Raw genomic sequence first — 144,179 nt, forward strand, 5'->3', positions numbered from 1 at the left:
AGAATTTACTCTTTTCTCCAATGTGCCAGGGTCATAACAACACAGGACAGGTGTATGGGAACAAAGCCCTAAGAGGATAATGTTTTGGCAAAAGTGATTAAACTTGGACTTCTAAATGGCTTCAGGTATGCCCGTCATACCATCCATGGCAGCTCAGTGATACAAATGTGGAAAAGAAGGTTCTACTTTTGTGCTCATATTGAGCGTCTATTGTGAGAGCAGTCCTAACTTACATTAATAATGCACGCACGCACGCGCACACACACGCACACACACACACACACACCATAGACAAGAGGAGAAGTACACAGAAATTAGTTAAACAAAATGACCTTTGTTAGTTATTGACCTGGTTGTATTGTCCTGGCTGGAGTATGTTTGTTTGTCTTGTTGACACTATCTAGAATTATCTATGAATGAACTACAACCAAGACTGTATATCCACAGGACTACAGGACTGTCCTGTAGTGAAGCTTGTGGTGATTTCTTAATCAGTGACTGACGTGTGAGTGCCCAGCTCATTGTGGGTGGTGCCATCCGGATTCTGTAAGAAAACAGGCTGAGCAAGTCACTAAGCAGCACCCCTTCCTCCATCATGGTCTCTGCTTAAGTTCCTGCCTCTAGGTTCCCACCTTTACTTCTTGCCCTATCATGGAGGGAACACCGTGATAGACTGTGACTGGATGCTGAGCCAAACCCTTTCCTCTCCAAGTTGCTTTTGGTCATGGTGTTTCATCACAGCAGTCATAACCTAAGACAGCATATTCATTGGTGTGACAAAACAATTGAAGAGCAACTGCAAGGATGACAGGTGTTTTTAATGTTAGTGAACCAGGAGGTTTCAGGTCACCATGGTGCTGTATCAGCAGAAACAGCTGAGTCCATGTCGATAGGGATGTGAGGCAGCTGTTGCATCTCAGTAGCCAATGGGGAACCAGAGAACCTGACTAGATGCATAGACTCTGACCTTCAGAGGCCCACCACAGTGTCCCACCTCTGTCAGACAGGCCCCACAGACTCCCAAAAGAGCACCATTGACTTGGACCCAGGTGGTTAAACATGTAAATGTGGGGAAGGGGAAGCATTCACAATCCAAGCCATAACAGCCCCAAAGTGAAGTATTAATAAATAAGTTAAGGCTGTGTGCCCTCTATGTATAGCCAAAAAGACATAGGAAAAAAATAGGATGGCCCAGTAGGAGCTCAGAAAGTCCAAAAAGAGGATGAAGAATGTTTTACAAGCTTGTAAAAAACCACAATAAAACACTTCTTTATTCCTCTTATATAGAAGTCAAAAGTGGGAAAAATATAATCTTCCTTTTAGACAGGAGGCTGAGGGGGCGTGGTGCATGATAGGAAGGAGGCATGAAAAGGCCTTTTGAAGTCTGGAATCATTTTATTTTCTATTACTAACAATACTTCATTTTTAGTCTTAGTTTTAACTGTGAAGAAATACTGAGTATATTCAAATGTGTTGAGCACTAACCTCTAAGTCTCAACCTGTAGGTCATAGCCCCTTTGGGGGACTGAACAAACCATTTATAGGAGTTGCTAAGGGCCATCCTGCATATCAGATATTTACATTATGATCGTAACAGTAGCAAAATTACAATTATGAAGTCATAATGAAAATAATTTTATGGTTGGGGATCATCATAACATGAGGCACTGTATTAAAGAACTGCAACATTGGGAAGGTTGAGAAGTTTGCTCCAAGTAGATTATTATAAATGAAAAATAAAATTACAATAAGATGTCGAATTTAACATTCAAAGTGAATGAACATGACCAAAAATTTTCAACACTGAAGAAAGATTTTTTTTTTTTTTTTTTTTTTACTTGAAGGAGGAGCAGGTCAGGTAACAAAATAATCTAAAGCAACAAATATCATTCTGTATTGTCTACAGTGTCTTAATGTCAATGGTAAAGATATTGGCTAAGGATTGAGGCATAGTGGTGAATGCTAGAAGTACAAGACTCAGAAGACTAAAGCAGTAGGCTAGTCATTAATTTGAGACCAGCCTGGGCCACATAATATCCAAATTAACAACAACAAAAGACTAGTCATATACAGAAAAGTAAAACAGATGATTACTAAACATCTTGCCACTAGTAATAAGTGCTAGAAAAACAAAACAAAACAAAAGCAACAACAACAACAAAAAGCAGACTCTCAAAATTCTAAGAAAAATATTTAATCTTAAAGCTCAGTCAACACATCAAATGCACACATGTTTTATTACAGGGGTAAAATGTATCAATTTAGTGACATAAAAGCACTTTTTATGTCCTAAAGCTGAAAGTGGTATGAGCAAAATCACAGTATTTTCTGAAACGAGAGGACTCTGCCATGTTCAGCTTCTGATATTGAGTTGGTTACTTGAGGGTGCACTCCAGCCAAACTGATTTGAGATGCCAGGGAAAGGAACAGGGCACTGTCTTCATCAGTGTTTTGTTGCTATTAAAGAGACACCATGATCAAGGCACTTCTTACAAAAGGAAGCATTTAATTGGGGCTTGCTTACAGTTTCAGAGTCTTCGTCTATTATTACTATGGTGGCAAGCATGGTGGCCCGCAGACAGACATAGTGTTGGAGGACTAGCTAAGAGTTCTACATCCAGCTGCAGGCAAGATGGAGAGAGAGAGAGAGAGAGAGAGACACAGAGACAGACAAAGAGAGAGACAGAGACAGAGACAGAGACACACACACAGAGAGAGAGAGAGAGAGAGAGAGAGAGAGAGAGAGAGAGAGAGAGAGAGGAGAGGAGAGAAGGAGGAGAGAGAGAGAGAGAGATGCGCTAAGCCTGGCTTGGGCTTTGGAAACCACAATGCCCATTCCCAGGGACACACTTCCTCTAATAAGGCCACGCCTCCTAAATCTTCTAAGTAGTGTCATTCCCTTATGACTAAGCATCCAAATATATGAGCCCATGGGCGCCATTCTTATTCAAACCACAGCAGAGACTAAGCAAGAATCCAATGGAAAAAACAATCAGGTTGACTACTACACAATAGGCAAGAAAAGAAAATTAAATTTAGGACAAAGAGTAGCTGCTGCTCAGTCAACACATCAAACTCATGAATATTTTATTACAGAGAAAAAAATATCCATTTGGTAATATAAAAGTACTCTTCATATCCTAAATCTCAGAAACTTGATGAGAGGAAAAGGGAAATGAGAGGGAAGGCAGCATTGCTAATGTCTTCATTTAAACACTGCTTGGTTTTGAGAGGTTTTAAACCACAATATCTAAATTTGCAATTGTCTCAATAGGAAATCATGTTTCAGCTTAAGCTTAATGACCTGGGTTCATCCCAGGACTCACAAAAAAAGCTAGATGCAGTGACATGTGCATTATATCCGTGTGAACACTTATACGTGCCTACCCAATACACCCAGACACACAGACACACACACAACACATACACATATAAATAGTAAGGGGCTCAACTTATCTATAATGACAAGAAGTTAAGACAGTGGCTAAAAAGTAAGGCGGCATCAGTCTGTTAGTCAAGCACATGACTTCTGGTAGGTTCTGAGTGAAAGCATTCATGAGAAAATATTACTTTATACAATACTCAAAGGGCTCTTTGGAAGTGGGAACCTCATGTTTATGCCCAAGGTCTGACCTACAGAAGAGCCAAGTGAGACTGTGTTATGAGAGCTGATACTTGTCTCATGTTGTTGCTTTGTTTACCATCTGGAACTGCCGTTTTTAATTTCCTCGGCATTGGCACTAACACTGTAAATGTTTGGTTGTGTTTTTGGACTTGCCTCAACATTACCATGTAACATCTAAGGCCAGTTGTTTAAACGGAATCAGTAAATATAATCTGGAAATCACTAATGAGTGGTTGCCACAAAAAACAAAAAACAAACAAACAAAAACCCTAAAGTCCTGTTTGTGTCACAGCACATGTTGTCATTTGACTTGTGAATTCCTTTCTAGAAAAAGAAGAAAATCCAAAGACGACGAAGGCGGTCCTAACCCCTCATCTTTCCTCAGTCTCATCAGTCAGACAGATGTACTACTGTACCTCCTATCAGAGAGCCATCAACACTTAACTGGTTTGTCCTGACAAACTTATTGCCTTAACAACATTCCTGCTCTGCTTCCTTCTGTCACTTGTGCATATAAAGTTTGATTTTTCCAACAATAAATTCTGGTTTAGTTCCCTCATGTCTTTAATCAATAGCCCCAAACCTTGTGTTAATGAAATATTTAAATCTACTTTTTTTTAAAGCCTCAGAGATGGTTTTATGGACATATAAGCCCACACAACATCTTGGAGAATATCAGATGATATTTTCTAGGTAACATTTTTTTCTCCTTCAGAAGGGCTCTTCTGTCTTCTCATATGACAGGAACTAACTATCATCCAAATGCTCATTATTGACCATTTTCTCTCTATAATGGGCTATTATCAACTTGATTTTAAAGGGTAAATTCTGCCATAGGGTGACCTTTTCTTTGAAATGACATCTTTTAAAACATAAAGCAAGAGTGCAACTGATCTGAAACAATTAAGGAGTTAGATTTTCTTCATTCCAATGATGTCACCAGTGACAGTGTTAGCTGTCTATTTCTTCACCTTCAATTAAATACTGAACTATTTTTTCCCCCAAAACCTCTGGGGCTGTATTCCCATTAGTTGGGAGAAGTTGGGGAAATTTGTGGAGAGTCTCTAAAGTTATTTTTTCAATTGAAGTTTATTGCCTTGAACAATATTCATTAATCAAAGACAGTCCAGCAAACATTTGTGGGCTTCCTATTGTGAGTCCATAGTCCAGGCTCTGCAAGCTGCTGGAATTGCTGTTTTTAAGGATTTGTTTGTCGAATGGCCAGTTTACCTCCAGGCCTATGTGGCTAACAGTGAGTGAAATAAATGACAGATACTGCAATTAAGTAATATCAACTGTTTCTATAACAGAATGGCAGGTGTGGTTCAATTGAACACAATGTTAATGGTGGGTGGGACCACCCAATACCATCGTTATTGCATGAGAAAACTGGGTTCCTGAATTCCCAGGGTTTTTCAGGGTCACACAAATACTGTATCTGTTCTGTATGGCATTGTGGTCTCCTTATGGTCTGCTTGCTTCACTCAGCCAAGGCAGCTATTGTTACCTCACTCCCCTGCTTGGAAACCTCTTGTGGCCCTCATTGTTTCTCCTGTCTGAGCTGTGAGCAGTGAACAGGTGGCAGAAGCCCAGGGCACTGTCAGGTCCCCGGCACCAGCAATGAAGAGTAAATGGTCAGCTCTGATAGCAGCTGTAGAAGTCACATGACAGGCAGGCAGGGAATCTGGATTCAACTCCCAACTGCCTCCCTGTGACAAGCTGTTTTGACACCATATCAAGCCTCCTCCCAATCTAGACCTTGACTTCCTCATGTATGGAACGACTACACCAAATTCAACAGTTGTCAATGGTCTCTCCCACTTGAGGGCGCCATGACCTGTGTCTTTCTTCAAAGAACTTAGCGCCTGTCCCATACTTCTTCTGTGCATTTTCTGGACTTCCCATCCTTCCAGACAAAGAAGGGAGAGGCTTTGTTGTTCCAGTCTGAGCACAGTAATTTTTCCACTTGAGGAGAACACACACACACACACACACACACACACACACACACACACACACACACACACACACACAAAATGAGAGATGATTGAAACACAATCCATTCCTCTTTTTATTGCACTTATTTCTTCCAACCTTTGTTTACTCTATTTTAAACAAACAGCACTCAGCTTGGTTTCTCCCAGTGCCTCCTCTCTTCTACAGTTTTCTCCACTCCCCATAATTTGCTTCTGTTATTGCTACTGTCCTTCCACATCTCTTCCCAGTCTCATTCTCTCTCTCCCTTCCATCTTTTTGGTTTTCTCTCATTCTTCTTTCATTTTCCAATTCTAGTGACAAACATCACCCAGCCTACCAGTGCATGACCTATTCTGCATCCTGGAAAAGCAGCTAATCTGGAGTTTTCCTTTGAGGTTGAACCTGTCCAGACTGATGTGAGGCAGAATAGGTATTCCCAGAGGCAATTTTTCCTCTAGCAGAGACATGAGATTGCTGTCAAGAAACGGCCTTGGCCTTTGCCCTCCATCTTAACAGAATCCCTAACTACATTGTTCTGTTCATCCAGAGGGAATGACCAGTGTAATTCTGTAGCAATATATTTGACTGAAACACTCATGAAGTGGCATGGAATCCTATTTTTCTAATTCCCCATGACTCAATATCCAAGGAAGGAGAAGAAACAGGAATAGGAAGAAGAAGAGGAGGAGGAGGAGGAGGAGCAGGAGGAGGAGGAGGAGGAGAAGGAGAGAGCGAGGAGAAGAGAGGAAGGAGGGAGGAGGAGGAGGAGGAGGAGAAGGAGGAGAAGAAGAGAAGAAGAAGAAGAAGAAGAAGAAGAAGAAGAAGAAGAAGAAGAAGAAGAAGAAGAAGAAGAAGAAGAAGAAGAAAAGAGAAAAGGCCAGTCTTATTTTGTGCCAAGAAAAGTTAGGACATGGAGGTTTAAGGATAGTATGCCTGCACTCCCTGAATGTGGCAGAAATTATCAAGCATCTAAAAGCTATAGCTTCCAGGATCCCCAAGCCTCTGCAACTGGCACCCCGTTGACCCCTTAGCAACAAGTTTTTCTCTGCATAGAGAGATGAAAGGGGAAAGGGAGCAGAGCAAGAGAATATAAAAGGAGAGATGGGGCCGGAGCCCAACAGAGCAGGAAAGAGTGGACAGTGGCAAAAAATAAAAATAAAAGTGAGCTAGGCTATTATTATTCAACTGGGTCTCCAGAAGGTCCCCTGAACACAGAACGCATTGCATGCCAGTCAGTGCAAGCAAGTCTCAGGGCACTGCTTTCATTAAATGCAATTTCTTTTCCCCAGGCCTCACGTGTACAGCAGGCCTAGTTATAGTTTGGGATATTTCACCCGTGTGTGACCTTTCGCTCCTGGCACCCTGCTTTACAGGCAAGTGCTCCTGTCAGTTAACCTCCCCTGTGCCCCCACCTCCTGTGACCTTATGAATTGCCAACAGGAAAAAATACAAACTCTCCAATTTGTTTTTTTTCATTACCCAGAGGATAAACATGATGTGGGCAAGCCTTTTATCTTGCCACACCTGAAAACCTCCTCATTACTCAGCAACGAACAAACATTTGCTAAGAGTTAATAAATCCAGTTCGTGGCTTTCTTTGTGTAGGGAACGTCCTTGCATCCTGGGCAATCTCTCATTAAGGAAAAAGAAATAGAATGCACTCATATTTTATTCATAGTCTCAAAATCCCAGGGAAAAAATTGTAGATACTTATAGATGTGGAGAAACCCAACACGAAAAGGCTCCAAGTTCCTTACTTCAAACGCTTCCTTCTGACTCCCAGTCTCTTTTAGAAGCCACAGATCCTCTCATGGCATGGTCCCAACATCATTGCCATGGCATTCAGCGCATCCAAGCATTAACAGTGTGCCTTGTGGCTTTTCTCCATGTCTCACAATTAAAAGAGACCCGGGTTCATTAAAACATAGCACTGGATACACCCAGTGGGTCACATACTTTGTTATCATCCATTACAAATATCCTCTCAAGATGCCTTCTGCTTCCTTTTCTGGCTTGCCTCTGCAAAAGGCACATTAGAGGCATCCGCATAGCTACTCCAGCAAGTTTCAATTTACCAACGAGTCCTATGTCTGCCAGCTTAGAAGGGCTCTGGTGATTTATTGGACCTGAGAAGAGCTCTCATCCATTATAATTTGTCTTAACTTAATCAAAGGTATCTTCTCCCTTTGGAGCACCTTACCTACAAACTCCACAGCCACTGTGATAAATGTGCCTGCTTGGAGTCTTTTTCTGATTATGGTGAATGAAGCTTTGCAAGCAACTTAATGTATTCTGTTAATGCCATGGCTCAGGCACAGGGAGGATGGAGCTGGGCTATGTGGGGATCTGGAAGATGATTGCATTGGGGTTTTGACTGAGCAATGGAATTGATGGTTGGAAGTGTAGTTGAATTCACAGGGATTTCTAGGTCGCTTAAGAGACCAAGAAAACAAAGCGAAACGAGATCTTTTCTTGTCTTTATCTTTAGCAACATGCATTCATGCATTTCCAGTCCCACATCTCTCTGTCTCTGTCTCTGTCTCTGTTTCTGTCTCTATCTCTGTCTCTGTCTCTGTCTCTGTCTGTCTGTCTGTCTGTCTCTCTCTTTCTCATACACACACACACACACACACACACACACACACACACACACAACTACACTCTACACAAAGTATAAAGTATAAATAATTTAGGACAGAGTTCATGGTAAACCCTCTTTAAATAGTAGTCTATAGGAAGATAGTAAGTATCTATCTGAGAGAAATGAGAAATTACAGAAACAAGGTTTTAATTTTTGAAACAAAAACTGTAGTTTCAGAACAAGGCTGAAATGGCCAATTGCATTTCTGCATGGAAGAAGAGTCTCACTTTTCAGTTTTGAACAGTATGTGGTAACTACCGGAAATTTCTAGGCTTTTCCTGTGAACCTTTCTCACTAGAAAATTGTTCAAAACTAATGATCATGAGCTTAAGAGTTTATTCTTTATCAAAACCATCTAAATCCTCTTCCTTTTCAGATTTTGTGGTCTTACACAGATTTATACTCCCACCATGGTTTGGATAAAGTGTCCCCAAAAGTGCCACATATAGATGAATTGGTCCCCAGTCTATGATGTTTTTGAGAGGTAGTGGAAACAATGGGAAGTATGGCTTTGAGGAATGATGTCACATCACTGGAAATGTCTCCACGAAGGTTTGTTGATACCTTGAGCCCTCTCCTTCTCTATTTCCTTCCTGGCTGCTGGAAAGTAACCAAGGCTCTCATACCTCATGTTTCCATCATGATGTACTGTATAAAACAGATCCAAAGCAATGAAGCCAAGGAACCATGGTTGGAATCTTCCAGGACTGTAAAACAAAAATAGAACCTTCTTCCTTATAGGCTGACTGACTCAGATATTTTGTCATAGTGATGGAAATCTGGCCATCACAAAACTCTGGCAATTAACCCATTGTTTCAATCTAACCAAGAGTCATTAGATGTGATATTAATCTGGTCTCTATTCATGATTCTGAAGAGAACACTTTTAGTTTTTATAGTACAGCATATGTGAACCTAATTCCAAAGATAAATATAAATTGATAAGACCTCCCTTTGAATCTTTATTTACGAATCAGCCCTGTTGAAGTAGAACTTTTTTTTAAATTCCACTGGCTAACAACTGTCCTTTCTCCATCAACCTGTAACATTTAGCACCATGTAGAAGGACAATTTGTAGTTTGTGGTGAATATAGTTCATTCTGTTGAATAAATCAGAATGGGATTTTCCCCGGTAGGATAACATTTGTAAGACATTATGCAAGAAACACAGCACACCGAAGGGCAGGCTTCGATCAGGGGATAGCAAAAGACATGCTAGTAAATGCTCCTATGGCATTTCTATAAAGCACAGGCACTATGACTGTTCTGAACGTTTAAAGGACTAGAAGCTGTGGGAAGAGAAGAATATGCTAGCATGCAGATATAAGTGAGTATATACCATTTGAGTCTTTCTGCTTCTGGGTTAACTCACTCATTATGATCATTTATATCTCAATCTATTTATCCACAAATTTCTGGAATTCCTTGTTTTTAATAGCTGAATAGTGTTCCATAGTGTATATGTACCACAGTTTCTTTATCCATTCTTCTACTGATGGACACTTAGGCTGTTTCCATGTTCTGGCTGTCACACGAAAGCCTTCACTTACCAGGAAACTGGGACAGAGGGGAGGACATCCTATTGGGACTCTAGATGAGAGAAGCATGGGAGAATAGCAAAGTAGAAGGATCCAGAGGGTCCTAGAAACCTACAAGTAGAACAATATGATAGGCAGATTTGGGCCTAGGGGTCCCGCTCAAAGTAAGGCACCAGCCAAGGACAATACAGGCGGTAAATTTTAAATCCCTACCCAGATCTAGCCAATGGACAGAACATTCTCCACAGTTGAGTGGAGAGTGGGATATGACTTTCTCACGTACTCTGGTGCCTCACATTTGACCATGTCCCCTGGAGGGGGAGACCTGGTGGCACAGAGGAAGGACAGCAGGTTACCAAGAAGAGACTTGATACCCTATGAGCATATACAGGGGGAGGTAATCCCCCTCAGGAACAGTCATAGGGGAGGGGAATAAGGGGAAAATGGGAGGGAGGAATGACTTTAACTTATTATATCAAGAAAACTAATCAGCCTAGTGGTTGAGTACTTGCTTACCATGTTCAAGGTCCTGGGTTCAATTACACACACACACACACACACACACACACACACACACACACACACACTAATGGATCTTTCTTCTTCTTCTTCTTCTTCTTCTTCTTCTTCTTCTTCTTCTTCTTCTTCTTCTTCTTCTTCTTCTTCTTTTTGTAGCACTGGGGAGCAAATTTATGACCTCACCTCACTCATTTTAGGCAAACATTCTGTGACTGGTAACTGGGCTCCGTTGACAGTCAAAGTTTAGCTTTTACAAATGCCAATCAGAAGACAGGTTGGAAAAAGAATTGCACTATAATAGACCTAGTATAAAATAAGACGTCAATGAAAACAAGTGAGAAAATGAATTTGTCACATTTTCTTGGAGTATATAAACTCCAAGGAGATAAAAGAATACATTCATAATGTTTCATGGAAGCAGCATCATTTTATGTATTTCTGTGATTTTCTGAACAGATATTTATTTTGGTTATAAACTTGTAGAAGGGAATAGAAACTTAGGTTGACTGAAGATGTTACTCCCTTATATACTATATCATCTGTTGTGGCCCATGTATAATTGTCACCATTTTTTTTTAGGAAGGCTGGTTTGCTTGTTTTGTTTTTATCTTGTTCTAAATCACATTTTCTTTTCATTGTTTGTGTTCTGTAATTCTGTAAAATTCAATGTGGAGGACTTATTTTTAGTTTTTAAAATAGCTTTTTCATCAATTGCTGTATGAGCTATGTGGTCTTTTTTTTTTTTTTTTTTTTTTTTTTTTTTTTTTTTTTTTTTTTTACTTACTTATACAAAGTTTTACAACCATGTTGTTAAATCTAAAATTGCTTCTCTAACCCCCCCTTACTGGAACTGTCAGCTCCATTGCCTTCACTTTTTTTTTTTTTTTTTTTTTTTTTTTTTTTTTTTGCCTTCATTTCTTTCAAATTTTCTGCTTTATAATTTTCTTTTTTACAACCTGGAAGATTTTCCCAAATGAATCTTCTAGTTACTAATCCTCTCGTCTTTAGTGTTTGCTTTATTTATTTTTTCCTCTAAATTGGAAAGACACAAAGAAAGGCACAAAGAAACATTGATTTGAAATTTTAGAGTATTGCAGTTTATTATAATAATGAGAAGCCCTGAAATGCTAATAAAGATGACATAGTAGAAAGAATGCTTTAGGAATTATTGATAGTGAGTTTCAAGACAAAACATTACTATCTCTAACACAAGTGCTTTAAGTACTTGGAAAGAACTTAAATTTGTGAGATGAGTCATTTTGTACAGGAACAGAAATCTAAGGAGAAAGTACTGTGCAGAAACAAGAAGACACATAGAATTGAAAGCTAAGAAAGCTTATTGGGAAGCTGTAGTGACTTAGCTGTGGAATGGAGAGGTTCTGTATAAATGCAAGAATATTTAGAATAACAGAAAAAAAATATACAGGGACGATTATTTTAGGCTCTTGAATGAATTTTTACAAAAGCATGAGACAGTTCACAATGGAACACTGATCCTAGATTGAAAGCTTAGACAAGTGTTGGCCCACCCAACCGTCTTGCAGAGGTAGGAATATAAATACAAAATAATGACAGGTGAGTAGAGAAGGTTCAGTACACATGGCAGGTATGCCAGACACATGTAAGTCATCATTATTATTGTTGTTTCACCACATATGGAAGAAGCATGGGTTAGCAAAAATAACAGACCTAGGAGTAAAGTATGTTTCCACATTCAAAGCAGTCATTGCTAACCCTGTGATAGTTGGCACTTGCTTTTCCATGTTGTGCCTAAGTTTGTGAATGTACAAAACACGAATTATAGCCTAGATTGATTAGATTGAGTAATAGTTGGATAATACTATTGGGTAATAGTTGGATAAGCCTATGATTAGACTACTGATTGATACACAGTTATTAGCTGTTTGAGCACAATGTTTATGTGAACGAACATGGAAAATGCTATTCAACTGTGAGGGTCTAATAACCATGCAATACTTGCAGTTGGTAAAGCAGAATTTTGAGTGCATTTGAAGGGCCGAAACATGGAATGCTTTCATGGCTAAAGATAAAAATAAATGTAATCAAAGCAAAAGAAAATGAGCTTAAATATATTTTGTAGCCATCAAATGCTATGAAATGATAAATAGGAGAATATTGCTATTTGCTCAACTTTTGTAGTTGGAAGTGAAAAAGTTATATGGGGAGTGCCACCTTTTATTTTCTGTTCTATCACCTTACACTGAGCACATATTACTTCTCATAAAAGATTCATTTTCACAGCCTGCAGCTTCCTCTCTCTCTGAGTCAGCTTCTACCTCTTCTGCGGCTAGCGTGGGATGCTCTCCCTGACTCTTCCTGACCTCCAAAGCTATAAGAGGCAAGCACCAACCACGAAATACCAAGACAAATCGCTGTGGCTTCCATGCAGCTGGAGAAGAGTTCTGAGGAAGTTCTCTGCAGCTTAAGAACAAGGAAACTATTAATTTCGAAGACTCCGTGTTAACCCGGCAACTGTACATACGTAGCAGGTGTTGGCTAGGAAGCTGTGTTTCCTCAGAATTAATGACATGCCATTATTGTAGCAATTTTTCTAAGTCTCTAGAGCGTCTGTAATTAAGAAGTTTAACTGTACTTAAAGTGATATAAAGTGCCATTAGTCCCATGCTAAATCATTTCATATTACTGATTTATTCACCACTGAAATCATCCAGGTAATTTTCCCTGCCTGAGTAATGTAAGGTTTCATACATGAGTACCCCTACTGGATAAAGCTTTGGGTTCTCTTTGCAGTAAAAAAAAAAATAATAGTAGGGCTGAGGCTGGGGCTGGGGCCTGGAGGCAGACCGCTTGACGAACGTGTGCAAGGATCTGCCTTTCATCCCTTATACTGGAAGGAAATGCCACGTTTCTTAGAAGTCCCATGTTGTGACTGTATGAAAAGTCTGCCCATCGTCTTTCATTAAAATTAATTTCTCCACAAAAGGTGTTGGTCTGGTGGAGTGGCTGTCATTAGCTTTGAAGCCGCTCTTTCTGCATTCTTGTGACCAGTGGAAATACTTCCTCAAATACAATAGGAAACAAATACACTGAATAACTTTGGATGAAGAAAAAAAAAAAAATCAGAAGACCACAATGGACCTTCTGCCAACCTTTCTCCATACTTTGAGAACTTCCTCAACCCTCATGTGCCTCTACTTTTACTGTTTTATTTATAATTAATAATCCTAATTGAGTGTTTAGTTCATTATTAAGCTTGTATTCTCAGTACCCTTCTCCTAAAAACACTCAAAGAAGCAGTTTTTTTTTAATAAGTAGGGAAATTATTTGGATGAAGTTTTCTTAAGTGTATTCTCTATTTTTTTAAAGTAGAAGTATTCAAGAACAATATACTTAGAATTAACATAGTGTTCACATTTTCCATATGGCTGGACAGAGTTAAACTGTTCAAACCAAAATAATTACTGTTTTTTCCCCCAGTGCATCACTCTGTTGTGTTCAATTGTTCTGAATGTGTTTTTCCTAATAACTATATGATTATAGAGGTAAACCTCACCACATGTCTAGCATTGTGCACGGATTTGTCCCAGCTTCTGCTGGTGTGGGAAGAGACACAGTGCACGTAATTCAGTTAGACCAAAGCCGAGCACACCATCTGAAAGGGAGCGACAGGATTTGATTCTAGGATTCTGAAATGTGTGTCTTCGAATCTCACCGCTCTTCCCTGTTGGCAAGATAATCATATTTACAAACGTTCACCCTTTCTGGTAATGTTTATTCTTCTGGCATCTGCATGCTTCCGTCTGAGACCACAATGCTCTGTCTAAACCCTAACGCTCTTGTCTGCCGAAATCAACTTCCGATGTATTTCCATGCAAATCTCTATTTTTAACCGGTGTGCAAAACCATCCCATGGTCTTCACTTTAAATGGATGGCTTCATATTGATATACTATTCCACATTGGAAACAGCCTATCAATGATGCTCCACTGTCTTTCTGCTTTCTCCACTGCTATCATGAAGTCATCTGTAGCCTCCTGACTGCTGCTTTAATTTTAAGGCATTGCCCATAGTTTTAGAGATTTTTCTGATTTTCTGCCATAAACGGTTTGTTGTTTTGTTTTTTTAACACTTGCATCATTTGAAATGTCTGACACTTGTTGACTCTGGATTGAAGACAGCCATGAGTTTGGAAAATGCCTTGTTTCTACTCTTGGATGCTTTAAATAAGCGGGTCTCAACTTTCCTAATTCTGTAACCCTTTAATATAGTTCCTCATACAGTTGGTGACCCATACCCTTAAGATTATTTTCTTTGCTGCTTCATAACTGTAATTTTGCTACTGTTATAAATCATTATGTAAATAGCTGATATGCAGAAAGGTCTTAGGTGGCTCCTGTGAAAGGGTTATTCGACCCCCCCAAAAAAGAGAACCATTGCTTTAGAAGATGTTACAGCAACAAAAGTGTATTTGTACTATTATTAAATGTACATATGAAAACAATGACAATCTTCAGTGAGAAAGGGCAGCTAGAAGGGAAAAGGTCAATTAGAAGTTCAAAAGAGAGGTAATTATGACATCTCTCAACCCAACCAGGCTGACAGTCAAGATCACAAGAGCCGAGGGCTCAACTTCCCTCGGCTATGTGGAAAGCTATCTATCTATCAAGTATTTGCCAGAAAAAGCTAAATTTCGCTTCTGTATGGCCTTGTCAGCTATTGCTTCTTTTGTCAGGGATACAGTGTCCACTTTCCTAAGTATTTCTTAGGGCATTTAAAGACAGGCAGTGGCTCTGTCTATAGTTCAACTCTATTATGATTTGCGCTATCTGCAGAGCACCACTCTCACTCTATGTAAATTCAAAGCCCGTATTCCAATATTCTGTGTAGAACTAGGTTTTACCACAGCTAAAATGAACACAGCCTCTCATGAACAGCTAGAACAACTCTTCCTTTGGATTTCCCCAGCTGCAGAGAGGTCATCTCTGACTCTATTGTTTGCTCACCATAATCTGAGATTATGTAAACTACTTTGTCTTTATGAATGCTATCACATTTGTTCCTCCCATCCTGTTTCCTTTGCTTTCGCTAGCATCCATGCATCCATGCCATAGTTACCTCTCCCTTGGACTTACTGAGTAGAGGAAACTTACTCAGAGTATACTTCAAAACATGGAAGTTATCCAGGCTACATAAACTAGTTTTTGAGTGGAGTCTGGCAACTGTAACGTCTACACTAGAAGCATCAATAGACCACACAATTGGCATTTAGCAGATACTTTTCATGTGGTGATTTACCTGTTAGTCATCTTGGCTCCTTTGTTTTCCTTCCTCCCTTCTACAAGGTTTGGTGCCTTGGTGCTACTCATCACATTATGAAACAAACACTGAAAACCTGAAATGCGTTTCTGCCAACAAAAATTCTCAAGGTAAATTTGGTGAATTCGGTGTGGAAATTGCTCCTTTAGGCTCTGCCTGATTCATTTACTCTCGACCCCAAGCCTATGTGGGTGCTCTGAGGCCATAACTGGTCCACGTGACTCCCTACAATTGATGACAAGGTCAGGATTTGAACACAGATTGGGCTGGTACTGAAGTGCCAGTGGCTAGTCACTATTAGCCTGGGAAAAGAGCAAGCATTATTCTTTTATCTTAGGTAATACCAAAGTACACTCAAGGCAGAAGGGTGAACAGAAAAATGTGCTCTTTCCAAACTGGGGACCAATGGAGAGTTGAGCATACAACGTGTAACTGGGCCTGAACACGGGAGTGCACTAGAAGCTGTTGCAGAAGACTTTTAAAGATTGTCTCACAGTATAGAGAAACACCTGCAGATACGAGCAAACTAAATAGTGTGCTCTCCACGATGCAAGGTCTCCAACAGACAATGAATTGGTGTCTGACATGTGGGAGACGCTAGGCATGTCAAGTATATGACTGAATTCACAAATGTCTTAGTAATGAATTTACAAGGCGTAGTTCTTGCTTAAAGAAACTCACAGTCTGGTGGTGAAAACTGTTAAAGAAAGTAACGGTAACAGCCTAGTCTGAGGTGTGTTACAAAACAGCAAAGTTCAGAGAGGAGGGTGGGCCTAAGAACATAAAGTGCCCCTTTTTTTATGGAGAAAGAGAGAGGAAAAAAAGACCACAGACTCCAATCTCTTACCCAGAAGAGGAAAGTTTTTAGCAGAAGCATGAATGACATCAATCCCTTTATGTCAGTTGTCCAGGATCCAGGAGAGCATGCAGTTTTTGTTTGGTTTTATTTGCTTTGTTTATGTTTGGCTTTTTTAAATTAGCATGGTCATTAGGGAGCTCACGCTATCTCATAGACAGAAATTCTACCCACGTAGGAGCCCACAGAAGCCAATGTGTTCTCCTCAGCCCTGCTCCCTTCTTCCCTGCCTTATTCAGTCAGCTGTAGACTCCTGCCTAATATTTCTTCTTAATGGCTTTCTAATCTGTCTCCTGTTGTCCGCGTCTCTGTAGCTACCACCATAGTTTGGCCTCTGATAAATTCTCTTGTGGATGGCTGTGTCAGCCTCCTAATGGCTCTCCCTGCCCACCTCTTATCTCTCACTTCCACTGCAGCTGGAGAGAGCTTCCCGAGGAGCAAGGCTGATCAGCACCCCCTTTCTCTGAATCTTAAGTGACTCTGCATTGCACACACATAACACACAGCATCACTGATGGACTGTTTGGGTTTCTTCTCGTTCTTTTTCTTCTATACTTGTGACTGTGATAGACTGCATTGATTCCATAGCTTGAATCTCGTCACAGTGGATGATGAATCCAAGCTTACCACTGCTGCTGTTCTCATCCTCACCATCCTCCACTCCTCTTTTAGCCATCTTCCCTGGATTTCCTCCTAGTTATCCTTCAAATCTCAGCTGAGCTGTGGCTTTCTTGACAACTGTAGGTCAAATTCTCTAATACAGTGGTTATTCTCCTATGTGGTGCGGATTCCTTCGGTCGAGTTTGACTACCTTGGACTCCAGAGAAGTCACAGTCTACTCCCAAATCTACTGCAATTCCCACCACAGATTAAGGGCAGATTGGATGGTTTGGTGAGCATCCTTTTGTAGTCAATCTGCCCTATGATAAAAATCCTCTCTCTTCATATTCGTCAACATCTGACTAGAGAGGTTGTGTTGAAGGACTTTGTGGAAGTGAGAGGCTATAGAAGCAGACGGCTGTGGGTGTCCCAGAGACTGAAGGACAACTGTGCGATGTTTATATAATCGGCACTAACTGAATACAGTAGAGAAAATGAGCTTGGAACCAAAAAGCTCTTCCTTGGCCAATCTCGACAGTGTGGGTACTGACCACATCACTGCTTAGCTGGCCACCTGGAATATCCAACATCCCAAGGGACACAGTGGCAGCCAGGATGAAAGGTATTTTCTAACACCAGTGAGCTTATTCTTTTTTAAATTCCTCACTCCAGTGACAGGAAAAGAGAACCGTGTAATCTTATATACAAATGACAAGAATACAGAAGTCTGAATGTGATATGAAATTCATGTCTCATTATATGTTATATTTTAATTAGATAAAATGATACGAGAGTTAATAATGGGAACTTTTTTTTTGTAGGAACTGCTTTTATTATCAGTAAAAACACAACACTGAAACAAAATTATGGGAGAGAAAATATCATGCCTTTGTTTCAAAAAAATTTGCATATATTCAAAGAGAGAAAATAATGAAAAATGAAAAGTCTTTGTTATTCACTGATTTCTGTGATCAGCCAAAATGCCAAGTAATCCATTTAATCAATCACAATATGAAAGAACGTGGCAGACCTCAAGCTCGTTTGAAGTTATAGCTGTGTGAAGTGCTCCAACTGTCACATGAAGTTATGTCACAACACCAATTGCTTAATGCCATTGTTCTATAACACAGTTGACGCAAGAATACCATTTAGGTTGCAAATTAATTGCAACTGTACTGACATTTGAACCTCGCGTGGTTTATCTGAAGCTGTTTACACAAATTCCTCCAACTTCTAATTTAGCAAATCTCATTTTTATGGGAAGATCATATCTATTAAAGTGGAACTCTAGCTAAAATTACACCTTAGTCAATCCTCAAAATCTATTTTTTAGACTGGCTCAGGCTATGAACTCGATTTGGGGGTTTTGAAGAGAAACAGGAACTGTTCGAATAACTTACCCTCAGATGGAGAAATTGTTAACTTCACTTATTCAACAACAGTTGAGTTCCTTCTATGGAACAGGCTCCCTGTAAGCATTAAAGAAAAGTGGAGTCGAGGGTGGGGCAGGAGGGGGGTGGAAGCAGAAGTGGCCCTTGCTGTCACAGAGCATGAGCACTTACTACAGGGAAGAGGACCACAAACAAATTAATAGCGCAAAAAAGAGTAATTAACAAAGACTGAGCCACTATCTGAAGTAGACAAGTAGGGAGGAGGCGTGTGCCATGAGGACTGAAGTTTGAATAGATTAGCTAGCCAAGAGGCTAAGGTGACATGTTTGGAGAGGCTTCCAGTGGGGAGCAGTCAGAAGAATAGGGATGAGACAGGCAAGCCCATCTGAAGACCCAGGAAGTATATCCCAAGCTTGTATCTTTTATCTTAGCAACATTAGAAAAACATCAAAGTAGGAATGGGACCATATCTAAGTTGGTGAAGTGCTTGCCTGGCGGGTGAGATGGCTCAAGATGGATTTCTAGAACCAAAGTAAATGGATCAGGTACTGCAGTGTGTATCTGTAATCCCGGTGCTGGCGTGGCAGCCACAGGAGGATTCCGGGGCCCTGTGGGCTAGCCAGTCAGGCTTAACTCGGGAGCTTCAGGACTGTGGGAGACCCTGTCTTAAGGGTGGTAGATGGCATTTCGTAGGATGACACCTAAGGCTCTGGCCTCCCCGTGCATCTTTACACACGCTCTAGCAGAGTCCCCTACGTCCACAAACATTAAACTCATAAAGAAGACTATCACAGCACTTTGAAGAGAGGACACTGCCATGTAGGAATTCAACCTGATAAGTTATGCGCTCTTGCACTGTGAGGTTGTAGGGTGGGGAGCAAGCGGACCGCAATGTACGTTAGGACAGCAGCTCTGCCATGGTGCACTTGGGACATGGCAGTTGGGCCCAGATAAGGAGATGTATTTAATAGATACCAAAGAGATTATTTTTAAGGCCATCAATTGGTGCAAGATTAGAAGCAGATCAATTGCTGCGGCTCGGCTTATTCTCAGGCTTTGATTTTTGTACCAATGGTCTATGAAGGCATGCAGGAGGTCCGCATTTAGGGCAAAAGACAGTTTCTCTGGAATAGAATGCAATGGCACGGCCCTTGGAACCTTCTAGTCAGACTGTCTAGAAGGCAGCTCTTTACGGAGATAGAATTGAGAAGAGAGGCCAGCTATGGCGCCTTACTCTTGTAATCCCAGCACTCAGAAGGCTGTGGTGAGAGGATTGTGTAGTCTACAGTGTGAAACTTTGAAACAACAAAAAAGGGAGGACAGAAGAGAAGGAAGGAAAGATAAATTATAATCAGAAGAAGATAAAAGTATGGCATTAGAACCCAAATAATACAGAAGAGTTTTTATAAGCTACAGGTCAGCAGGATACTTGTTACAGGGAAATCAGTTGGACGAAGACTGAAATAGTTCATTCACATGAGCTGTATAGATATTCCTGGTGATAAAAACTTATGGACAGGTATGAATTGTATTTTGTGGGTGAATTGGACTGCACTGAGGAGGAGCAGAATGCAAGAAAGTGGAAACGAAGGTTGCAATCACAATATCAGGTTACTTGTCCAAAGTGTTCTGTGTTCCAGGCACTATTTTAAGTCGTTCTTCATTAATCCTTAGACTCCTTCTAGGATCCTTAAGGTATTAATATTTTTTTCATTAACAGAGGCTAAATCACTTGGTCGGGGTCACACGCAATGACAATCCTTTGAAGAAGTTTTCTATGTGAGCAAGAGGGATTCGATTAGCAAAGTGGCTGAAGGCAGCTGGGCAGCTGTGCTCTGATTTGTACTTAACCTTTAGAGGGAAGCCCTTGGCTTGCATATGTGGAGATAAGAAATGTATTGTCATCCCCTCAAGGAAGGAGAGATGTGGCTGCTGTTTTACACCTGTCAGGAGAAATGGAGCTATACCTCCACTTTGTGTCACCGTGATAAGACATCAGCTCTGCTCAGCTACTGAGGGGGGATCAATCAACATGGAAAAAGTACCTCCCTTTGGTTAAAAATTCCTTTTAACTTCATTTTCACACGTGTGTGTGTGTGTGTGTGTGTGTGTGTGTCCCCGTAGACTGAACTTCTTTGAATCTTTAAATAAAGTAGGGTAATTGTAACGCAGTGGGCTATGAACTCTCTGCATCCTGGTGTCTGCAGTAAGCAAGCCATGACCTTTACAACCAGAATGTCATGTTTTAGACATCTAAGGTCATCAAAAGCTTATCCATTTAGAGGTACAGCCCTCAAGGCACCAGTGTTTAGAGCTGGGGGCCTTCAGGAGGTGATTCGATCACATTTGGTAATCTAGTTGATCAGACTCAATGGACCAATCTGCATATGGACTCATGGCGTAATAGGCCGCTGGAAAGCTGAGGTAACTAATGCTATCAGCTGGATAGGATCTAGAGTCATCTAGAAGAAAAGCTTCTAGACATACTTGTGAGATATTAGCTAGATTCAATTAGCCTCTGGCCATGCCCAAGGGACTATCTCTATTACATTATTGATGGTAGAAAGAGGAAGAGCATCTCAAAAGTGGCCAGAAGTGCTCCATGAGTTTAAGTCTTGAATTCATATACAGGAGAAACCTCGCTGAGTGCTGGATTCATCACTCTCAGCTTCCTGACTATGCAGCGTGCTTAGCTAGCCTTCTGCTCCTGCTGTCATGGCCATGTTAGACTATACTCTTTGGAAGTATAAACTAAAATAAACCTTTACTGTCTTAACTGATTTTGTCCAGATGTTTTGTCACATCAGTGATGGGAGTAACTAAGACAGAGGCAGTAGAAACTTTAGGTGGTAGAGCCCACTTGAGGAACGTAAGTCACTGGGCATGCTCCTGAAGAGTATGTTTCGTCCGTATTTTGTCCCTTCCTCCCTTCCGTCCTTCTTTTCTTTCTTCCTTTCCTTCTTCATGCTTCCATTTCCCAAGAGTTGAGTAGATCTTTTTTTCAACAGCATGTTTCCTTCTCTTATAATCTGTCTCATAGCAAAACCCAAAGCAATGTGGACAGATTATCATGGTCTGAGTCTGCTGAACAAGCTCATCTTGACTCCTTTGAAGCTGTTTCAGGTATGGTGTGTGTATGTGTGTATGTGTGTGTGTGTGTGTGTGTGTGTGTGTGTATACATATGCACACATATATGTGTACCTTTGTATGTGTGTTCAGGTGTCTATATGTGCAAGGGTGAACATGTTCCTGTATGTGCGCACACATGGAAACCAGAAGAGAACCTTGGATATCATCCCTCAGGTGCTATCTACCTGTTTTTAGAGACAGGACTTTCTCATTGGCCTGAGCTACCAAGTATGCTTGGCTGGCTATCCAGACAGTCCCAAGAATTTTCTCATGTCTACCTCTTCAGGGGTGGGGTTACAAGCACTTGCCACTCTACTTGGCCTTTTTGTGCAGGTTGTATTTATAGAATGCAGCTCTTCATGCCTGCAAGGCAACCGGTTTGCTGGCTAACCTATCTCTCCAGCTCTGCCTCACAGACTTTGTTCTAAGGATAGAAAGCTAATAACACACAGGGTTAGATGTCACTTCTTTAGGATACCTTCTTAGACCTCCCAAAGGTAGCTCCTTCCCTCGCCTGTGAATTCTGCGTATCCATCCCCACCCCACCCGCCCCGGAATAGCCTTTCTATTCTCACCCACTGTTCACTCTATTTCTTTCCATTGTGTCATTAGTCCCTCCTGGAGCCTGCACGCCCTCTCTTCTTGCCAATCTCTCCAACCTCAGGCACAAGACACAGCACGTGAATCAAAGCCTGAGCTTAAAATCTGCATATTAAATTTCAAGTAAATCTCCTCTTGGCCTTGGGGACCAGGATCCTGGGTACAACTCAAATGGAATGACACGTTTGTATTTTACTTCACTTCACGAACTAATAATTGTGCAGAAGTTACACGTCCACAGTGATGTCGCCGCTTATCTAAAACATTTCAGGAGAGTCAATGCTCAGAACACCTTAACGTGCTAAGGATGGAAATCATTTCTGGGTGACTAATGTATTTGATGAGAGTTAATGACCTCGTGGACACACATCCAACAACGGGCAGAGTTGAAACTTGTAGTCTTGTTCAGCTGTCTTGCTCCCCATTTGCTGTTCTCTCCTGTGCTGTGTGTTTTCCTACAGAATGTTTCCAAGGATCTAAAACAGTATTCAGGGGTTTCTGAAGTTTCTTTTTCCTTCCTTTGAGCTTTTTATATCATAGCAGATGTACTATTCAATTCTAAACATCCTACTAGAATTAGCATTGAGGCTTTCCTCAATTAATTTTGCAAAGGGAGGTGGGGTTAAAAAAAGACCTCTTCCCCAAGAAGATCCATTGAATCCTTGTTGGCCTTGCAGGACGTCACCAGACAGTGGGCCTTGATAGGGCCTCCTCTGCCTTCTCAGGTGCCATTTTGGTTTTCAGTGAACACTACCGGCAATGGCTGACAACAAAGGTGGAAATACACCGAGGGGTTACTGAAGGGTTTCGGGCTCCCCTTCTCTAGGTAGTGCCAATCATTAGATGCCGTAAGCACGTGGGTTTACTTATGAACAGATGCAGGGAGGTATTGCTCCTTGATCTTAAACCACAGAAAAGGAGGAGAAGGGCCCTTGTTATGTAACCGAAAAACAAAACACACGGGCAGATTGGAGGTGAGAGATGATATCTTGAAAGCCACCACACTCAATAAAAGCCACGCCTTAGGTTTGAGGACTGACACCAGGGACAGTAGAGGAACAATGACAGAAGGAACTCAATTAATTACACACAGTATCTCAGAGCCTTGGTTTCCAAATCCTTTTTTTTTTTTTTTTTTTTTTTTTTTTTTTTTTTTGAGCTTATAAACCTGCTAGTGATGTTGAGAAGATGAATCAGAGTCATGTGTATGAATGACATGGCTTTTACATTGTGGATAGACTGTTGCTTTCTTGGTTCCTATGCATATTGATGGAGAAGCCTGCAGAGATGGAGTGAGAGGTATTGAAGCCACAGACACTGAAAGAGAATGCTGATTTCTAGACTTGACAGACTGGAACTCTTGACAGTTATTAGGAATCCAACTATCTTTCATAGTTTGGATAGGACAAAGCTAAGAAAACATGTGCTGAAATTACATCCTACAATCTTGATAAAAACAAGGCATAATCAAGAAATATATATTTAAAGCAAGGATAAAATTTGTTGTTTTATGTTTTTCAGGCGCACCTGTGTCTTTCTGCCCTTGAGTTTCAAATCCGTTTAGGTTCTTCAACCAAACAGGCAGAAACACACACACGCACAGACACACACATACACACACATACTATACACACACATAAGCACACACACATACACACACATATATACACACATACACACACATACTATACACACACACAAGCACACACACATACACACACATACACACACATACACACACATACACACACACACACACACACACACACACCACCTGTCCACACACATAAGCATCATAAGCCACACTTAAGTCATTTCTCATAGTTCCTGATAGAGTTATACCTGTCAGTTTCAGTCAATTGTCTTACCTGGGCTCTTACATTTTCTTTGGAGACATTAATAATGGCCAGTAAACAATATTGTGCTCTGTGCTAATAGTTTAGAGTTTTAGACCTCTTGCATTTAGTGCAGGCATGCAGGCTAAGACTTACATGAATACTCTGTGGCCTGTGTCAGAACACAGTGTCCTGTTAATCTCAGTAACACTGCTAACAGTGTCCTGGTTAATCTCTTAACTGCTTCGTTCTTCATAATCTCCAGACACAAACAGAATCTATTAACTGTACTTAAAAAAAAAAAAATCAACCAGGTTAACTGCTATTTGGCCTTCTGCCATGACATTCTTATAATAACCTAATATATGAAAAAGATAAGGTCATCGTAACTGAAGAGAAAGCATATGAAGATATGAAAAAAAATGGGACAAGGTTTGAAGATTTCAAAAAAAAAAGACAAACTATAATTCCAAGTGCGATGCTGATGTGTATTTCTTTGCGTAGAAATGGAGGATTATACATGTTTAACTCTGAAAACAGCTTCTGATATCTCTCCAACAGGGTATATAAACAGACATGTGAGCTTAAATACTCACTCCTCCAAGAGTCTCCAAATTACAGTTTTGCATTGGCTGCAAAAAAGCACATGTTTTTCTCTGTAGTCAAAGCCCCACATATTTCCTGCATTTGAACTCAAAGGCATGTGGACAACACTACCAGTGTCGTAGTTATCTTCTTGTGTTATGAAACTCAGGAAGAAGATAAACGCGAAAGAGACAAGATATGGAGGAGACTGAGACAAGGAAGGGCGGAATTCGTTAGCAGCAGAACACATAATGTGGCTTGTGTGGAGTTACATCGAGCACACCGTGGACACACTCCATCTCTCAGCATCAAAGGGTTAATTCTCTGCACACCATGACATTCATCTTAATAAGGGCAGGCAGACACTGATGTTGGGGGAGGGGCTAACTGACACATGGTTTCCACCATTTGCAAGTGCTGACTTGAGTCGGCTATCCTAAGTTTCATCACTCTGAGTCCTGGTCACCAGTAGAATGGCAACAGGCTACAACACCTCAGGTATATAATGGGGGCAGGGTGGGGCACGGTAGAGGGGTGCTGAAAAGTAATCTGTGACTTTCTTTGACTTCTGAAAAAAAAAATCTTAATTATTTCTAAATAATTTCTTAAACTGAAAAAGTAAATGAAAACATCATTTCTGTACTCCTACAGAAAATGAGTCAAAGGATAGAGCCAACAGGAAGATCGGGAGATTTGGCTAATTTTGTCGAAACCAGCATAGTGTTGGTATTTACGGAGTCAATGGTGATTCCCTGGTATCTAACTTCTCTTAGAAATGGAATTGGTTTATCACACCTGGAAAATAGTTTGGCCACAGTGTGAAGAGATTAAAAAAAAAAAAGATATCTAATTTTATTTTATTTTTTAGACAAGAGCTTACTATGTAACCCAGTCTGTGTGAGCCACAAAAAAATGAGTATTAATGTTTTTAGGCAAGAACTTGATATGTAGCCCAGATTGCCCTTGAACCTGTAAATATGGGGGGTGCCCCCTGCCTCAACCTTTTAAGTGCTGGAATTACAGACATATGGCACCAACCTGTTAACTTCTGATTCTGATCTTATTCCAAGAAGGAAATAAATAAAAATATTGTAGGCAAAGATAAATTAGAGCAGTGCTCTTAAGTGGAAAAAAAAAGTTGTATGTGTGACAAGATACATGGCTAATTCATGCAGCAAGAAATGTAAATACTTCATTACTGTACTAAATACTAATAGGATCTAGAGTTTTGAGTGTCAGGCCCTTTCAGCTACGTAGTAACTTCATCAAATATTTGAGAGTCTATTAGATGTGGATATGATTCTAGGCTCTGGGGAAAAACAGTCGTCAACAGAGGCAGGTTCATCCCTGGCCTCCTAGAACTTAAGCTTTCGAAACAGTATGCAAACAAGGAAACAGGCAAATTGTAGTATACTAGATGGTGAGAGCTGGGGCAAGGTCAGTCTTACCCATAGGAAAGAGCCAGTTAGGATAAGGAGTCTGGAATCCAGAGGAGACTGAGACACGACTTTAAAAAAAAAAAAAAAAGACAGCCAGGGTAAAAAATATGACCGATAAGAGAATTCTGTTATTTTTACCTCAGAAATGACTGTGAGTAGCATAGGTAGGCATCCCAGAAGAGCCATCAGAAGAGGGAGCAGCACCCTCAAAAGCTTTGGAGTAGAAACCTATTTGGTACATTGCCAGAATCAGGCAACATGAATACATGAGCTGGGAGACAGTGGCAGATGAGTTCAGACAGATGCATGACTGCAGGCCACGTGGGCCTGTGAGTGACTACCGGGACTTGGAACTCAAGCAGGAAGTTAAGGTGTCAATGGAATCCCCATCATGAAGCCTGATTTTAGACTACAAACATGTTGCTTGTATATTCCTTTTAAAACATACTCCGGTATGGTTCTCATGTCCTGCCTAGAAGTGTTTTTTATTGCTCAAACACAAGAATGAGAAGATAGTTAATGGACTCCAACAATGATGCTGCCTTTAGCCAACTCAATTATTATTTCTGATAAGGACTGGAGGTTAAGTCAACGTTGGGAAGGCCAGGACATCACCACCTTTACCTATGTTTGGATTGCCACAAGTCTGTGAATTTTCTTCATGGGGGAAGGACCACCTAGTAGAATGGTGACAGATGTTCCTAAGCCTGATGCCTCTTCACGCTGTGGACATCAGCATGTCCACTCCAGTGGGAGGGTAATCTGCACTTTCCTGACAACCCTCCCTGGATTCTAAGCTTTGGTTCTGAGGTGGAAAACCCGGACCTCATGTTCAGGAGTCATGTTCATTGTTACACCCGGAATTGGGGGGGGGTCCTTACTCTTCTGTGTGGATCGCCTTCTCAATATAGAATTGCAGAGCCCTCCCCACCCCCACCCCCCGCTGCCATGTCATGCTTCCAAAGCAAATGGAGGCGATGCTGATGAAAAGGAATCATAAAGAGAACAGGACACACACACATTCTCTTTCTCTCTCTTACTCCCTCCCTCCTCTCCCTCCCTCTCCCTCCCCCCCCCCCTCTCTCTCTCTCTCTCTGTGTGTGTGTGTGTTTTGGCAGTAGCCTCTTCCCACCTGTGCAAAGACAAGCTCCTAAGTGAGACTCTTTTATGATTAAACAGACCAGCCTCTGCTATAGGAGGCCTGGAGTCAGAGTTTATTGTACAATCAAAGAAAAAAAAAAAAAGAATTCTGAACTCTTTATTTATTTCACCTTTGTAGGCTACAAACCCAAGGCCCCAGTTTTGGATTGTAACGCATTGGACAATGTGTGTGTTTCTTGAGCTGCCCAAACCCAGACCCACAGACGCATTCATCATCACGAGCCGGGTAAAGCCTCTGAGGAGGAGGGACATGTACATCCTTCATGCTTTCCCATACATGATGTGTCTCCTGCTGGTGCTAGGACCCTGGCAAGGTGGAGGCATTTGCCATTCATTAGTAAGTGAGACTGCTTCTCTTTGCAGCCTCTGCTCTATAAACCCCTTAAGTAAGGCTACCTGCTGAGATCACCTGTCAGTCCATAGTTCCAACAGGCCGGTGTGGAGTGAGAGGCTCTCCTTAAAGATAGTCACTTTCTCACAAACGATTTTAACTCCTCCAAGAATTAGAGTTTAGATACAATCAACAAAACAAACCAGGTGTGTGTGTGTGTGTGTGTGTGTGTGTGTGTGTGTGTGTGTGCAGTGTGGTGTGTACACACAAACACATGGCTACCCTTTAACTCTCGGGTACTCTGGCAGCTTAGACTCTGCCTTTCCTGCAGGGTAATAGCTAATTGCAGCCCACTGAGACCCAGCAGTAATTAATTAATCTAACAGTGTCCATTAAAATCCACTCTCTGCTTCTTATGATACTTGTGAAGATTTTTAGAAGTAAACATGTTCTCTAGGGTAGAATGCTTTGCAAGTTGGAAATTTTTCCAAGACTCATTCATAAAAGCTTTTCGCAGATTTCTCGACAAATCAGTTTCAAGTCTTTGACTCCGCCCTATGGAAAGCGGTAGTTGCTCTAGCTTCGAATACAGAGTTCTAGGGAACTTCCTTCATTTAGACCCCACAATAAGTTTGTCTGTGACGTTTATCTTGAGCGGCCTAGCGCTAGCTACTCTATCACAAACTTAAACTCTCTTTATTCTTGCGGGTGCTTTCCCTCCCTTCCTTAAACAAAACATGTTTCCCACATAACTTAATCTGTCAGTCTTTAACCCCCCCCCCCACTCTATTCTTCTTTTCCTCCTCCTCTCTTCCTGATTTCTTCTTTTGCCATTCATTGGTTGGCCAATGTTTGAATACCTCATGCGTATAAGCCATTAAATAAGAACTGAGGTAAGGGCAGGCACCGGATCTAAAGGAAAAACTCAATGATAATAACAGCACCCTGGATGCAGATCAGGTGGCTCTGGTTCTTACTACATTCTGTTTTGAGAGCAGTGCATTTACTGTGGAGTTTTTAAAAGTTTCATTATGCGTGCTCTTTCAAAGTTCTTTTTCTTACCTACAATTATTGTACAGACTTTGGTGGTTTTCAAAGTCTAAATTTTAGGTATTTGAAAGATAAATGATCATCAGGCTTACAATTACCCTGGCATTTTCCCCCACCCCAAACTGACAGACAATGAACTATGAGGAAAAGGGAAACAGTCTCAAGGAAGCCTCAGTGAGTAACTCCTAAGGAGAAGTCTCGCCCACCCTCTTACAGCAGGTGGACCCTTGTCGAACGCAGGGCACTATCTCATTGTATAGAGGAACCAAAGAGACAAAAGATAATAACACAAATAAGCTTTTATTAGAATTCTCTTTTAAAAATTCAGGATGACTAGGTAGTTCAACACTCAATATTAAATCAGTTCAAGCAAAAATAAATACACAGGAGACAGGAAAAAAAAAAAACCAACAATAGTTGGATAGTTCATATTAAGCAATTTGGGTAAAAGGTAATTAAACCAGATGTAAAGGGGTCTTTCACTGAAGTCTTTTCTTTCTCAAAGGTCCAGCTTAGATCCAAAGGTGTTGTCCTAGATAGACTAACATCTGAAGAAGGAAAGGGTACAGGAGGGGGGAGAGAAAGGAACAGGAGGTGGGTGGGGGGAGAAAAACTAATATTTCATGAGCTTTTAAAAACAAAGTCAAAGGCCAAACACTTTGTTAGGTAAAGTACAGATATATTAGTTCATTTAATCCTTATAACAATACTGGCATCATCCCCCCCTTCCCCATTTTTAAAGAGGAGATAGTCCAATAGTTTAATTCATATGACCCTGTCACATACCTGACTTGGTGAGCATATCAGAACCCAACCCCCCAATCAAAGCTTTAAAATACCATACCTGTAGAGGGAAAACAACTTTTATGGGCCTTTGGATCTAGGTATGGAGCTAGCCCATGCGAGATATACCTTTATTTTTATTTATTTATTTTTAGATTGGGAGTAGAGAAATCTGGACCACACTTCCAAGAGGACGGAACTGGTTCGTCTATTTCCTCTTTGTTTCAGAAGAAAGACCTCAAAAGTTATCAGGGGAGGTGGGGGAAGTCACAGAAGGTTTGAATGCTGCCTATTAACAATTCTCCCACAGCATGTTCGTTAGTAAAAAGAAGGAAGCAAAAACAAAAAACACGGAGGGGAAACAAATGTATGATAGACGGAGATGCGCAAAGTCAAATGTGCATGTTAATCAGTGTCAGGAAGATGGAAAAACTCTTGCAACCTCCATTCCTTAGCTGTCAACGCCTAAGGATGAAGACACTCAAGGACCACCGAGAGAGTAGCAGAGATGTCCACTAGCTCACGTCTCCAGCACGTTCCACAGGCTACCGTTCTCTATACTGACGGCCCCTTCTTAGTTGATGAATTTTCACAATGTATTTCATGGCTTCCATCCCTACATGAGACTTTATTACGATCACATAGGAATAAAAAGCCATAAAGCACTAGAGTGAATTTATCTTGGTCGGATGTAAAGCTTATTTTCTTCACACGACTTCACAACCATTTCCAAGCTAACCAACCGTTTCATGCTACGTTAAGGAACATTTGAAGCTACACGTTACGTGACACGAAGCACACTTAAGTTGTAACATCACAAATTAACAAGATTTTTTTTTTATCCTTCAATGACATTCTTAGCTACGAGGACCAGAAACAAGACTAGGAGACACTCAGGAACATTCAACTATCGAATGTCATCAGAAACAGAGGACACTGGGGGAGAACTCCTGAAGAAAAGATCATCACTTGGACATTGGACTTGGAAACACGTAAGGAGAGACAGAAGACAGACGAATCACCGCACAAACTCAAGCCGGGGGAATCATTTCAAGCCTCCTGTTTCTACTTTCTCTCACGGGATGCTTTCTTACACACTCACTGTCTGGGTCCAGATAGTTCATGTGGTACCAAGTGGAAAGGAAGAAACTTAAGATCTGAATGTGTGATGTCACCATTAAGACCCCCTACACCCAAATAACAAAAAAAGCTTAAGAAAAATGAAAGACAGAAAAGAAGGAAGGGAGGGAGGAAGAGAGGAATGGAGAAAGAAAGAAGAGAGAGAGGGAGAGAGGGGAGAGAGAGAGAGAGAGAGAAAGAGAGATCAAACCCACAGCATTAAGGGTCCACACGGGGTGCCTGCCTGTCCATAGCTTTTACAGATGTTGAGGGCATTCCCACACCTTTCTATGGAAACAAGTTTCTAACTAAGCCAAAAACAGTGCTGGGTGCTGATGTCTCTCAGAGATCTAAGTAACACAGGTCCAGACTCCAAGAACACTTCTCATCTGCATTCAAGTGGCTTTGTTCCTGGCATTATGAAAACACTTACTAGTGGCCACACCAAAGCCCCAAAAGCTTGATGTTGGAAATTTCCTTATTTTTCTAACCTTTCAAAAATAAATCTGAGGTGCTTAGCTATCAACTCCAGAAGTAGCAGCATTCTGCACTATTATCAACTACCCTCTGCGTTATAAAAAATAAATAAAATGTGCTGTTCAAATTCAAATGCACAAAACCCCAACCACTTGAGTTTTTTCCCTTAGGGGTAGAATGCTAGGCAAGCTTTTTCCACCCAGAAATCACTATAATGAAGTTTTGGTTTATATGAGTCATAAGGAGACTGGAAATAGTTAAATGACAGGAGGTGCATACATAAATTCAATTATCATGCACGAACATGCAAATGATTTAAGTGCTGCATCTGAAACTCTGGTTGATCGTCATTAATCTCAGGTTGCACTTTTTGAAGGGGAAAGACATGCTAATTGGGTCCAGATTAATGCACTCCCAAACCTCTCCAATTTGTTTTTAGGTGAGGGTTAAATGATATGTATTAAAATAAACACAGCTGCTCATCTGCCTCCACCTTTGTGTCTCTGCTTTGCCTCTACCTCTTCTCCCAGCTGGCTATCTCCCCTGCCTTGCTCCATTTCCCCAGCTGGCACCCCTCCCCCACCACCCCCAGCTGGCTCACCTCTTCTCCTATGCTTCTCCTTCGCTTATGGAAGATATCAAAGAGCCCCGCCTGCCTTGTGCTTTTTGAAAACACATGGAAGAATGACTCTTTTCTCAGTCACTTCAATGCTTTCCCTTTCATCAGGAGCCCCCAGCCTTCCATCAAGGGGATCATCTATATCTTGGACCCCAGCGATGCTTAGCTTGGGTACCAAGCACATACACCAATAGGAAAGCAGCCTGGCATTTTTCTCAGATAATGCATTCTTTCTACAAGTCTGGGCCATGGCCCTTTGGGCCAGGATTGAAGGGTAGTTTGAAAGGTTCCCTGCGCAGGATTTGCTGGGAGCCAAAATCGCTTAACGTTGGCATGGCGATCCCTTGACTTCGTTGTGTGGGAAATCAAAGACTGAGACTAAAACGGGGGCTGGGGGGGTGGTCTTTGCTGCATTCTTTCTCTGTGACTCACCAAGACACTTGACTGTCCTTACTCCCTAGCAAAATTAGTCTTACTAGAAAAAGAAAAACATTATCACTCATTTGTTTTCTTATCTTGATGAAAGGTTAACTTGGCACACAAAGAAATGATGTTTGGGGGAGGATCGTGAGTAATGACGGTCTTAGAATAGTAAACTATTATTTTGATCTTTGGAAAAATGAAACAAAGAACAGATACAAGGTGCTGGAGATGATCCCAGGGGCCCCTTCTTTAAAAAAAAAAAAAAAAAAAAAAAAAAAAAAAACATAAATATCAAGGGATTAGGCCAGCCATAATAAAGAAGGGGGCTTCCAACTAATTTGACATTGAAGGTGATATTCAATTTGAATCCTAGTTGCTTTGTCACGTGATGACTCATAGCCAATTGTCACCCTCCCTTTCAGTATGAATTGAACATGGTGCAATACATGTTTTCCCCCCTGTTGCAGAAGTCAAACGAAAGTCTTGGGTCCCATCTTTTGGGAATCCTATTGTTAGTCTAATTCTCCCAAAGCACACTCACAACAGAGAGGAGATGACAAGCAGGGTGCACACGCACGCACACACATCACACACACACACACACACACACACACACACACACACGGACATAAACTACTGGACATGCCACACAGCACAGCACTGCACATGAAGACAGACAGCTAGTGACAGACGTTGCGCTCGGAGAGCCTTTCCACCCAGATTGATTTCTGCATATTTATAAATGTAAAATTAGTCTTCATAAATAACAGCAAGGGCGAGGCTGGTATTAAATCTGTCAACATTTATCTGACAAATGCCCCAAGCGTTGCTTGGATGGGAAATAAACTTAGGATCATATTCGCTCCTAAAAGAGAAAATGATTATACGCTAACCAAACCCTAAATACAAGCTAAAGATATTCACCTCATGAAGCCAGTCCTCAACTAGCCCCTTGGCACTCGCCGGAATTATTCGCAGCACGGTCTCTACTTTCTCATTTTCTGCTGTCTCCATGTGGGTAATTTCTTTCTCATGATTAAAAGTGAGCTTGGCAGATCCTTCAAAGCGTGCTTTTAGGTGTGGTGGAGCTCCAAGTGCATCCTTTGTCTAAGTGCAGGATTCTAAGGATGGACTTTTAGATGGGAAGGCCTCAATAATATTCATGTACCTAAAACAATTGTTGTTTTTAAGGCAAGACTTTACAGATATCTTTATAGGAAAATATTTTTGCACTGCAAACACGCGGCTGACAGATGAAACGAACTGTTTACCTTTGAAAGAACAGGCAAGGGTTTTCCTCTTCCCAAGAATCACTCCAGCCCTTTGAATGTCGTCCAGGAGCGATGCTGCCTCCTTCGACTTATCCAGCATCTGAGGTTGAAAGATAACCCTTGTTGCCTTGGCCTCCTTCCCTGGCCCCTTCATTGTTAGCCTCCTGGTGGGTGAGATAGAGTACAGTGGATGTAATAACCCTACTCCACACAACAGACTCCTGCCCTCTCTCTCTTTTAAATTGAAAATCCCCTTATTACAAAACAAAGAGGTGTTCTTTTTCTCTTCTACCTTTAAGTAGGAATGCCACATTCATCGCATCTTACAAAAACCGCAGCTGCTTTTTAAGCTACGGATAAATAGAATGCGTTAGGCGGTAATTCGGCTCAGTCTGAATGCATTATTTTCCAAGACACTTTGGCAAGGGGCTTTTTATTATAAAACTGGAAAGACCAAGGAAAGGCCTTTCACTCCTAATTACGGATGCATTTTGCTCTCCACTATTAACCTATGATGTCACATTGATCTTCTTTTGCTGCAGTCAGTTCAATAAATCAACATTTTTTTTCTTCCTAGAAAATCAGAGGGCTAATGATTAAGTCTTCGTGAACTTTAATGATATAAATAAAATTAGCACAAGAGAGAAACAGATGCTGGAACCAAAAATACCACAACGGACTGTCCACAGAGACCAAGGGAACAAACCTTGTTTTGACACCCAAAGTTAAGATCAACTGGACTGAGTTGTAAACGTTAAGTAATTTAATTTTACTGAAAGTAAGGCTTTCCAGCCATTTTGCTATGCTGGCTCAAGTTGAAAGGGGGGAAAATACACAACTATAAGACTGCTATTTGCACATAAGAGTGCCATACCACTTGTGTGTATTGCGTACTGGTTCAATATGGGTGGCAGCTGGCAATACTGACAGCTACTCTTCTGTTTCACTCTGGTCCATGCAGTGAACTAAAAAGCTAAAGCCAAAGAAACTCTGACTAAGTGATCAATTTGAGCTTCCACTGTGCTGCTTCCACCCAGAGATGAACACTGAGAAAAAATCATGAGTTCCTAAGCCTATCCAAACCACAGTCAAAACGCTAAACCCATTAACCCAGGCTCTGGTTAAACCTTGATCCCAACGTTAATATTTCTGAACATAATATTACAACTGACTATGGCAACAGTGCTAGAGGTCTGTGTGGATATACTGCCTTGCCAAGGTGGGGGGGGGGGGGAGGGGAATCCCACAGGGTGCCAGTGGGGTTCCAATTAAAGCAAAATAAATACTGCCACAGCCTGACAGCAAGCCGAAATTGCCAGCAGATCACAGCCCATGGGCAGGTGTGCCACTCCGGAGCCACTGACTGAGCGATGCTGTCAGCAAGCAAAGTGCGGAAAAGCTGGGTGTAGCAGGTGGCCTGACAATGCTTTGTTCTTGTTTGCTCATGTGATTTTGAGTGTGCCTCCGAGAAGGTTGATAGTGACAATCAATGGGAGATCTTGTGCAAAGCACAAAGACCTCCCTGGACCCTGAACTAAGCCTGTATGCATATTTAAGAGACCTTAGACCCAAGGGAGGAGAGAAAGCAGGAGCAAGGGAGGGACAGGGACACTTTGAAAGTGCATTTGCGTTTAAAGCCATCCTGACTCTTTGCATGTAGGTCTGTCTGAAAGTAAGTTTTTTAAAAGGGTGTGTGCATTTCCAGTGAAAAGCTGACTGAATCTTCCAAGCACCTTCTTTAGGCCAAGTGTGTACACAGTGAATGTTGGTGACAGCCTTCAAGATCCAACAACTCTGATTAGATTTGAGTCAATTTCCCATCCGCTGACATGCTTGGAAACACGCAATGTGCTGGGCAGGTGCCTACCCTAGCGTAGGAGCCTGAGTGACGCTGTACTAACCTGAAGAGCCCAGTTTGCCCTGGTTAAGTAACAGAGCCCTGTCCCTGCGCCACATCGTGAGGCATTATCAGACATTACCACAAGAGGAAAATTGAATCCCCGAGTGTCGATATCTCCATTGAACAGACAGCAGAGTAACAAGCTTGCCTTGGCAATGCAGAGTGTTTGTTTTTATTGTTGCAGAGATGTTGGAAGCAAATAGAAAACAAATTCTCAGCTGTATGTTTGAAGGAATGTAATATTCCCAAAATAGCCCAATAGACAAACATTATCCAAATAAAAACAGGTTGCCCTCTCCCCTCTCCTTGCCCCCCAAATAATGCCTCTGAGCCACAGTCTTGCATCAAATTGTTTCCCATACCTTGCCTCTTTTGACACTGGGTAGATGTTAACACAAACCAACATGGGCGAGGTGAATGAAAGCTTGTGAGGATAAGGCCTTCTGTCCCTGTATTGTCATTCTAAAGTAATAAGAAAGGGTGTGGTGACAACAATCATCCAGTCACAACTTTTGGCTACCATGAAAACTGGTAGCCCTAATGAAGGCATCTCTTTGACCGAGGAAACATGGCAGCTCTATTTTTTTTTTAAGCCAAAGGGAGGCTTCAACAGTGTAATCTGGTTCTGTCCTCTCTTTGAAAAAGAGAAAAAAAGGGAGGAGAAACAAAGCAAGACAGAGGAAGAGAGGAGATACAGGGAGAGGAGAAAGGAGGCAGGAAAGCCAAAGGACCACTCAGCACCACAGAGCGACTTTTGTTCTTTCCCATGTAAAAGTATCCTCTTTGCATCTTCCTTCTGCCTCCTCAAAGCAAATCTAGTTGTAAATCCTCTCAACCTCACTTCCTCCCCTCTGTGCGGAGGACTGTGGTCCCCATCTTACTGCCCACTTGACTGTCACCATCTTTTAAGAAGCAGCAAGCATTGGTGTTGTTGACATTGTTATCCGGGGTTCTTTTGTCCCTTGTGCCTCTCCATCTAAACGTTCCTTTCACATTTCAGCCTTCCAAAGGTCAAGCATGCCACAAAATAAACCAGTGGTACATGCGCATCCACCCGGGTTTAATTCTGGTAGATTGAAATCACTTCACTATTTCAGTGGCAAGGCTACATAGTGGCTTCACTCTATTTATGGGTCCTGAAGGTAGGAAAAGTAATGATGCTTTAGGAATGAGAAGAAGGCAACACCAAGCACAGCATGATAACATGCACCCTGTGTTCTCAAAGACGAGGCACAGCTAAGTTTCCAATGAAGAAAGAAAGGATGGGCATCCATGGGGAGAAGCTAGAATCCTTTGAAATGCATGGTTGTTGCCTTCCAAACCCAACTGGAATGTTAGTATGCATGCCTCTCACACGGCTGCACACACATATACAGACGTGGACGTGGATGTGAACGTGGACACCTGCATTTGTGACTCTTCAGGCATACCATAGCTCCCCTCCACAAGGCAACCCTCTTTAATTACCACACATGAAAACTTTTACTCTTCAATTGGTAAGAAGACACTAAGCTTATTTCAAATAGTGGGGAAATGCAAATTTTAAGAAGCTGTCATTACCCCTTTTTACTTGGTGTCTACTGAGGTACCAGCAAACCCTGTCCAGGCTGGCAAAGGATATCAGGCCCAAAGGCCACCAATAAGACAGATGAAGTTCAAATGACAAAATAGCCACTTACACTTAAACCCAATCACAACACAACCCAAACAACATTTTACATTTTACCAAAAGAAAGCCATGCTATGAAAGATGAACTTCGGTATAAGGATGCCTGGTCTAGTTTTTGGAAAAACAAATGCCGCTGCTGTAAATAGAAAGTTAGATTCCTTCCTCCCCTTCATCTAAGTCTGCTTCCTAAATAGGGTTCTTTGGAACTATCCAAGTTTTAGGAAGCCATAGACCTAATGTGATAAAAACCCAACAGTTATTCAAGAAGGGAATCAACTCTGAAAGAGGCACCTGGAAAAGGCCATCCTTAGACTAATGGCCTGGTTACTTACTCATGAACTTGCCTCCCAAGTTAGAAGGAGGCTCTGGGACCCATAGATCATGTGGCATTGCAGCCAAGAGTCTACTCTCCTTAGAAAACAGTCTAGGAAGAGGAAATTGGACAGCTAAGCACAGTGTGCTGTTGGCTCTGGAATGCCCTGCACACCAGAGTTACACTCGGTCTGCAATGCTGTGACTACTGGGGTCAGTCACAGGAACTCTTTAACTGCTTGTCAAGGCTTCCTGACACCAGGAGCTTTCAAGGGGCCAGGAAAAATGTGTCCCCAGCTTCTCTTTTTGTTCTCCTTCAAGGAGCACAGTGAAGAAAGGGGCCACTCAGCTGCCTTTTAATGTGTCACACTTGGGTAATTCCCATCCTTTCCAGGGAGCTTGTCCATTCCATTCGGACTCATGGAAGAAAAGCAGAAATCGATTCAGAACAAAAGAAAGTCCCATGTTTTTTGGCCTCTTTTGTATTTAAAAAAAAAAAAAAAAAAAAAAAAAAAAAAAAAAAAAAAAAAAAAAAAAAAGAGTTCCCAGGGTGTAGTTAAGTTGAAGAAGTTTTATTTTTTAAGGCCACTGAGGCAACAAATTACCTAGGTAAAAAATGGAGATTTAAGATAGAATCAAATTAAAAGCTAATTGGATCCAACAAGGACTACTTAAAGGGCCACATAATCAAACTCTTGTCCTTCTAACATTTTGCTTTTGAAGAGGGTAGTAAGAGGAAAGCCGGCATGGTTGTAGATTCCATGCTGTGGTGAAAGGAAAAAAAAAAAAAACTAAGTTGGGGTGAAAAAGATGAGATGCATGGGTTTCTGTAGCGACTGGATGCCAAGGACAGAATGCAAGGGATAGATAAGATCCTGCTCCAAAGGAACCAAATTTGAAGGCAGGCAGTAAAACGGATTGAACCTTATTACCTCGAGTCCCTGAGAAATTCCCAAGACAGTTGGATGCAATTTGAAAAGGTCAGAAAAATATTTCCTGCCCAGCACTGCTTTGCTCCATGGTTTAAGGGTGTACAGCTGTGAGATGCCAACTCTAATCATTTTTATTGACTTTGCTTTCTCCAGACAGACAGACAGACAGACAGACAGACAGACAGACTGGGAGACAAGACCAGCAGATAAGAGGAAGGCAATCTTACAAATGAAAACCACTCTTACTGAGTCCTCAGGCTCTTGACTGTGAAAAAGTCCTGCCCATTTGAAGAGACATCACTAAGTCTTCCCTCCGCGGGCTGACAAAATGGAAGGGCAGCCCAGGAAAGCATCCGTCGAAGTCCAGCGAAGCCATTTCCTTTGAACTGCTATTTAATTCATTTCTACTATATGCTAAGAACAGGGAATCCTATCTGATACTATGCCTTAATCCCTAAAAATGATGAAGACGAAAGGCCAGGAAGCACAGTGGTGAGTGAGCATCCGTTTTCTCTTAGAATAGCTTTTGAAGGTGGTTGTGGGGAAGCAGGAAACCTACAGGAGAGTGGAATTAAATAAAGCATACAAATGTCCAATGAAAATATTATACTTCTAAAGATTTATTGTCATTAAAGTCCTCTCAAATACAATGGGAAGACAGAGGTTTCCCTCTTTAAGGAGACTGGTAAGTAGTAAGAACCTTTGTTAGCAAATACATCTGTGGGTCTTTTTCTTTGTCTGCCTCTCTCTTCTGTTTTTTTTTTTTTTTTTTTTTAAGTTGGCATCCAATTAGAAGTTAAAGCTGACTTTTCAATACAGAGTGCCACGATCCTTCCCAGCCCCACAAAGTTTTAATTAACATCTGACTTCTCTTTCTGTGGGGAAGCAAACACAGGCTGGCTCACTCTTGTTTAGCAGCAGAGCTAAACTTTTGAATGGCCCTGAGACCTGTCTGCATGCTTTCCCAAGATGTCCTGGACCCACTGGGGTGTCTTGGCAGCTCACTAGAGCCTTTCAACCAGCAAGATGTCTTTTCCTATAGACAGCCTTCATGCTGAACAGTTCTGCAGCCCTGTTATCCACAGACCATCACAACCAGAAACGAAGGAAGCCAAGGAGGCTTTGCATAATGTCAAGTGCTCCTGACAAAGGCAAGAAGCAAGCTCATTAACTGGACATCTGGGTTCTTGGCAGTGAGGGCAGGAAATTCTTCCTTGTAATTGCCTTTTTTTTTTTTTTTTTTTTTTTCTTTAGGTGTCACCTCAGTACTGGTTAGAGATAAACAACAAAATTTTGGTGGAATTTTAAACTTTCCACCTCATACAACATCTAAGAACTTTAAAAAAATAAGAAAATTCATAGACCTTTGTGTTATAGGTCTCCCCTAAGTCACATTTAACGTATGAAGCTTCCTACATTTTTATCTTTATCATCTGTTTCATTTGCAAAAACAAGGTTTTTGTATCCTTTATCATCAGCAGCAATAATATCAAGAATCATTCATATTAAAATAGCAGTAATAATAGAAGGTAATATTTAAGTATAGAGTACATTAGTTGAACTCTTATTATGTGGAACATCCAAAAGATACATCATCTTATTTAGTCTTTACAGACAATTTAAGTAAACTGAATGTGCGCATGGGACGGAGAGAGGTCAGGCTCTTTGTCTAGATTTGGAAACGTGGGGGCTGGAGAGATAGCTTAATGGTTAAGGGCACTGGCTGCTCTTCCAGAGGTCCTGAGTTCAATTCCCAGCAACCACATGGTGGCTCACAACCATCTATAATGAGATCTGGTGCCCTCTTCTGGTGTGCAGGTGTACATGCAGGCAGAACATTGTATACATAATAAATAAATCTTTAAAAAAAGAAAGAAAGAAAGAAAGAAAGAAAGAAAGAAAATGTGCTGGTATTGAAACTGGGACTCCAACTGAGACTTGTTGATATCTTACAAAGCTCTAAGCTTTGGTCCATACTCCACAGGCTAGGCAGACCAGGAAATATAGTCCCAAGTGACACTGTACATGGCATATCCTAGGGGAGTGCTGAACTAGCATTTCTGATCTTCCAGACTAAGCCTGGGCCACTGAAAATTTACCTCAACACAGCTAATTGTAGGCAGCTGTGCGTAGCTCTAGAGCTGTGAACCAGCTTCTGTTTTTAGATTTCTTTCCTGTCCTCATGGAACTTTTAGCTCACAAGGAATACAACACACTCATGGGCAGAATTTATCAGGTAAATTCTGGTGCCTAATGACACACAAATTGCTGCTCTTATTTGGGTTATCTTTGAATTATGCACTGAAAAAAAAAAACCAAGCAGATGAGGAGGAGAGAGTACCTCTAAACCATGGCTGTATTAGGGCTAATGCGTTAGTTCAGTGAATCACTCTTGAGGCACAACTTTGAAAGGGGAAATGTGCCGCTATTTTGTTATTATCACAGGTAAGTAGGTAGAATAAAAAGAAAATAATGATGGGTCACTGGAGTTTAGCACACAAAATACTACAGCTCTTTGACTGCAGCAAAATGTATGATACATCCTCAGATTTCAACAAAATGCTATTTTATCGTTACTTGAAAACCGTCTATTTTAGCTGATTTATTAACTATATCCCTAGCCGTGGTTCATCTTGTTTATAGAGAGTATGGCTATAAATGTCAAAACACTGCTTGGCTTTCTGGTACTTGTACCTCTCTATCTTCAACTGTCTTGTGTTGGCTTCTTCCCTCAGATCTCCCTCTATCTGAAGACAGCTCCTTAAGGTATAAGGTCCCTTTACAGAAAGGGACTATTTCCCCCAGCCCCCACTTCAAACCTGAAAAGACAGTTTCCTACTGACAAAAATGTCATGAAACTCAAGGGCCATTCAAATGAGTGTGTCAATGGTAGATATACCAACATCTGGGCCACACTTCTGGGCAAAATGATGTCATTTCTTAAAGGATAACAGTGGAAGCATTTAAAATACAGGAAGGCATTCAGGCACAGCTGCTGAAAGGTGCAAAGAGGAAGAACCAAAGATGAGGCTGATCACAGAATGAGCTTAAATTTGCACGATGGCTACCTTCCCCCGAGTATTTCAGGCTCATGCCTTTTCTTCAGTACAAAGCAAAACTGAGGACAATATGGCGAGTGTAATAGGGGATTTTGGTACCCCCAAAGTACATCGAAACAAAAGGAGTCCAATTTCCAACCAACAAGGAATGTAAAACACCATCCCAAATTGTCTATGTTCAATGCATTTTGTCAGGGAATTATATATTAAGCCTATCTACCTTCAAAAGAGGAATGCCTTGAAAAATATTTCAAAGACAGGCTAATTAGCTAATTTAATTTTTTTCCCAAATAGCAATTTTCTCTTAAAACAAATGACAGTTTCATAAAGAAAACTTCCATCATGAGAGTGCTGGGAGAACCATCAGACTAGATCACTGCACGAACTTCTTGATTTACCTGGTCCTTCCTGTGTGCACAGCCATAGCCACAGCCATAGCCACAGTCACAGCCACAGCCCCAGCCACAGCCACAACCACAGCCATCAACACGATTACAATGAGCTGTTTAGAAACAATGTCAAGGAAAGACAACACACAATTAAAATGTGACGTCATAGCAAGAGAAGCAGAAACATATCCCAGACAAGGTAGAGAAATGAAAACCCGCCCTTTCCTCCTCCCTGGATCATGCTGAGTACTTCAGTGACTCCTCAAAGCATATTATTAGATTTTCATTCTCATCATTCCTCCAACACTTCAATGTCAGAATGTTAAATGCTTTGTGTACCTGGCTGTCCTTCTCAAGAGGACTGTGGTAGTACGAGAACGGAAATGTTATCCCAGTCCATTTTCTGTGAATTAGAGGATTCTCTGGAGCATATTATTTCCTGGGTTGGGGGGAAAAGCGTGGCTTAAACTTTTTTTTTTCCCTGAATAAATTTTCAAAATCAAATTTGAAAGTTTTCATGAGAGATGATCCTCCCTGGTGGGTGATGTGAAACAGAACCTGGGGGGGGCAAACATGAAAATAATTAGCATAAAATGTATTAGCATATAGATGCCTTTGAAATAATAAACGGCTGAAAACCCAAATGCTTATCCCCAAAAGAAAGTGAAGAGAAAATACGAAATTAGCGTATTCTTCGTGCATGACATCTCCAGCTATGAACACTCTCACTCTGTGAGGGGTACAATGGCCAGAGAGGTGGAGAAGTAAGTCCCAAGTCTTACCTCTCCTTCCTTTGCGTGATTTGGTCATTATGACCACAGGAATATTCTCTATTTATCCTTATACTGCCCACCCCCTTTCTTCTTCAAACAGAAACAAAAAGCCAAATATCATTCTTTTACTTCCTTTACAAGACGCCAAACACACGGTGTGAAGTCTATATTCTCCTTCCCCAACCCCCTTCTTTGATCTGTCTTTCCACAGTTTTGTAGATGGCTTAACAAATTACAGAATGGGTGGTTCCGTTAAGGAGAAGACAGAGAAGCCTAGTTCTGAGAACTGGGATAATAATATTCTGTGTTTGTATTAACAATGCTCCACAAACTCGAATCAGTCCTTCTTTTATATTTGTAATCGATGTTACTTCTGAGGCAGTAGAATGGTAGACGCTGGCGTGGCAGCAAGAGCGTGGGCTTTGGAGTCAGTTGAGCTAACCGTGAAAAAGATGACTTACAACTAACTCAGGCTTCTCTTTTATAAAACAGTGATAATTCTGTGATGAGTCAAGGCTGTTATGGCAAGTATAAGAAACATATGCAGCTTGGGCACTGTAGCTCTGTTCACCATCTTCAACAACACAAATAAAGAGTCTACAATTTGTGATTGATTTCGTTTTCTTTTAATTTTGGGATTTAGAAGGTTAAAAGCCATACCACCTTAACTTTGCGTGCATTTAGGTAAACGAGTGGGCCTAAAGACACTGAGGAAAGATACCACACAAGACAATGAATCCACAGTTACATGACATTATAAAAATTTACTCCCCCATCCAAAAAGTAGTCAAGAAAATAAAGATTCTAGAATATGAATTCATCCCATAGAAGAAAGAATGGGGTGTTCATATGAACTTTGTAACAGCAGGTAGAAATTTATAACTATTTTATAGACTATAATATAGAGGTAACGAGTCACTAATCATACTTTATTCATTCATTTATTTATTTATTTTGGTTTCCCAAGACAGGGTTTCTCTGTGTAGCCTTGGCTGTTGTGGACATGCTTTGTAGACCAGGCTGGCCTCAAACTCACAGAGTGCTGGTATTACAGGCATGAGCCACTGCACCCAGCTTATACTTTAAATTACCTAAATGAAGTGACACGGGTGTATCCCTCTAGCAAGAATCATGTTTTATAGTCAAAACACAATGCATTTATATGAAGAATGTATTGCACTATTTTGATTTATTTATTTTTTGAAACAAAGTCTCACTGCATATGCAGGGCTAGTCTGAAGCTCTTTTTTTAGCCCATGCTGTTTTTTGTTTTTTTTTTTTTTTTTTTTTTTTTTTTTTTTTTAATCTTCTTGCCTTTGGTTCCAAGTTTTAGGATTTAGAGATCTGTACCACCATGCCAGGGTGTTCATTTTAATAATTAGCTATTTTTAAAAGGTGTTAATATAGCACTTGGAACCCTAAGAAATGGTGTTTCCACCAAAATATCATTTGATTTTTTTCTTAATTTTCCTTCAATTTTAAACTTCTGGTGCATGGTAATTGCTTCACAGAAGAGTGTTTTGGCCTCCTGGTATACGGAAGGAGAAAGGAAAGATACATTTCCCAGTAACAGATTCTACAGAAATTGGAAAGGCAACCTTGGTTTGTATCTCTGTTCTTCCTGTGCAGCTCATTCCTCAGACCTGCCTCTCCTTACCCAACACCGCCTACGTTTGGAGCTTGTAGTCATGAAAACCTACCTTTCTTGAGTACCTCGGCCACATCAGTACCACACACTCCTGACCATCAGAACGAAGTCAAACCAGGAGAGAGAAAAGCCTGCCTTTCTACATTTCTCCCAATACATATGCAGCTTAGCTGTGTTTATGATTCAATGCAGCAGAGCAAGTTTTAATGGTCAGACTCATGACTCCATTTACCTTGTGCCTTTCAACCTGACCTCATGGACTCTGCGCCACGAGACTGGCATCCCATGCAGGGCATTCCTGCCCAGTGTCATTCAGTGCTCACCTTTCCTCTCCACTGGACCACATAGAGGCCGAGAGTATTGCATTTCGGGCTAGTTTGAGAAGGAGAATGGCAGTAACAGGCCCCAAGCTGGTATTTCATTGGCTTTCAGGATGCACAGCCGTTATGATAGCTTGCATGTTGCTGAGAATGCAAGACTATGGAGGGAAAGGGCCCGTGTCATGAGTTCACTAAACACAAATGTATATAAAGGCCCCTCTACATACTTTGCAAGTCACTGGGAGAGCGAGCACATGACCTCCAGATAGCAATCCAGGATCTAGAAATTGGATCCATAAAGGATATTCTGCCTTCTCACACAGGACTTTGTTTTAATGTTAATAATGTTCAGATATAATATAGTTGGCCTATAGTTGGTTTTTTTAAAAAAAAGTTAGACCATACAAAAAGAAGAAAATAAAAACAATTCTTCCCAGGCAATCTCTATTCACTGTTTTTAAAATTCATTGGTTGCCTTCAGTTTTTAGATGTAGTGAACCCAGTTTTGCTTCCCCCGCCCCATTCCTACTTGACAAGTGCTACCAGGTATTTAGGTTCATAAACCCACATAGTGCTCAAAGTAATCTATACATTCAGTAAGGTACCTATAAAAATTACCATGATGTTTTCCATCAAAATGAGGAAAAGTCTTAAAATTCACAATGTAGCACACAATAAAATATTCTCTTCATTAAATACAATGAAGCTACTGGAGACATTAGAACCCCTGATTTCAAGATGTACAAAGTTACAGTAACGAACACAGTATGGGGTTAGCATAAAAAACAGACACTTAGGCCAATAGACTATATGAGAAATCCCTGAAATAAACTAACACTTTTAACAGTCAACTGATCTTCAATAAACATGCAGAAAATACACATTGTGGAAAGACTATTTCTTTAAAATATGATGCTGGGGCAATTGGGCATTTATGTGCAGGGAAATGAAACTGAGTCTGTTTTTCATACCATACAGAAACTCTAAATGGATTAAAATCTTAAGCGTAGGACCCGAAGCCGTAAAACTACTAGAAGAAAAAGAGAAAAATCTCCCTGATACTGGGATAAGTTATGATGTTATTATTTATCTATTCTTTGAAATGTTCACAGTTTAATATATCTATACATTGGTTTTGATCATATTCGCACCCAGATGTTCCCAGGTCACCAACCCACATTTCACTCCCAATTACGTATCTTCTTCTTCCCACCCTATATGATACCCTGAGTCCAGTTCGTGCTGCCCATCTGCACATAAGTGTAGGGTATGATTGTTTTATGGCCCAGAACTCAGATAATAAAAGAAAAATAGACAAATGGAAATGGCAAAAAGCTTAAAAGCTGTGCATCAAAGGACCCAGTCAAGAGAGAAGGGACTAAAAAAAAAAAAAAAATGTGATGTGAAGAAATCTCTGTAAGCTACACATCTGATAAGAAGGAGTTAATATATGAAAAACATAGGAGGACCAAATAACCCAATAGCAAGAAACAGGTAGCCCAAATAAATAAGAGGCAAAAGAGAAGAAAGAGATTTCTCAAGAGATAATACACAGATGACTGACAGGTAAAGGAAAAAAAAAAGTGCCCTCCTATCACTAATTACTAATAAAAATTAAAACCACATGGGGAAATGACGTCATAACTCTTAGGATACTCTTAACAAAAGATAATGCCCTGACAAGGATGTGGGACAATGAGAACCTTTGTAGGCCGTTGGTGGGAGCGTGAATGAATACAGTCATCTCAGAACCCAGCAATTTCACACTGGGTGCAAATTACAAAAATAAAATGAAATTAGTATGCTGGTGAGGTACCTGTAGGCTAGGCCCCTGTTCATTGCAGCACCCATCACAATAGCCCAGAGGAAAAGAATCAACTTAAGTCTCATTCAACAGATGTGTGGATAAAGAGAATGAGGTATGAATAAAAACTGAAATGCCATCATCCTTTAAAAAGAAGAAACTCTGACATTTGCGATAGCATGAAATAAGCCTGGTGCAGGGAGACCTCTCTTATATATTGAGTCTAAAAATACTGAATTCAAAGAGGGCAACATGGTCCCGGGGGTGTGGGAAAGAAAGTAGAAGTTAGGGTACATAGGGAATATGGTCAAAAGATACAACATTGATTTTGGCTGAATATGCTCAAGAGCTACGCTTTGAATCAAGTGACTAGAGTTTGAACCAGCACACACGCAGTTCTGAAAATTACTAAGACTACATTTTAAATGTTCCCAACACACAGAGAAATGTCTGTGGGGTAGTACATTGCTCAGTTCAGTTGAAGCATTCTCTGATGTGTGCATATTTCAAAGCATAATTTTATATATAAAACCTTTATTCAATTAGATTATAATGGATGTGCTTCTTTTCCCAGTACTCAGAAGGCTGAGGCAGGAGGATGTTTTAGCCATTACATCCTATACCATGGTCAGTTTATGTATCTGAGAGTTAATGTTCATCTGTTTTTAGGGAACTTACAATTCTGTTTTGGCTTCCCCATTCACCTGGGACAGAGCCTATCACACCATACCTGTTCTTTGCTAAGAAACCAATTAAATAATTTCGAAAATAGACCAAAGCAACCCAACCGATTCGACACATTCGTTCTTAAATGCAGAGTGTGTGCTAATGCTTCTTTTTAAATCTCCTTGGTCTATCATAATTTGCCTCAAATGAATTTGACTTACTATGAGTAAGCTAAGATTAAACCCTCAATACCAAATTTTCCATTCAGCCTGTCAATATGCTTTGGGCTTGTTAACACACTATATTAACCAGCACAGAACCCCACAGTGGTAATTTATATCATCAATCATGCTGGGTTTTTTTTCCCCTTTTCTAATGAAGATAAGGCAGACAGGGAGATCAATGAAGAAAGCAATTCAAAACAGGGAATATGAGTGCCTCGCTAGATAACTGCATCTCAGAGTAAGACTGTTCTCCTTGCACTGCTGGGTTGAACCGAATAGCATATTTAAGAATGACTAGGAACTAATAACTCATGCTTGTGATAGGTTTTGCTAATTGAAATGGTGGATAAATTCTTGAGCTGACTTACAATGAAACCCCAGAGGCCACATTTCAATACCGTGTAATGTACGGTATCAGGCAAATGGATCTCAACCTGGCTGCTACACAGGACGAATGCTTCAACGCTCCCATTCATAAAACTGGGAGAACTGCGGCCCCCGCTGCAAAGGTTTCTGTTTGTGGTAGAGGTAAAGTCCTGAGGACAGTGTCTAGTGTATAGCAAACATCACAGAAGTGTTAGGTGGGCATCGTCTTCATCATTGTTTGCAATCACACAAGAAACTTCCCGCTGTGTTGCCTTCAGCATGAGGGAAAACAAAATATACCATTTCATTATCTCAGTCCCTGTCAATTTATGCATTAGCACATGCCAGACATTATAGGGTTAAGTGGCAGAGGAAAAAAAAAATTGTCCTTAGAGTTTATATTGTAGCAGTAAGGTAGACAGGGAGATCAATGAAGAAAGCAATTCAAAACAGGGAATAGGAGTGTATTTGCAATAAGTGTATTTATATTGTGGATTGGTGACTGCTAGGGAAAACAACCACGGAAAGTTAGAAAAAAAAATGCACACAGGCCATTCATCTGCTCCCACATACAGCTCTGTTTGACAGAATGGCTAGGCACAAGGCCCTGTTTACCCCTCCAGAAAAATTCTCTGTGCTGACATTCTACGTAAGCCATTTCACTGAAATCCCAACCATTTGAGTGCAACAGAAAGAATCCAACATATGAGCCCATCCAGACAGACATATGTACATTGGCTTTCTGCAATGCAATGTGTATGCAATCTGCTGAATGGCTGCCTGTCATGTCCAGCTGGTCTCATTTCCCTAGCACTCGGATGCCCCACCAGGATGGGAACCCTAAAAACTAGGAAATGGAATTTAAATGCTCAAACACATGCAAGGGTGCGTTTTCCAAAGCAGCGGACCTCAAGTGAACACCGTGGCTACTTCATTAATATCTCGGCCACAGTGGAGAGTAACAGACTGAGCACAAAGGCCACAGAGCATAAAAGACATTCCATTGCAGACCTCATTAAGTGGGCTTAAGATAAGCTTGACAAGCTAATGACAAAAATCTAATTTGGATTTTTTTTCTGTATGTAAGAAGCCGGAGTGAGTCCAAACGCACCCCAACTCTACGCTCCATACTATCAGAGAGGGCAAAAACTCAGGGTCAATTAGCCCCATGGAGTTCATGAATCAAAGGCCCAGGTGTGGCTATGGTCCTATTCAACCATGTTGAATAGAAAATCATGCCCTGTGTGTTTTGGTTTGGAGCTCTGGTCCTATTTAAATTGCACAGATGTCATAGGTCCCTAAATTAACAGTGGTTACTGGGGAAATGTTCGCAAGACTGAACCTACTAAATAAAGGAATGCCTTGCTCTCGGCACCACACTGTACAGCAAGTAAGTATCCTGGCTATTGTTTGCCCTGTCTCTAAAAGGCCTTTCCTAGTTCCACGGTCTAGCAGCCCCGTGGAATACGGGTTGTGTTTGATAGCCCTTATTTATCAACTATATTCACTGGTTGTGAACATAATATGTGACTATTTAAGCTCTCCAAATACTTTTCCATCCCCCAAGTGTGTGCTTTGTGGTAGAAATCTCCTTCCACACATCCGTAATCCCTTTGTCAATCTTATCATAGTCAACTCAAATTTCCAGACGAGAGAGCCGAAAATTCCCATCATTTACCGTGCCCCTGGTTAGGACAGCAGCACGGATAGGAACCCAGGTTGTCTGTCTTCCAAGCTTACATGTGTAGCCTGCTAGCCAACACATTCTTGTTGGACAGATACAGGAATGGACGCATTCCCTAATATCCTGAGTATGAAAAGAGGCAGGTCGTACAGCTCTACCCATCGTCCCTTTGAAGGATAGGTCAATAATCACAGCTGGGTGATTGCTAGTTTAGAATCCTTAAAGGCACTGCCTCCTACCCTCCATGATTCTACAATACCTTTTAAAACACTTCACAGATAAAGGGGGCTTAGGCATCCCTCTCTACTCTCTCCCTCCCAGGTTTTACCCTGAACACTTGAACCCTATCTTCCTGCTAGGACAGAGGCATGGCTCCTACGCCTAGCTATGTGCTCATTTTAAAAGACATTCTTAGACATTTCCTTCCCCATGTTTAGATGCCTGGACATTTTCCCAGGCTTAAGGGAGACCTCAGTTCCTGGTCTCAACTTTTCCAACTCTGACCCAGCCCATTTCCACTCAAGCCCTAATCATAACACAGACACTACATGTGTAACAACTGTACATGACATGAGGGTAGTTTGATACATGTGTATTGGAGGAGGAGAGCTAAATTTTCTGCTTGCCAAGGCCTGATGAATTTTCTCAGTCTCCTGGGCTCTGACCTCAGATGCAGGGCTTGTTACAGGGAACACCCCCAGACACACGCAATGTGTGCTGCTATCCAAACAGTCCGGGAAAAGACGCCAAGTGTATTCTACCTCAATTCTCCCCTCTCCTCTCTTCCTCCACCCCTCTCCCCTTTCGTCCTGCACTAGGAGGCCTGAGGTAAGTTGCTATGCTCCATTTATAGGTGAGAAAGCAATGGCTACTTGTCCTCATCTGTTGGTGTGAAATCATGTAGGGCAATAGGTACAGAATGGGTTTTTTGATCTATGAAACGCTAGTGGTTAAAAATTAATAGAAAAGCAGGAATCCTGAAGCTCATGTGTCACATACTTTCAAAAAGCCAAGCATTTGATTTTATCCTTTGTTATACATATTTGAACAAGCACACATAGACTTTCAGACATAAGACATGCATATAAGTTTACTCCATAGAAGTTTAAGTAATTTAGTGAGTTGCTTCTCTCTCTCTCTCTCTCTCTCTCTCTCTCTCTCTCTGTGTGTGTGTGTGTGTGTGTGTGTGTGTGTGTGTGTGTGTGCCCGCGCGCACGCATGTGCATGTGCGAGCATGTGTGCATGTGTGCATGCTTGAGGCACTCATCTTTACACATGTAAATGAATGTAAGAGGCCAGAGAATGATGTTGTGGTGTCTTTCCAAATCACTGTCTACCTTGTTATTTAAGACGAGGTCTCTCTCTGAACCCAGACTGAGCTCAATTTGGCTAGACTTGCTGGCCAGCAAGCTTTTGGGATCTGCCTGTCTCTGCCTTCCTGGTGCTGGGATTACTGACTTGTGCCACTGTGCCTGGTTTGCGTGGGTGTTAAGGATCCAAAATCAGGTCCTCAGGCTTTCATTACGCAGCTTTTCCAACTGAGCATTTCCTCAGCCTCAGCTCTGTTGGTTTCTAGTACAGAATTACTGCATTTTCCATAGTGGGTACAGTTACCACTTTCTTCATGATACTAAGTTAAAGCATACATCATACAAACATGTGCGACCAACGTGCAAGGAGTAAGTATTACCTCTGTTTTGCATATGGGTAAACTAGGGCCCAGAAGAGTTTTTAAGAATTACCCCAAGGTTATACTGTTCGCATTCCCAAAAGTGAAGTTACCTGTGCACAGTCCAAACCTCCTTTATTTAAAATGTGCAGCAACCCAAGGTAGCAAAAGCCACACTTATTGAAGAACCAGTTCATGTTACTCACATCTGTTGGGAAATATGAGCGTTCCTTTGGCCAGAATACAAACTAATCAAGGCTTTCCAGCTTCTTCAAAGATCTGGAGGCTTTAGAAGTTTTTCAGTGTCCCCAGAAGGCTTGGCTCCCTAGGCTAGGGACACAGATCTTGTAATATTGTTACTCAGGGGTTACCAATAGGATTAGTGGTCACGGTTCTTAATCTGGTAACCACTAGTCACTCCAAGTGCACTTAGAGCACCTACTGTGTGCCTACTGCCTCTTAGGAATAAAGCTGCGTGAAGGGCATGAGAGAGGCTTACTGAGGCAGCGGATTTCCCTCAGGGAGCCTTGAATCTACTCTTTGGGAAGGGAGCCCATAATAAGTGAGGCAGGAAGAGTCAAATTAATCTTAGAATAAATTAGCAATACTGAGAAGTAGTCAAACTAAATCAAAATTTCTTCAAAGGATTAAGTCTTTCTCTCTTTGCCTCAGTCAGACCTGCCTCCCCCACATGCCCATTAGAGTTCAAAGAAAAGAGTCATATACCTCATTTGGAGATCAGTTGAACCGTGGGCGCATGTGATAAATCCTTAATAAGTCAGAAAGATAGATATATTTATTCTTAAAATTAACTGCTTTTCACACCAAGGTTAAGTGATTTGCCCCAAGACAATTTACTGGAATGTCTGATAAGACACCACAGTCCCATCTCTCATTTGACATCCGTGACCCCCTTTCCCTTGTTAAAAGTGCCCCTGCAGAAACACTTACATGTGCAGCCAGGGAGTCAAACACAAAACACACTCGTGCCTGCACATGGAAACACAAGAAGAAAAGAACAGTTTTCACTGAAATATCAGACAGGCTCATGGACAATGAGCAGCCCAGGCATTGCTCTACAGAGAACAGGGGGCTCTGGGTTTAGGGGGTACTCCTTCTTACGGCTGCATCCTGTTTATCGTCCTGGGGTTTCCAGCAGTGTCTTTAGCAAACCCATAAGTACAGAAAGAAAAATAATCCCTCCCAAATAATTGAGCGAGTTAGTCAGATACAACATCCGAAGTCTTTGCTTATGTAGTGTGTTTCTGAGTACACACACACACACACACACACACACACACACACACACTTTAAATCTGTAGCACTGAACTCTCTTAGATCAGCCATACAACATTCAGCAAGTTGCTTTCAGCCATTGGTAAACACCAGGTACCTTTAGAGAGAATGGTAGTTAGGTAATGGTCAAAAGCAGGAGAAATCTGAAAATACGCCAATGAAAGGTCATCACTGTGACACATATGGATTTCATTTGAGAACTTACTGAGATTATCTGTGTTAACTAGATTGTAAACAGCCAAAAAAAAAAAAAAAAAAAAAAAAAACCAAAAAACAGAAAAAACCCCACAATTATATTCTAGCAGTGGTATTGATATAGAAAATGGAACGTTTAATACACATTGTCTTCCCCACACCCTACAAGTTTTTTGTTTAAGCCTGTGATGTTTTCCTGGGCTTCATGGCACTACATTTACATTTTGATAGCGAAACTGTAGCTAGAACGGATTCATTGTTTCATGTTTTTTATTCTTCCCATTAAACTCCATTATAATTTTGCTATGTCTCAGTCTGCCTTAGAGAACCCAAATTACACAAAACTTTGGGGATAGAAATTAGCATAATTGAAATAATTAAATTTTTGGTAATTATAATTCTCACTTAAACCTAAATTAAATATGCCAAACTATAATTATGTTCAAATTTGCATCATGAAAATTATCCCCATTTTGCTCTCGGCATCTTAAAATATCTAACAGGGAATCTTAAGCCCTTCAGGTGAAGTCAAGAGGCCTTATATGCACAGCCTTCGGGAGGACAAGATATCATGCATTAGGCACAGTCATTTAGCCTCTTGGGAGAGGGAAGATGGTCCATTGTTTCTTCACTGTGACATGTAGGGTTGGTACAATAATCTTTGGATACCTGAGAGATACAGTGTCATTAATGAGTGCTGAGAGCTGGAGCAGACGGTAAAATATGAATGTTTTCTTTGGAAGGATGCCTTAAGGTCATGTTTTAGGACAAGAGTCAACAAAGATAAAGAGAAACAAAGCCACACACAAAAAGGCCATAACATTTCGAACCAGACACTAGAAAAGAACCATTGTTGATTAGCCCCTTTAAAAGGAGTCAAGACAGAGACCATGTACAGATAAGGACCACTCGCCTTGTAGACTAGGAGACACTCAAGAGTTTTTTAAGAATCCTAAGACTGAATTCTCGTTATTTGGGATGCAAGGATAAAGGACAAAAAATAAAATGGTGTAAGCTAGTCTTTTTAGCTAGGCTTTTCTGTTCTAAGGTTAAATGAACCGAATGGTGTGACTGAACTTGCAAGATGGTATATTTCCCTTCCTCTTCAGGACAGTAGGAGGATATAATCTGTGAATACATTGGTCAAGAGAAAGACGAGGCTTTGTGTACGGGGTTGGCACACTGTCAAAGCATACAATGAGTTTCTTGCAAAAACATATGAATATATCTCCAGTTGAGTAAAATATTCACTCTAATAAAGGAATAAGGCAGAAGAGGCCTGGCTGACATCCCATCTGTTCTTATGAATTAAATTTAGCAATCATATGTGATATAGACATTTCTGTCTGAATACCATAAAACCCTGACATATCCGGGCTTTCATTAGAAAGCTCTACAATGTGACTTGAATAACAATCTGTCTTAGCTAATTAGTATTTTCACTTTAGCATATTCACTCCCAGACATATTGCTGTTTGCACATGGTAATTTAGGTAAACAGATCCCATCCACAGCTGCATCAATTAACACTGCTAATCAAAACTGAATTCAGGTAATTAGGCACATTTATGCAAAAAAATGTGTAATTTTGGGGGGAAAGCTAGATTCTTCAGTAATATGTCAATAAGTTTTAAAAAATTTCATTTTGTTTATGAAGATGATGGATGAGGGGAGAAAATCGTCATTAATATATACATCTTGTAGACAGAGTAAAATTCTGAAATTAAATCTCAGTCTTTAATTGGCCTGTATTTTCAGAACTTGGATCATATTTTTCATAAATGTTTTCCTCAATGTTTCCATATAGTGAGGTTGATGCATATCCGCCTAAGGGTACAATCACCATAAAGCAAGATGCAATGGTTAATGAATCCACAAGGATTCACACAACTTGAAGGTGGGGCCTCAAAGACTGAGCTCAAACCCACTAATCTGTCTTGCCTCGCACATCCAGGCTGATCTCTTGGTGACTTATTCCACCTTACACTGAAATCTCTCTGCCAGGAGTCCTTTTCTTTTACAGCTTGAGTCACAATCGCATCCCCCACTCCCACTTCCATGCCAATATTATTCAGGGTTAGTTCCTAAATCTACACAAGGCTCTTTAGTAAGGTTTTGAATTCGTTTTCAAAATTGATACGATTCGTTCTAATCTTGCTTTGTCTCTTTATAGACTTAAACCAAAATGATAATTCTGAAGAACTGTTCTGATCTGTTCAGAGAAACTGGTTGGATTTTTGGTAAGTAATAAGGGGCTAAAAAGTGACTAAAAACCATCCAACCACCGGTGAGACAGATACTCCAGCGAGTGTCTCATACATCTGTCTCTCCCACTATTCTCTCAACGTCCTTTCTTCCTCAGACTGCAGTGCACTTCCTGAACACCTGCCCTTTCTAAGGAAGTCGGACTCCAGTCCCCTTAGCTTTATCTGAAAGGTACAAGGTACTTTCAGTTTAATTAAACTCACGGTCCCCGTAGTTCCTGCTGCGGATTAGGAACTTCCTAAAACCCTGAGGGAGGATACAAAGGTCGGCTTGGAGTTCTCATGCTTCTTTGGGCCAACTTCCTGCAGTTTATGTACCAACAGAATCAACTTTCAAAGGTGGAAAAGTCACTACGTAAAATTGTATCTGTGCAATCCCAAGCTTGGAACTCCATGGTCTAATCTTACGGAGATTTGCTCTTTGTCTAACTCAGAGTAATTCTTTTTCTTTGCCCCTAATAATAAGTTAGAGAGTGAGGAAAACAAAACAAAACAAAACAAAACAAAACAAAACAAAAACGCTCTCTCACGAAGATGCATGCTGTCTTTTCTTCATGTTATAGGATTCCAGTACATTTTTTTTTTTTTTTTTGCTCTTTTAACGTTTACCAAAATGGTATTTTTTCCCCACATCGCCTTTAGATAAATTTATCATAAAAAACTAGACAATTTCCTACAACACAGAAACATGACAAATGCTGTCCTTAGGACACAATTTCAGTAATGGGAGCTATCAAATAGAAAGGCACATTTATCAACAGATTGTCAGAGTGCAATCACCAAGTGGTGTAAAGAATGCATGGCAAAGACACTTCCTAGGTAAACAAAGTTACTTATGAGCTTTAAATGAAAGAGAAGTGAAAGCAAGCATTCTAAAGGTAGCATTTCATCTGTGTGTGTCTGTGTTATATGTGTGTGTATGTTGTATGTGCTCAAGTTTGTATGTGTTTGTGTGTCAGTGTGCGTGTCAAGCTATATGTTTGGAAGTCAGAGAATAGCCTTGGGTGTCAGACAAAGCCATTCTACTTTGTTTGAGACAGTGTCTCACGTTCACTTTTGTAGACCCCAGACTGGCCACATCCCGTCTCTTGCTCCATCCTCCAGATAGGAGTGCCCTGGTATTCACAGACATTTGTGCTACTGTGTCAGTCATCTCAATGGTTTCTAGACATTGCAACGCCTAGGTTTTCAAGCTGTAGAACAATCTCTGTACCCCCTGAACTATCTTCCCAGACCTTGTAGATAAATTTTTAAGTGCCTACTGCCTGTCAACAAACTAAACAGCGTGATAATTTCAGTACAAATTGCGCAGACTATGTCAAATAGGCCACACCACCTGACTCTACTAGCTCAACATCATGAAAATTACAATTAAGGAATTAATGATTCTCTATAATCTGGAAAGTTAATACTGGGGTGTTTATTATTTCTTGAGTATTATCTTCTTTTAGATTCTATCAAACCGATTACAAAAAATAGTTCATTTAAGTGCTATCAGCTAATACATTTACTCTCCTGTCTGTTGAAGAGAATAACATCTTGAAAAAGGTGTAGGTGACAGCATCGTAGCTACGGAAAGAAAATCCTGAAATCCCTTAGGTCTAAAACTTTCTGTTTTTCTTTTGTTTGGTAAAATAAAACTACTCATGAAAGGCGTACTCCTGATTTTTGTGAATTTATGTTCCTGACGCAATACACAGCAAGGAGCAATAAGCAATGAATTAAATACCATCAGTGGCTGCTATTTAAATGTCTGAGTCTTTAAGCAGAAGGACTCCAACTCAAATATGTAGTCCATACAAATATCACATGGATTAATCTTGGCTCCTTAATGACACAAGACATTATTTCACAACTACAAGGGGAAAATGTCAGGGAATAGTTAGATTAGAAGGGAACTGATTGCCAGAAAACAAAGGCAATACACACATACACACACACACACACACACACACACACACACACACACACACACACACATGGATTTGAGACATAATGTACAACCTTATTTTCCCTTCCATTTCCTTTTCTACCAATTCTTTCTTCTACATTAAGAAATGCACATTTCGGGGATCCAAGATGGCGGCGAGCAGTGTGGACCGCGTTTGGAGGCTCCAGTGAACAATTCAGGGAATTGCACAGATTTCTGAGCCAGGAACACCGAGGTCCGAACATCACGGCAGCGGGAGTGCTCCACGGTTCGGAGGGACCAGGGTGCGGAGGACCTGCGTGCCCCTGCACACGGGAGGAGCGTGGTTTTTCTCTGATCGGAGCGGCAGCGGCAGAGGCGGCAGCACCAGCGGCACCAGCAGCGGCGGCTGAGGTTTGCAGCTCATAGCCTTCCGGTGGAGGCGATTGGTGTGGTGGCTGGTGGGAATTGCTGCGGGAGAGGGGACTCGGGGCAGGATTTGGGTCGCGTGGAGCCTTTGGACCCAGATTGGACTCGGCGGACAGTTCGGCCCCAGAGTCCCGGGTATTGGCCCGGCCCAGCAAACAATTCTGCCTGAGGCACTAACTCAGCGTGGCCATAGCTCCCCTGCTGTGGCGCAGGCGTAGTTGAGCACGCTGCTCCACACTAGGCACTACCTCAGCTCAGCGGCAGCTCCCCTGCGGTGACACAGTCTGGGCAGAGCACTTGGTTTCACCACAGGCGCTAACTCAGAGCAGCCGCAGTTCTCCTGCTGTGGCGCAGGCTTGGTGACGTGCTCGGTTCCATCCTAGGCACCACCTCAGCTCAGCGGCAGCTCCCCTGCGGGGACACAGTCTGGGCGGAGCACTTGTCCCACCACTGGCGCTAACTCAGAGCAGCCGCAGTTCTCCTGCTGTGGCGCAGGCTTTGGTGACGTGCGCGGTTCCATCCTAGGCACCACCTCAGCTCAGCGGCAGCTCCCCTGCGGTGACACAGTCCGGGTGGAGCACTTGTTCCACTACTGGCGCTAACTCAGAGCAGCCGCAGTTCTCCTTGCTGTGGCACAGGCTGGACAGAGCTCTCGGTTTTCCACCAGCTCTAAGACTCTGGTTGGACACAGTGTACAGTTTGAATCCAGAATTCCTGACTGAGATTGGTGGTCAGTTCGGGCCCTGAGTCAATAACTGACCACAGCACGCACTTTGGGCCAAAAGGCCCTAGTGGAGCTTGGTGCGTAGTCCCAGCCCAAAAAATTCTGGCTGGGCCCTGTGTGCATTTTGGGCCCAAAATCCCTAGCTGAGCTTGGCAGACGGTTCTGGCCCTGAGAATCTAGCTGAGTTCTGCCCGTGGTTCGGTCCCAGTGCTCCTGGCTGGACTTGGCAGGGAACACAGGAAGGCTGTGGATACCTTGGCCTGACCCAACGCTCATTCAGAGACCCAGAACAATTGCAGGATCCACAGCAGAGAGGGACTGAGGATCACTGGCTGTGAGAGACCAGAAACAACAGGGCTAACCTCCTACATCCACACCAGTGAAGCTTTGAGCTCGCAGCCTAGGGAAATCGTAAGAAAACAAGTGAATCTATCATCAGGACACCCTCCATTCAACTCTGGAAGCTACCCAACAAAAACAAAGACGGCAAGATGTCTAAAGGACAACGAAAAAGCATACGCAAAAAACCCCAAAACAACATGGCGTCTCCAGTTTCCAGCTATCCCAAAGAAAACCACCCAGAGAACTCAAATACAACGGAAATACAAGAAATGACCTCAAATCCTTAGTAATGAGGATGATAATGGAGGAAACAAATAAAATTCGTAATCAAATGCAGGAAGACGCAGACAAACAGGTGAGAGACATAAAGAAGCACATAGAGTGGAACTGGAAAAATTGCAGGAAAATGCAAACAACCAGATGAAAGAAATAGCTAAACGGTTTCAAGCTCTGAAGACCCTATAAAGAGGCAATGGAAGAAACTCAGGAATATACAAAAAATCAGATGAAAGAAATCAAAAATCAGTTCAAGATCTGAAAATGAAAATGGATTCAATGATAAACACACAGACAGAAGAAAAACGAGAACGTGAGACCTCAGAGAAGAAGGCGAGCAACACAGAGGTGAGCTTTTCTAACAGAATCCAAGAGATGGAAGAAACGAATCTCAGGCTAGAAGATACAATCACAGATATTGAATCAACCATTAAAGAAAATGCCAAATCTGGAAAACTCCTGACACAAAACATCCAAGAAATTAAGGACACCATGAAAAGAAGAAATTTGCGGATAATAGGCATTGAAGAAAGAGAAGACATCAGACTCCAGGGCCCAGAAAACTATTCTCAACAAAATCATAGAAGAAAATTTCCCCAATCTAAGAAAGAGATGCCTATAAACATACAAGAGGCCTACAGAACACCAAATAGAATTGACCAGAAAAGAAAAACTGCCCGCCACATAATAATAAAAACACAAAACATGCAGAACAAAGAAAAAATATTAAAAGCTGCAAGGAAAAGGGCCAAATAACATTTAATGGTAAACCTATCAGAATTACACCTGACCTTCTCAGCAGAGACCATAAAAGCCAGAAGGTCCTGGACAGAGATCCTGCAAACCCTAAGAGAACACAGATGCCAGGCCAGACTACTTTACCCAGCAAAATTATCAATAACCATTGATGGAGAAAACAAAATATTCCATGACAAAAACAAATTCAAACAGTACCTATCCACAAACCCAGCTTTACAGAAGGTACTAGAAGGAAAACTCCATCCCAAAGGGTCAAGCTACAACCAAAACTACCCAGGAAATAGATAACTATCCCATGGCAAAAACACAACTACACAAACGCTCGACTGGAAACAACATCAAAATTAAGACTCTTAACAGTCACTGGTCATTAATATCTCTCAACATCAATGGCCTCAATTCTCCAATAAAAAGACACAGACTAACCGAATGGGTACATAAACAAGACCCAACATTCTTCTTGCATCCAAGAAACACATCTCACCCATAATGAAAGGCATTACCTCAGGGTAAAAGGTTGGAAAAAAATATTCCAAGCAAAATGGTCACAAGAAGCAAGCATGTTGTAGCCATTTTAGTATCGAACAAAATAGACTTTCAACCAAAATTAATCAAAAGGGATGAGGAAGGACACTTCATACTTATCAAAGGTAAAGTCAACCAAGATGACATCACAATTCTGAACATCTATGCTCCCAATACAAGGGCACCCACATATGTAAAAGATCTCCTAAAAAAGCTTTAAACCACACATCGATCCCCACACAATAATAGTGGGAGACTACAACACCCACTCTCACTGAAGGATAAGTCATTGAAACAGAAACTAAGCCGAGAAATAACATCATTAACCAATGCCATGGGTCAAATGGATCTAACAGATATCTATAGAACCTTTCACCCATACAAGAAAGAATACACCTTCTTCTCTGCACCCCATGAACCTTCTCCAAAATTGATCACATCGTAGGTCACAAAGCAAGCCTCAACAGATACAAGAGGATTGAAATAATACCTTGTATCCTATCAGATCACCATGCTCTTAGGCTGCAATTCAACAACAACAGAAATAACAAAAAAGCCTACACGTTTGTGGAAACTAAACAACTCTCTGCTAAATGACACCTGGGTCAGGGAAGAAATAAAGAAAGAAATCAAGGAGTTTCTGAAATTCAATGAAAATGAAGAAACAACATACCCAAATTTGTGGGATACATTGAAAGCAGTGCTAAGAGGAAAATTCATAGCACTAAGTGCCTTTAAAAAGAAATTGGAAACATCGCACATAAGCATCTAACAACACAACTGGAAGCCCTAGAAAAAAAAGAAGCAGAAACACCCAAGAGGAGTAGACGCCTGGAAATTATCAAACTCAGGGCTGAAATTAACAAATTAGAAACTAAGAAAACAGTCCAAAGATCAACAAAACCAAAAGCTGGTTCTTTGAGAAAATCAACAAGATAGACAGACCATTAGCCAAACTAACTAAAAGGCAGAGAGACAGTATTGAAATCAACAAAATCAGAAATGAAAAGGGAGACATAACAACAGACACTGAAGAAATTCAAAGAATCATAAGATCCTACTTTGAAGGCATATACGCCACAAAATTTGAAAATCTAAGGAAATGGACGATTTTCTTGATCAAGTTCACTTGCCAAAGTTGAGTGAAGAACAGATAAACAAGTTAAATAGTCCCATTTCCCCGACAGAAATAGAAGCACTCATCGATGGTCTCCCAACCAAAAAAAGCCCAGGGCCAGATGGTTTCAGTGCAGAATTCTACCAGACCTTTAAGGGCGAGCTAATACCGATACTCTTCAAGCTACTCCAAAAGATAGAAATGGATGGAAAATACCAAATTCATTCTATGAGGCCCATAGTCTCATTGATACCTAAACCTCACAAAGACTCAACAAAGAAAGAGAATTTCAGACCAATTCTCTTATGAACATAGATGCAAAAAATACTAAATAAAATACTTGCAAAACGAATACAGGAGCACATCAAAGATATCATTCATCATGACCAAGTAGGCTTCATTCCAGGCATGCAGAGGATGGTTTAATATACGGAAATCCATCAATGTAATCCATCATATAAACAAACTGAAAATAAAAAACCACATGATTATCTCCTTGGATGCAGAGAAAGCATTTGATAAAATTCACACCCATTCATGTTTAAAGTTTTAGAGAGATCGGGGATACAAGGCACTTTCCTCAACATAATAAAGGCTATATACAGCAAGCCAATAGCCAAAATCAAAGTAAATGGTGAGATACTCAAGGAAATCCTCTCAAATCGGGAACAAGCAAGGCTGCCCACTCTCTCCATATCTCTTCAATATAGTACTCGAAGTTCTAGCCAGAGCAATAAGACAACAAAGGAGATCAAGGGATCCAAATGGGAAAGGAGGAAGTCAAATTATCCCTCTTTGCAGATGATATGATAGTGTACATAAGTGCCCCTCAAAACTCCACCAGAGAACTCCTAAAGCTGATAAACACCTTCAGCAAATTGGCTGGATACAAAATTAACTCAAAAAAGTCTGTAGCCTTCCTATACACAAATGAAAGCTTGCAGAGGAAGAAATTAGGAAAACCACACCCTTCACATTAGCCACAAGCAATATAAAATATCTAGGAGTTACCCTAACTAAGCAAGTGAAGGACTTGTATGAAAAAAATTTCAAAACTCTGAAGAAAGAGATTGAAGATGACCTGAGAAGATGGCGTGATCTTCCTTGCTCATGGATCGGGAGAATTAACATAGTAAAAATGGCCATCCTACCAAAAGCAATCTATAGATTCAATGCAATCCCTATCAAAATAACTACCACAATTTTTTAAAGACATTGAAAGTTCAATCTGAACTTCATATGGAAAAACAAAAAACCCAGAATAGCTAAAAACAATCTTGTACAATAAAAGATGCTCCGGAGGAATCTCCATACCTGATCTCAAACTGTACTATAAAGCAATAGTACTTAAAACAGCATGGTACTGGCACAGCAACAGGCTGGTTGATCAGTGGAATCGAATCGAAGACCCAGATATGAATCCACACACATATGTCACTTGATTTTTGGACAAAGAAGCCAAATCCATTCAATGGAAAAAGGAAGCTCTTCAACAAATGGTGCTGGTCTACTGGAGGTCTATGTGTAAAAAAATGAAACTGGACCCCATATTTGTCACCTTGCACAAAACTCAAATCCAAGTGATTAAAGGACTCAACATAAAACCAGAGACACTAACTCACTTAGAAGAAAAAGTGGGAAAGAGCCTGGAACATATTGGCACAGGAGAACAACTTCCTGAACAGAACACCAACGGCCCAGGCCTTAATGTCAACCATAATAAATGGGACCTCATGAGGCTGAGAAGCTTCTGTAAGGCAGGAGACACTGTCAAGAGAACAAAGCGACAGCCTACAGACTGGAAAAAATCTTCACCAACCCTACATCTGACAAAGGTCTAATATCCAAAATATATAAAGAACTCAAGAAATTAAACACCACCAAACCGAATAACCCAATTGAGAAATGGGGCTTGGAACTAAACAGAGAATTCTCAACAGAGGAGTATTCAAATGGCTGAGAAAACACTTAAAGAAATGCTCAACCTCCTTAGTCATCAGGGAAATGCAATCAAAACAACTCTGAGATTCCATCTTACACCCATCAGAATGGCTAAGATCAAAAATTCAAGCGACACCACATGCTGGCGAGGATGTTGGGGAGAGAGGAACACTCCTCATTGCTGGTGGGAATGCAACTAGTACAGCCACTTTGGAAATCTATCTGGTGCTATCTCAGAAAAATGGGAATAGGGCTTCCTCAAGACCCAGCTATTCCACTCCTTGGAATATACCCAGAAGATGCTCCAGCACACAAACAAGAAAATTTGCTCAACCATGTTCATAGCAGCCTTATTCATAATAGCCAGAACATGGAAACAGCCTAAGTGTCCCTCAGTAGAAGAGTGGATAAAGAAACTGTGGTACATATACACTATGGAATACTACTCAGCTATTAGAAACAAGGAATTCCCGAATTTGTGGATAATGGATTGAGCTAGAAATGATCATAATGAGTGAGTTAACCCAGAAGCAGAAAGAATCAAATGGTATATACTCACTTATATCTTGCATACTAGCCCAAGGGGCATGTCCCACGAAAGCCTTCACTTACCAGGAAACTGGGACAGAGGGGAAGGCATCCTATTGGGACTCTAAATGAGAGACGCATGGGAGAACAGCAAAATAAAAGGATCCAGAGGGTCCCTAGAAATCTACAAGTAGAACAATATGATAGGCAGATTTGGGCCCAGGGGTCCCGCTCAAACTAAGCACCAGCCAAGGACAATACAGGAGGTAAACTTTAAACCCCTTCCCAGATCTAGCCAATGGTCAGAATATTCTCCACAGTTGAGTGGAGAGTGTGATACGACTTTCTCACATACTCTGGTGCCTCACATTTTGACCATGTCCCCTGGAGGGGGAGGACCTGGTGGCACTCAGAGGAAGGACAGCAAGTAGCCAAGAAGAGACTGATACCCTATGAGAATATATAGGGGGACGTAATCCCCCTTCAGGAACAGTCATAGGGGAGGGAATAATGGGAAAATGGGGGGGGGGGAGGAATGGGAGGATACAAGGGATGGGATATAACATTGAGATTGTAACAAGAATAAAATTAATAAAAAAAAAAAAAAAAAATAAAAAATAAAAAAAAAAAAAAAAAAAAAAAAAAAAAAAAAAAAAAAAAAAAAAAAAAGAAATGCACATTTCACCATCTCAGCTCTGATTTTCTTACACGAGAAAAGACTCCTGGTTATTAGTGCTAGTACAGTGGAAGCCAGTGTCATTACATTGGCCCCTTAGCATTTTATGCTCACAGAATGCTGTTATGCTTGCAACAGTGTCTCACATAAATCTACATTGGTTCATTCTCATAAGAAGTCAAAGGAGAATATTGCATTTATGTCTGAAGAGTGAATAGTGTGTATTGGGGGTAGATCTTAAATAACAGAGGGTTTTTTAAAAATAAGAATTCCTTTAGTAAGCAAACAAGCATTAGCATAGAAAGAATAAAAGTTGAAACCTTTGACAGTTCAGTGTGCCAAAGCTAAGGCAGATATTCTGCATCTTATCAGAGAGTAAAGGACAACACATTTGTCTATAATTTATGGTCAGTCTTTGTCCTCATGATTAAAAATAGGAAATTATCCTCACAGCAAACAGACTCTAGTTAAACATATTGTTAATCTATGCCTTGAGGCTCTATAAGTCTCTGGAAGCAGGAGACCAGGGTCATTCTGCCAGTTGATTTGTCTCAGTTTCTTCTGTGACTTCCTTCCCAGGCCTACTGTGGACGCCTGTCTTTGAGAAGAAGGATGTTAAGTGCACACATGAAAAGCATGTGCAAATATAAATGATAACACCTCGGGCTTCTTAATTTTATACTATAATGCCTTGGATTTTTTCTACCTTTACACATTCAGAGTGGATTCTTTGATGAAAAGAGAGAGAAATGAATTGTATACTGGATGAAGGAAACCTTCATTACCATTTTAATAGTTCACAGACACATAAAAGGGGGATACATTCACTGTTTGGAAGGACCCAACACTAAAGAGATCCACTGACTTAGTAATAAGAAAATGTGGTCTGGGGAAGCAAAATAGTTTTTGAAGCACTGTGGATATGCAAACTTTTTCACAAAGGCTTCCAGAAAACTTACCAAAGGGAAATGAAACAAAATCATTTCATGGAATTCCAAAGAGATGGTGTTTACCTTGCCTGTAATGCTTTTCGACCCAGCAAAAATACTGACTACAGCCATAGTCTATAGGAGACCACGGGCACAAAATTCCAGGCATCAAAACTCAACTTTCAGGACTGCTTAATCAGAAGTTGCGGTTTAAGGCATAAGCTTTAAAGAACCACTGTTTGTGCAGGGTTCATTGCTGCTTTGGGCTTAGGGCCGAGATCTGGCTCTATGGAGAGCATTTGTTTTCAGCTGGATAGAGCTGGCCTTCATGCTTCATGCCTTGGGTGTGATAGAAGCTTTTAGGTTATGCAGCAGAGAGCTAGTACTTGGGACCTTCCCTCCGTGGCTCCCTCATTATGTATTCATTATTTCTAGATTTTTCTGCTTGAGCAATGCTCTTGCCAGGGCTCTGGCACTTTCCAGGCAGCATATCATTGAGATATGCAAAAAAAAAAGAAAATTAAAATACAAGGGTTTTATTGTTATTATTATTTTAACGACTCAGGGCCTGCTTGATGTTTGCATTTAAATTAGACAGACTAATTCAGATGCAGCTTTTAATTTCAGAAAGGTTAATCACCCTACCAAAGGTCAGTCAAACTTTAATCTTCAGTAAAATTGCTATGGGCCCAATCACCTGCAGGACATTTATTATGCTCCCATATCCATGGGAAAGAACACATTTTACTCACTATGTCTCACTAATCTAATCGTCCCTTAACATTACCATATTCAATGAAAACATATTAAATCCTCTTGGAACTCTGACCAAAGTTCTTTTCTACATATTAAGAGAAAAATCTTATTTTTTTTTTTAAACAACCACAAAACAAGGCTATCAGCTGAGAATGACCTCTCTACCCCTTTCTAAGCTTTTAGATCCATTTGCCACTCCTTAGAGCTCTTGTTACTCTGTCAAATCTCAAGTACACACAGTGGTGTTTCCATTAAAACAGCACACACGTAAAACAGTGTGGTCATGGGGACTTAATTTTCCACATTTTCTCGGACTGTGCTAATCATCTGTTAGGTTCTGCTGATGAAGTTTTTTAGGAAGCAGCACTATGGACTCGGAGGAAGTACGTGTGAACCATATTTGAAGACGAACAGAATTCTTAAATTCACTAGCTCAGTACCTAACTGTGTGTTGAAACATATAGCGAGTGGCTTGTCTGTTGTGTGGCAAATCCAAGGGAAAAGGATTCGTATTTAAAGAATAAAAGGATCTCTGCTATGATACATTATACTATGAAAACAATCCTCAGAATATAACAAAACAGTCAAAATCTTCACTTTTAGCTTTTCGGATCAGATTCATTAAGCTTTAGTGAAGACTTGAGAAAGCGTAAGTCAACTCATATCACAATTTTGATAAACAGTGCTTAAAGTTATCTGCACACTTAAATATCTCAAAACTCATAATTCTATGGGGTGATTCATTTCGTATTCTGGTAATGTAATATTTGATTATCACAGTTTCAAACCTGTGTATTGAGAGCATAATGCCTTTTAAGGTTAGGGATCAAATCATGAGAAAGTTGAAATGGGCACGTTTAAAACACATACATACGCTGCGTATCCGTTTTTAAAAAGTGTCGTATGGTTTACAAATTGCTATTCAGACAAAAGACAACAGCGATAGGCAAAAGCCAAAGTACTGGTTCTCATCATGATAAAATGGCCTGGATTAAGGGAAAGTAAAAAAGCCTTAATGTACACCCCCCCCCCCACTCTATTGCATAGCAGTCACCGGGACGTTACGTTGGTGGTGTGACACGGCATAAATAACTCAAACTTGCCGTTTGCATAGCCTTGAGACCCTTCCCCCCTCCGTCTTTTGTACTCAGACAACGCGCGCAGGCACATCCACACAGGCACATGGCTCTCTTCATCAATACTCACACTCATTAATTAACAATATGTGAAGGCTATAGTTCGAGAAACACCCCAGAGCTTGAATACTCAATCAAGCCAAGAAAAATCACAGTGGGGAAAAAAAAAATTGCAGGTAGGACAATCAAGGATTTGACTGACGGTGGAGAGTTAGCCCAATGTGTCGGGGGGACTGTTCCGAGAGTGGGGGGTGGGGGGGGGCGGGCACCACTCACTTCATGTGTGCTGTGTGAAGCACAAAGCCCACCTCTCTCCTTCATCAAACTAGGATAGACTCCCCACGCTCTGTGGCAGCGCTTGCCCTTCTGTCCCTTTTCTAACTGGGTTGACACATAAAAGAAGGTAAAAGCAATGGCTTTTATATGGCTAAGCAAAATCCTACAGTGTTCCACAGTGTAAATATTTGATTGATAATTGTTACAAACTAGTTACATTGAAAATGATAAAAAAATTTTTTTTAGCTAGATAGCAAAGGCAAAATATCACTCTATAACCCATCCTCGGTATCAAAAGCTAATTAATTATAGGTTTGAATTTTCAGATTTTTGAAATATAAAATCCTAAAGCTTTTAGAGAACGTCATATAAATGATCAAAAAAAAAAACCACACCCCATATGGATCTTTTAATAAATCATTTCAGCCATGAAACAGGAAGAGGCCCACTGACCTACCATATAAAAATCTTAATAAGACAGCCCTGGATATAGAAATATAAAGGAAACATACCTTTGGCTGAACAAGTTCACAATTCCTCATCTCAGCTATAGAGCCTTGCCGTTCCACCTGGAGCAGAAGTCCAACTCCGAGTCCCTTGTGATCTTGGTGACAATGCCATCATACCGCTGGTAAATTTTTCGATTAAACTTTGCAGATGTGGTAGCAACTTTGTTAATTACGATATTAGCCGGCTGGCAGGGACAATCAGTCACCCCGCTGTAAGGAAGCCAGACAAAGAGACATCTAATCATTGCAACCAGGGCAGATAAATTTTGTTCCCTTCTCACAGTCTGTATCCCTGCTGACCCTTCCCTCAGCTGCCGGCTGTCAAATTTAGATTCAGCGAGCTCCCAAGCTCCCCTTTATCCCTGCCTCAGATCTGAGACTCCCTGGTTATCAGGGAGACACGCGTCACTAGCCGTCTCAGCGCAGGAAAGCAATCAGGTGAACACGACTTATTATCTTGCATTGCTTTCCGAGGACTGACAAGATTGATTTGAGACCAAGAACATGTTCGGATCTCGGACATGTAGTTCCGAGGGTTTTGAGTTCAGACAACAAGCTGGGTGCAAAGTTATAATAGAAGGAGGGACCCTCCTCAGCCCCGGTGCTAAGGCTACAGGATGATACACATTTAGATGGATTAAAAAGCACCCATCAGAGTTTCCCTTTTCAGATGCCCTTCTGTTCTCCTTTCCTACCCCATTCTGCCTTTGGAACGTGTCTAAGAGCAGAGTCAGGGGTGGGGGCATCTGGCTTCATAGCTGGGTAGCCTGAGACCAACCCCATGGAAGCTATGTTCTGACATGAAGTCATCTCAGCCCGTTCTCTTTGCTCATGAGGACATCACCATGACAAGATTCAAAGTCTCTACATTTGGTTTATTTAGTCTACAAGCCTAAGACAATAAGCTCATATGTTTTTAATATAACTTAAAGTATCCGATGGGAATAGAAAGATATATCCATTTGGGGTTGCGGGGGGGGGGGGCGGAGGGGGAGTTCTAAAATCCCATCAGAATTAGATAGTAAGGACTCGGGAACATTTGAAATGTATTTATATATTCATGCCTATGTTGATCTAGGTTTTTTCTTGAGAGTACTATAATCTTTAGCCTTGATCTCTTGAGGCTGGCATTTTAAAAGAAATGAATCATAAGAGGCAAAAGAACAAAGATGTTGGCGATGTCAGAGGTTGGGGGTTTGTTGAGGCTCAGTTTCAAGGCGAGAAGCTTTGAGAGCCACTTCCACAATGCTTCTTTTGGAAGTGGGCTCCCACTGTCCTGTTGCCTAGTACAGCCCTGGCAGCTCCTTGAGGTCCTAACACATAGTACATACTCCAATCACATACGCTGATACAGAGTGGCTACTTAGCCTATGCGCATCACCTTAATAATGCAGAAGAAGTTCACTCTTCAGGTCCTGTACTGATGAACATGCATTAATTTATTTTTAAATTTATATTTATTTAAAAATGTTTTTAAAAATAAGTTTAAAGATTTTTTTAAATGATGAAAAGACAATTCAAAAACAGGAGGAGTTAAAATAGCCACTTTCAAAAACAAAGCCAAGTGTTTCAACAATTCTCCCATGAAATGATTTGAACTCAGGGAGTCACAATTTGTCTAAAAGACCTTAACTCAGCCTGAGAACATGATTTTTTTCCTCTTAGAAAATTTAAAGAGAATAAAAAATGCTACACGCAAGTATTTTTCACTGCTGTAGGACCTATAAGAAATGGAATGAATTTTATGTCCCCAAAGAAAGAAATTAACAAATGAATGTTGGCATTTGCTCATGGAGATTCATGATGTGTCTATGAGGAAGACTGAGGAAATTGACATTTTAGGATGAAAACTGATTTTCTAGAAGGAACAATGCCTCTCGGGAACCAGAGCCTCCCTCAGCCACTCCTCATCATTCATGGTGCAGGGGAGGGGGCGCTCCAAGAGCCACACTGGTCACGTTCATGTTTACGTATACCCCATACCACCCTCTACTCTAGACTCTGAGTTATACTTAAGATAATTAATACACTGCAGGTGCCCTATGAAATATTTTCAGGTTTCTAGTTCTGACAGCACTGCTCTGTCTCTGAATATCTCAACCCGTGAGTAGTTGAATTCACAGGCACAAGACTGGCAGATGCGGAGCACCAAGCATGTTACAGAGCGTGAGGAAGGACTGCCTCTCACCACGGCAACTGCTCATCCTCAATGGCAGGGCAATCAGCTTGACTCTATGGTAGGACTTTGGTGTTCAAGCAGATGGTCACATGTAAAATCTGTTGCACGTGTTCCAATTTTCATTCTGTGCCTTATTATTACTCTTATAATCACCATATAAATCATTCTTACGTGATTTTGAGTTTTCTATCCATCCCTATAAAGCTAAGTGAGGTATTTTAAAACAAGGGAAATATGGAATTTTCAACCCAAAACACCATGCACAGATATGACTGAGATCGCAAAACTTGCAAAATGAAACAAAAAATGTTCTACAGTAAAAATACTAATAACAGCCCCAAAATATACAAGATTATCAGGGACACAGGTCCCATTAAGAAGGCTGTAAAGGGTTGAATTCATCATGGCTGCCTTCACCACGGACACAGCCTAGAGGAAACATGGCCATTACACCACGGACACGACATAGAGGAAACATGGCCGTTACACCACGGACACGACATAGAGGAAACATGGCCGTTACACCACGGACACGACATAGAAGAAACATGACCGTTACACCACGGACACGACATAGAGGAAACATGGCGTTACACCACAGACACAACATAGAGGAAACATGGCCGTTACACCACGGACAGGACATGACATGGAGAATGGCCTAGAGAAGCCACATGCTCCTGTTCTGCTTGGCATTCGCGTCGCCTCGTCTGACACTTGCTGATCCCTGCTCCCCGTGGCCACAAAGTCCAAACTCAGAGCAGAGCCATCTGGTATCCCTCATCATGATGGGGGCTGTTGTTGTTATATAAACATGGCACAGGGACGTGGGATTCTTCTAGAGGTCGAAGCAGTCAGAGAGAATGAATCACTCTCCATTTAAAGATACTCTCCTGGGACCCTTTGGGGTCTACACAGCGTGACTCAACTGTATATGTTCTTGCTGGTATGCCCTGAATCCTCTCCCATTGGCTCCTGGGACAGTTCTTTCTATTTAGCTCTCTGATGGCTTTTATATGCTTAATCATATCACTCACTCACACACACACACACACACACACACACACACACATACACACACACACTACATATCTATGTGTATACACACACATACATATATATATATATATATATAGGCTTTGACTGAATTTCAGTGAAAACACACACACAAATACACACACACATACATATGTTGCCTTTCAGAACATTAAGCATATAAGTTAATGCCTGGAATTCCCTCCTCAGGGGTCTGAGGTCCTGTCTTCTTGCCATTCTTAGATCTTAAGTTATCACCTCTGAGACTTTGGGAACGTTAAACCTCATTAGGACTTAGTCAACAACGACATACTGTAATACTATGACAGAGGTTGCACATGCCAGCTGCTTAGCATACAGTTGGTATCCAATAGATGCCCCATCACTAACACAGCACCAACAGAATCACTGGGAATCAAACTCTGTATTTCAAGAGCTGCAAAGGACCCAGGGTGAAGCTTCCTGAATCGACTCAGAGGCTGTCTTTCTCCATTGATTAATACCAACAATAATACAAGTGATAATATCTAATTCAATGAGAAGTAAGAATGAAAGGTGTAATTACAAAGTACAACATAGTAAATGATGTAGCCAATTACTATTGCTCTGCCTTCCAGGCTAATTGGCTAGTAATTTGCTGTTGCTTAACTCATTTCAGTCAAAACAAATAAGGACCTTTAAAGTGAAAACCTGGGAATATGCAGACACAGTGGATATATATGGCAGGTGTACATGTAACACATGAGATCAGTCTACATATGTTCACATGTGATTGGTGATACATGGGAAGAGCCTAGATGCAGCACTGCCTGTAAGAAAAGAAGATGTACCTATAATGACGGCATGCGGCTACTAAAACAAATTAAGACATTCTGAGATGACGCTCTTTACATGATGCACTTTAAAGCAAAGAATGGCACAGAGCCACGCATGCTGTGTGCCATTTTATTGTATAAGACTATTGTATTTAATTTATATATTGGGAGACTAGCTGTTAAAATTATGCCAGGAATTGTTTAGGATGGATGCCTGAAAAGGGAAAGTCTTGGAACAGAAAGAATTACTTTTCACAGTGTGTATATACTTTCCAGATGTACAAATTTCAGATATAGATAGAAGATATAGGTAGAGACATAGATAGAGATACATACGTATACATTTTGTGATATATTATAGCTGCATACACACATATGTGTAGTTTAAAAAATATTAACATGTAAAAAATTGTAAAGAAAGGCCATTGTTCTTGCTTGAATGGGAATTCATTTCAATTTCTATATAAATTGTTCTAGAAATTTCCATTCCCATAACTATGAATGGTATTCAGAGTTTGAATGAGGAGTGCCTGAGTGAAGAGCAGGGCACAGAGCATTTTATGTCCACTTGTGCCATAACCACCTCACTGCCTCTTGCTTCCAACCCTCGTTTCAACACTACTGTCAATGCCACTTGTTGCATGGCTTGGTTTCCTTCATCTACTAAATGTCAAAATGTTTACATGCCTGCATCATGTCCTCTCTCCAAGAATGCCTTTCTTAGACAAGATTTAATTCAGAGTGAGGGATTCAAACTATATTCCCATATTCTATCCAATTCTAGAATCATATCAAGTAAGGAGCTCTCTTCTTGTGTACAAACATACAAATGTTTGCTGTCAGAGAGAGACATTAGAACATCTAGATGCCAGAAGAATAAAGAGCTTAGGGCTTCTGGTGAGACAAATGACACATAACACATGTTCTAGGTTTTCAATAAAGTGTGAACGGGTAACTTCAAATCTTGGCATGCACTTAAAACCCAAGGCATCCCTTGGTTTCCCAAATATGCAAATATGCCAATATAACGTTCATTGCAAATATCATCTCAAGGTCCCCTGGTACTCACCTAAGAATACATCAAGGGTCACATTTTCCACCATTCAAAGGAAAAATGTGTTTCTTAATTTTTAAAGGTACAACTACCAATTCAACTGCCTTGGGCATAGCTGGTTCTAACCATTGGAAGACCCAGATTGGTAAGAAGCTATGGTCTTGGGTAGCCCATTGCTTCAATTGTCTCATCGTAAAATATCTACAGGGCTTAAAGGAGAAAGGCCATTGCTAAACGCATTAGTTCACAGGCGAGATGATGTGGTCAATACCTGAGGGTACTTGATAACTAATGGGTTGTCTTGGCAACAGTAGCAGCAACATTGCCACCATCCTCCCCTGGAGGGGGAGACCTGGTGGCACTCAGAGGAAGGACAGCAGGTTGCCAAGAAGAGACTTGATACCCTATGAGCATATACAGGGGGAGGTAATCCCCCTCAGGAACAGTCATAGGGGAGAGGAATAATGAGAAATGGGGGAGGGGAGGGAAGAATGGGAGGATACAAGGGATGGGATAACCATTGAGATGTAACAAGAATAAATTAATAAAAAAATTCATCAGTGTAATGAATGTGGTATAACTTTGACATGTGCTAATTATCATTGCAGAAAAAAAATTCACAAAATTCTTAATAAATTTAGAACAAAAAAAAAAAAAAAAGAGAATGGTTGAAATAATACTCTAAATTTCACAGTCTAGCATTAGGATACAATCTTGCAAGAAGGCATATAGTTTGATTTTGATTTTGTTTCCCTTTTCAGGATTTCCCCTGCTGAAATCTATAAGAAAGCATTTATAATACTAGCAAGAGTAACATAGACTCAAAATATATTTGTAGAAAATTGTACCCATGAAGCAATACTTTGCTTCATATAAACAGTGCATTCTGATATGTGTAATCTTTTTATTACTTACTTTAAGTTATTTAGTGGAGTTCAGGACTTCTGTTTCCATATGTGTATGTGTGTCTGTGTGTGTGTGTGTTTGTCTGTGTGTGTATGTGTGTTCATGGGGGGGGGCAGGTATTGCATGTGTATAGAGGACAGATTGAGTTCAGGGACCTTGCTTGGTTTCTCGACCTTGTATATTAAGACAAGATCTATCATTTGAGTTCAGAGTTCACCATGCCAGCTACTCTATGCAGCTAGTTTGCTTTGGGGATTCCCTTCTGAGCACTGGAAATACTGGCACCATCAGAAGGAGTGCTGGGATATGAACTCGGCCCACTGGGAATACAGGCAGGCCTTCACATCCACCAGACATGTGCGTGGGTGCTGGGACCTGATTTCCAGCTCTCGTGGGTGTGTCGCGGGTACTTTACCAAGTGAGTCATCTTCCCAGAGTCACCATGACATTTTAACTGGTTATTCATATTTGTGGTCTTAAAAATGACAAGCACTTGGCCAACTCTGGGACCTGAACCTGTTCCTCTGAAAGTTAATCACTACAAAAGATATCCAAAGAGTGACATTACAATGTGACAGCCACAGGACCGAAAGGAGTCTATACAAGGGCACCCTGGTGTCAGTCCTTCGGGAGAAACCATCTCTTCATCAACAAATTTGATAAAGATGTTTTCCCTAGTACCTTTTCCTGGAGATAAATGCAAACATTGGGAGGCTTAGAGTGATGAAGGCAATTTTCACTGCTCAGTTACTACTAGGAACGAATAAGAAAGCAAACGAGGCATGAAGTAGGTCAGACATGAATAAGCACATGGGCCTACATAGGATACTTTATCATTTTTTAATACAAATTCTAAGGTAGGAAGTTCTATTTCCCTAAATGTTACATCAATAGTCTGAACAGCCATTATTCCATGCTTTCAAGACCATATATTCAAAAAAACATCACACACACACACACACACACACACACACACACACACACACACACACACACACAATCCCCAGTGACTTAATCTGTCTTGACCAATTTCATGTGGGGGAGGCCAAAAGAAAGCCTTTAAGAAGTTCAAACAGCTGGGAATCGTTATAGGCTAGGGTATGGACATGTCTTCTCACCATTTGAAAAGTGTAGAAATCGGGTGTGTGAGTTATCAAACCAAGCAAGAAAAAGTGTAGGAAACTGTGCAAAACACTGAAACCACAGGTCTGTGCTTGACCGAGGCCCAGATCCTTCCTCTCCAGGTGAAGCATTAATTGGCTGAATAAATAAAACTGTGTCTCAGTGGGCAGCAAGACGGACCTAGTAGATAGAGTGAAGCTGTCTTCGGTGCATCTCTGAGCAGTTGTGCCTACAGAAAGATTGGGTGACCTTTCACATCTCCTTCCTGCAGAGTTATCCTAAGACTCCATAAGAGAACTGAAAATAGCCTTGCAAATCTGTGTTCAGAGTTGGCGATTTAACAGGAGCTTGAGGGTAGACCACAGCTGAGAGAGCTATAAAGCCTCCACTTACCAGGAAACTGGGACAGAGGGGAAGGCATCCTATTGGGACTCTAAATGAGTGACGCATGGGAGAACAGCAAAATAAAAGGATCCAGAGGGTCCTAGAAATCTACAAGTAGAACAATATGATAGGCAGATTTGGGCCCAGGGGTCCCGCTCAAACTAAGGCACCAGCCAAGGACAATACAGGAGGTAAACTTTAAACCCCTTCCCAGATCTAGCCAATGGTCAGAATATTCTCCACAGTTGAGTGGAGAGTGTGATACGACTTTCTCACATACTCTGGTGCCTCACATTTGACCATATCCCCTGGAGGGGGAGACCTGGTGGCACTCAGAGGAAGGACAGCAAGTAGCCAAGAAGAGACTTGATACCCTATGAGAATATATAGGGGGACGTAATCCCCCTCAGGAACAGTCATAGGGGAGGGGAATAATGGGAAAATGGGGGGGGGGGAGGAATGGGAGGATACAAGGGATGGGATAAACATTGAGATGTAACAAGAATAAATTAATAAAAAAAAAAAAAAAGGAAAAAAAAAAAAAAAAAAAAAAAGACAGTATTGTAATCACGGGCATGAATCAAATTCTTTATGAGTTTTGTTTTATCGTCTAGTGTTTCTAAGGAAGATGTATATTCGCTAAGAGTTATTAGTACGTTTCATTCACATATGTTGAGATAAATTCTGCCGTTAAACAGAGCAGACAGAGTGGCCAACCACATCACCATTTTCCTCTCTGGGAGACATTTGCATAACGCTCAAAGGCCTCTGGCTTTTAGGAGACATCAATTCTTTGCTCAGCTGGAATTATTCTGACAGCTTCAACATGACATTATCATCACAAGATCATGGAATACTTAAAGAAAAATGAAGCTCCACGAGGATTAAAAGTAAAAATAATACAAGTCTCTAAAAGGCTAGATTAATATCAAAGTTAATTCACATAAAAGTTGACACCTTAGAGTTCTGCTAGTCATCATCTGTGTTTTCAGGGACATGACCAAAACAAAAACCTTTATTATTTCGCAACATTCCTTAATATGTCTCTACTCCCACTTCACACCAGAACATACACATTTCACTTTAAATATCTAATTTGGAAAACAATGAGATATTAGCATCCTATCCTGAAACTGAGATTTCTTTGGATCATTTGTTCTGATTCAAATGATCTTCTGTGTACCCCAGGTTTCCCCATTCTCATAAAAAGGGGGAGTAAAACATTTTTAAAAATAAAAATAAAAAAAGGGGGAAGTATCTTTTGATCTTCATATTTTTTGGTAAAATCTTGAAGTAGGCTTTGGTTTTTTTCCCCTACAATGTGGTCGATTAATAAGCTTTAATGCTATTATACCAACTTACAAAATTGCAAAGACTGATGATTGTGATTTTCTTTGCATGGGACCTTACTCCATCCAATACATACATACCAGTTGGTACCTAAATACTCTCAAATCTGGTAGTCTTGTCCAGAGTAGTGAATTACATTGCTTTTTTTTTTTTTTTTTTTTCCAAGAAAACTCACCATGACACAAAGGGGGAAATGGGGTTTTTGTCTGAGTTTTAAGTGGCAATGTTTGTTTGTTTGTTTGTTTGTTTTTGCTTTATAATTATGGATTTATTCATGGAACACCAGCTAGTATTGAAGTTTGGAAGACTGCATTAAGAAGAGAGATGAAACAGATGCGCTACACAGCTAAGATCAAAGAGCCCCATCAATTCATTCCCAGAGTCAAAATCCAGCTGAGCCTTAGAGCCCTGTCTGCATATTAAGAAAGGTTGCCTAAAACATAAGGATTAAGCAGATGAGCTGTCTCCTGCAGAGGCACGGGAGGGAAGCCCCACTGAAACCTGAGTAAAGACACTCTGGAAGCTCACACCCGCTCCTCCCCAACCAACCAACCAACCAAGGGGACCCTAACGTGGTCAAAGACATCACCAGCTTTAAAGAAAGGGAAAGCATGTCTGGTATACTCCCTTTTATTCTTCCAGACAATTTCATCCCCGGCAAATGACAAATTAATAAATTGCTTCCATTTCTCCAAGGTGACTCATTCAGTGCCTGACTTTCAAAATAAGAGAGAAAATAGATGATGAAACGTGCCTTGAAATCTTATTGGGAGAGGACCACCTTCGTGAACTTCATCTTCCTCAAATGAAATGGGTGTGTGTGTGTATGTATGTGTGTGTGTGTGTGTATGTGTGTGTGTGTGTGTGTGTGTTTAAGACAATCTTACAAACATTGCTCAATAGAATTCCATTTTGCATCTTCAAAGAGTATTATTTTTAGTCACACGAACAAAACCTCAAATGTTATATAAATATATTGCCAAGTTCTTATGACAACACAAATCGTGTAACTTAGCTATGCTCTGAGAATACTTCACAGGGATTAAAAAATTGAGTCTATGCCTGTGTCCTTTGTTCTAATGACCTTAGTATAATGTTAGCTTTATAAATCCTGATGAATTATTCTGAAAATTAAAATAATTTTCTTTGAAGAGAACTGAACTACTTTTAGAAAGTTCATCAAGGTAGGTCTTTAACAGTACAGAATGACAAGTGGATGCTAGTACTGATTTATAAGATGAATTTCAAACAGCATCTAGAAGCTCTATCTTTGGTGCTGATTAACTTTCTCAAGCACTGAACATCCTGTGAGGTAAATATGCAGCTAGCACACTCAATAAAAAAAAAAATTGGCAAGCACTAGCTTTTGTTGTATTCACCAAAATAAGGAATGTGCAATTAGAGGCTAGAGCATCCTGGTCTCCCTGGAGTGGGACTGAAGGGCAGGCTTTGTCTTGCTGTGGACTGTGTCATTCCTTTTCTCATCCAACCATGTGTGTGGAGTGGACAATGTGAGGGACATAGAGAACAATCACACACACAACACAGGCAACAAAGTGAAACCCTTCTGAATGCCACACATGAAACAGGAGACACTTAACAATAGTAGCCCATTGCGGGAAACATACAGTGGTCACTTGTAAGAGGTGAGATTAGGTTTAGGACTCTGTAAGGAAAGACAGAGGCTTTCCTAGTTAGGAGGGATAGAGATGGAGTGGGCTACACTCTACTGCTGTGAGCAAGTCGGCGACTCTATTTGACTAGGAAGTTGAGAAAGAGATGTGCTCATCGAAAGATCACAAACCTTAGTACAAGGAGTCTTCAGAACTCTACAGGCAAATTAAATTTTCTTTCCAAGTCTTTCTCAATATACACACTTGGGGTTCATCTGGCAAGCATTTTGCTCGAATGTTCAAGTTACAGGAGCTACTTCATCAATCAAGACTCTAAAGCATTAGAGATTTGAATACATCTATGGGATACTTTATTTTAATTTCTCTGGGGCAGCAGGAAACCTTAAGAGCATTTTCTAAGATGAGCACTAGAAGAGAGAAAAGAGAGACTCTGAGCAAAAGTTACAACCTAACTCCTTGCTTTTATTTAGATATATAGTAGCAATAATTATTTTTTGCCTAAAGTAAACATCAATATTTTCACTTTTTTTCTTAAAGGCATAAGCCAAAGTCTCATCATATTTTTTTTATATGTTTGAATGTTCTGGATTATTTTTAAGAATTACTTTGTCATTCAGCTGATGTCAGCAGAAATTTTTCATTAGGCCATATTTTAACAGAATATATTCAATTCTGCTTCTCATAATTCTAGCTCAATTGCCATTTTCAGAAGCTATACCTTGATTATGACCATTCACAAAAATAAATGTTAGGTTGGGAGACTATTAGAAAAAATAGCAAAGTATCCATAACACTCTCAGATGGTTATAAGAAGAGAAGTAATATTCAGTACGGGTGAAGATTCTGGGATGAAACAACCCATGGAAGCTTAGGATGATCTATGATTTAAACAGTCACTTAAGGTTCCCATTGTGTGTACTCTCCAGCAACAATAAAGCAGAGAGTCTGGCCCACATTAGAAAAGCAGCTCCAGTGTCACATGCTACAACATGATAGTCGGATAACCAAGGACACATAAACATGTAACATGGGAGACTATTAACAAGTACAGAAGTATGGCAAGGGACACAGCAAGGCACACACAAACATTTCAGATCTATGCAGTGATAATCTCAAGTTCTGAAAAAATATCTACGCTACTGTGAAATGACGTTCAGGATAAACCATTGATTTGAAAGAGCAAATTACATTGAACTTTGTCATATGACTTTTAAGGTAAACAGATATCAAGAATATTGATATCTGAGTTTTAGTTTTTCAGAAAATCCTTCACTCACAACGGACACAAAGAAAGGAGCAATAATAAAAGCCTACCACTGCAATTGCACACTACAATATCATTTTAATTTCTTAACAATGAAAAAACACTTTTGTCTCAAAAATAAACTTAAAAACAAAAACATGTTAAATTTCAAATAGTTTTATAATGTATAACTATTTGAAAAAAATTAAATGTTCACCAGGGATCTTCAAAAATTTCAGACAGTCATGTCACAAAGATTGGTAGAAGGGGAGCCTGGTGTCTCTTCCCTTTGCTTAATTAAGCCTTATATCCTAACGCATTATAGCCCTTATAAATCCTTTAGGAAAGTTAATTCACATACTGACTTCTACATTACAGAGAGCCTTTTATCTTAATTAATCTATCAGTTTTATCATTGATGGAAGAGACTTTGTGTTTACAATTCTCAAGAAACAGAATTTGAAGTAAATGCCTACATATGGTGCCTGAATTCCTAGACTAAATTCTACCACATAACCATTTGATGAATAAGCTCACCCTCTACTCATTCCCTGACTTAACATGAGGAGGCGTCTAGTTCTCATGGGATACTGTTGCTTGAACAGGAAGCAGTTAATAGCAATTCATCCTGAATAGGATGTTCCATAGATATCATTGAAACCAGTAATTCTTCTTGGGCAAAAAGAACCTTTCTCTAGACTCATCCTAACAATTCTTAAAGAAAGATAAAAAATGTATGAATTTTTAAAGTTAGGAAAATGTCTTTGAGAATTTAAACATTTTTCATAAATAATTTAATTCTGCTGTGAAACACTTATTTTTTTTTCATTTTCAAGTAGTTGGTTTTAATCAGAGCTGAGTTTGGCTCCAATGTTAAGAAATTTTGACTTAATTTATATCATAACTATTTGATAATTAGGCTTTCCTTCATGTTCAAGACAGGGACCAGCTTCACCATGCCTAATCAGGAAACACTGACAACAAAAAAAGGTACAATTTCAAGGTTCCATAGGGTAGAACCACAGTAAGCACACCGCCTCATCATACGTTACTTTTAAAGTCATATTTTAAAATGCGGGCATACTTGAGCAAGTGCTCTTCATTCATTGAGTTATTGGATAAAGTTATTCTCCTGCAAATGTAAAACCTGAAAGTTGAGGAAAATGAAAAAGTAATAGCGAAGGTGTCTGTAAGCACAGGATAAAAGGAAATAGTCAACTCTAGATTCTGCCACAAATCTCTAACAAATTGATACCACATCTCCCTGACCTGACTTTCAGAAAGTCTTGGAATCCAAAAGAAAAACCCTCTGATGTTTCTTCCTCCTGTACCTTCCGTATATATTTAAATATTTTTTAACCTCATCGACGCCCCTCTTTCTCTACTTATCCCAATCCTGGGGTTCATCACTCTGCATCACATATTGATAAATATAAGAGCTATAGCATGCAGCATCCCATAGCACATATAAGTAGATCAAGACTCACCAGTGGCCATGTGCTCTGCTAGTGGAGAGTTTTCTGAAAACTAAAGCTCAGTCACAAACATGTACAGGCACACGTCACTGCTCACCTTGAAGTCAGGTGACATAGTTTAATCTAATTTGTTCTTTCAAAAAAGATGGTTTATCTTGAACATAAGATAAGCCATTTCACAGTAGCACAAAATTTTTTTTTCAGAATTTGAGATTATCATCACACGGATTGTAACGGTATGTGTGTCCTGATGTCTCCCTTGACTTACTTCTGTACTTACAAGTTGCCTCCTATGTTTCTGCAAGTGCGTGCTTACGTGAATGTGTGCCTTTTGTTATCTGTATATTGTGCGTTTTATGTAACTCTGTGGTTGCTTTTCTAGAGCTCGCATTTGCTCACAGTCAGGAAAGATTGTGCTCATTTAGCGGATATTTGAGGACTTGTACTATGTGTTGTATACTATATTGGGTACAATGCTAGTTGGTGAAGATAGGAAATAGATAAATAGGTACATTCCTAAGAAAGCATAGACTAATCCCTTCCTTCCTTCCTTCCTTCCTTCCTTCTCAGAGAAAACAAGGCTATGATATCTCCTGTCAATGTTTCTACCTCTACCACAGTTTGTTTCAACCTCTCAAACACTATTTGCTTCTAATGTCTCTTCATTCCCTCTAGTGGTCTATATAACTTAAGTATACATTTTTTTTATGATATAAGCAATATCCCTTAGTGTTAAATTAAAAAACATCGAGCAGCAAGGCAGAATAATAAAAACATATTAATGCCCGGTCTAGCTCTACTTTAACTATTAAAAAAATTAGAGTGAAAATGAGACCAGTTGAATTTTAAATGTATGCTGCATAAATCACATTAGAAACATTGAGTACTCCCCATAGGCTTGTAATATTTCAAATTAGCTTTCCATTGATCTCGATTTACTTCTGGTCTAACTCAAGCATGCTCAAGTAGGCTGGGGGCCATGTCATAGCTTGAGCTTTGAAGGCTATGACTACTAACTTGCTTAAAAGTTTTAACAAAAGCAGAACCTCTCAAAGTACTGAAATCTGTCTAGCTCGACAATGTTTAAGCTGTTGCAAAATGTTTCATTCTTTCTTGTAATATAATTTCTACTTCATCAGCAGCAAAAGAATTCATTAGCTTCATTATTAATTCATGTTTTATTTCATTTTTGTAAGGCCCATGTTTGTCTCACTGAGATCAGCTCTCTCGCTGCGTGTGTTCCATAAAATATAATCAATCTCTATTATGGTCATGAAAATGGTATTTGTCACTTTGCTGAGGAAAAAAAATCAATATATCATCCAAGGCTGAACAGGCATTTAATGCAATGAATTGAAGACTATTAGAGAAATTTAGCTTGCCAAGAGTTTAGGACAAACTAATCGAAATCCAGAAAATTCACTCAAGAGTTTGCTGATGAAATACACAGATACGCCATAGAAATTAATCCTGGGCCATTAAAATAACCTGTCATTTCTAATCCTGGCAAGAAAATGGATTTAGACAGTCAAATCTCTAAGGGCCACCATTTAAAAATTAAATTCACATATCATATACCCTTTTTGTGAACAATGCTGGTAAATAAGAAAAGGTTTCATTTCAGTTCTCTGTAGAATCTACTGGACAGAGAGGTAATTCTAAAACTGCAGAACCTGAAACGCTATAACCTATATGTGTACTGTCATGTAGGAACTTGTTGGCTCTGGGGGCCTAGACAGGTGGGCTCAGTCAGTAAAATGTATTGTTATGCAAGAATGAAGAGTCTGAAATCCAGAGGCCTTGTAAGAAGGCTGAGGGTGATGATGCTTGCAATCCCAAGAGCTAGAGGATTCCCATTGGTCAGGCCATCTAGCCTGCTTGATGACTTCTAAGCTAGCGAGAGATTCTGCTACAGAAGATGTCAACGGTACCTAAGGTATAGCATCCGAAATTTTCCTTTGGCCTCCCAAGGATGTGCATGCATGCATACACATGCAAACCCATCCATATACACAAATGTAATAATTAATTAACAATTAACTAATTGTCTCCGAGTTTTGAGAAGCTATACCTTATAGATCACAAATGGTCTGAGAGACTTGGAGACTCTCAGGCACACGAGGCCCACTCTCCACTCAGACATACCCTTGACCCTGCCCTTCTGGCGTTGACTTAATTACCTTCAGCAAAGATGAAGCTGGTTCCCCATAGACACCTTATTTACAGAATAACTCTTATAATCAGAAGAAATGTACCAATTTTTAAAAGCAGCTACTCCTTAATTCTACTCTTACGTTGTAATTTCAGAAACTGGGCCCATCACTTAGCCATTACTTCAGCTGCTAAAAGGCCCTAGTCAAGTGAGATTTCTCCTGACTCTTGATGGATGCCACCTGTCAAGTTCTTTTACCCACTGCTTACAGACACCCCACCTTCCTCATATTCTTTGTTCAGGAAATTACTCCTTAAGAATCTAAACAAGAACATTTTTTTGTATGTGCTGGATATTATCTTGTTGGTTTAGATGAAATTTCAATAGCTGGCATTACATTAAAAATACGTAAACAGTAGCGCATTGAGCATGAAGGAGTGGCCTCCCTTAGGCTAGGCCTCCATCATGGATTCAGTCACTTTACATTTGTCGCTCTATAGAGCCATGATTCTCAACCTTCCTAATGCTATGTGACCCTTTATACAGTTCCTCATGCCATGCTGACCCCAGCCATAAAATTATTTCCATTGATATTTCATAAATGTAGTTTTGCTACTATGATGAATCGTACTGTAAATATCTGTGTTTCCCAACGGTCTTAGGCAACCTCTGTGAAAAGTTTGTTCAGCTCCCAAAGGGGCTGCGACCCACAGGTTGAGAACCGCTGCTATACAGTTTTCAGCTCCAAAATAAATGCCATCGTCTGTAGGTTAATCAACTCTGGTTTGAATCTTATGGTAATCAGTTATTTCATTTGGTCTTCTAAATAGCAGCCATTCCTACAGGAGACAACTGAGACATGGTAAGACAGATGTTATTTCTTGGATAACATCATGAGGAACACGCAAGATCAGGTGTCTTAGAATTCAGACCCTAAATTGTTTTCTTAGTGAATCTGCAGTGAGGTTTTAATTCGGGATCAGATAGCATACACCAGACCATAATTAAATTAGTCTTTCCTTGAATATAAGATAGAATAGAAATTATTATCATTACCTAGCATTCTTTGGTCTCCTTTTTAGAAACTTGTATTAAGAGCATTTTCTAGAAAACTCTGCTGTTTAAACAACACGAGGTTGGGTTGAGTTTTATGAATGAGAAATTATTTTTAAAATGCACCAGTCACCTGTGGTGAGGCTCTGCAAGTCCTGTAGTCCTTTCACTAGTCCTTACAATTTTTCCTAGATCTTTGTAAGGAGGTGTGAGAAGGAGCCGGAAGGAAAGCCTTTCCTGAAGAGGTGACAATGTCCCCCAAAAATTCAAACAGAAAAAAAATAGAAAATGTATTAAAAAATAGAAAACCTACATACTTGCTTGATGGAAGTGATGCCAACAGACCAGTGATGAATTAAAATTTTAAGCATCTTTTCCATGTCACTGCAGCAGCTTTAGCCCTACTCCTGTTCAACTGCGGGACTGGCGGGTGCCACACGGAGTGAACATTCCTGATTAATATTGATCTCATCTATTCCTCTGCAGCAAGTAGAGCATGGTGGGAAAAAAGATTCAGGATATTCTAACTGAGGAATGCAAGCAACTGCCATTTGCTTGAAAACGCCCCTTGCAGACAGGGTGGAGGTGTACTGAGAGAAACGGCCCAATGGAGACTTCGAAAAATGGTATTCTCTTAACGATCGCGGAGAACGAGAACTTCTTATTAAATAACAGCTCATGATAGTCCATCCTTATCTGTGACAGACGCTGTGGCTGCTTGTTTCATTTTATGGCTTGCTCAATTACAAAGCAAATAAGTGACTCACAGAAATCACTCATTAGATGACAGCCATCTTTTCTCTGTGAGCTTCATATGCCTCTCAGTTTTATAACCCGAATTTCATAACACCTTCATCAACTGCTGACACCACCAGAAAACTCTTCTTTGTGGAAGTGTGGCTAGAAATTTGCACCAGAGTTGATTGTTGTTTTCATTTATTAAGCCACGGAAAAGAAATACATCCACTTAAATGAATTTCTTTATAGTCAACACGATGGAAAGTTACAAGAGCTCATCCTTAAATATGTATCCTTTATTATAAGACTCAGAGTAGCATTGAGTATACGTGTATATTGATAAAGCAGTAGCTCCTGATTAGCTTATGCAAAAATCTTTGCTGACTACTCTTTCTGCATCTGACACTATACAAGATGGCGGGGACTTGACTAAATGCATCTTGATCCCCTTGTTCAGGTCACTGTAGCCTAGTTGGCAAGTCAAACTGAAAACCAAAGCTTCAGTACATTGGGATGACAATAGCATCAGAGACTGATGAATAAGCCTGACCTTACTAGCGTTTGTCTCTAGAATGATCTGACTTCACTCAGTAAGAGAGGAGTAGATAGCAGAGGAAAGGAAAGAGATGGAGGAAGGGTTCAGTAGAAGACTGGGAAGGAAGTGAGGCAGAGGGAGAAGTTGGGTGGAACGCTTGGGTTGTTGACCTGTGAGGATATGATTGTCAGATCATTTTTTCCTAAGTGGAAGGCTCTCAGTCTGAATCTGGAGGAAAACACAGGTATTTTTATGCATAGTTCACTGAGGCTCTGAGATACAACGTGGTGTATTTGGATTTAAGCGGTTGTGGGCCGAACGGAAACAGTGAGTTCAGCATCTGCCACACTGTATCATATTGTGCAGATCATATTAATGGAAATTCTTTTTATACTCGAAGGCCCACAGTGGGGTCTTCATAAGTAAATCGGTAATGACCTCTCCCCAGAGGTCAGGCCAGATTATCCCATACAACAGCATACAGTGGGAAATGCAAGCAATTTCAGAGATAGCTGTTACTATAAAGGCTTGATGATCCCCTGGCTAAAAGCCTTTTCAAAAGGTGAATTTTCTGAGAATTCATTTTACCGTAATATCTCAGAAAAGGTAAGCCAGAGACTCTTTACTTCACCGATGTTGCCTTACACAATGAAGAATCTAGTAAAGAAAAAAAAAAAGAAAAAAGAAAGAAAGAAAGAAAGAAGAAGAAAAAATGATTCCTGTCTAAATATTTGCCTTCTTTTAAAGCTGCCTTGGAAGAAGTTAAGACATGCTGCCTACATCTCTGAGACTAGAGAAGGAGAAATTGGGGCAAGCCTTGAGCATTTGAGTCTCTACCCACCAGGACATGCCCTCTACCTTGCTCCTCTTCTGTGTTTCTGTTCTGCCCCATTGTCCTTCTGCCACGCTTCTGATGAGCAGCCCACTCTGGGTAAATTGACAGAAGCTCTTCTCTCTACTTCTCATGCCAAGCTACTCAATGATGCTGCGAGGAATGAAGTCCTGGCTAGAGGTTGCCACCAAAGAGGTATGGCCTTGGGTTTTAGTGTGACACTGCACTACTCCCCAGGAATGGCTCCATTCACATCTCCTCAGTTCCTTTCTATGGCCCTGGTCCTCCAAGCAGATGCTGCACAGGTGTCTGTAGTGGTCTTCTCAGGGCTCCGACGGCCATCTTGCTTCATGCCGCCTGAGGACCAATGAACTCTAGAGGTAGATTTTTTTTTTTAATTAAATTTATCCACTTCCTGTCTTGGAAGAGAGAGAGATAGTCCCATTTTCTTCCAAGGACCCTCTTCCAGCTCTAAGTAGCTATGCAGATAATGTGTGTTTCTTCTTCCCTTCCTTCACAAGTACCTCTCTCTGGAATGGCCGCCTTTTTTCAAAGGGCTTCCTTTGGTCTTATCATCGCTTAACACTCCCTCTCCTTTCTGTATTTCAACACCAGACTAGTAGAAACTGTAAGCTGCCCGCCACTGCTGACTTAGCTTCCTCAAGTCATGACATTATTCTGCCGCTTTCCACTAATTCACTTTTTCTGAGATAAGCATAAACTACATCATTTCTCACCAAAGCCTGGTGCTACTTATGTCTGTCTTTTTATACCACTTCTAACCTAGTGAACCTTGACACCAGAGTTCCTCTCAGCATAACAGCCATTTTTGTTTGGTTTCCATGTTATAACTCTTGCCTAAGTCCCTCTTGCTTCATTCTGTACCCACTGACATATTCTTTTATTTTATTGATCCCTTAAAACTGACAAGGGTTCCGGTGTTCCAACAGCACTGTGGTACACTTCCTCATGCTCCTATTTATTCTCTTAGAGTATGGGTCAAGGAACACATGGCTGGTGACAAGCAAGCACCAATTCCTCTACCCAGTAATGAGTTGGGAAGCAGAAATAAGAAAGCAAAGGCTATGTGCTGATAATTCTTTTAGGGAAATGTCTTAATGCCATGCTACAAATGTTGACCTAAATTAAGAAGCACATTTTTGAGAGAATGGGTCTTCAAAGTTTAGAATAAGACTAACTGTTAAAATGCGTGTCTAATGCATTCATAATCAGGTACTAACGCCGGACTTCCAGTTTAGCTTATGATCCAGCGGGTAAAACCATAAACAATCAACAAGTTTTGCATTTCTTGTTCAGCTTAAAATTCCTAGCACTCCATTAAAGAATAAGCACGAGAATTGTAGTTGTCTGTTTGTGGTTTGAAAGAGGGGCCAAGCATTGAGTAGCAAGAAAAAAAAAATGAGTTTCAGAAGGTTCAATTTTTACATCAAAATACAGAGTGGAATGGGTAGATGGGTTGAGTGAGAAAAAAAGTCACAGCCCACAGAACTGTGCCAGGCTCTGGTTTGGACCCCAAGGCCATATATGAGGAGCTGCCTGAACATTTTAATAAGGAAATGGCACATTCAGTTCCGCAGTCAGCAAATCTGGCTCTGAGGGTTGCATTAAATTTTATAGACGAGGGAGAAAAGATGAGAAAGTAAGCAGGTTTTAGTGAGGAAAATGTCTCAGCTGTCTAGTGAAATGGAACGTCAAGCCTACCACCCACACTACTCCATGTTGTGGCCCCATGTTCTTTTAGTATACCAAAGAGCGCGGTTTACTAATGTGACAATGACAGTTCAAATGATGGGGGAATATATGACTGGCTTTCCCTTATTCATCTGTACCTCAAGATATAGTATCCTGGTTATAATTCATACATTTTTGTGTATGTATGTTTGTTTGTGTGTGTGTGTGTGTGTGTGTGTGTGTGTGTGTGTGTGTGTGTGTATTTCACATTGATCCATAATTTTCTTGCTTAGTGTTTGAGCTAGGCAGACATATACCTGGACAAGAATTTCAATTTGTAGCTTTAACTTCAAATCTTTAAAAGCTTCGGCCCATGACAGTTTTAAAGGCAATGCCGTTTTAATGGTGGCAACCTATCTTGCCAGATAAAGAGCAACTGACATTGACCAAGGCCTGCTTATTTGCACCATCCTAAGCATATCTCTATTTGTGTGAAACGTGTGGCCTTCTGCGTGGGGATGGAATATATGTCAAAACCAAACACTGACATCTGACATCTACCCAGCCTCCCTCTTGGCATATAAGGAGTTTTGCTGCCTTCACACTTCAGCTGGCATTTCCTTCAGCGTTGGTGTTTATGACTGAGTCTTTAATTCTGTGTGTGGATCCACAGGCAACATAGAATGGCTCATGTGGGTACATGTTAAATATTATCTCTTCTCCTTCTGGCCCCTGACTGACTTGCATTTAACAGTGCCAACTTAGTCTTGATTTCTTCAAGCTTTTGCTTATTTGTTTGTTTGTTTCCTCCTTTTTTGTTTGTTTGTGTTTAATTCTCTCATCTACAGTGCTGGGAATAAAACTCAAGATCTCTTGGGTAGCCAATCGCTGAACCATATTTTCCTCAGCTCCCTGAAATCTTTTTTTTTTTTTTTAAAGAAAGAGAGGAGGGGGATTCAAATTATCTTATTTGCTAACTTATTTTCTTTAGATGAAATCCCCCTTTTTATCAGATTCCATACCTTGATTGAAGTCTGCATAAGCTTGTGTTTTTTTTTTTTTTTTTTTTAAGTTAAATGTTAGCTACAGTACCATTTAACAGTTAGGAAATACTAACTACTGATCAAAGAAGAGGAAAATAAAAATAACCAGTAGATTCTGAGTGTTTGAAACTAAAAGGAAACTGCCATTATCCAATATATTGATAAGTGGTAATCAGGTTACCTATACCATAGGTAAAGTTTATTTTTAGCCACACTGACTCTTAGCTGTTATACAGAAGATGATGTGGGAATGCAAGAAAACAGCATGACATTTTCCGTAAGCACAGCCACTGTGCTTGGTGACAGTCCCAGGGGACAGGATGTGTATGAAGTATCCATGCATAGTCATCTACAACTTGTTAGGTTCTTTTTTTTTTTTTTTTTTTTTTTTTCCTTTTTGTAATTTGGCTTAATGACAGCCTGTTGCCGAATCATTTCCTGACTCCAACCACCCAACTTTTGTCACTTCTACATTCACAGGGACAATCAGTGTCTGTATTATAGCAAGTGCTGTGAGCGCTACCCTCACCAAACACTTATTTATGGTGCTGAAAACAACTGTTCACAATTGTAACTCACAGATCTTAACCCCCACCCCCAATGGGACCTGACGTAAACTTGAGTGTCCCAGAATCGTATGACTAGTATATTATTATGTATATTTGGTTTGAATCGCAGATTAGGTCTCACAGTAGAGCAGTGTGTAAGAAAGAGAATGCATATGAATTTCAGGGTCCTAAAATGGTCCCTATATATCTTTGGCCACCATTTTTACCATATCTGACTGCAGAGGACGCTCTACACTGACATGGATATAACACATTAAACATAATGAAGGGTCCGAACAGAACCTCCAATCAGCTGTGTCTTCCGTGAATCCCACCTAAGACCCAGAGTATCCTTGGGATGGTGTCACACACACACATAATCACAGCACTCGGGAGGCACGGGGCTAGAGGCAGAAATATTGCCACGAGTTCAAGGCTTGGTCAACACAGCAAGAACCTGTCTCAACAAAACAAACAGACAAAACCAGGAAAACAGAAGGTTCTCAAGGCTAGCACGATACCATGGATACAACACGACAGAAGTCAATGGTGTGCTTAGACGAGTGAGCAAAGACAAAAAGAAACTTAAGCTTTATCTTGACGTCTAGGGCATTTGCTGCCAGATAAACATATAAGCATGGGGCTTCGACCTTTTTTGTTTACTCTTCTTCTCATCAGTTTTCTGAGCATCATTCTGTAGATGGAAGGAACATTGGTACCTGCCCTAGGGTCTATCTGTTCCATACTCAAGAAGATATGAGTTTCCTGTTTACTTTCATATTGCTTTGAGATTTGTTTGGGGGAGCGGCACAAAGGGTACAGAGGCTAAATAGTCTTGTTCTGCCCAGCAAACCACAGCGCGAGAGGATTTCTCCCGTCTTCTCCCATCACTGTGGAAAGCACCTCCAAGGTTTGCTTTATTTCCCATCTCTAGAAAGCACCTCCAAGGTTGGCTCTCCTGTCTTTGTTACCCACTTCTTTGAATTTCTTGAACCTCCCTGAATGCAGTGGGAAAGAATGTTAATTGAACAGCACAGCAGTGAGCCTGTCCTCCAAGAGGACAGCTATGTCCCTTCACCACAGTGGCAGGCCTATTATCTCCAGGGAACTCATTTAGTGGGGAGTTCATTCCTGGGCTACATGAGTCATGGGAGAGCAGGCCCTAATAATGGGCACATACAGCACAAAATGAATTTAATTCTTATGAGTATACTTTTAAGACATTGTAATTAATTTTGGATACATAAAAAAATTACAAAAAATATTTTTAAATCTATTTCCCACAAGTATTGTACCCAGCCAGCTTCTGCTGTAAATATTAAATGTTTGTTGGGTATATGCCCACCCAAGGGTGGTACAGCTGTATCTTGAGGCAAATCTCAGCTTCCAGAGGAATAGTAATCTCAATAACCACTGTGCCCCTCCGACCAGTAAGGTGTGAGCATCCTCCTTGTGTGTCCTCCCCACATCCTCACCAGTGTGTGCTTGCCATTTGTTGTATTGGTTCCCACCACTCTGACCTGTGTAAGATAAAAGTTCCTCAATCGCACAATAGACAAGAACACAAACGGAGTTTTGACTTGCATTTCCCTGATGGCTAAGGATATTGAGGATTTCTTTTAGGTGTTTCTCAATCACTTGTGTTTCATCTTTTGAGAAGTCTCTGCCTAGTTTTATAGGCCATTTTTTTAATTGAAATTTTTTGATGTTAAGGTTTTTTTTTTTTAAAGTTCTTTATATGTTTTAGATACTAACCCTGTATCAGATGTTTAATTGGTAAAGGTCTCTTCCCATTGGGTAAGGAGATGCGAGGGGTATAGAAGGAATTGGGGGAGGAAAAAGCATGATCAAAATATATTGTATAATTTTTTTACTAAAAAAATAGGAAAGAACATTACATATATAATGTATGTAAGCTCTTATCAAATTCTTTTAAAAAGTTGTATTTATTGCTGGGTGCAATGGTGCATGCCTATAATCCCAGCATTCGAGGAGGCTGAAGCAGTCGGATCTCTCTGAGTTCAAGGCCAGCCTGGTCTACAAAGGTTACACAGGATAGCCACAGCTACACAGAGAACCCCTGTCTTGAAAAACCAAAAAAAAAAAAAAAAAAAAAAAAAGTTTGTATTTTGTCTTTGTCATTTTAGCTTTCTAGTAATTTCATTTCATTTTGCTTGAAGAACATATCAATTTATGGTGAATTATATTAGAGACACAGGGAAAAACAAAACAAAACAAAAAAGCAGCCGTGAAAGGTCCTTTCTGGGAATTCGAGTCAGAAAGGCAGGGGTGGTACGGAGTGACCTCACTGTTCCAGCTCTTCCACAATAAGCAATGGGACCAAGCGACATAAATGCTCAATGACCTCAACTCTCAAATATACAAAATGATATCTGTATAATAGAATCTTTGGGACATACTTAATAAGTGCTGATCTGTGCTTTGTTTTTCTCCATCATATAAACATCATAGGTTGGATAAGGAACATCAATAACTCATATAAATTGGTGCCTATTTAATGCCCAATAAAAAACCCCCAAATTAGCTATTACTACTATCACTACACTTACTATTGTTACATAACAGTGATTACTATATACATGTCTCATATATAATAGGTACTCAATAGACATTAACGGTTATCTTTTCTCATTTGTGTAAAATATTTTGAAAACAGCATGTCTTGTAGCCTTAATGCAAACTTCAGAGTGGCCTGGGCACTGAACATGGGCGGGCTATTCACCATGCTGTGGGCCCTGGTGTGGCCCATCTGTTCACAGCTGGACAGTTTCCCTCCAAAAATAGTTTCCTCTTGGATAGCTGCTCATTAAGTACAAGAATTCTAGGGGAGACATTGGCACCTGTGTTTCAGGGTGCCACAGAAAAGCTATTCCAGGCAATGGGAGAATTTAAGGAGCGCTCATCCTACCTAGTTTTTACAAACTACCAAATAAACTGACTCTTTCTGAGCCCTTTCTTAGAAACTACTTGAGAGGGTAGCTGATATAGAAAAATAATTTTAGTCCTAACTGTAGACCAGGTTGGCCTTGAACTCACAGAGACCCACCTACCTCTGCCAAAGGGGTATACTATTTAAAAACAAAGCTGGGAACAGTGTGCACACCACTTTGGTGGTTACAAAATGCAAATGAATCTGATTGGTTCTTACAAAGAGGAGGCAGGTCCTTTTATTCTGACTCCAGGTATAAACAAGACAGTTAGCAAAAACTAGATAGGCTTATCTCTCCTTAAGTTGCCCCCATTAACAGAAAGGGCTTTTCTGTGGCATCCTGTAACAAAGGCGCATTGGCTACCTTAGAATTCTTGCACTTAGCATATAGATGTCCAAGAGAAATTACAAGGCTATTGAAACGCAAGCCTCTAGTGCAGTTGTACCTCTTAAACTCCTAAAATGTGCCTATAAATTGCATGAAAGACCAAAAAGAATATTTCAGAAGAAAGTGTCAGGAATACTGCCTGATGCATGAAAATCTTTCAGTCTTGAACAAAAAAAATCTTTGTGAGAGAAATACAATGAGCAAGCATGAAAAAAATATGGATAGGATATGGGGAGGAAAAAAATATATATCCAAACAAAAAGAATAATATTGGGGAAACTGTTCAAAGTTCTATAGTTTGTGCTAAGGCATAGCAAAATTCAAAACCCACAGTCATAAATAAAAAGTGTGTTTGTGTGTGTGTGTGTGTGTGTGTGTGTGTGTGTTAAAAATGGAAAAGCTGAAAGACATTCCTAAATGGCCCCAGGCTTAGAGAGAGGCTGTCTTTGAGAATGTCAGGCAAACCCCACAAAGTGCCCCAGCAGACACCTTTAGCAGCTCAACTAACTTCACCCCTTGGCCCACTTAACCATCCAGGCTCTGGGGACCATTCCAGAGGTCAGGCAAAGACTGCAGTTAGCATAATTTCTCCAGCTGCTCCCTGTGCCAGCAATCTCCTCAGCTCAGTACTTTGTCCCTGATAAAAGGTCAATGACCTTTCTAAGGGCAGTATGGCAAATGTGTTCGGTCACCTCCACTTTTGTGTGGATGAACTGCAGGCTCTGACTCGAAAGAATCTGCCAGCAGAGAGGAACAGAGAGAGCAGGCATTGGGCACTGCGACTGAGTAAGAAGAGGATGCACCTGCTCAGTGGAAGATGCCAATGCTGGTGGCAAGCAGTGCCTTTTCACGACTGACCCTCAAGATTAGCCAGTCTGCTTCAAATAATAATGTGCTGTGTTGAAAAACATGTAGATGGGTTATATGTGTGCGCTCAGGCACATAATAAATGCATGGAAGAGGACTACTGATGTGTTTTGACCTTTTACCATACACTACACATTGCTCTTGGGTTCACTGTATCATTTACACTCTGTTGCCATGCTATGGGGGCAAGAGCAAGGGTGAATAGCCTCATAGCATAGGTGAGGAAGCAGGCTTAAAAGCTTTTCATAAAGCTAATGACTAGAAAGACAGGAATTCAAACACTCAAGAGTCATTTCTAGTTTAACCAGTACATGTGTGCACCAACATGAGCTGCAATGTTCTCTTTGGATTACACACACACGGACACACAGACACACAGACACAGACTCACATGCACACACGTTCTAGATAGATACCAAGGAAGACAAATCCCCCTATTCCAAGTTCCCATTTTTTTTCTTGTTTAACACAATCTATGTACACAAATTTTGAGGGGCCAAGAAGAAGCTTCTGTATCTTTAAGATGCTGACAACAGAACTGCAACCTCCTAAAAGCCTAGAAGAACAGATTCAGTTCAACAGTTTCACAAATTCCCAGGGAATTCATTTATACTGTATGAGGATGATCACCTAAAATATCTGGGTAGAAAAGTATATTCAGGTCAGTGAGCATCATTTACAAGGCACCTCTCTGTTGCCAACTGTGTGTCACAACACCATGTCTCTCTAGTATGCATATTTTCAAACTTGAATAAAGCGTGTGCTCTGTGTGTTAGGATGCCGGGCATAAAACTACTTGGTGGAACACGGGAGATACCCGACAAAGGTCTACCAGAGTCCAGAGGGGAGGAGATAGCAGGCCCGTTTCAAATACCCAGTCTTGCTTAAAGAGAATCCCATTGAAATGTGTTTTAAGCAATGAAGTACATGTGATGCAGTTAGAATGTGCCTTTCTAAAAATAAAACCCAAACTTGAAATTTTAAAGCATCCTGTTTGGGGCAGCACTGCCAGACACTGGGGTCTCCCTCCCCTGCTGTTTTCATTACTTCGGAAAGATGTGCACAAGGAGGTACACATGAAAGCACAGGTGCAGGCATTTGACCTGAATCATGGGCCACTGGGATTAATAATTATAATGGAACCAGATCAAGGTGGACCGTTATCTTTATGCAACATTAGACTGCAATGGTACATCTTTTTAGCTTTCAAGTCCATTAATGGCTTATTAGCCAAGTGGGCCCTTAGGGACCATAAGAGATTACTCCTTCTCATTAAGGTGTTGTACACTGCATTTTATTCAACGATTTGATGCCAAAACAAAGACTTTTTCAAGCATTTTTAAAAATTTAACAAATTAGAATTCAAAAAAATTAAATAAAACTTTTTGACAGGCTGCTTTTGCGTTCTCCCATTCCAAACCTTGCCCTCACATATAACTATGCTGTAAAGCCATCTTGAAAGCCAAAGCAATCAAATGAACAGATGCAAGGCCTCCTATTGATAATAGAAAATGAAGTCACCACACGCCCTAGAGCACAGCAGAGATGGCCTTGTCTACTCTCTGAATGGATCATGCTACCTCCAAGGTGCTGTTGCCATTGGCAAGCAGAGAAGTAACTCTGAATTGTTTCATTTTTGGTTTTTCAAGACAGGGTTTCTTCCTATAGCCTTGGCTGTCCTGGACTTGCTTTGTAGACGAGGTTGGCCTTGAACTCACAAAGACCTCCCTGCCTCTGCCTCCCAGAATGCAGGGATTACATATAGGCATGCACCACCGTGCCCCACTTCTGAAATGTTTTTTTAACTTATTGATCCTGACCCTAGATCAAAAGAGTGTCCAACAATCCATGTGGACCCTACACAACATTTATAAATAGAAAAATCTTTATCGTCCTTGACAAAGTGTCTAAAGGAGCTGTCCAACTGCTGAAGCAGAAAGGACCACATACCTTTGACAAGATTCTAGGCATAGCCACAGTGCGGGCATCCATGTCTTATCAAATTTTAGAAAGGGGCCCTGTGACTTTTCCACTGGACCCTCTGTTAAGATTTGATCTAATCTGAAAAGAAACATCTATAGGATGCAAAACAAAATGCCAGTCAGACTCCAACGTAGGATGAAGGTGGCACACGCATAGGTGATAACACCAGGAGAAGAGGCTCTGTAAACTGACTTCAATAGGCGTGGATTTGGACTCCAGCTAAGGGACTTTTGACTCAGAGAGAGTAATGGTCCCATCCCGGTAATCTGCCATATCTCAGAACTTCAGTCCTCCCACCATAAATGTGACAGTATTACACTCATCTGTCCCAGACAACTCGCAACATAAAGATCTAAACCTGAAAGTACAATCGGCATGAATGCCAATGAACTTTCTTTATCCAAATTTTACCAGTCATGGGGGGAATTCCCACAGTCTACTCCTGCTCAGGGAAAAAGGCCAGGCTTGTCTCATCCTACCGCCACACAGGCCCCCGTGTGCACGAATGTTCAGTACAGGGGGTGAAAGGTCATATGGTCCAAGGTCAGCATACGATTGGCTTTGTGATGTCTGCTTGATAAGGTATCTTCACCCAACATGGAAGATGGCTTGTACTTACCACTAATCAACTCAACAGAACAAAGTAAAAGATGGCTCACTTGCATAAATCAAACAAATAAGCTGCACCATTGTGCACATTAGGCACAGATAGACACATGCAATTAGATTTTTTACTCTGAACATTTAGTTTCTAATAACCCAGCAGCTAGCCGAGAAACACTTTACAGTTCTTCCACTATATTCTGTTTAGGTGGTGGTGAGAATGAAGTGGTCCAATTTCATGCTTTGTGGAAGGGGAGGCCCATTTGAGTTGACAAAATTCACCATAGTAATTCTTAAAAGTGAAATTTTCGTATCCTGTAATCAGGAGTTGTGGGGCATTTGATTAAATACCCCAGGCACTTGATCCCCAGCTTACTTCCATCTCTCTCTCCACTGACCGGCAAGCCAGAAAAATTAAACCAAAAACTCAGAGAAACAAAATGTATATTTTAATACAAAAATGCTTTTACCTGCCATCCTGCTGTGAATGAAATGGGCCGAGCTCTGAAAATGTTTGTCAGCTTAACTCTCAGTTGGTGGCACTGTGAAAATGTAGCCAGGCAGCCTTATTGCTACTTCTGTGCTTTAGCTGCCAAGTGGAATACAATAGAAACATCAAAGAGAAAGGGAAGAGAGGGGAGCCCAGAAAAACCACAAAGGATGATGAGAAGCAAGAAATAAAATATTTCTAAGTCAAACACATTGTATTCTGCCATGTTGGCATCCCAGACAGCTCGCACACTCAGGGTATGTATGCCTCAATGAATTGCCACTCTCCCCAAATTATCTAGGAAATATTCACCTACAATAAAAACCCAGAAGACACACTTAACTAAGAATAAAAATGGCTGCGTCATGCTGCTTGGATATAGATAACAAAAATTCAGCATCTCATAAGAGATTCCGATTTAATGTTTTTGATAGACATGAAAAAAATGTTTTCATTTGGGCTACATAACATGCATACCAAGTGAAGAGATGGGTGCTGGTGCTCCCTGAATCCTGTGCACAGGCATCTGCAGTTGTTCCCATGCCCAGGACCTGCATTGTCTCACCTTGGTGGTTGTACTCTCCTCAGGAAGACATTCCACTATTGCACCAGTGTACATATGGTTATCACGCATCACAAGGTCTGTATTTCCTATTTTAACCTCAGAGTGCTTGAAAGGATGCAATTGTCTTTGGCTTGTTCACTTTGACGAATTTATACACCAGTCATTAAATCTCAGCAAGGAGTAGAAAATGGTATGCCCTTTGCCCCCAAAACATAAAATATACCATTTACACTTTTTTTATACTTTGCAATGATATTCTGACTTATACAAGCTAATGAAGATGAAAAAGAGTAAAGAAAATCTGACTTCCATAACCATTCAATAGACTAGTTTTAAACACTTCAAAGGAGTCTCAGTTTAGATGAAGCACAGGTACCATGATGGGACAGTGATGAAATCAGATGCAGTTCCATGGCACTTGATAAAAATCTTACCTCATTAAGTGGGAGATCCAAAGATTTTTCACTGTAGGTTATTTTATGAATAATTCTGTGTCCTTCCAGTAAACTGTCTCACACAGAACAGTGACATGGGGTACAGTCAGAGTCAGGATACTGTCTAGGCAATCTAAGTTTGTACATAGCCTCCAGTGTTTCAGCCTATCTACAAGTTTAGGCTAAGGAAAAGAGAACAAGTTGTGTTTGTTTGTTTTGCTTTGTTGTTTGTCTTCTTGCCAATTAAAAAAATCAAGATCATCACATTCATTACTACGAACTAGCAAGCCTTTTGTATTTTGACATTTTATAATCAATTTCTGATTGCACAAATGAGTTTAATTCAGACGTACCTCTTGCTAGCCAGATTAAAGTAGTAATTTGGCTATTTTTTTTTTTAAGCCCAAATAACCCTTCCTGGATCATCAACTCTGCTCAAATTCATTATGAAATAAAAAATTTTCCACACCCCACTTCCCATGAGGAAGAGAACACTGCAGAACCCAGGCCCCGGGAAAAAACACACGGGCACTGCCAGAGACAGACAAGCATGCCCCCGTGTAAGCCAGCAGCTTAGTCACTACAATTATACTTTTAGAAAATAAATTGAGTATCTTCCGTTATAACTCGCAAAAAAAAAAAAATATATATATATATACACACACACACACACACACACACACACACACACACACACTTTGGAAGCAGTTTGCCCAACATGCAACATTCTCTGCCTCTTGCAGTCAATTCACAATAAATCTCTTACCTTGTCGAGAGATGGAAGAGCAGCAGGCTCATTATAGGATGAGCGATGCGTAAAATGTTCTCCAGTTGACTTCCCACAGGATTTATACCTCCCAAACCAGGAACACCTCTACCTCTGCCTGCGCAGATGGACTGCTAGGCAATGTAGTAAAACAACCAAGGAGTTAGGAACCAGCTTTGACTTAGTTTTTGTGTTTTTTTCCTCTCCCATTCTACCTCTCAGACATCCAGAAGAAACTGAAATGTAAACACACAAGCAAATGAGTATGTGTCTAAAAGTCATAGTACAAATTATATGGGAAACACGGTTTAAGCATGAAGGTTAGTGACAGGCTCCTATTTTTAAGTGAGACGACATGCACAATGGGGTTGTTTTCCCTAGAAACTGAAAGGTTATTGCATTCCTATTGGGAATGGAAGGGGAGAGACTTCAATATTACATGACATAAATATTCCACCAAAAACAAATTAGCTGAATATGCACTACAGATAAAAGGCCAAACAATTGTGCTTTGTCTTGTAAAATTACCAAGGGAAAACATTTTAAAAGCAAGTCTAAGAAACCCGACTGAGGGCAATTATATGCTCATGTCATTACTACAGCTCCACACTTATTGTTTGGAAAAGTTATTGCATTTTTCTTTTTTTGTAAAGTAAAGTGTCATGTTGCACTTGTTTTCCATCTAAATTTAGTCTCCATTCCTTGTGCCATATTTCCTCAGGCATGAGAAGAAAAAAATCAATGGCCCTACTCACCTTTGGAAGAATTTCACTGCCAAGGCTCCACGGTTCTATGGGATCCAATAATCCGTGGCTCAGCATCGATTTTCCTGTGACACCTGTAGAAACAGCTTCTCCTTCCTCTCCAACAAAACACAGTGACAGGGACTGTGTAGATGCTGAACGAATTAAGCGTACAGGCTATTAAGCACAACTTGATCTCCAAGGGAGACACAGCTTGTATTTTCTGAAGCTGTTAACGTGGCTAGCTTTTTTCCTGAACCACTTAACAACCATTTAAAGATAATGTGAACATATATTTTTTAAGAGAATTTGGAGGCAATATTTTCCTTAGGGTTCTCACAGTTAACTCATATCACCAATAAAACTTATTTTTTTTTCCTCCCGGAGGAAATAGCCTATTAGTTAAAAAATAAAAATCAAAGTTCAAGTCTCAATTTTTTAAAGATAGCTCCAAAATCAAGTTGTTTTTACATATGAAAAATATGGTCATGCTTTTAAGATTTAAAGCCTGGAAGCTTGCTGAGATATAGAGGGTCTTGGAAAAACTGAGATGGAGCATGTCAAATCCTTGGAGAGATTGCTTTGGGTGTTAAGGTGTGTTTTTAAGGCTTAAACCACCAGCTTTCCTAATTTCCTTGGTGGGCCTAAGTATAAGAAAAGGAAATTTTTAGGCGACCGTTCAGGTTTCTAGCAGCCTTCACACACCTGATTTAAATCTCAGAGGTGCCTCAGTCACCCTGAGCAGCGTCTCTGGGGACCGTGTCTGAATACATCCCCTGCAGCCATCCTGTACAGAGTGCAGTGGCTGCTGTTAAACCACTTCCTCACCGATGCCATCAGTCTGAGAATCTGCAAAATAAAAGTGCAACTGTTAACGGAGGCACCTCCTCTGCGTTTGCTAGTCCCAAGAAAACAGAAGGAGGCAAACGCAAGGCTGCTTGATTCTCATGAGGTAGGTGACATCTTGGTTAAAATTGACGTGACCAGGCAGCACTCTGACAGGTTTTGTGTTAAGGCCTGATGGATATAAGCTGACAAGAACCTCCCTGCCACACAGAGTTAAGCTCACGGTGAAATCTTTGATTTGATAGTCCCTTGATTAACTTTTGCGACACTCAGCGCTACCCCTTTCAAGTTCATTATAAATCAGGCCACTCATCACATTATAGTCAATTTAGGATCCATTTTACTAGAATGCAGTCATTTCAACCATCCATCAAACCTGTGCACAATTTTCAGTTAAAGGATTAGATCAATCCACTTTCCAGTTCTCAGGGGAGAGGCTCCATTGTTTATCAGGCCATGTCTACACTGGCTGAGCAAAGCGCTCTGTTCAGAAGGAGAAGCGCCTTTGGCAGCTAGAGTCCACATAGCTGACCCATGGATGATCTCGAGGCCCTCCTGTACCTAATTATCCAAGTGCAATGACATCACTAAGCATCACATGAGAATGACCCATGACAACTCCCCCCCCCAAAAAAAAGTATGGCATGATTATTGTTCTAATGTATTCACAGTGCTGTCATCTACAGTGTAATTCAAGGAACTAGACAAACATGTACACATTGATGGCTATGGGTATGAAAACACTTGATGACACCATAGTGGCTGATCATGCTCCTATTTTCTAATCAATACAGAAGTGGCACACTATTCTGTAAATACTTAGAATTAAGTTCAAACTTTACATAGGGAAATCTTCACAAAAGGCAATTTTGTTCTTTAAAAAGGACAAAGAAAAAATGGGATAAAGGTAATTGGTATCTGGGATCAATATTTACACCCTGATGACTTAGTACCAAGTTTGGGTGGCTTCTATTCTGGAGGCAGAGTGGCCTAGCATTGTCTGGAGTGCTGGGATTGGATTCTTACAACCAATTTTTAAGAATAAAAAGAATGTTAGCAGAAATGCCTACTAATCGCTATGAATGTCTACTAAGAGCTATAAAATTATAGGCTTTCCCTCTCACCCACCCAAACACACTCCACTGTGTGAAATAACAGATAGAAGACTAATCACCTTTGGAATTTTGCCAACCTTTCCCATTGGTGAGCTGGCAGAGTTGGCCAGTCGGCCTTAAAGGCATAAAACATACCTCACCCCCATGAAAGCCCTTTAAAGACTTCCTGAAATACAATCTCAGTCTTTACAGAGGACAGAAGTGAAGACCTAAGTGTGTGGGACTGCTTCAGATCTACAAATGTCCCATACACTACAGTATTTTCCCAAGATGAATTATCAAGATGAAAAGCTACATTTTAGATTCTTAATCACTTGTCCTTTGCAGGTAGGAACATTACCAACATTCTGAAATATCAAGAGTGTATATGTGTATGTGTGTGTGTGTGTGTGTGTGTGTGTGTGTGTGTGCGCGCGCGTGCACATATGCGCGCACGCCTAAGAGCAATGTTCACCCATATGGTTGAATGTATAGAGGTTAAAGGTTAGCATTACGTATCTTTCTTAACCACCATCCACCTTATTTTTTTGAGAGAGAACCTGGAGCTTACTAATTTGACTGGGCTCCCTGGCAAAAAGCCTCAGAGACCCTTGTGTCTCTGCAACTCTGTCACTGAGATCACAGGTACATCTTCCACACCAGCTTTTGAGGATCTGAACTTGGGTCTTCACGTCTGCATAGCAAGCACTTTGATGACTGAACAATCTGCTCAGATCAACATTCAGACTTCCAAAATAAAATTTCAGTCTCTGTTTCAGTTAGAAAATCATGCAATTTATATGTTATGTTAAATCCCCTTCAGCTAGGTACAGAGCTGCAACTTAGCACAGTGGCAGGCAACATATTGGCTGATCAGTTTTTCATTTGCAACTTCAATGAGATCAAGCCAAAGAGTTCTAGAGAGGTAGTTCTCCGCCTTGCTAACGCTATGACCCTTTAGTATGGCTCCCTCATGTTGTGGTGACTCCCCAACCATAAAATTATTTGTTGCTACTTCATAACTGTAATTTTACTACTGTTAGGAAACATAATGTAAATTTCTGATACCTGATATGCGACCCCTGCAGAGTCGCGACCCACAGGGTGAGAACCACTTTTCTAGACCAGCTAAAGAAAGTCATAGTCAGTGACATTCATCTAACAGGAGATGCATTTTACATCTTCTGCTCTATAAAGTCCTGAGAGCTAAATACATAAAGCCTCTTCCACTGCCAGTATCTTCATCTCATCTCCTGAGAAGACCATGAGGATGACTGGAAAACAAGTACCCGTATAGTGTGCACTTAGCTCCATCGTAGGCACTATTCCAAATCTGCTGCCTGAACTCTTTGACAGCGCAATAGCCTTGTAGAGAGAAGACAATTACACTCGCTGTACAGATGAGACAGAATCACAGAGGCAGCAAGCCTTTTGTCTGGGGTCACATAGCTTCCAGGTGGTGGAGCTGGGATTTTAATACAGGTGGTCTGGCTCCCTGCAGTGTCTATGTTTACAGGGAATTGACATGTGCCTGTCTGAGCCATGGGTCACTGACCTTAAAGTTCTTGATTCCTGGAGACTTAAACAAAAATGGTGATTTCTTTATGTTGGCTTTTTCTTCCCATCTGAATGAAATCAATTGGCTTGGGAACTAGCTTTGATGCATCTGCTCTGACTTCCAGGCTTATTTGTCTATTTCTCATTCACATAAAAATGACTCAATGGAACTTTTGAGAAGACCATCGACCTAAATGTCACCTATGGAATCAAGTCCCCTAAGGCCACATCCTGGCTCTGTCCTTGCAAGCTGGGTGTGTTATTTTACCTCCTCGCGAATTGGCTTCCTTGCCTACAAAACAGGAATAAAAATAACCATATTGAGACTTAATCTGTGCTGAATGCTTTATTCAGTGCAGGGCACATTGGAGAACATTCAGTTTATATGCATTCAGCTTTGAGGAGGCACCTACAACGAAAAGCTGTCCTGTTGCTGCAAAAGCAGTAAACATTTTAGAAAAGGCGCATGTGGACACGAGGAATTCCTTTCAGCACAGGAACAACATGGCTTTAAAACTGTATCGTCATCTAAAGCCACACATAACTTTATTCTGCAGGAACATAGGAATATCATGGAAAATATGTCAAAATCAGCTAAGGATGCTAGTCACTTATCTCACAAGCCAGAGGAAGCTGCATCTATGTAGGAAGGGATGCTCTGAGGTACTGTGGCAGATGTTAGCACACAGTCACACAAGTCCATTTGGTCCAGATATCGGTGACACAATTTTAAACACTATTCAACTTGGAAGTGGGGAGGCTGCCTGGGTGCCCTTTATACCCATTTCTACACTGCTAGCTTCCCTTCCTGAAACCCTACGTCAGTGGCTCTCAGCCTTTCTAATGCTGTGACCCTTCAATATAGTTCCTCATGTTATGGTGACCCCCAACCATAAAGTTATTTTTGTTGTGTCTTCGTAACTGTAACTGTGCTACTATTATGACTCGTAATGTAACTTTTTTTTTTTAGCTAGATTTGGCAAAGAGGTTGCGACCAACAAGTTGAAAACGACTGCCCTAAGTGCTTGCACTTTTTTGAGGTCACATTGATGTCTTCATAAAGGCTGCCTAGGAACCTCAAATAAAATTCCATATCTCAAAGTAAGAGTAATACAAATTTTAGGAGAACATGGTAGATTTGGTGCCCATTTCTATGACACTGCACAATAAGTAAAACACACACACACACACACACACACACACACACACACACAGAGAGAGAGAGAGAGAGAGAGAGAGAGAGAGAGAGAGAGAGAGAGAGAGAGAGAAATGAATTCAACCTTCTTTCCTTTTGGTTCTAAAATGACATTACCACCGGAAAGCATGAAAAACTCAAAGGCTCAGCGGGAGACCCAAAGAGAAGCTATGCTGAGGTCACACCCTCAGGATGCACCAAAAGGCTAATGTGGACTGCTTGCTATCAGATGAGACAACCAGTCCCTGGTCCCCAACAGGCTGACAGTGAGAGATCCCTATATGTAATTTTTCCTGCCTCAGAGACTAGACACTCTCTGATATACCTGAGAGAAGGGAAACCTGGAAGTACAAAGCATAATCTTGGTCCAGGATTATGGTTTTGATGGAGGGATGTGTGAACAGCCTCATCTGAGATGAGCATTGAAAAAAGAGATGGTGAGAAAAAGGCCATCCAGTCTCCATTTTTATGCTATAGGCATCTCTGCACAAATTCCTCACCATCAGCATCAAGGTCCCTCCTCAGATAGAAGGGGCCTGTCACCTCGTGTCCTAAAAGACTCTCATTGTGAAATGAGGTCTTGGTGATTACTCAACCTCTAGTTTTCTAGACGAGGACCATGTGTTGCCAAGGTATATCCAGCAGCCAATCAAGGACAGTTCTAAAATTAGAACCCTGGGGAGGTCAAGAGTGGCTAAGGTCTTAGGAAAACACTACGTTCCCTGCTATCCATTTGGCACAGATACCTTAACCTGGCAGGCGATGACAGCATGCACCACTGGGAGAACAGACGTAGATTAGGGAAATGTCACGCTGGGTGATGGGCAACCAAAAAAGTTGCAGTGAGGAGAGGTTGAGCCTCCCACCCAGTCTGGTCTCCTACTTGTAAAGATTAGTCATCTGTACCAGGCAAAGTATATCCTTCTTTTGATTCTGGGATAACTCGAGGCGAGGCTATCACTTTACCTCTGCACATCACAGGGACAGACATGACATAGCCTTTATTATTATCTTCAGAAAACACTGGTACATGCAGCCTCAACTGAGGCCACTTCATGACTCTTCTCTCCCTGGGTCCTCTCTCCTCACCTCAGCTTCATGAGACCATTAAATGTGCTTTTGGGGTTTTCTTTCCAAAATGTGTAATTCTTTCTTTCTTTTTGGAAGTTTCTTTTTCTTTTTGTTTCCCCCTTTATTAACATATACTTGGACTCCGTGGAAAGGTGTTGATAAACTTTATTCTGTCATTTGTTTCAAAGATTCTACTCACTTTATCCCACATACAGTTTCAGACTAATTTCTATAAACACCAAATGAAAACTCTGGGTGTGTACATGCCTCCGTATATTTGGATGTAGGCATGCATGTGCATGCCCCAGTATGTGTGTATATGTATGCATATCCTCATGTGTATGGATTTGTGTGTGTGTGTGTGTGTGTGTGTGTGTGTGTGTGTGTGTGTGTGTGTGTGTGTGTAAGCCCAAAGGCATCTAGTGTCATTCCTCAGGTCCTACCCACCAAGCCTCTCATTGGCCTTGAACTCATGAAGTAGGCTAATCTGGATAGCTAGTGAGTCATGGGGTTTCTCCTGTCACTGCCTCCTTCACAGTGCTACCATACCCAGTTTCTGTTTTTCCTAACATGGGTTCTGGGGATGGATAAGAAAGTCCTCATACTTGCAAAGCCATGACTTTATTGACTGAACTATCTCCCCAGCCCACAATAATAATAATAATAATAATAATAATAATAATAATAATAATAATAATAATAAATAACAGAGGGCATGAAGAGGTGCTGTTTTACCTAGGGCCCTCCTCCCTGGCCACTGCATTTACCTGTTGCCATTTCTCATTATTCATTTTTTTATGCTTCCACACACAAATTCAACCCAGGTGATTTGGCTCTTAACAAAATGAATGCGAATTAATTCCGGTCATACATTTTAATGAGACAACGCTTCAGAAACCCTCAGACGTCCCAGATGCAAAAGTCACCTCTTTTGTTGCTGACACTGAAGTTCCCTTTCTTAAGAAATCTGACTTGTTTAGGCTTTGCTACTTTTCCATTATGAAAACATTTGCACAGGAGCAAGGTCAGAGGAGAGGAGATGAGCACCAGGCCCTCAAGTGTCTCACGTCCATCCTCACTCCAATGCCACTGACACCCACCTCTTATTCCCCTTTGTTCTTAGGTTTTAGTAAGTCTTACAGTGTGACATCAAACTTGATCTTGTCCTTATGCCTGACTTCAAAATTACACTCTTCTAGAATAATAGCAGAGTTCCTTCCATTCTCTCCCTCTCTCCCTCTCTCTCTCCTCTCTCTCTCCCTCCCTCTCTCTCCCTCTCTCCCTCTCTCTCCCCCCCTCCCCCCCTCTCTTCTCTCTCTCTTCTCTCTCTCGTTAAATGATAGAGTCATGCTTAAACAATGATGGTTCCTGGGCCACTCATTCATTTCTTTAAAGACTGACATCATGCTAAAATTTCATTCCCCTAATCTTCTCCAATTCTATTCCCGCTACACTTGAAATGTCAGAAATGATTATAAGTGCTTAATAAACACAGAAGACATTTCTTTCATTTCTTTTTAGTATTCCTGAGCAGAGAAGCACACAGCATTGCTTTGTTAGCAGCTTTCTACAAGCTGGCAATTTGCATGTGGAATCAGCTGTCCCTCATGAAAAAAGTAGAAGTCTGCCCAGTGTTTTGGTTTCCTCAAGCTCCGTGTGGCTTCCCGGGGACTGTTCGTTCCTTACACATAATTAATAACCCACGCTTGGCTTCCTCAGAGATGTCCCTCACCTTCTCATGGCATCGTGCAGATGAGCGCATTCGACGCAGTGACTTTGCTGTGTCACCTGTTAATATCAGAACAGCTTGTTTAAGGACAGGTTCTGGTTAGATAGAGATGCTCATCCGGAGGCCTGCGTTCAAAGCTATCTCTTATTTCAGTCTCTCCAAGAAGAGCAGGCACCTCCTGTTCTGTTCATCAGACAAAGGCAGAAAAATCTATTTTGTACCCAAGGTAAGTGAAGAACTCCTATGCCAGTATTTCCTTTCAAAGCTTCCTAGTCTCACACATGGAAAAAAAAAATGATTACAAAGGGCCCTGCCATGTCACGGTCTTGTTTCAACTCAGAATAAATAAAACCATGTCCACAAAACGATGCATTGGGTGGGCCTCTCACAAGGTGGGTGCACTGTAAAGGGCATCACTGGGCACTGACGACCAAGAGTACAGCAAGGTGCCTCTACCTCCGATTTGCTGGTTGACATTACCTCCTCTGACAGGCTGAAAAGGAGAACTACTGGGCCAGCCTTCATGTGAAGTAAAGAGACTCGGGCTGGCTGAAGCTCCCAGCATCGATTTTGCAAGGCTAGTTTCTGACGTGCCTGGGGAAAGTTTTTGACTTGCGCGGTTGGGGTTTTGTTTCTCTGGCCCTGATTAGTGATTTGGCTTTGAGCAACCATCCTATGTTCTCTGGAGCTGACTTTACGAGACGCTGGGAGTGATACCTCCTGAGTCTCATCTGCTATCTCACATGATAAGGCCTCATAATGACACCCCCGCTGCATTGTTTTACTTCTATAAGGGCATATAGGTAATAAGTCAATAAGTCAATAAGTCAGAATGATTGATGTTAACCAGAAGCATAGGGGAAAGCCCCCTATATGATTTAATTGCATTCAACACTGAACATATGACTTTTTTTTTTTTACAGAAATACTATTGTGAGAAACATTTAATCACATGCACAGATCACATATATAGGTGACCGATTCCCAAGAAATGACAAGGCAGTAAAATCCCTGACACTGTATATCAAGAAGACATAGACTAACGCCTCTTAGTAATTAGGAGGTATTTTATTGTCTTATGGCACCTGAGGGTCATAATTGTGATTATCACAAGCTAATTTGCAAGAGAAATGGATGGAACCCAAGTGACTCTCTGATATAAGTGAGAATAAATTTTTGGAATTAATCCATACTACCCATTTTTAATGCTGTCGCATGTCTCCACACACACACAAAAAATAGCATGACCTCAATAATTTTAGTTATCTGATCTTGGGTTTTTAATGATTTGATTTATCTCTGGATGGAAACTAACTGCTGTGTGCTGATTTCCACATATCAGCCAAGTAGGACGGCCAAGCACTGCGCCTTCTGGGAGGTGTGCATGGCTGGTTTTCTCCTGTGTCTATGATCTGAGGTACCAGGTTTAGAAAGAACAGCAGGAAGTAACTGAGGGCTGGAACACACATAGGAACTAATAAGGTCTGTGCTGGCAGATTGACAGCCTGCCAGAGGATGAAATGAATTAACAGGCAAACAGGACTTTGGAAGTTATGTGGTCCTAGACACATGTAAGGTGTTATTATAACTAATGATAACCTTAGTCATTTACAATGGGTAAAGTTATATATAGCTGGAATGAGAAGAGTTCTTTTTCAAAGGATGACACATTTTCTCCTTCGTCACCCAATTCTTGCTCTCTCAGCTTATCTCTCAGCCAGCGTGAGTGACACATTAGTCTACCCCTATTTCTTCTGTTTTTGTCATAGTTTGACACAGCTGAAATAGATGAGGAGATCTCACAGAGAATAAGGCTGCAAGCAAATCCTGAAAACGTAAAAATAACTATTGCCGAAGAATGGAGCTTAAAGGGGTCTGTACCCAAGAGGCTAAGTGTCCTTTGTTTATGTGGCTGAAAGCATGTAGCGATTACTGTAAGGATGGTAGAATATTCTGGAAACTCAACATCTGTGCACAATCTCCACTTGGATGCCATTGTCACAACGGATACAATCAAAATGTTCTCCATTTTGTGAGCTCGGCTATTTGAACTGTCCCCTGTATGTGTGCATGCTCATGAATATTTGGTTGTATAGTTATAAACCTTTGTAATTATGCACAGATACACACCACCATAAGACTAGAGGGCATAGGCAGGAGAGTGCTGCAAAACTCTGCAATATCATTAACAATCACTTTTGGATCATATAAAAGTAAATTTAGTGTAATACAAAGCAAATAATAATTCCTTGCCATAAGAAAGAGGATTTTTAAAAATCTTTATAATTTGCTCATATAAAGTCACTTAGAATATTGTCATGGGCACAGTACATGCAGTACACAGTGCTCAAGCAGGAAGAACTAAAAGTGTAAAATGGTGATAGAAAGGGCAACATCCATATGTAGAATAGAGGCATCTAGAGAGATCTGCTGGTGTGCAATTATTGAATTGCAAATGTTAGGTGGAAATGAAAATCAAAGAACATTAACTATAACATAGTGCCAGTACCTTACCTACACACCGACAAGCATACATGTGGAGAAGTGTAAAACTTAAAAAGCAAAATGTTTAAGCTGTGCCTGGTGACACAACTTGGCGGTCCCAGCACCTGAAGAGCAAAGCCAAAAGGATCAGGAATTTAAGGTCATCCTGGCCTAGCTCAGGAGCTGAGGCCAGCCTGGGCTACATGAGAGTCTAAAGAAAAAAAATTAATCTAGCTACCTTCTAGCTACATAGTGAGCTTGAGGCCAGCCTGGGCTACATGAGAGTCCAAAGCGGGGGAGGGGGGGGAATCAATCTGTGACCATTCTAGGCTAGATAGTGAGCTTGAGGCCAGCCTGGGCTACATGAGAGTCTAAAGAAAAGAAAACCAATCTGTTCACCTCTGTTTTATGCAGGAAAAGAAGTGGAAGCGAAGCAGGAAGAACAGGAAGTAGTGGCTAAGTGCTCCTTTGTACTTCCTCATTTCCTCCATGGATAGTATTAGTTTTATAATGAAATTTCTGAAGCAACACACAAGGATTAGAGGGCACAGCAATTGTACTCAGAGAACACCGAGTGTAACCCGAGTCCTTGGTTTACATCTGTCCCTGACATCACACAGCCCTGTCAAGCAAATATTTGTCCCTGACAGGGCTAGAAGTGGCACTTTCTCTGGCCCATGGCCACTGACCTTTCACAGGTCCTTCCCAAGCTCCATCTAGAACATGATGCCCATGAGAACGTTCAGTCCAAAGAGTAGAAAATAGCAGTGAATTCACCTTACTCTGAACTCATGTTTACAGCAAATGGGATTTTTCTTGTTTTCAACTGAATAGGTGAAAGTACGGAGATAAACGCCATGCCCCTCCACCCCATTTTTTTTTTAACCTACCATAAAAAAAAAAAATCAAATACAAGAAAAGAAAACCCTAAACCCCACAAAACATTCCTAATCATTAAAGAATTCAGGTGTTTATTTTGAATAGTTTTACTCAAGGTGGAGTAACTATCTGTCTTCTATTTTATGACTTTAAAACCAAAATCTAAACAAGAGTAACTAGTGGAAGCAATGAGCCAAACAAGGAAGTGGCAAACAGCAACCAGGATGCTGTCTGTGTAAATAAAGTTTTATTGGGACACATATTATGTATCTAAGCATCCCTTCTGTTTGCTTTAGAGCCACAGCAGAAGAGGCGAGTCTTCACTGAAGAAACCACATTCTCCATGAAAGCCAAAATGCTCACTAACTGTATAGATTCCAATATGGTAATAATATGTTGATGCTGTGTTTGCAAAATGAACTATACCCATGTGCCTAACTTCTTTCTTTCTTTCTTTCTTTCTTTCTTTCTTTCTTTCTTTCTTTCTTTCTCTCTTTCTCCTCCTTCTGCTCTTTGGGAGAATCCTGTTTTGAAAGAGACTTCTAACTGTGAGTTCTTGAGGCATGGGTATGTGTCTGTTTCCTCTGGTACACAGAGGAACAGAAAGAAACAATGAATATATTTCTTTTTTTTTTTTTTTTTTTTAAGCCTCCGAAGGGAGAGTGGAAGCTTAAATCTGACTCTTGCCACTTCATTTACATTCCTGTTGGTCCTAGACCAGAGAGTCTTGGGTCGATCGCACAAAGAACAGGCCTGGGGGAGAAGGGCTGAAATCTTAATGGGCGCTGTTTTATGTGTTCCCAAGTGCTTCTAATATTGTGACTACGTCCTCAATTCCTGAATGCCCCAATTTTATCCTGAAAAGAACCTGGCCAAAAAAAAATTATAATTGCTTAAGCTCAATTTTTGCAAAACATTTGCATGGATGGAGCAATGCAGGCTACCGCCAACGCTGCTCTGATTCCATTCTGCCTGGCAAGTTGGCTGGGTTTGTTTGGCATTTCATTAAAAAAAAAAAATAAACCTCACTTCTCTTCCTGAGAAAATAGCATGTGTAGTATTTTGGGGATGGCAACACTCAGTGAGCTACCGTTTCATATTTTAAAAAACCATTATTTCTGAAATGTGGATGAATAAAGCTTTAAAAAGCCTTTCTCTGGCATGGTAACTGGCCACCTTGGGAGCTCCATGTTCTAGGTATGTGACTAAATGAAAATGTTTGGAAAATACCTTTAAATGTTTAAAAATCACAGAGAAGCATTGCATTATACTATCAAGGGGACTGAGCTGCAATCCAGAAAATAGATCCTCATGAAGCTTTAATTATGGTACTCTCTGCAAGCCAAAAAGCTAGTCTTTTTGGCATCTCTGAGAATAAGACTTCGGTCATACGTAGTGTATATGCTTGGAAAGAAGGTAGAATAAAGATAATTTTAACATGTGACTCTGTTACCATTCCTTGATGGTGTGAGAGAGAAAATTAGAGGTAAGTACATTTTTACACAAGCGTTCTAAAGTGGCTCATTTATCAGTAGTGGAATGGGCAAACATTGTTCCAGTTCTGGGGTAAATTCTTATTTAAGAAAGTCTTGATTTTAATGAAAGGAAGCAAGTTGCTTATAGCTATCCACACAAAGTGGAAAGTCATATAATCAATGCACAGACTGGCTTAGGTATAGTAGATTGATAAGGCTTAGTACAGTTGGGAATGGCAGGAAGGCAAGGCACATAAAGGGGAGGCCCTCAAGAATGTGACCACTGTGTCAACTAAAGAGGGTTGGGCATAGGGCCAAAAAGAAGGGTGAAAGGGGAGCTTGAAACAGCGTAGGCAGCAAATGCACACAAATAGTGTGCATATGGATAAGACCATATACTGTTGTATATCGGTAGAGATAAAAATTTGAAATAAGACCTGAGTAGTCAGAGGGAAGGAAAAAAAAAAACAACTAGAAAGATGCAGGAAGTGGTAGATTTAAGGTGGAATGTAGGTTGGAGCTATTTTATTCTTATATCTCGCAGAGAGGATGAACACTGAAGGCCTTTGGACTTGCCAGAGCCAATCTACTGTAGGTTCTATATTGGATGGACTTGACACTAATGGATCAGACACTTAAATGGTTTAGATGTCCCAGCAGGAGACAAACCCCAAGAAGCAATAGTTCTGAACTACAAATGGTGATGATAATGAAGGATTATTATAAAGGGAATCGAGAAATATTTAGGACAGAAAATTAACTAGTTCTAGCTCTTGATCTGAAGTACAAAACAACAAAAATGGGCAAGGGAGAGTAAAAAAAAATGACTTTTACTTCTATTTCTGATGAATAAATGGACAACGATGTCATGGAACCCAACAGAATATTTGAAAAGGGAAACCAGGGGAGCCGTGATGAGTTTGAGCATAATTGAGTTGTGGGTGCCTGATGCCCAAGGCTGTTGGGAACTCAACTCTGAATTTCATGTGGAGGACTTGAGTGACATGTATACATTTTAAGAGGCTTGTTAAGCATGATGGAGGATGACAGCACAGGGCAACAATGTGTGTGGTTTGAAGGACCACAGGCTGAGGATGAACTTGGAGAAAGAGAGGTAGCCAAGTGCATGACAGCGACAGATAAGGAAGATCAGCCCTTTGGATGATCTGGTACCATGAAGGCCTATGGAGTGGAAACTTTCAGAAGAGAATGGATCATCAGGACCAAACACGTAGGGAGGGAGAGCTAGGGAGGAGCCAGCCACTCCAATTGGAATTTGCTATGCAGAAATCTGAGGGGCCATTCAGTGATGCCTTAGGATTAGGCAGGCACCAGGTGCTAAAACCTGCAAAGCAGCGATGGAGACACACCTCAAGAAAATAGACATCAAAGTTGCATGCTTAAATAAGATGGAGAGACCGGAATGACTATGGGGAGGAACCATGGCAACAGGAGGACATTAAGGACAGGAAAAACACTGTACTTTAACCCTTGATCATCTGTGCTGAGTTCCAACCCAGACCTCAGCTCCCTCTAAGGAACCTCAGCTTCCATGAGAGACTTTCCTCTCCTTCTGTCTTCCCTGTGTTCTTTCTGTTCCCTATCACAATCACATGAGACACGTTCTAGGTGAGCTGCCCTAGTCCTGATAATCATATTCAGCCTCTTCAGCAGGCAAAACACACACACACACACACACACACACACACACACACACACGTCAGGTTTGGTGCTCTCTTATTATTACATCTCCTTACAAGATGAGAGAAAGGGAATTTGTTTTCTTACACAATTAATAGTTTGAGGATATATCTTCCTTCTTTCATCTCTACTTGACCCCTGTCCACCATTATCAGAGCACCTTATGCTTCACAATGACTCTTTTGCAATGGACATATTAGTACATTATGGGACATCCAACAGGAGACGTGACTTGTTCAGTAGTAGTTATACTCACCCATGGTTTTCTGTAGGTTTTAAAACTCCTATAATAGAACAGAGAGTATAGCATAGCTTAAAAAAAAAAAAAAAAAAAAAAAAAGACCTATCTTGATATAAACAGACTTTTGTCTATTTGTTACAACTTAGTCACGGGACCATCTCCAAATTCAGATTTCATTATAACCATCAGACTATCTATCTATATTCTTTTTTTTTTTTTTTTTTTTTTTTTTTTTTTTTTTTTTTTTTTTCGAGACAGGGTTTCCTCTGTGTAGCCTTGGCCATCCTGGACTCACTTTGTAGACCAGGCTGGCCTCGAACTCACAGTGATCCGCCTGCCTCTGCCTCCCGAGTGCTGGGATTAAAGGCGTGCGCCACCACACCCGGCTCTATCTATATTCTTATTTTACTGATAATTCCCTCTTCCAGAATTTATAAGTAAAATAAAATAGTGATAAACAGCCTAGCAGTGCATTATAAGAGCTAGAAAATTGAATATAAAAATGTTTCATAGGTAGGAAGCAACTACTGAGAAATCCAAGGGTCATAAAATCACAGTGTATGCGTAAGGAGAGTAATACTTGTTGATAATAATTGGAAAAGATAGCTCCATGCACTAGCTTTTCTTTTTCAAATGAAAAGCTCATTTGAATCTCACAATATTTGTCTTTCCTTTCAAAATCTACTATGAAGGGTCTGATGACAAATCAAAGCAGTATTGTTACAGCCTCAGTACGCATGCCAGCAACTCCAAAAGCAACATCAGAGTGACAGTATCGGGAGACAAGAATTCGTTTCTGTCTTTGCTCTGCTCACTAGAACTTAACCACAGTAGAGATTCAATCTGAGATTCAGAAACACAAAAATCTATGCACTCAGTCACCACACAGACAGCTGTTTCCTCCTGTAGAATCCCCACAGACAATGCTGAACAAAACGGCCTCAGAGAACTTTAGAGTAAAGAGGCCAGGCAATTAAAAAACTGCTTTCAGCTTTATGTAAATTTGAGCAACACATACTTGGATCTTGGAGACAAACATGGGGGTAAATTAAATTGCAAGGAATTATCCTCATGTTCTTTCTTCTCTCTTCCACAGACCAACAGAAGGAATCATGGCAGTAAATATAATTGGTCCTTTTTCTAGACTGTTCTGGAAGGTTGCATAACCTCAGCCAGTCAAGCAATTTTTAATTTCCTCCCAGCTTTGATCCCTGATTCTACAGTGTTGCATCCTGTCAATGTTTTATGTGATTTTTTTATCCTGGCCAACTCCTGAGTTTAGTTCTGTTTATCTTAAATTGTACCTATAGCCTCAATCCAAGACTCCTTGATTACTGCCTGGGTTCTTTTGACCTTTCTGTTTTTAAATCTGGTCCTGTACTTTCTGGGAGTTAAGAAACTTCTTTGCATTTCTAAGGCTCTCTGTCTTCACAAACAACCCTGGCATCAGTACTGTGTAGAACTGGCAGAGTTATTCCCCATGACCTCTCTCTGGACTCTTTTGGTGTCTACATTGGTATCCCCTATAGGTGGCTTTCCTGACTTCCCAGTGATGTGAGACCACCCCACCTCTGCCATATCTTTCTTATCTCTTGCCCCTGCCATGTCTCTTTCATGCCCACACCCCCAACCACTCTTCTCTCACTTCTATTACCTCTCTCCGCCAGTATACATCCCGAGTGTGTAATGTTATCTTCAGCTTACTCAGCCTGCCCTCTGTTGCCCAAGACCATATCTGGTCTTTGATAGAAAAGTCAATCCTGTTAGAAATATCTGGAAAGCAAACATCCCATATTTTACTCTGCCTCCTTTTCTAATATTTAAACTGACCTTAGTATATAAATGTCAAACGCCTTTGTGACTTTGGACTATTTTCTTTCTGCAAATTGGTTATGTCTATATCTCTTCCATTGGATTTGAAACTCGGGTGCAGAAATTATATATGTGTGTGTGTGTGTGTGTGTGTGTGTGTGTGTATACACCTTTTTGTATATTTAGAAATTTACATTTGACACTTCTAATTTTAAAATAGAAACTCTAATAGTGACAGTGAAATTAAGTATTATGTAAATTTGTCTCTTTGATGAGGCAGGACACCAATGAATAAATCCACCCTGGTAGCCACATAGCTCTATCAACTCCCCCACAGGCCATAAAAACACTAAGACTGTTTCTTACCTTGTTCTCTGTCCTGCGGAGCTAATCCAACCACAGACTTGCTTTTGAAGTCAACTGGAACATCATGCATGGGTGAGCTCCAGAGAGCACACAAAGGCAAAAGAAGAAAACTGACATGTTATTCTTAACTAAAGAGACTGACTGTGCTATTTTGGAGTTTCTGTACACACTTGGGCATCCCACAGACTTCAAGAGCCTGCAGATGAAGTAGGAGAAAACGGAGCTTTTAAAAGACCTGAAAATGGGCAACAAATAAAGCCACAAGAGAATGAAAGATTTACATTTTAAGCAAATGGTTGTCTTTCTTTTTTTCTTCATCGGATCATATAACTCACAGACAGAGAAGCCTTTAAGGCTACGAAGACACTCTCTGGAATGCCAGGCTTTTCTGCAAATGGTAACGCCATCCCATCATAGGTATAAAAACTGCCTTGTAGACTCCCACACAACTCCAAGCAGTGGACATTTATCTATTACTGAGGCCATCAAGCCCATCAGGTTGAGAATTCCATCAGCATCTTCACAAAGAAAGGCAGGAAGCAGCTCTCATAGCACGCAGCCACAGCCACTTCAAAAACACATCCTCAGATAGCTTCAGTGTGAGGTGTGGACACAGGGGTGAAATATGCATTCGGGTTTTATAACAGTGTTAACACCACAGCATAATGCTAATCCTATACACAAAGGCTTAAACTAAGTGACAGTTTTGGAATAATTGATTTACATATGTAGCTTTTGATCCCATGTTTTGTTTTGTTTTGTTTTGTTTTGTTTTTCTGAAAGCAATGACCACTGACGAAAAAGAACCAAGTAATACGAATTTAACATGTAGTTATCTGGTGATGTTTTTCTTTACCACTCCAAGCCTCTATGTAAAATACTTCTAGATGGTGTATAATAACATTTACCTCATATTATATATAGCTATGGTGTCTGACATGGAGGAACTGGACAGAAAGATAAAGCTTTATTTACAGAAAAGGGGCTTCTAAGGGCTGAGTCATGGTCCAAGGTAATAGTAGGTCTGGAACTCTGATTTAATTTGATCTGATTTTGAGCTCTAGCCATCATCTGGCCATCAAGCTTCCTGATTCTCTCTGAGTCTCAAAGTGAACAAAAAAAGGAACTATGCATGAGCTGGACAGATCCCATACCATCATCGCACAAGGACAGAGGCCTTCCATCAAGCCTGTCCTCAAAAATGTATGCTCAAATTTAGGATATCAGGCTTTTAAAAAACATTTAATATTCTCAACCTAATACTAAAACTCCAATGTAAAAAAATGGCAGAAACCCTCATCAGTTCTTTCATGTTCAGAGAAAATGAACATGCCTGTGAGAATAAGCAATGCATTGATTACTGAGAAGAAATGAATTCACTAGAGGACCAAGAAAATTGCTCTGTGCTCCTGGACATTGACACAACAATTTAACCCGATTGCTTATTTAAATATTTCAAGATGAAGCCTAGAAAATTGCATTTGCCATTTAGAAGACTACTATTCAAAATAAGTCAGCTACATTATTGGGCTAAAGACCTTGATGGTGATAAGCAACTATGTCAAGATTAAATTAATGTGAATAAGCACATTGGAGACCCACCATAGTGGCTTCCCATCTCCTGTGAGGGGGTAGTTTGTGGATGCCTAGCCCAAAACACATTTACTTCAGAAGGGCAGCACTAAAATTAAAGACAAACAAGAAACTGAGTAGCACAACCTAGTGAGGCAAAATAAAATGAAAATAACTGACTCTGTAAATTGAACACTTGACTCTTTTCTTCAAATACTGTTTTCCTCTCTCCTGATTTACAAATTTAAACACCTACCATATTCTCTAGTGTAACACTTGGGTGGGCTCAAGTTTTGGCTGCTATGATTTTTCTTTGCTTCAAATATTATGAGCCTAAAGTCGGACACAATGCCTCTTGTCTCTAATGTTTATGTTCTGTATCACCCTGTGGGGAATAGAGATGTGAAGAAAGAAATCTCACTGAACGATTTCTCCACTGTACCTTTCACGTTGTATAAAGTTCAAAGGTACCTTCCATAAACAGCTATCAGAATGAAATACAACTCAAAGCAGATGCGAATGAGTGAGCATCTTTATGTGGGAGGCCCAGAGGCAATCTTAGTCATAGGCAGAAGGTGTGTCATGTCTCCGCTTAAGTATCTGTTTAGACAGGTGGACGGTGAACCTCGTCTCCTGAAGATACAGAGAGTCCATGTCCTAGAGAGTGCTGCAACCCATATTCCAAGTGGTCTCACAAAGCTTGCTTCTTAGTCTCCTTTCACAGAAAGGGACATATACTTTGTCTCTCCCCTAACCCCGAATAAAATGATATTTGCCTTCATCTTCTTTGTTTGTTTGTTTGTTGTTTTGTTCTTGTTTTTCAAGACCCAGTTTCTGTGTGTAGCCCTGGACTCACTTTGTAGACCTGGCTGGCCTCGAACTCACAGAGATCCCCCTGCCTCTGCTTCCCTGAGTGCTGCAATTACACCACCATTCCCTGCTTGCCTTTATCTTCTTAAATAACAGCATATGTCATCCGTAGGAGATGAGTCACAAGAATGGGTGTCTTGTTTCCTGTCCAAACCTTCCCCTACCTAAGCCATGAAGGCAATAAAAAACACAACTCTTCTCTCTCAAAATTGGCCACAAGGAAAAGAATAAGTCATTACTGGGTGTTTGCTTTTCAACACAAGGAAGCAAAGCCATACCTTTTAAGTTTTTAATGAGCTTTTGAAACATTGTGGCTGACTAATTTTGATTTTGTGGGAAATTGTGACTCGTGTGCATATAAAGTCAATTTTTTACATCCTAAAATTTCATACTTAAGATAAAAACTAAGAATTCAAGGTTAGCTCTTAATTATAGTGGTATTTTTATCCAAGTGGGGTGAAAATAGCATACTATTTCTGCTAGAAGATGAAGGTGTGGATAGGGTATCATACATCTGTAGATTTTAAAAGGCAGTTTCACAGATTTCTCATCATAGTGTGTAAGCTCTTCTCAAGAAGGAAAAGAAATTGAAGCATTTCAAATGGTAGACACACAAGCAACGATGAAGAATTTTTCAAACATTTCAATTTACATTTATGTCCAAACTTCTGAAGAATATCCTAAAGTATAATTATGGAAAGAGTCGCTTTTACTAGCCCCTCAATCCACAACACACACACACACACACACACACACACACACACACACACACCACACACCACACACAATACACACACCACATACCACAAATACAATACACATAACACAACACACACACACACACACACCACACCACACACAATACACACACCACATACCACACACACAATACACATAACACACACACAACACACACACACACACACTTTTGTTATGAGCCTCCAATAAAGCATGGAAGAGCTTAATAATGAACAATATTACATAATTAATCTTGAAAGTTCTGATGAGACAGACATCTTGTGTTTTTGCTGGAAACATCAGCTAACAATTCTCAAGTCCATTTTCCTTCCTTCTTTTTTTTTTTCTGTCCTTCCGTCCTTCCTTCCTTCCTTTCATTTCTTTCTGTGTATCCCTGGCTGTCCTGGACTTGCTTTGTAGACCAGGATGGCCTTGAACTCACAGAGATCCACCTGCCTCTGCCTTCAGAGTGCTGAGATTAAAGACATGCGCCACCACCACCCAGCTCTCAAGTCTATTTTCAAGAGTAAGCCTTCCTTCTGCCTATTTGTATTGCCAACATTCTAACACTGAAGGCAACATTTAATTGTTAATGCTACTTTGTACCTGGAATGAAATAGCTCTTCCCTTCCTAGTGCTAAAGTAAATTGCTGGAGGGTAATTTCATTATATTAGGCAATTAGTTTCTTAAGGTTCCTTTTCTCTCTCTGATTATTACAGTTGATGAAGGAAAGATCACATTTCCTCCTTACATAAAACTCTTCACATAGTCTTAGCAACACTAGTTAGATGAGATAACTAAGGAAGAAGAAACGTCAACAAAATGAGTGAAGAAATACCTATGTCTTCCAAGTTGATGATAACAATTGTACTTTTGAATCAGAGTGATAGCATTTGAGTAACCAAGGTCATACATGACACCAACTTTCTCCTTATTTGAAATAAATATTAAGCACTCTAAACCCTAGAGAAATGTTAAATTTTAAAAACTCCATTCTTATTGTTTTTACCCAACAAAAATGTAAAACAACAAGAGATAATGAGGTGAAGATATTTATAAATGTTAGAGGTCCACGAGGTAGCCAAGTGAGCTCAAGTGGATGGGATGTCATTGCATGGAATTATGGGATGAAGACGAAGACTAGCAAAAGGATTCAAATCATTTGGCTCTTTGAAAATGCTGGACTTCTTAAAATTATTTAAGCTGATAGCTTCCTCACTAAAATGGTTTTATTCTAGAGTGTTCACTATTTGTGGAACATAATCAACACTGAATGAGAGCCACCATTGTGTTTCCACCAAGTGCATGTGCACACCTTGCAGGTAATCGCCTTGTCACTTGAAAAGTTTCACCGTTCTCCATATATCTTTTAAATTAAAATTAAAAGCTGCTAACATAAACTATTTTTGTAAATGTCACCGCATGGGATTTCTTTTAAAGATCAACAGTATCATCATTCAGCACGCCTAAAAACAGGATGGTATTATACATGCGTCACTTCCGGCCTTTTTTCTTCCCTTCTTTTTCCATCTTAGTTCCTCATCCATCCCACAAAGTAGAGGAGGCAAGGAGGTTTTCTTGGTAATCTTTTGATAAAGTAAATTAGCTATAAATAGCGTGTTTCTAAAGTATCTTCCTTATACTTGTAGATTCCAATTAATAGGCAATGTCACTAAATTTGTGTATTTTGAATTCAAACGAGAGATGATCAAAACTTCAGAGTGGGCTGAGGAACTTCTGACCAACTTAATTCTTTGAGAATGCGCTGGGAAAACTGGCTAATTGAATATTTATTATCATCTGCATGTGGCCTGTCCTTATGGCAAAGTCACAGAGGCTAAGTATTGTCTGCCACCCGCTACTCCCTGTGGTACATCGAGGTGGCAGCCAGATACCAACAATCACACACTCTAAGTACCAGGCAGGGTTCATACCTAAAATTAATGTCAAAATGAAAGAACCATAGGCAGCTGGGGCTAAGGAACCCCAAGCTCATCCTTTGTCCTTTATCGACATCAACACACTGTATGATAAGTGTATGGAGCGCGGCTTGTTTTTGGAACCCCAGTGTCCTGTTCAGATGCTGCTATTACAACTCTCTGCGGAAGAGTCTCTTGTTTTTTTTTTTTTTAAAGCAAGGCCTTATAACCAAAGTTTAAACATCCCCTGTTTCAAAGAACAAGGAATCCCTAAAGCACACAGAAGTTCAATAGGCATGCCTAAAAGTCAGGAAGGGTATATCTCATAATGTAATATGCTCAACTTTTCCAGTAAAATTTGCACATGGTATATATATATGTACGTATGTACGTATGTATGTATGTATGTATGTATGTATATATATGTGTGTGTGTGTATCCTTATTCATATCAACATATATATCGGCTATCACGGGCACTAGAATAGCCCCAAAGCAGATAAGATACATTATCTTCTTTTAAAAATATCAATGCAATTTATACCTTAATAACTTGGAATGAGACAGCACAAAAATACAGAAGTAGGTCCTTGTCTTCATGTGTCAAGGCTATTCTTTTTAATACAGTTGAACAAAACCGTAAATAAAATAACCTCAAGCCCTGGTTATTAGTAGAGAAGATTTGCATAATGCCCCTGAGGATTGGATTTGACTTTTGTTGAAGGTAAAATCTACCATGAAGAGTTAACTATATCTGTTAAAGAGATGGCTCTTGGGTGAGTGTGATGGTGGGGAGTGAGGAGCAACTTTTATAGTAATGAAATATGCCCCAGATAATAGAGGAGTAATCATATACAGTGTAAAACCAGGAAGCTAGTGACATCAGTTTGTGTCACCTGCACTATGGACTGAAAGACAGAGAGTACAACAGCATTGCCACTACTGCACTTTTCTCTTAGAGACAACAGATGTCCATCTGTATCAAACATACATGTTGCTTTAAAATGGCAGCTTATCCCAAGAAGAAACAAAATGTAGTTGAAGATTATTGTGTTGTATATACCTGTACATTTTTTAATGCCACCACTAAACATGACGTAAACATTTGAATGCCTTTAAGGATGTTGAGTTCTGAATTTGAGATGCCCATTTCTGCTATCTCTCCAACAGTGGTCAGTATCTCTTCTCTGTCTTTCACCCCTCCCAACCTAGACAGGATACGTACTCAATTGCTCAGTACTGCCAGGCACTGTGCTAGGCAACAAGGCATTTAGTCCTGAGCTTTCCACTTTTTTTTTTTCCATTTTTTACTTTCTTCCTTTGCTTTACTACCATTTTCTTGAAGTCTCTGCCAACTTGTCAGCTGGGCAAATCCACAAACACTGACACCAGGGATGAGAGGGGCCTTTTCCAGTTTCATTTGTCCTCAGTTGTTGGAAATGTCGTGGGTCAAATGATGACTGCATATAAGAGGATTTGAGGGTTTCGTTTCTAAGATAGGCTTCTTGGGCTCCAGGAGCCTTTTCTCAGGCACTAGAGAACAGGAGGAACTGTTTGGAAGGGCACTGCGAAAGTGTTTTGGGTGCAGGGATAATCAGAGAAAATGCCAGATAGGCTTTACTGGGGCAATGAGAAGATGGGCCTTCTGGTGTAGAATTCCTGTTTAGAAACAGGCAATGATGCGGGTGGAAAGGAGGCAGAAGCTACATGGCAAGAGATCTAAAAACAATTGGCATTTCATAATTGCATTTGTTTGGCTCAACGGGATCACTGCATGTTGAGGACATATCATCATAGCAGCAAGGTGGCTTTGAGACACCTTCACTCTGTAGGCAGATGGGGCGATTGAGTCCAAAGGCTTTAAAGCCTGCTGAATCTACAGCTTTAATTTGAGTGTCTTCAACAAGCTTAAGATATTTCAGGGGCTTGGTAGCATTTGCTGAGCATCTAGAAAAAGTAACAGAACCCGAAGTGTCTGGTCTTTAACGCGTCTTAGCTGTTTATTAGCTTTGTGACTTTGGGGGAGGCTATTGAACTTTTCAAAACCCCCCTTTCCTCATTTGCAAACAGGAGTGATCTGACACCATTCTTAGAAAGTAATGAAGAGGATTGGACAACGAGAGAAAGGGGCTTAGAGCCTCAGATAGCACACAATAAATAGGTGTTAGCCATTAATAACAAGAATTCTAATTTCTTTAAGTAGTAGATTATGGTGTAAACTTTCAACATAGTGTAATAAGCATTGGAAGAGGACAGGAAGAAGAGCCCTATTTATTGTGTGCTGTATCTGGGAAAGGACGCTCTTGGATGATATGTTTAAATGACTCTTTGAAGTGCATTCTGACTGACCTATCTATGCATTCTCCTAAACTGGTGTGTGTGTGTGTGTGTGTGTGTATTTATGTGTGTGTTGTGGTTTGTGTGTGTGATTATGGGTTTGTTTGTATGTATAGTTTGTGTGTGGTTGTGTGTGTGATTATGAGTTTGTTTATATATATATATAGTTTGTGTGTGTGTGTGTGTGTGTGTGTGTGTGTGTGTTTATGGGTTTGTATGTGTATGCTTGTGTGTGACATGTTTAAGCCATTTAAAACATCAACAAGAGCAATATGTTCCAAGATGATATGTATAGATTTACTAAAGTCCTTATACTTATCAAAACCAGATAAAGATCATTGAAACCTTAATCAGTAGTGACATATAAACACAGTGTAGACACTTAATGCTTTCTGAAGATACAAACACTTTCAAAATTCATTATGGAAGGGATATTTTTAAAAATATGTCACATTTCCATGCTTCAAACTTCTAGTAAATTGAATTCTTCAAATACTTCCTGAAAAATCAGTATTTTAAAAAATGTCTACAACAAATTATGTTCAAATCCTCGAGGTTTTCATAATTAACTATATGCCATATGCTCCTATTCACAACGCGTGACCTTCTCTCTCTGTCTCTAAGGAAACTCCTAGCCTACTAATTTATTTCAGGATTTGCATTTGAACTGTGAACTCTATTGTCAGAAAAAAAAAATAGGCAGGAAATCCAAGGATTTATATGTGACAAATGCACTGGGGCTAAATAATGTCAAGAAACATCAAGGACATCACCATGTGACTTAGAGACATTACCAGGGATGCAGAGATGGCGTATTATTAGAAAATCATAAACTCTAGTGCCTTCAGAAGGACTCAAGGTCATTACAAGTGTATACAGGCCATCTACTAAGAAACAGATCAGGAGAAAGGAGTCACTTAATCAAATTAGCAATACCATTAACACAATCTATGCATTCCAAAGACAAACTTTCTTTCTTTCTTTTCTTTTTTAGTAAGTGGCAAACAGTTAAGCTTTGAATATAACCTTTATTTCCTTAAACCATTACAGTGTCATTGACGGCCTTGTAAATTAAAACCTGTTGTGGGATAACAAACGTGATTAAATACAAACCAGTAGAAAAAACTTTATTATGAATCCTTGTCTACCTTGTAAAACAGTGACTCGGATAATGTCTTCACGACCTATCCCAGAAGGCCCATGCCCTGTTAGCTAACACTCTGTAGAAAATGTGCTGAGTAATATTGTTTAGAGAAAGTAAACTGAGGTAGCTTAAGGAAGTACTTGATGGAATGACACAAGAAACTTCCTTCTGGCAGGAAAATGCATCTCATGGACCCTTTGAATGGCAACATCCTAAGGCCAACTCAGTCCTTTTAATAATTCAAGCTCTAATGAAACAAGTTTGGGGCTGTTTTTTGTTCTGAACTCTGACAAATGGGCTAGATAAATAGCTTCAAAGTCAATACAACTTTCTTGAAGACAGGTAATAATCATACATCAAGGCAAAAACAAAACTAGAGCAGGCAAGGAGAAAAATAGCCCTTTAGTAACCAGCTGCACTGTGACTATAATATTTGAAAAAGAGTATTATTTTAAAAAAAAATAAAGCATATGCCAGGGTACTTTCGAATACACCAGAAGAGTAGAATAATTTAATCAGATACGAGAGTTCAATTCTACTTTGATGAAAAAAATAAAACTAATGGTGTATTGATTCAGCAGGATCATATTCTGACTTCAAATGTTCACTCACATCAAGTTAAATTGTATTTTTAATTTCTAATTAGCATTTAGAACAATGCGGTTTGGAAGCAATTGACTTTGTGTAACTTGCACGGGAGAATTGATGTAAGGATTTCATTTGACTTCCATGAAAACTGATCCACTGTGTCACAACTTCAGTTCCCAAAGGATTTTTTTTTCCTGTAAAAGCTATGTGATTAACTCTACTTGTGTGTACAGCTCCCGAAAGAATCAAAATGCAAAGATGTCCCTGGTAGCGTTAACTGTGATCTCATTTAGCGGATATATCTGCATTTACCTATTAATAAAAAAAAAAGCATATGATGCCTGCATACCTATGTATATTATTTATTAGCCTAATTAAACATTTTTTAAAAATATGTACACATCAGTTATGTCTTCTGTTTTCTCAGTCTCCTCTGACTTGCATGCCATTTTCTGTCTGTTCCTTAAGCCACTGGCTATCATCTTGAATACTCCTTTCTTTGAGACCCAACAAACCATCCTTAGGATATGATAAATAAAAGCAGATGCAAGCTGGAAATACTCACTGTTTCATCTCAAGAGTTGAGCTGAGAGAAAGGCAATAAGACTATTCTGAAATAACTTTTACATAAGGATAAAATGATTCCTACACACACACACACACACACACACACACACACACACACACAAAACAATTACCAGCCAACATTAATAGCATCAGAAAATGGTAAGCTAGAATGAGCAATAAAAACATAGCATTTGGAGTGAGATATTATTGAGTAGCTATTAAAATATCTTACTCAATTTCTATTACACCTTAAAATGAAAGTCATCAAAATGTCATTACAGGCCTTTCCCCCCAGATTCTTTAGAGTGAATTGAATCATTTCTGGAAATTGAGTGCTATCCAGGATTCACTTTAAATCCTCTGAAATAACAGCAAAGCAAAAACACAACATGAAATTTATGACATCTTATATTACAATATGCAATCCTCTCACATACGTACCAGGGTGTATTTGACTTCAGATACCTACAATTAAATATTCCTCATGAAATTAACGACTCACAGTAAATGTTGCCTTGGAGAAGACCTGAGGCCAGAAACCCTAGTAAAGGGAACCAGAGTTCAAGTCTGTAAAGCTGAGGTTCACAAAGCACACATAGAACAGAAAAGAGAAAGAAAACAACAACAACAAAAACCTTGTGGGGAAAAAAATCAAGTATTTCAAAATTAATTCAAGGCACCATGTATTACTTAGGCAAAGCAGCACAGAACTTCTGTGAGCTGAACAACTGCAATTAAACAATTAAACCATCTTCACTCTGGCTTTTTGGGAAACTAGGACCCTCTAAAGAATTTTCAAGCCTTTGCCATGCTGTAGTTCTGGTTGAAGTTTGCTAGCTCTAACAATGAAATCTACACAGTAAAGATTATTTTTACTGACATCGCGCACACACACACACACACACACACACACACACCCATGAGGATGGCCACCAAAGCAATCAGCATCTCTTGATTCCCAAGGTTGGAAAGAAACATAGGAGGCACCTGATTGCACTTGGTTAACAAAAGCTAGGCAGTCTCTTGAAAATGACTAACAATAAAATTCTTACTGGTTTTCTTCAAACCTTACACGCTAAAAGAAAACTATTCAAAAATTTAAACACTCATATTTTGAAAACAGCTTTTCAATACTCCTGGAAAGAAGCGCATGCAATGTTTGAAAATGTTATTATTATTTTTTTCTTTTACCTTTCAGTTCGAGGAGGACATCACTTCTCCTGGATCCCGTTTTCCTGAGGATAGTCAGGGCTGGCCGATTTAGAATAAAAATCATTAGCATATTTAAAAAAAAAGAATGAGAAAAAAAAAAAAAAAAACCCTACCAAGCCGCTTTGAGAAGGAAACTAGTGATGCTGATGGCAACACATTTCCTTTCCTGATTCCTATTTTGCCCTCGCGGTGTCTGTTCCCTACAGCTTCCATCAATTAGCAGTTTTTAAGAGAGCAGAACCAGGGCTCCTTTCTAACAACGGTCTAGAAAGCAAGCGACCAGGGACCATTCAGTAGCATACAGATAACTTCCTGGGTATCGCCGAGATCAGACCCAGCAACTTTCCCTCAACGAGCCAGCCTAAGACTACTGGTCCCCAGAACCGAGGCACAGCACGTCTGCCCTGGGTGTGTGCTTCAGCGCCTGGGCAAAGCGATGCTCTCTGCTCGCGAGGTTAGGGGAACTAATGCCGACTTACTCGGTCCTGGCGAATGAGGTTACAGGCTAGGCGGTCCCAGTTGAGAAAGTGAGGATGGCGAAACACCCTTGCTGGCTCCCTCTGTCCACCTACCGTTCTCATCATGCGACTCACAAATGAAATGCTAATAGACGCGAGGACTGATGCCAATTTCCTGCACTTTGCTCAGCGTTTCCGCGGCCCCAGCACAATAAAAGATAGCTGTTTGTGGAGAATGCCTTGTTCCATACCATTAACTCCGAACAAAACATATTTTTAGTGGGACAGCGGTGTTTACTCGTAAGAAATGATGGATTGTTCTGCACCATGTATCACCCGAAGACAAAGACGTTCAGCTACAGTTTTGGACATAAATCAAGGTACATGCTCCTCAATTTAAAAAAAAAAAAAAAAAATGACTGCTTAAGTCCCTCAAACCGCAGAGATTGAGGTCAGGCTGGCCATAGCAACCACAAGCACAACTTAGGCTTCCAGAAGGACCTAGCAACCGGTAAATTGAGTTCGGATCCCTTTTCATCTCCACTAGTGTGAAAGCCAAAATTAAAAAGATTAGATCACCCTGCACCCATCACAAAAGGTGCCACAATGAAAAAGTCATTTCCAGCCTTTGGATCGCATCAAATAAATAACATTCTTCCTGGCTATAATGAACAACTTTCAAAGTAAATTGAATCCCCATAGCCCCCCCCCCCCTTTCCCTAGTCAAGCAGTATTTACATAACAATATATCACAGGAAGACCTGAATGGATCTTGTAAATGGGAAGCTGGGGATAAAAACATCTTTAGCCGGGATTACTCTTGTGTTCGGACTACTTGGTGGTGCCTTTCATATAAACAGTGTCTTGCACCACCAGCATTAACGATGTTTTAAAATTGTGGGAAATGAAAAGTTCTTAGGTACATTTTTACATGCAATGCCTGGCCTCACCCAGTGAATTACCTTTGTGGGGGCAAGAATGAAGACAAAACAACAAAACAACAACAACAACAACAGCAAACAACAAACAACAAAACCACTTACTGCCCCTTAACCCAGGCTCTACACTCATTTGGGGACAAAGAATTTTCACCTGTGTGGATCCTTGCCTCTTTGTTCATACCAGCAATCTTAGATCCTAAATAGCTGCTGAGTTTTTTAACATGGCACTTCAAATAAAAACACATTTGCAGATTTTTTTTTTTTTTTTAGTATGTGCCTCATTCATCATTTGCTGGTTTCCTCGAAAGTCTAAGGCACCCTTCCATTGTCACGACAATAACGTCTGTGAAGTTTTAGGAATGTCTCCACACAGTGTCCATCTCCAGCCGTCTAAACAAGGCGCGGCATCTCCTGGTCACTAAACAATAAACTAAGGGCTTGTCTCCAAAATCACATAAACTCCCAGAAACTATTGTGCCCAGCATATGTTTTCAAATGGCGTGTATCCAAACTAAGACAGCCAAGTCTGTGGCAAAAATGTACTGGCCTGATCTTATCTCTTTGTGGTGGCTCACATAGATATTACTATTTGAACTCCACGGGGAACCTCATTAATTTTTAAAACTCTCTGACCTCAGTACGGTTGCGTGTAAAAATAATTACAAATTACGAATGAAAGAACATCGCTTGAATTCTGCACAGCCATATGCTCCGCCTTGCATAAAACATTACTATCGTCAAACAGAAAGTCTACCTTTTTTTTTTTTTTAACAGATATAGATTTAAACAGCATGATAAGTGTCACCACACAGCGACATAAAAAGCAGCTCACCCTTTCTCTGGTCCTGCTCACACCTCACCTCTGAAGATCCTAGTAAACACAATGCCCTGAGTGAACACAGACAGGTTCCACAAGCAAGACACAGTGAGAAGATGCTCTCTCAAAAAAAATTTACCTATAAAGGCATCCTTTTTTTTTTTTTTAGCACAAATCTTCTTTATCACAAATAGCTCTTTCAGTCACAAAGACACAGAAATGCAAGGATCGTATACAAATATTTTCTTACCTAAAACTTGTGAGAAGAATGTTTTTTGCCATTGTGGTCATCCCCTCCGGCTCCCCCTCTTGCCATCCTGGGAATTGGCTCGGAGATGTGGATAATTTTTCCGTGCCTCAGTTACAGCTGTGGCACACTCATCTGCCTGCATTGAACCTATGAGGGGAAATGAGAGAGGGAGGGCAGGAGAGAGAGAGAGAGAGAGAGAGAGAGAGAGAGAGAGAGAGAGAGAGAGAGAGAGAGAGAACAGTACAGAGAGACTAAGAGAGAAAGAAAGCGAGTGAGCACACAATTGCTGACTTGAGACTAAGAACCTAAAAGCCCTAGCCAAATGAATCCTGAGCAAAAATTATCAAAGCTTTGTCCTTCATCAACAGAGTAAGACAGCTATTTTTTTTTCTCCTCTCCTCTCTGAAAAGTAGGACTGTCATTGGCGAGTCTCACCGGGAAGGCGCAGACAGAGGCAGACCTTCTCCAGAGCGCCAGTGCTGCCCATCAGCCTGTGCAGAATACACGTACCTATTGTCCCAGAGACAGTTATGTAGCCAGCCAGTCAGCCTCTGACAGATCTCAGCAAACCAGCGAGCCTGCCTTCATTTTAACTCCTTCTTTCCTAGTGCCTTTTACTGAGAAGCAAAAACAGGTCCTCTCATCACCCATGAGAAATAAATGGGGCTGAGGCGGATGATCTCATGGCAGGAACTAAGCCTGCATCGTTTACAAAGAGGGACTCTAGCTACTAGTCCTGAAATGTTGCATTTGAAGGTAAATGCCTTCTCTTTTTTTCTGGGAAGAAATGAAGTGTTAGGTTAGAAGACGAAGACTTAGTGCATAAGAGAAAACCGTGATGTGCAACATGAGCTGGGCTGCCAATTTAATAAGGAAGAAAGATGAAAATCAAGGTTATTTCAAATACCCTGCCTGTACATACATACGTCCCAAGACAGATGAGGTCCTCCAAACCAAAAGGATCCCAATCTTGGGCATAGGGGTAAAGCCCATTTAAAATATTCTCTATAAAATGCCAACCCAGTAAGCCTGTTTCCCTAGGAATTGAACTCTCTTTGCCCCCCCCCCCAACCCTGTCCTTTTTCACAATAAACCCTGCTGCTGTCTCTAGATTCCTCTAAAGGTCTCTCATCTCCAGCTCCTTGCCAATGCCTAAATCTTGCAAAATTATAGAAGCTTAGAGGAAGAAAAAAAAAAAAAAGACTTATTCTCCATTCTTGTGGGTGGGTCTGAAGATTCAGAGAGAACATTTGATTCTTGAAATTCCTGGACCTCAACAGATCACCCTGTGAGTCTAGTTGTCAGCTCCTGTGTATTCACTGAATGGTTTTCTTTGACAGGGTGCAAGAGGAGGCTTTGCTTTTGGTTATATGACAATAATAGAAAATAGAGGCTTAGAACAGAAGAAAAGTAGCTTGCCACTGGGTTAAGGCAAGAGGTGAACCAGGGAAGACGCACTGTGTGCACTTGCCTTTCCGTACAACGAACACCATTAATTGCTGCCAGGATTCCCCCCAAGGGAAACTGTGCATATTCTGAAACTGTAGGTGTGCTGCAGAGAGCAGAGACGGTTATGAAGTTCCTTTGTAAAATCCACACTCAGGCATCACTTTACAAACCAGAGAAGTAAATACTCAATGCAATAGAAGGAGGTTTAGTCATGCTTGAGTCTTAATGGTAACGAGACATGTAGAACACAGCTTTGCACTGCTGAACAGTTTCTCCCAAGTAGTTAGGTTTGCTTTATTTATTTACTTTTTAAAAAAAAAACAACAAACAACAAACCAGTACTAGATTGTACCAGGGTGTTTCAGAAAACTCTGCATGGGAGTGGGTGGGGGACACACAAGAATACAGTGTCTCTTGTTCTAAATTCCAGCATTTTGAAACCCTTTGAAGTCCTGCTGAGTTAACCAGGACTCTAACCAATTAATATAGGCTTTAGAAACCCCGAAGTTAAAAACTGCTTAACTTGGTGACATCTGAAAAGGCTTCCTTGTGCTCCCTGCACACGGAGAGCTCCTATTAGACTCAAGATGTCACTGACTTTTCCTTGAGCAAAGAGAAGAGGTATAACAAACACGTTACCAAACACACCTGATCTTAACGTAAGAAGCAAGAAGAAAACAAGAGCATCTTGTAGCTCATTTTTCCCCTGTGCACAATCGGATTACACACACACACACACACACACACACACACACACACACACACACACACACACATTTTAAAGGATGTACTTCCCTGTCAATGGGCATCTTTGTTTCAACCATCTTAATAGCGGAATAGCAGAAGCCCATCCAATGAAAGCAAGGATGAAGAGTTATAGGACCTTCTACAGAAGAGCCCTGGAGCTCCGTAGAGGTGACAGCAACAGTTCCCATGCCCAAAGGCTACAGTTTCAAGGGTACATGTAGCTTCTCACTCCTGAGCACATGAGAAGACTTAGGAGTGAGCACACTCACTTGGAGCGTTACCCAGACCCTCATCCAGATGTTATCTTTTATGTCCTCTCGCCTTTTGATCTTTCTGCTTCACTTCTGTTCTCTTCAGAAGAACTGAGCTTTGGTGTGCCCAACTGGTTCTTAAGCACTCAGCTCTCAACATGTTTGGATATAGACAGTTCTCATGGTCAGGAGGCATCATTCTCTGGGTGCATGTGAAGGGAGCCATCAACATTAATGAGAGTCATATGCACATGGAAACACAGACCAGGCATGCCACGGAGAGTGTAGATACATATGTGTGTCTGTTGTGCATAAACGGGTTTCAGTGTTTGTGCAGGGTACACACTTTTCTATGTAGTAGGGAAAAGATCTTAAGTGAGTTTTTTTTTTTTAATGACGTTCCCACTCCAATGCCTCTGTCATCCTACAATCCATCAGTATAGCTCTAAACTTATAATTCACAGCAGTCTCCAATTCGCCAAATAAGCCACTTCAAGTAAGAGTCCAACAGGATGTGCGAACTGTTTTTTTGGAAGGCAAAACAGTCCTGTGCTGTCTTTGTAAAGTCTAAACATAGGAGACTGTGGGGCCTCTACCATCCACAGAAGCCAGGGGTCCCCTAGGTCCTCTGGTACTCCCTGGATACTTAACCCTTTTGTCTACATAGCTTGATCTGAGAGACTCAAAATAGAGTTTCCTAGAAGAGATGTGGAAGGAAACATGATGTCTTCATTATGTTACGGAATATTCCACATTTTTAATAATCCCGCCCCCCCCCCCCCGAGGAAATGCCACAGCTACATTCAGTTATTCTTTCCCACAATATGCCCCATGCTGGTGGAACTTCTGAGGGACTCTTCGGGGACCCTCTAAGTAACTCAACTCCAGTAAAGTTAAAAATAGTCTTCCCACCAAGTTAAGCATTATCTACATTCTCCGTGAAGCTATTAGATACACAGAAAATCACCTCTGTGCACAATCTGCAAGTGGCTTAGATTACATATTAAAATTCTAATTAAAAGTCTCCGTCTTATCTACATTGGCTGATTTGAGATTACCATGCAAATTCTGATTTGGAGTGAAAACTTGTGAGGAATGGTGATTTCTGACGGGTACACCTTAGTGGCAGAATTCTAGAGATTTTATAGTAGAAAGAAAATTAAAGCAAGGAATAAATTCTAAGAATCTCTTAAGAACATGACAACCTTAGCGTCCTGACAAGCCCCCGGTAACTTCCACTCCCCAGAACTTTACTCTCTTGAATGTTAGTGAACAACCGTCAGGAAAGCTATCATTTCTTCAAGACACAAGGGGGAAGCATTGGCATAAATGAGATTCAAAATGGGGAAAAAAAAAACCCTAAACACACGACTCTGTACTTCAGAGAACACGTAAGAAAGCATAGACAGAAACATTGCAGGGTTTCAGATCCAGAATGCAATATAAGCTGGTTATCTGGTGAATTCACAGATGAATAAAGACACCGTTTCTTGGAGTTTTGTTTTAAGAGGTCATGGATAATATAATGGGAAATATTAGGAGGCACCTGACACCCTCCAACGTATGCACTCCTTCTACTAGAGGCAAAAATTACACATTTTGCCTCATTATTATTTCACTCTGCCACAATTTGATCTACTTTGTGGTGTGGCTGATCTATTCCCTGCCCGAGAGTTTAAATGAAATAACTGCTTGGCTTTAGAAAAGCCCTGGGAGATATTTTTATTCATCAGTTAGTAAGCAGTAGGATGCTTTGAAATAATGGCAGGGGCTCTGCCTTCCTTCTCCTACAGTAGCTGCTGGAAGTCAGGTCTGAGAGCTCGCACACAGGCAACAGAACGTTCATGTTTTGAGTGGCAGCAAAAGGAAAGCATTTGCATTGTAGCCCTGTGTAAACAAAACAATATGTTGTTCTGTGTTCCTGCAAATGCGTTTCCAAGTACTCTCAGACTTGCAGTGCCATGAATAAGAAGTCAACACGAAGCTGACTGATGAGAGTTGATACCCAACACAAAAGCATTTCACAGAAGTTAGGAAACTCCCACAAGGGGATTAGGCAAGGAGGGGGAAAAAAAAAATAGAAAAGATTTTCTTACATTTACTTTGCATCTTTGAATGATCCCTTTTAAAAAGTAGAACATTCTAGAACAAATATTTCCTTCAGGAATCCCAATTTGGGAAGTTTGTCTTAATAGATAGCCATTACTCTATAGTCAGATCCTTGAGTGAAATAGGACATACCTGGGTTCTCCAAGAAAGGGCTTTACAACAGGGGTGTCCTAACACAGGAGAAGCCTCACAGAAAGTGCTGTTCTCTTATGGTCCTGTCCTGTGCAGTCATTCACATCCTTTGCTAAAAGTCAGGATGAGGCTTGATTTATGCATATGGCAAAGTCATTACAATGTGAACCAAAATGTTATTGGACCTTCCCCTAGCCACTGCCATTTAAGGAAGTCTTTAAAAAACAATTTCGTTCCATTCCACCCAGTCAAGTTTTCTCCACAGATAATTGACTTGCATTATATGCGTAGAAAAGCATCAGTGAAGTCAGTATGCATGAGGCATTTAAATATTCTCAAATGAAAGCACGTCTGTATTTATGTTCCGGTGTCCAAACACGCTCTCACTTGATTCTGTGTAAGCAATCATTAGCACTCCTCTAATGTAAAAGAAGACACCCAATGGACACTGGGAAGGCCACATCAACAGCTGGGCTAGTCTTTAGTTGGAAGAGAAGTGCAACAGTCAGCGAGCGATGTGGACTGTTTTTAGCCATGTGCCTTCCATGATAATCATGCCGACTTTTTGCAGCCTCCATCCTAGGAGAGTTCTGTCCTAAGTACCCTTTTAGGATGTTAGGGCTTAATCTCAGGATACTCTTGTCCCATAAAGTGTGTTTGAGTGATGCCAACACGTGATCCGCTAATTGTCAATAAGTACCTTGAAACATTAGATTAGTAATGTTAATAATCATTTAAATACAGCATGGCAATATGAAATCAATCCACTACCAGGTATATCAGTCTCTGACATTTCCCCACTGTAGGAAAATTGCCATAGGGTTTAAAAAAAAAAAAAAGCAACAGCTACTATTAGTGAAAATTAAACTTATGAACTAATACTCAAATGCAAACATTGGCAAAGTAAGCACAGTAGCTATGCTGAAATACACTCCACTTACTTACATATCCATTCTCATCTGAATTAAGAATCTATCCTAGAAGTTGGAGATTTTCACCTTTTGAAAACTCTTCCACATCCTCTTGACCCCACCTCTTCCACTGCTGAGCCATTATCAAATAATAATAATAATAATAATAATAATAATAATGATAATAATAATAATAAAAACATATTTCAATAACAATTTAGCTACCTTATGAAAGCCATCAAACTTGAGAGCACAGGCTTCTTCTATTCGGAAACTCCTTCAAAACACAAGTGTCTGCTGCTGCCCAGTGTCAGATTAGCGTCACCAGAGCTCTGCAGTCAAAATTCCATCCATCGTGCCTGTACCATCTTCCAGGACACAAAGTAGAGAAGGAAGTGGAAAAGCTTCTCCATCAGTGACTTTTCACTGGATGGGAAGGAGAGGGTTAGCAGCGTTCAATACAAGATCAAAGCCTGCTGTGCAATGAGAAGAAACAGCTTTCTGAGTTAAATTTGGGTACCAGACCTTTATTTCTCAATGAATAAACCAAAACAAAAGACAGAACAGAAGAGATTTTATGGACACCGTAAGGCACTGCCAATCAAAAGAAAAAGAAGAGCAGGCGAGAAAAGAAAGGAACGTTCTACGCAGATGAGTTCCTTCCTTCATTCCCACACTGTGCTCTCAGCTCCTCCGTGCTCCCTGCGGTCCACAGTGGATCCTCTTCCTGTTGAATCCTCACTATTCCCGAACACAGGACACTTAATGAGGCAGAGGTCAGGCTGTGTGGATTTGGCTTTTACAGCGACAACAAATCAGAAATGATAGCATCATAGAGATTTATAAATTTTTACCTCCATAGTCACAAACACCCAGACATTTACTTTATAAAAAGAGCTTTTAGATCCTTCTCGCAGTTTCCATAGTGATTTCATTTTTTCTCCTTTTATCACAGATTGGCTGCAGCACTGCTGCCCTTTGTGTGTTAAAAGGCTTGTGCTACCAACTGTCGGTATAAAAGGTAGCTGAGGCAGGGACGCAACATATACTGCCAAAAATAATTGAAACAAAGACATGTTGCTGGAAGGTTCCAGAAGACTTTTTTCCCCCTGTTTCAATGTGATAGTACAGCAGAAAAATAATTTTGCCTGAACTCTCATAATTACTGTGAGTTAAACATAGTTATATTTTGTGCAGTGTACGGTACTTATATTAAAACACTCATCACACGAAACATAATCCCTTCATCAAAGGCTTTAATATCACTTACAGGGTTCTGAGTGTCTGGCCTTGTTAAACATAAAAGTTCACAATGAAAACATTTAATTTTAGTTACTTTAGTTTTTATAGCAGCGTGTAATCCAGCACTGATTCTTCTCTTCTACTTCTCAGCTTACTTCTTTTTATGTGTAACCCCTTCTCCCTATTCTTTTTAAAATATGTAGCATTTTTCTAATGAGGGTACAATATTTACTCCTAGTCCAACAGCAAAACTTCGCAAGAAATCAAGCATTACGTTTAGGCACCTATTACAGCAAGGATTTGGTCATTAATGGGTCTGCTCTCATTACATGTGGTTCTTCTTTCTATTAAAATTGTGTTCTTAAATACATTATAAATATTACACTGATATTTTCTTCTAGCCCTCATCGCATTTAATAATGTCGGTGCCTGAATAATCCTAGTCAGATGTTTCTATACTCCCCAGGGAAACGTCTGCTTTCTAACTACTTATTAAATATATTGAATTCTTGTCACAGAGTTGTGGATGTATGACAAATAAACTTTTAGCACCAAATAATGCCATTTCAGATCATGAGAAAATGAATACCACTGTCGATTATTACTGTAGCGAGTTTTCTATTTCTATATGTTACTATATGGAGATGGCAATCAATGTAAGAATAATTGTCACTTAAGAAAAAACATTTCTATGAAAGTAGCAAAGATACATATTACCATATGCTTAATATTAAAAGCTAATTTCTCTATAGATATATAGACCCCATGAGCTTCACTTTATGGTTATTACAATCTATACTTTATTTCATCTCATAGTTTCTTTTGTTAAAATCTCTAAGGGACATTCAGCCTAAATTGGCTAGCTAATATCTGAATTCTTAGCATTAACAAAATTATGTACCACAGTAAGATCAGTGCTGTTTTTTGTAAACTCTATTATCATCCTGGTTTTGAAAAGTCTACTATCATCCTGGAAGTTATGTACAAAATGGGATTTAAAATAAAATATAAGGGCTGGCATGTACCATGAGAATTGTAAGACATATTAGGGCTGGTCGACATAGTCTTAAGACTTTGACAAAATTATTTGAAGGTCAAAAGGCAGGGATTTCTTATACTCTGGCAAGGAGCATAGCTCTAAGAAAGTACAAAGTAAAAGTTAACACAGAGATCTTGTACCAATCTCCAGGGTACTTCTAAACCTCATGGTCTAAGAGCAGACCTATCTATCATCTAGATAGAATCTATCTAAATTCCTAGACTTTATCTAGGACCAGTCATCTAAATACCTAGTTCAGTTATTGAAATTCTTCCTCAACTCACTACATGGCAGACTCCTTGGCAAGACAGAAGCATGTTTTTTGAATAAAACACATCATTCTTGCATTCATAGAACTTCCGTTTTCGCTAGGAGATGCTGGAGTGATGGAAAATTGGTTAGCTAATAAAACACTTTTCTTTTTTCAATTAGGGAAAATAGAAATGTCTTTGAAGCAGACATCTGTAATCTGAGATGTGGGTTGTGTGGGAGAAATGTTCCAGACACAGCAAGATCACTCTGTGTCTGAAAAAAGGAGAAGAGTAACTGTCGTGGATGCAGTGAGGTGACAGTTAGGGAAACAAAAACTAGGGCTCAGGTCAATTGTGTGCCAGCTGCAAGGGTATATCTTGGAAGGGGCTTCAACAGGGGGAAAGACACAATCAAAATTTAGTTTTAGTGATCATCCTACAAGCTCCATGGAAAGTGGATTAGAGCAAGATGAGCGTAGAACCAAGAAGGTAAGTCCAGAGATGATCGTTTGAGCCAGTAAAAGGAGCCAAGGGCCAAGATGGAGGATTGCTGTCAAGACAATGAAGATGAATTTGAATGGAAAGAGGTAGAACTGTTGGCAAATGAAGCAGGACAAACTGTGGTGATGGGGGGCAGTTTTGAATGGGGCTGTGGCAGTTACAGAGAAGGAATACAAAGGAAAGAAAATGATTGTCTGGGTTGAACATGCAAATCTGTATAGTGTCAACATAGAAATAGCATATAAAGAAACTTTGTTTTCTTTTTGAGGAAAAAAAAAAAAAGAAGAAGAAGAAGATTCCCACACAGAAACTCTGCCCAGAATATAGAAAATGAGTTGGAAAGCTGGAGATCTGAGAAGGTCAACATTTCAAGGAGTGGAGAGACCAAAAGGTAGTGAAGCAACAGTGACTGGTGCTGCAGAAACTCATGAAAGAGGCTGGCTCGGGAGGTGGCCCACTGTGTGTATGGTTGCCAGAGGTCAAGAAAGAAGAAAAAGAGTCCCGTGGGCTGAGTCATGTGGAATTCACAGGTGGCCATGCAGGATGCTAGAAGCAGCAGCTCCATCATAACAGGCTGAGGGAGAAAACTTGGGAGTACGGAAGTAGAGATTTTATGTCCTGTAGATATTTGAAAGTTTGGTCATGAAAGACAGCAAATGATCCAGTGGCTGTGGGGAACATGACAGATTCCTGTTTTGTGTCCAAGGGACAATCTTTTTTTTTTTCTTTTTTCTTTTTTGTTGCCAGAGCATATAAATGGTGGCAATGTTCAGCTGTCCATGAAATGAGTATTTACTAGGAACGTAATGGTATTTACCAGGAAAGAGAGGAAAAGGAACAACAAAATCCTTGACAAAGCAAGGAGAGATGGGATATGGAAGATAGGGAGAAGAATCAGTCTTGGCTAAGAGGCATTTCTCCCTTGTAGAAGGAGAAAAGAAAGAGAACAAGTGAAAAAAAAAGTAGGGAAGTACGTAGAGTTGGTCAAGAGAAAGAGACTTCACTTCATTCAACAGAGACTACGGAAGTAGGGGTTTTGCTGTGGAGACAGAGTTCAGCTAAACTCAGAACATGAATTGCCAAGGAAGGAAGTTGGGGCAGTGAATGGAAAATGCAAAAGAAAACATCAGGCAAGGGGAGATTTTGTCTTAGGAGATCTGACAGGAGCTAAAGGTAAGCCAAAGTGGTAAGATAAAATATTAAGGGTGGGGATGAGGACTTAATTGACCAGATGTGGAGGCTGATGAAACAATAGAGTGGGCATTTTCATTCCAGCATTGTTGCTTTAAAAATGTACTTCCTGTTCTTGGAAAGAACTCATGGTTTGGCCTACTTAGGAAAATAGTCTCAGAGGAGTCCAGTCAAGGAGAGATGCTTCATCAATTATATGGTGGGAATTTGGGCTCCCTAGGAGAGTATAGAAGGCTGGTCAAGCCACCTGAGTTCCCATTTGAAGTCCATGACTGTAAATGCAAGGTAAAGCACAACTTTGGATTTGAGTTTGTTTTTTTGTTTGTTTGTTTCTACCAATAAAATTGAACTAGACGTTAGGAACATTTATTTGCTGGTCTCTGTCTATATTAGCGGGTTAAGAAAGGACAGAAGAAAAAAACCTTCCCAAGATGGAACAAAAATGGCCAGGCTCAGTGGTTGTAGGTCTTGAAGAGATTGAGGTTGAAGACTCTGAAATATAACTAGAGATGGGAGGAAGGGAGATGAGAGTTTGAAAATGAGGTGTCATAGGCAGTATTGTTTCACTAAGGCCAAGGATGATGGCTCTTACAACATCTCTATTACTTGTGATTTGTAGCAGTCATGAGAGGGGAGTATGCACTTTGCATGCAGATTTGAGAAGGGCTCCTAGTAAATGTAGGTGGAGGCCTGTGCCTCTTTTCTAGGAGGAATAACAAAACAGCAGATGCCTTGAGGGCAAGGGTTGCCCATTAGAACCTCAGTTCTGGAAAAGAATACAACTGATAACGAGGAGATCCCAAGAGAAATTTGAAGAAAGCATTACTGTTCACCAAGGCACACTGCAAGCATGATGAGTAAAAGCTTGTAAGCAGGCAGAAAGAAACATACTTTGCAGGGATGGGTAAAGCAAGAATGCAGAATCTGTCAAGAAGAAAAGGCAAGAATGAAGCAAGCTACGTGAAAAGCATAGAAAAAGTAAAGGGTCTCTTTAAACCTGTATTCTAAGAAAGAACAGGATGATCAACTCACTACTTGGAGCAAATGAGGTCATCCGTTCACCCATGAAGCTCTTCCAAGAGCTTTCACATGAATCTCTAATGTGTGCTGGTACATAAAGATGGACAGCATCCAGAGATGCCAACAGCAATGAATGTTTTAAGGTAGTATTGACAGGTATGTGAGCATGTCCTCTGAGCTAGGCGTGCTTACGATAGGTTCCATGAGCTACTCAGTCACGGTCTAACCTCCGTGAGTGTGCACCACTGTCATTTCCATTTACAGGAGGATATTCAAGTGGTCTGAGGCAGGGTTTGTCAACTGGATGGTTCAATATCTCACAGTTTATAGAGATAAGAGAGGCTTTCAGTTAAAAAATATATATTAGGCTAAAAATTCCAGATCTTAGGCTGAGAAATTGTTCACTCAAGGAAGGGCTTACCACCAACCTGTGAGCCCTGAGTTTGATCCTAGAACCCACATAGGAAATTTTGGTGTGTGTCTGTAATCCCAGAACCATGGAGGAAGAGAAAGTGAAATAGCTGGGATTCCATGGCCAGCCAGCTTAGCCTACTGAGTGAGCTCGTAGACAATGAATGATCAATTAACAAGATGGATGACTCCTGAGGAATGGCAGAGGAAGTAGACCTCTAACCTCCACAGAAAACACACACACACACACACACACACACACAAACACACACACACACACACACACACCATTTAAGTTTCTTATCAGAAATCCCAGAAGATAAAAACTCCTCAAAATGTATTTCAGGACTATAAGAAAATGAATATATTTTTATTTCATAAAAGCATCAACTCCATAATCTCAGGAACTGGTTATTATGACTACATCACATTTTGGTGGAGTTTGTGTGTATGTGTGTGTGTGTGTGTGTGTGTGTGTGTGTGTGTGTGTGTGTGTATGTATGTGTGTTTAACCATATGTGATACACTATGGGATAATTTAAAGATTGTAGACTTTACAGGTAAGTTCATGTTAGTTCTTGAGGCCAGAACAGTTTTAGTAGCAATATGCAAAGACAGCAGTAAAAGGAGGAAGGAAAGTGCAAAGAGAAAAAGAAAGGAAGAAAGGGAGGAGGGAAGCAAGCTTGGTCTCAGCTCTCAGTTTTGGAATACGATAATGGATGGTGGGTGAGGCTACATTCTATAGAGGTCACAGATGAGGAGATGGTGAAATTAAAGCCATTTAATGATAGCATACTTGGGCAATTAACTGGGAGAACTGAAGCAAGCACTATGGGAGAATCCTAAAGGCCTCTGCCATGTTATGAAATAACCTCTTAGTTGCTACAATTTTTTTTTAAGACGTCAAAAAAAAAAAAAAAAAAAAAGTCAGAAGGTGTCTTGGAGCTGCCAGTAAGACACCATAGGACAACATTGGATGGAAAGCTGACTTTGAGGCAACTGCTTTTACAAACAGCATTGAACAGTTCCCTAGACTGCCAACCAGTACCTTGAAGAGAGACCATCACACTCAGAGTGGTGCAGCAAAAACAAGGAAGAGCGGTTACCGGCTGCAGTGACACTTTCTCGGACCTGCCAGCAGTGTAAATAATGGCATAAGACTTTTATTATAGTTTAACACTTAGGCCATTTGCTAGGACAGTCTCCCAGCCAGCTCATCTAATTTAACCAGACTATCAAGCCAAGGCCTGCCAAGTAGCTCTATACCTCTCTGTTTTCTAGTGGTCTGTATCGCTTCCATCCATGTAAGCACCTGCTTTCTTCTCCCAGCATCCCTCTCCTCCTGTCTTCCTCCCTCCTCCCTCACTGCCTCTCCCCACCTCAAGTTCTGCCCCCTTACTTCCTGCCCAGATATTGGCCCAGATCTTTATTGTAACCAATCAGGAAAACTCTGATACACTTCTAGATTGCCTCTAGGCATAGAGGATTGTCTGACCTTCAAGTATCTGAGCAGGTATGGAAGGACAAGTATTTACAAATATAGGGCCAGTGATGGGCCGTGAAAATAACCATACCAAGATCCTGCTAGCTTTTATCTCTCAGCCTGAACAGAAGTAACCATGGAAAACACAGAGACGGGCCTTCACGCAATGTGAAGAAAAGGCTACCCCAACACATGGTAGTTAGTGGATTGTCTGGGGAAGAGAATAAGTAATCAGACAAGTGATGATTGAGGTCTTGTATGTGACAAGTGTTATTATAAATATTTGATGGTTTAGAGAATACAGATTTACTCTTCTTAATAGCACTCTGAGGGACCCTAACAACTATAACCAGTTCATAGATGAGGAAACTGAAACACAAAGCAGCTAAATATTTTTGTTACTAGCTAAACAGGCACTGGTTAGTGGATCTATGATCTGAGCCTTGGTTTGGCTTCCAAGTTCACAGGTGAAACCACAGCCCACGTTGTATGTATGCACAGCTTTTCACATCTGCATGCTGCACTGAACATCTGATCCCGAGATCATGTCTCACTTACTGCCAGTTTCCCTGCAGAGGACCAGGATATACAGTTTCTTTGTTTTGTTTTTGTTGTTGTTGTTGTTGTTGTTATAGTTATTATATAAACACTGAAGGAGATATAGGACAGTTAGGAACACTGAAAGAAATGCTTCCACACAGTACAGTGTCACCAAAGGCATAGAAACCTGTGTCAGCAGCACCCACTGTGGTTGTGTTTCACTCTCAATGGATGAGGGTTCACATGCAAAGGTGCTGAACCAACAACAGTTACAAACGAAGCACACCAGGGACATCACACCAGGGGCATCACTGTGTGAAAACCCGAGGAGAGAAAAAATAGAAACAGAATAGGAGAACAAGAAAGCTGATGCTCTGCTCATAGGCTGCATGTTCAAAATCTGAAAGCCTTAGAATTGAATCTTGCTTTGGGGAAATTTAAAGATAAGTTGTGTGTGTGTGTGTGTGTGTGTGTGTGTGTGTGTGTGTGCGCGCGCGCGCGCGCGCCTGCCTGCAGAGACCAGAGATCAACCTCATGCCTCATTCCTCAGGAGCCACCTATCTTGTATGGCGGTGGTGGTGGAAGAGTGCCTGTTATTGGACTGGAACTTAATTAAGATGCTAGGACGGCTGACCTTGAAGGCCTGGGTATCTGCCTGTCTCAAGCTCCTTAGACTGGGATTCAAAGCAGGAGCCACCACACCCAGCTTTTCCTTATGGACTCTTCACTTTAGTAGTTCAAAAACTTTCTCAACTCAACCACCTGGCCCAATTCCTCCTCCTCCTCCTCCTCCTCCTCCTCCTCCTCCTCCTCTTCTTTCCCCTCTTCTAAAAGAACATCCAGGGGCTTTGTGAAATAATTGAATCTTGGGGTAAAGGGAGAAGCAATAATAATCTTTTTGATTCTCTTTGTGCCAACTGAAGAATGTGGAAGTATCCCAAGTATGAAACATGGTAAATAATGTATCCATGTGATGACTAAGAAGACTCGTTGACTCTTCAATCGACAAACCCATGTGTGTGATGCCAACTTCTGAAAGAAATTCTAGTAAGTATGGTTGAGCACGTTAGTGTAGTAAATAGCAAAGAAAGCATAAATAAATTGAGCCTCAGGTTCTCAAACTTGTGTGAACCTAAGCCATACTTACTTTGTTTTTGTCAAGAGTTAACTTCCTTGTCTTAAGTCATATCTGAGAACACATGGAAGCTTGTGGTGGATCTGTAGCAGAGAAACCTTTGCCTCCGTCTTCTCTTGCAAATTGGTGAGGTCCTTCAAAGATTATTAGGCACAAATGCAGGAATCCAGGCTACAGCCAGGGACCCATGAACTCATCTAGATCAGTAGAATAACTTGGCACTAACTTAAAATTACTTCATTTTATATATAGCAATCAGGACATTTGGCCTAAAAATTGGCAAGGATGAAAACAGATTAACAATATGTTTTCTTCCAGGGCTTTTTGGTATGTAATTTGGAACAGGAGCATTGTGTATACAAACACATAGGCACCTATCTGTAATGAGATGCCAGGCACTAGACTCCAGCACCTATGAAATGGGGAAGTCTCAGATTGCTTGTGCCTCCTCCAGGCCTGTAACCACTAACAAGGAAGCTGAGACTGAAAGTAACATGGCTTTATCCAACACCATGATGTGCCAGTAGAAAACAGAGTTCAAGTTCCTGTTCCCAGAGCTGTTTCAACAACTCTGCAGCACCCAGAATCTAATTCACGTCCTTCATCATGGTGCTTGGGAGTAGAAGATTATGTTAATTACCCTGTTAAACTCAACCACCTCTTGCCCCAAGGCTGTAGCACTTCTAATGGAAAAAAAAAAAAAAAAACCATAACCTGCAGGTTTGGAACAACATTTCTGCTGACTACGTTCTATTCTTTTAGTGTCACGGAGCTACTCTCCCCTTCTGAGGGATTCAATCTGCTTCATGAGGCAGACTGAATCTGAGTTGCTGCCTTGGCACTGAAGAAATAAAAGTGGTTAATAGTCAAGTTTTTTTTAAAGTGACATAAGTTGGAAGCAAATATGCAAATATTGTCCCTGTCAACACATTAACGGAAGTTCCCTGTGCCTGTAGCTGCAATTTTCAATCACAAGAGCGTGAAAGTTTGTCTGTCTTTTACAACAGCAGCCACCACAGGGGTCATTTTATAAGCCACTTAAATACATAGTACAG

General features: G+C 40.5%; 2 long non-coding RNA genes across 2 annotated transcripts; both read right to left on the bottom strand.

Annotated features, from left to right (window-relative positions):
• Window positions 1-33,336: 33,336 nt before the first annotated feature.
• On the bottom strand, window positions 33,337-97,503 carry LOC127183686 (uncharacterized). The gene is made up of 4 exons (XR_007830049.1): window positions 97,341-97,503; window positions 96,322-96,440; window positions 67,274-67,480; window positions 33,337-33,432 (listed from the first exon to the last, which is right to left on the bottom strand). It is a non-coding gene; the product is annotated as an uncharacterized LOC127183686 (long non-coding RNA).
• Window positions 97,504-98,075: 572 nt separating this feature from the next.
• Window positions 98,076-99,612, bottom strand: LOC127183708 (uncharacterized). Its single transcript, XR_007830051.1, has 3 exons — window positions 99,555-99,612; window positions 98,862-99,004; window positions 98,076-98,342 (listed from the first exon to the last, which is right to left on the bottom strand). It is a non-coding gene; the product is annotated as an uncharacterized LOC127183708 (long non-coding RNA).
• Between the last annotated feature and the right edge of the window lie 44,567 nt (window positions 99,613-144,179).

Source organism: Acomys russatus, chromosome 31, assembly GCF_903995435.1.
Source record: "Acomys russatus chromosome 31, mAcoRus1.1, whole genome shotgun sequence".
Lineage (NCBI taxonomy): Eukaryota > Metazoa > Chordata > Mammalia > Rodentia > Muridae > Acomys > Acomys russatus.